This window comes from Gossypium raimondii, chromosome 2 (genome assembly GCF_025698545.1).
Source record: "Gossypium raimondii isolate GPD5lz chromosome 2, ASM2569854v1, whole genome shotgun sequence".
NCBI lineage: Eukaryota > Viridiplantae > Streptophyta > Magnoliopsida > Malvales > Malvaceae > Gossypium > Gossypium raimondii.
In genome coordinates, this window is record NC_068566.1 from 46,029,814 (window position 1) to 46,173,992 (window position 144,179).

Sequence of the window (144,179 nt, forward strand, 5' to 3'; positions counted from 1 at the left end):
TTTTATTAATTAAGTGATATTTTATATCTTAATTATTATAATATATATTAGTTTTTTTTTTGTGAAACTCGAGTTTGCATAATTGTCCTTTGCCGTCATCTCCATAAATTATTAAAATATAATATTTGACCATAAATATCTTCTTGAATAGTGAAATAATCAAAAGAAGAGATGACTACTAGAAAACGGTAATCTTACTTAAAGTCCCTGTGATTACATGCACTTAAAATTGGAAGATTCTAAAACAGTGAATGATTATAAATATGAAATATTTAAAATAAATTTTCAATTAAAATTATGTGGAGAAAAGATAAATTTACTACCACTTTCTTTTTAAACTTTTTACGCATTTAATGTGCTCTTGTAGTACTGAAAAGTTAAAAATAATTTTAGTTAATCTCATGTCGTTATGTGAAGTAATAAATTGTTAATGAAAACCATAAAATACAGCCCACTAATTTTGCGAAAACAACAATACATAGTAATTCTAATGGTAGGAGAAATGGTGATCGTGGCTATAAACATAGTCGAGGATGTAATATTTACTGTTACACCATGATGTTAACAATTATTTTAACCATTAAAAGAAGAAGAAAGGAAGGAAGAGAAATGTGGTCCAACGAAAGAATAATGTACCACAATAATATTGTTGAAACTATTTTGGGATATCATAGCAATGTCGTACAAAGATGATGACTTTAAGGACTTTTTCATTTTACCCATATGCACGGGGAAGCTTAGTAGAGATGTAGGAGCAATGATTCTTCTACTATTATAAATTTTAATTTAAGTTTTTTATAATTTATAAAATTTTAAATTGGTAAAGGTAAAGTTATACTTTAGTCTTTTAAAATGATAAAATAATTTATCTCTTTAAAAATTATAACGATATAAAATATTAAAATAATAAAATTATATTTTTACTATCGTAAAATATATAATTTAATTTCACTCAAACAAATTTCATGACTCCACCACGTCCACATGGACATGGAAGTGTTTTTTTTTAATCATGGAGGAAAATTTAATGAGGAAAATAATAACATTTGAATATCTATTTTAGGAAGTGATTATGTTTTGATATTATTAGTTTATAGTATGTTATATATGTATATATATCATATATGTTAGAAAATTTGGTTAAGAAAATAATTATTTTAGGTATAGCGAAAGTTTAAGAATTTTTTAAAATCGGTTCAATTTAGAAATCAATTTTGTTGTATAGTGAAAAAAAAAAATCAAGCAGTTGTGTTATTTTTAGAAATAAACCTTAACTAAATTTGTATCTATGCTTTGAGTAAGGTGACTTGATTTGATCTCTGGCTTTCGACCAATACGATCTTTTCTACTATTCTCAAATTTCAATTTGCTTAGAGTGTGCACTCTAATTTCACAAATCAATTGCACAAAATGAAAAATTATTAATTTTTCGGTGAGGATAATTAATTATCTATTTTAGGAACAAAACCCGATAAACTGAGCTCTCAAGAAAATAACATGTAACTTAGTATAAATTCTAACTATTTTTTGGTAGACTAGCGGTGCTCAATGTTGTGTGTTTATGACTTGAGCTATGATCCTTTATATAGTGAAGTTGCAAGAATTTTGGTTGAATAAGGGTTAAACAAATAGTATTATTTAGTAGGAAAATGAAAATATTTCCTATTAAGAATACCTAGGGGCCGCGACAAGTGACACCTAGTATCTGTGACTAGGAATTAAATGAATATACAACACATAGTAATGCTAGACGAATGACCTATGGCCATGTTATTTTTTTTATCTATCGTGTAATGCTAATAAAATGATATCATTTACCTATTATTGGATTAGGAATTCCACTGTTGTGAATGATGCTACATACTACAAAAGTCGTATACCTAACGCACCAGCTCCAAGTATACAAATGAATATACTACACTTAGGGCACCAGATCCAACATACCCTTCCCTCACTTGAAGGAGTATTTGGAGTGCTCAGAAGTTGTTGGAATCTAATATCGAATGGTAGATTAGTACAAGGGAGAGTGTTTCCATTTGGCAGAACCACTGGTTACTGGGTTCGAGTAATTGCAATATTCAAGACTCGAATGTCAGGGTTGATATCACTCAAGTCTCAAAATTGATAGATGAACATACAAGAACTTGGAATAAAGAGCTTATTCGATCTATATTTACCTTTCAAGAAGCTAATCGAATCATGTGCATTCCTTTAGCTCAAATAAGGTGCAATGACAAGGTGGTCTTGAGGGGTGAGCGTACAAGTGAATATACTATGAGGAGTGGTTGCAAGCTCCTTATAGAGGTAGGTCTACATAATAATTCTTCTACCTATAATTTACAGACCGGAGACTCTAGAGTCTTTACCAGAAGCTATGGAGTATTACATGCCCTCTCCAAATAAAAATTATGATTTGGAGGCTCTTTCATAATATTGTTCCCATGATGAGCGATTTCCATTATAAGAGGCTTGCCACGGATTTGATTTGTAATCATTGTGCAGGAGCGACTAATACTACAATACATGCAATCAGTGACCATGATTTGGCCAGAAAGGTTTGGGCAGCCTTCAATGTTTCTTGGTCACCTGCACAAAAAAATACAAGTTTCACAGTTTGGCTTGCTATAATGTTCACATAGTAGTACTGTTGATGTAAATTTAGCTAGACCGCTGGATATGGAGGAGCTCAACTATAAATAGAGAGTCTCCCCCTTAGTTGTAAATCATCCATTGTATCCATTGTTTTGTATTCTTTGAAAGTGAATACTAAATTGAGAACATTTACTTAAATACCTCTCGTGCATTGTTTTTCTGTGACTATTATGTTCTTTTAAACATTCTTTTGGCTTGAGTTACTTTCGCTATATAAATTGATGCATTGGAGGAATTCTATGAGACTCCTCACTTGGTGAGAGATAGGCTGACTTAGGTGTGTTTGAAATGAAAGAATCGCCTGAGGCCGCTTGGATTTGTCGAGTAGTGATCATAGTCTATTTGTTGGTATAAGAAACAAAGAAAAAAAAATACCTCCAACGTACAATGCAAATCATTTACGTAAATAAATAAATAAATTTGTCCTTTATCTTATTTATGTAATTTTTATAATATAAGTGTAAAATTGCAAACTCGACCCACCAAAAAAATTGCAAACTCGACGCTTGGAATCAATTAAAGGGTGCCACCGACGCATGTAAAAACAAACATAAGTCTCAAGTTCAACGTGGAAGTAAAGTCTTAAACCCAAGTGTCCATGTGAACAATAGCTTGAATCTTCAAGCAACCTCTTTCAACTTTTTTGTCCTTTAATTTCGCCGCTTAACTTAAAATAAAGTGGGTAAATTGCACCATTAGTCACTAAACCATGAATAATTTTCAATTTGGTCACTTAAACTAAAAAAGTTATAATTTGGTCATTGAACTATTTAAAAATTTTTATTTAAATCACAAGATTATTAAAATCGATATTATATAGCTTTCTTTATTCGTATTGTCTACACTGAACAAAAGCTATCTTTTCCTTCTCTTTACAATTTAATATTTTTCATAAAATAACTTTAGATGTACAAATCTATAAACTAAAATTTAAATAGTTTTTTTTCCTCTTTTCAACATTGACCGTCAAATCAATTTATATCTAAGCCATGTTTTTCTACTCGTTGATGAGTCTTGATTCACTATATCAATTGTTGAATCATTGCATGAAGCTCATTAAACTTTTTTCTTTAAAAAAAAACTTAATATTTAGTGACTTAAATAAAAACTTTTGAATAGTTTAGTAGCTTAAATGAAAACTTTTGAATAGTTCAGTGACTAAATTATAACTTTTTTTAGTTAAATGACCAAAACAAAAACTTACCTATAATTTAGTGACTAATAGTGTAGTTTACCCAATAAAGAAACTGCCATCGTGAGACGCAACTCCATATTAACATTTTCAAAGTTTTCAAGTTTAGCTCAACAAACAAGCAAAAGGCAAAGGCGAAATCTTTAAGCTAAGTTTACTCGTGAGTGAAAGCAAAAGAAAAGAAAAGAAAGAATCTCAAATTTCCTCTTCCTCCACGATTCTCTCTCTGTGTTTTTTTCTTTATTTGGGTGTTTCTCTCCATCAAAGTTGGAGCTTTGGATAATTGGATATACTGAAAATGGCAAGTTTGAATCTTGGTCCTGTTTTGCCTGCAAAGTCAAGGCTCTCTCTGTTTGAACATAATGGATCTCTTTTTGTTTCTAGAAGAAAACCCAAGAAGAAGAACCAAGCTATTGTCCCTGTAATCTTTCTTCTTTTCTCTTCTTTTGTTTTTTTGGGGGTTGAATTAGGGTTAGATTGTATTGATTTTTTATGGATTGGATCGGATCAGGTAGCGAGGTTATTTGGGCCAGCAATATTCGAAGCATCGAAGCTAAAGGTTTTGTTTCTAGGAGTTGATGAAAAGAAGCACCCAGGGAAGCTACCCAGAGCTTATACCCTTACCCACAGTGATATAACAGCTAAACTCACTTTAGCCATCTCTCAAACCATAAACAATAGTCAGGTAAAACCCATTTCATTTGGCTGTTCTTGGAATTTTGTATTATTTTATTGATTGAGAAGAAAACAGGGGAAACAGGGGATTTTCTAGTCAGCTGATGAATGATTTCATCAAAGAAAAAAACACATGGGAAGATATGCACGTAAGTTGATATGACATGGAATTAATTGCTGAATACAGTTTTTTTTTTATACCTATATACCATCAATCTAAATCTGTCCCAATTTTCAAAACAGTGTGAAGTTGTATTTTGAATTGAATCCTTAGTACTATATTGTACGTTTGAAATTTGTGTCTATTTACTACTTCACGGGTAGTTTTGTAGAGGGCCAGAAATTTTGTTAAAATTTGAGGGATCAAAATTAAAAATGTTTAAATGAAATTATTAATTTTTCAAAAAAGTTAATCTTATAATTTTTTTTTTTAATTTTAAGAGGAGTTATAAAGCAATTTTCCTATTTAATCAAGAGGTGAAAGCCTTACCTGCCCTTCGGCTCTGTTCCTGGTTTTGGCTTTAGCGTTTTCGTTTTTAGAAAACAATGAGACTTTATTTTTTTAAAACATCCATTTTGAGTTGTTTATTAAGTACCTATGTTTAAATTTTAATTAACTCCTTTTAAATTAATTTTTAATTTTATTATATATTAATTTTTAATTTTAAAATTTGAGGGGATTAAAAGGAATTTTAGGTACGGATGATAATGGAGCGGGGCATGTGGATATTGTTAAATTCACTACCATTCCATAATTAGCATGTTTTACTTCACCACTAGCTTTGTTCCACCATGGTTATCTAATTTTAAAAATTATTACCATCTCCATAGATGTTAGATATATCTATTTTTGTTCACTCCGTTCTGTTTCAATTTAATTTTTTTTATTTTTTCAATCTTTTTAAGTCAATTTAATTTTTTCTATTCGTCTTTAATTTTTTTAATCATTTTTAATTCAAGTGAATATTTAAATAAAAAATATATTATTTTATTATACTATTACATTTTTATCATTTTAATGGTTTATATATACAAGAATAATATAATAATTTTATATAGTGGAGTGGGTCAGGGCAAGGCAAACAAATACTATAACCGCTCTATACCTTTTATCTAAAATAAAATTTCATTCTACCCTGGTTTACATTTACATCTCAAAAAAATAAAGCTACTCCATTCAGAGCAAATTGGTTTAGAATTTATCGATCGGTTCGAGTTTTGTCATTCCTAATTTGGGTCAAGCCCTTACTTTCTCTTTAATTCGTTCTTCTCAAAAGACCCGATTATTATGATACTAATACTTTGATCTCTGGTAAAATATTTTGATGTATAGAGAATAATTTGGAATTTGGGTCATAATTTAAGTACATTTCATGGAATTAACCCTATATTTGGGGGGTTGGTTGCAGTTGCAGGGTTGGTCAAACAAATTATACAGAGACGAAGTGGTGGCGGAATGGAAAAAGGTGAAAGGAAAGATGTCTTTACACGTTCATTGTCACATAAGCGGTGGCCATTTCCTCTTGGACTTATGTGCTAGACTTAGATACTTCATCTTCTGCAAAGAACTCCCTGTGGTAACATAAATTAAACCATTTCGTTACCCTAATGTTTCCACTTAATTTTTGGTGTTAAAACTAACCTGAAACAATGTTATTATTAAAAAAAAAAAAGGTACTGAAGGCATTTGTACATGGAGATGGGAATTTGCTGAAAAGCTACCCAGAATTGCTGGAGTCATTGGTATGGGTTTATTTTCACTCAAACGTTCAAGAATTCAATAGGGTCGAGTGTTGGGGTCCGTTGGTGGAAGCTACAGCACCTTCTAGCGGAACCGATGATGACGGTGCCGTGTGCCAACGAGGAAAAACAAAAGAAATATTGGGAAGTAATTGGGAATTGCCACAGTCATGCCAAGATGATTGTAAATGTTGTTTTCCACCAATGAGTTTGATCCCATGGTCACCAAAGCACCCTCATGAAAATGAAAAAATTGGGACCCAAGATCAGCAATTGCCTTCACCAAATGTGAAAACTATTGAATGAATGACTGGTGTGGAGTTAATTGAACCAATTGTTTTTCATTGTTATTGATTTGTCTCTGGTGAAAGGAAAGATGTAAATAACAAAATATCATATTATTGGGTTGGCAATTATGACATTTGTGTTTGCTTCTTGTTTACGTCTAATGCATTTAACCTTAGCAATTGGTGCTTGTAATATAATAATACATGCTCCAACCATTTAAAAAGTCCTAAATTAAGTTTTTTTTCATAGTTAATGAAACCAGATTGGTAGATAGTAACAGTTAAATTGGAAATCAATCATGTTGAATCGATTAATATATTATTTGTTATCTGAGTTTAATTTTACTATTCAATTTGATACTTAGATTAAAATATTCAAAATAGGTATTTAATTAGAAAAAGTTGAGGTATTAAATTAGATATTAAATTCAAACTCAAATACTTAATCGGGATAAAAATTAAAGTATAAAATTTTAAAACTTACATACCAAAGAGAATATTAATGTCTAACTCAAGTACCAAGTTGAAAAATATATTAAAATTAAATTTAGGTACTAAATAGTATATTAACCCAAAAAATAAAAAATTTTAAAACCATATATAACTGTTGTAATTTCTTAAAATAAATAATTAGAATCCTTATTACAAATAAATCCAAAAATTGGTTAGAAAAACGTGCCACTCCCCTAGTCTATAGGCTTGGTGGCCGTCCGTAGCCAGGTTTTGATCACCGGCTATGTTCAAAAGTTTGTCGTCACCTTCCAAAGTGCCTCGGCGTTTCGATAATTTAAATACAAACCCAATGATCAAAAATATATAAAAGAACTAGAAAGAATGTCTATTATGAATCTGTAGACATGAATTTTCAGGAACATTTCAATATAGATAATGATCTGTTTAGGTTCATTTCATATATACAAATTTTTATTTATATTTTCTATTAATTTTTATTTAAATTTTATTTAAATTTTATTTATTTTCCAATTTTGAAATAATTATATTTTATAAAAGATAAAAATACATAAGGAATGAATCTAGACAAATGGGTGCCTAGATTCAGATGTCCAAGGTCATTCTTGATGTGAAAAAAATCTATTCTTTTTTATCAGTTTATATATTTTTAAAGTTTTTAAAACTTTTTTAAAATTTGTGTCCGTCATGTGGCATACTGAAAGGTTGCCATATGTCACCACCAGATTGCCTATTAGTGTTATGTCAGCACAAGCTAACAATATTAGTGCAAGGTTCCGACCTTGGTAATGGAATGCAAGTTTAAGTACCAACTAGGTCCAAAAAAATTTAGGTACCTACTAGATACTTCTAGACAAGTTGAGGGGACAAACTACATATTAACCCTTCTTTGATACATGAATAGAGTTATATTCATTTATTTTATAAAAAAAAAACTTTGAATTCATTTTATTAAACGATGGAATCCTTATGCCCACATTACATTTTCATAATATTATATTTAATTTGATTTTACGAAACATAACTAACGAAGAAATCATACATGGAAAAAGAAATACAAGTACTTTATCAAACAAAGCTTTCAGACATTTTTTTCCCGTTTATTCTCTCAATTGTCATTCATCGATGGCGACATCTATGGTGTCTTGAGCAACCACGGTTGTAGGTATTCGCTTGCATGGGAGTACTTTTAGGGTTAGGATGACACCCTGGGTGCGGTCCGCCAGGCCTTTTGCAAGGATCAAGAACTCCTGGATGGATGTACATTACACCATTGCGTGTAGTTGCATCGACTTGAACCACCACCATGCTGATTAGAGCCAAGTAAATTAACCAAATCTTAATGTTGGACAACCCCATGATTGAACTTAACTTGAAAGGATATTGAAATTTCACAAATATTTATACGGTTTGTATGATTCTCAATTTTAGTAAAATAACTTAAATTAGTGCGAAAATGTTTATTGGTTTTCCTTTTGTTGTTGTTGTTTTTGAGTTTAAAATTAGTATATTAATTGTTTTATATGACATCACTTGCACAAATATAAATATAATATAGTTATCGAATAGTTTAAAATTTTAAATATGAAAATAATTGTAAAAGTATCATAGTAGTCCTTAAATATTTTGGTCTATTTATGAATTGAATCCTTCTACTTTATGAAAATTAAGAAACTAGCCATTCTACTTTAATGTGTTAGAATTTGTTTGTCATATACAAAATTTAAGAATTTAGTCCAGTTAGGATAAATTGGTAAACATTGCCTCTAAATCATTGACTTGAAAATCAATAGTTCAATAATTTTTGTATGAAAAGAAGAAGCAAAATTAGCAGTTCAATAATTTATATGTAACAAATTAGCAAAAATTGATAGTTCAAGTTCATGCAACTTCTCAAGTTTTATGAAGTCCAATGACTAAAATTTGACAAATTAAAGTAGAGGGACTAGCTTTCCAATTTTTGTAAAGTAAAGGAATGAAATTCATAATAAACCCTAAATATTTTAAGTCAATCACGCTCCACAAAAAATGGGCCGATGTTCGTTTATTATCAAATAATAATGAATACAAGACTAAATTCTTATAAATTAAAGTAGAAGGACTAATTTTTCATTTTTTGTAAAGTAGAGAGATGAAATTCATAATTAAGCCTAAATATATTATGGCAATAACATTTTTCTTAACCGCACCCTTGATTGGACGAAAAAGTGGAAAGAAAATCAATTTTAAGTGTGTTTAGTTATTCTAATGCATAAAAATCAATCATTCTAAATTGAAATAATAGGAAGAGTGAAGATGAGATAAATGTGTATGTTAGTTCAAAATGAGATGATCATTTTTTATTTTGTTTTTTCTACCTTAACCAGTAGTCGAAAGTTCTATCATCGCTTTAAGTATGAAACAACTTTAAAATTCGTGGCCAATCTTATTAATAGACTTACAGAATGCAGAGATTTAATTATTGAGTTCGCGCCCGTATACATACTCGCAAAAAAATGGGCAATGCTTTTTCTTTTTGGAATATGGGCCGATGTTCATTTTTCTTCAAAGAATGAATAAATAAATAAATAAATAAAGCTTAATACTAAATTTTAATTAGATTTTGGAAAGCACTAAGAAAAAAAAATGAACTCAGCTTTAAATCTCAATCTTTACTGAAAATAGTTGTTAATATTCATTATGACAATTCGAATTTCAGGTTAGTAAAATTCCTTCACCAAAGTTTTTTCTTTAAAAATTTAGGCTTAAAGGGTTTTTTACAAAAATAATATAAAAAAATAAAAAATTATCAAAATGTTATAACTTTTTTTTTATTTACCAATATATATATATTATTTACCAAAATATATAAAAAAACAAAAAATAAAAAAAAATAAAAACAAAAAAAAAACCTGGACTGATTTGACAACTCCTTGGTGGAGGGAACACTGTTGGCGGCACCAAACAAGGGAACCCTGTTGGCGGCACCAAACAAGGGTTCCTGTTATGGCACTTTCACCGCTTTTAGTATTTTTATTTATTTTGGTAAATAAAAAATATATATAATATTTTGGTATTTTTAATATTTTATTATTTTGTAATGTTTTATTATGGGTTTTATAAAATATGGGTTTTATAAAAAATAAAAATTACCAAAATATTATAACTTTTTTATTTACCAAAAATATATAATTTTTTATTTATCAAAATATATCAAAAAATTAAAAAACAAAAAATAAAAAAAAAGAAAAAACACACTAAATTTATAAATTAATTTTACACTAAATACACTAAATAATACGAGTAAATGGCAGGGATAATGGTTTTTTTACACTAAATTAATTTTAAAAACACACTAAATTAATAAATTTAAAACATTATGTAAAATTATAAAATTAGAAATGAAGATACTTTTTAAAGTAATAAAATGCGGAGAAAAAAATACGAACAAATGGCCGAAGTAAGAGTTTTTTACTAACTTTTTTTTTCAACTTGCAGGCATCGCAATGGCTTCATTGATTAGCAGCAAAAGCCACATATCTGATGCGGTTAATAACGCGGTATGAGTTATTATTTATTAATCACGGGTTCTATTTATTTAAAAAGGATAGACGTACAAAGAAATAATGTTATCGTAAATTTTTTTCTATAATTTAACACTATCAGGATTCGTACCGAGTTTTAAGGGGCCGTGTGAGTGTTTTGAAGAATACTCCGCATTTTATTACTTAAAAAAATATCTTCATTTCTAATTTTATAATTTTACATAATGTTTTAAATTTATTAATTTAGTGTGTTTTTAAAATTAATTTAGTGTAAAAACCATTATCCCCGCCATTTACTCGTATTATTTAGTGTATTTAGTGTAAAATTAATTTATAAATTTAGTGTGTTTTTTTTGTTTTTACTTTTTTGATATATTTTGGTAAATAAAAAATTATATATTTTTGGTAAATAAAAAAGTTATAATATTTTGGTAATTTTTATTTTTTATAAAACCCATAATAAAACATTACAAAAATAATAAAATATTAAAAATACCAAAATATTATATATATTTTTAATTACCAAAATAAAAAATACTAAAACGGTGGTGCTTACACAACAGAACCCTTGTTTGGTGCCGCCAACAGGGTTCCCTTGTTTGGTGCCGCCAACAGTGTTCCCTCCACCAAGGAGTTGTCAAATCAGTCTAGTTTTTTTTTTGTTTTTTATTTTTTTTGTTTTTTTGTTTTTTTTGATATATTTTGGTAAATAAAAAATTTATATATATTTTGATAAATAAAAAAGTTATAACATTTTGGTATTTTTTATTTTTTATATTATTTTGTAAAAACCCGCTTAATTTTCATATATTTTAAATAATTTTTATAAAAATTTAATGATTTTTATAAATTTCCTTTACAATTTTTGGTATTTGAATTTGCACATTTTCTATCTTGGTATCTAAATTTTTAGGGGTCTATTTTCGTTTCGAACTTGATATTAAACTTTTTTTATTATTATCGAAATTGATACCTAAACATGTCAAGCGTTATAAAATTGTCCTAATATGCTAACTATATTAAGTTTTTATAAGGTAGCGAAATAATTAATGTATAACCAACATGTGGCACATAACATGGAATTTTTTGTATTTTAAATTTCCAATTACATTTATTTTAACTTCATGAAATTCTTTATATCTTGGTTTTTTAAAACTATTGTTTTCTTCTTAGTTAAGTTCAAGACATAATTTCTGAACACATGTTTCTTTTGATACTAGTGAAATTCTAGTGAAATTGAGGGCCATGCTTTTAAGGATATGGTCTTTTTGAATCATTCCTATCATTAATGGTCAAAGTAATCTCAGCAATAAAATTTGAGCATATTGTTTAGTGAAACAAAAGAAACGCTAAATAATGGTAATTATTCTTATCATTAAATTCCATGTAATCTGTCACATATTGGTCATGCATTGAAATTTTTATCCCCTCATATAACAATTTGAAAGGTTTAGGTACCAAATTGGACCAAGGAGATTAAGTGCCAATTAAGAAGAAAAATGCCAAGTTTAGATACCAAATTGAGAAAAAAAAAAGTATCAAATATTATATTAAACATTTACATTTATACCTTTGGTAATATTTTAAAATTATATATAATTATTCCTCCTACATTCATTTACTATAATTTTAGTCATAAATTATTAAAAGCTGAAAACTTTCTTCAACAAAACTTATAAAAGAAATTCAATTTAACCAAGAATTCCCACATCTTGTCTCCAGCAACAAGAGTATGGCATTCAATTATTTAACCAAATCTTTATCCTTTCTTCATTGAGCATTTGTTAATGCCTTAAATTAAAGGGTTCATTCATTTGAGACTTCTGATACCAAAGGTTTATTCGAAAAGAAGGCTCTTAAGTTGCCAACAGTCAGCTGTAGCACAGCTTCAAAGCCTTCTGGTGTTCCGCCAGCACTGTGTGGAGACAACACGACATTATCAAGTCCAAATAGCTCCTTGGGGACATTAGGCTCATTTTCATACACATCAAGACCAGCACCACCAATTTCTCCTCCCACTAAACACTGCACTAATTCCTTCTCGTTGATCAACGAGCCACGCCCGACGTTGATTATCACTCCTTCCTTCCCTAATGCTACCATGACATCCTTATTGACCAAGTGGTAAGTTTCCTTTGTCAGTGCACAACAAAGAACAAGAACATCACTGTTTGCAGCAAGGTCCCGGACATTAGCATAGAATAGAAATGGAACAGACTGCTTCTTGTTTCTTGAGGTGTAGGCAATGGTGCAGCCAAAGGCTGAGAGCCTCTTTGCAACTTCAGAACCAATGCTTCCCAATCCCACAATCCCTACACGCTTTCCCCCTAGCTGTGATTGCATATTTTGGTGTTAAATGCTAGTCATAGGTAGTTATGAAGAATAAGCCATTTCAATCAACAAATTCCTAAAATTTCATAAACTATAAGCCTAATGTGCTATAGCAATGTCACATCATGTTGCATTCTGCTCTGAGTTGTCCTTTATTTGCAGAAACCATTGTGAAAGTGAAGATCTATACCATAAACCTAAAAAAGAAAGATAGCCCATTTAAGATCAAGAAACAGACTTTTATTTAGATTTCTTTTCATGAACCTTGGAATATCTAAAGGCTTAAATTTCCACAAGACCAAAATATCCTAAACAAATACCTTAATTTTCACAACTGGATTCCTTCACTTATATGTTAAATTCAGTTACTCTAAGGTTTTTACCTTAAAACCAAGAGGGTAGGTTTCCTTAACAGGCAACATCCGACCACGAACAAATCTATCAGCAGCAGAGATTCTTCTAAGGACATCGATCAACAACCCAACAGCACAATCCGCTACATCCTCTGCGAAGGCAGAGCTAGCATTAGTAACAACGATGCCTCGGCTTCGACAAGCAGGGAGGTCTACATGATCAAGGCCAGCACTTGTAGCCACTATCAGCTCCAAAACAGGCAGACGGTCGAGAAACTCGGCGGAAACTAGGGCGGGGCCCATAGTCATGAGAGCTCTTATGGAGGGAGCATGACGGGCCAGAAAGGAGTCGTACGGCTCAGGCGACTCGTAAGGGTCCAGGACATGGAATTGAGAACGTAAATGGTCTCCAAAAGGAAGGATGAATGAGGGTGGACGATGAAGGAAGACTACAGGTAGCTCTTCGGGTTGTTGGGCTTCTTTGTCGGCCATGGTTGGGTAGGAGAGGATTAAGTGATGACTCCCAAGTTTCAAAAGAAAAAAAAAAAAGAGTATAGTTTTGTTTCGTATTATGTGGTCAACATCATCGCATTCATTTATTGAATTTTAGGTAGGGATAAAATTATATAAACTTCTGATTCCATTTTATTCCTGATAAATTATATTTTTCTTCCTAACTTTAGTATTTTTAATTAATTTTTTTAGTATTTTTAATTAAATTTAAATTTTTAGGAAAAAAACTAAAATTAAAAAGAAAATCGGATTTATCACGTTTTTATTGAAAATGGATAGGAATAGCATAAAATTACAATCTTTTCTAGTTAAGGTGAATAGTTGATGCAAAGTTAGTTTTCTTTTGGATCAAAATAATAATTTAAAAATATTTTGAATTTTTTAAACATAATTATTTGTTATTATACAATATAATTGTGTTAGACAGAATAGTAACTAATAATCAAGATGATTCAAGTGCCTTCAAAGAGGTTAGCAGCGGTTCTACTATTGACTTAGTAAGTAATACTCTCGAAGGGTTTGTGTTTTGCAAATTTATGTAGTTTTAGTTAAATCTCTTCTGCTGTTTTGCTATTGACTTAATAAGCATTACTCTCAAAGGGTGTGTATTAGAATTTTATATAATTTTATGCCGTTTTAAGTTTTAGTTAAATTTACGTATAATTTTAAAATTATTATTTTATTATTATTATTATTATGTATACTATTATAGTAGTTTTTAATTCATGCATATTTGATCAAAATTCATGTATATTTAACTAAAACAATTTCTTAATGAACCTACAAAACATGAAGGACTAATCATTGCACTCGCTCAAATAGATATATTGAAAAAAAAAAAAGTTTTAAAATTTTCTAATGCTTCGATGATTCTGCAGACAATTTAACAAAGATACCAGCATCTTAGTTTCGAGTAACAACAAAGATACCAACATCCTGATTTCCAGTAACCAAGGTATGGATTTCAGTTATTTAACCAAATCTTTATCCTTTCTTCATTGAGCATTTGTCAATGTTTTACATTAATAAAGCAAAAGAATGAATGGTTCATTCATTTGAGACTACTGATACCAAAGGTTTATTGGAAAAGAAGGCTTTTAAGTTGACAACAATCAGCTGGTCCAAAGCTTCAAAGGATTCTGGAGTCATGACAGCGCAGTGTGGAGACAACACGACATTATCAAGTCCAAATAGCTCCTTTGGGACATTAGGCTCGTTTTCATACACATCAAGACCAGAACCACCCATTTCTCCCCCCACCAAACACTGCACTAATTCCTTCTCGTTGATCAACGAGCCACGCCCGACGTTGATTATCACTCCTTCCTTCCCTAATGCTACCATGACATCCTTATTGATCATGTGGTAAGTTTCCTTTGTCAGTGCACAACAAAGAACGAGAACATCACTATTTGAAGCAAGGTCCCGGACATTAGCATAGAATGGAAATGAAACAGATCGCTTCTTGTTTCTTGAGGTGTAGGCAATGGTGCAGCCAAAGGCTAAGAGCCTCTTTGCAACTTCAGAACCAATGCTTCCCAAGCCCACAATCCCTACACGCTTACCACCTAGCTGCAATTCCAAGTTTAGAACAGTGTTTTCGTAAGGACCAAATGGGATGATCTAGTGCCTTGTAAAAGCAAAACGATGACATATTTTGATGTTTAATGCAATCTGCCATTGTTAGGCCAAGCCAACAGCTGTTTTGGAATGGTATGCAATATTTATGATAAATTTGCACTTTGACCCTTAAAATTGACAAAATTTTGATTTAATCTTTTAAAAATTATAAATATATAAACTATTAAAACAATAAAATTATTTTTTTACTATCGTAAAAACATACAATTTAATTCCGGTCAAAAAAAATTCCAAACCTCAGCCACTGACACTATTTTCCCCAAAAGTTCATTGCCAAAAAGAATGGAAAAAGAAAATTGCCCATTTAAGATCAAGCAACAACTTGGTGTTATTTAGATTTGATAAATCCAATTATGTTGTCTATGCAAATATTGTTGAATATCTGAAGTCAATCAACAACATCAAAATTTCATCAACTGGATTCCTTCACTTATATGTTAAATTCTGTTACTCAAGGAATCAAACACCAGATAAAAAAAAAGTAAGTGGAATGGTAAATTTTAATTTAAATTTATTATAATTTATAAAATTTTAAATTAATAATGATAAAATTTTGTTTTGATTCTTTAAAATGATAAAAATTTAATTTAATCCTTTAAAAATATTAAGATATAGATTATTAAAATAAAAAAAATATTTAGCCTCACCATCGATAATAAAGAAAACAGACGTTTACCTTAAAACCAAGATGGTAGTTTTCTTTATGAAAATTAAGAAACTAGTCATTCTACTTTAATGTGTTAGAATTTGTTTGTCATATACAAAATTTAAGAATTTAGTCCAGTTAGGATAAATTGTTAAACATTGCCTCTCAAAACATTAACTTGAAAATCAATAGTTCAATAATTTTTGTATGAAAAGAAGAAGCAAAAGTTAGCAGTTCAATTAGCAAAAATTGATAGTTCAAGTTTATGAATTTGCCAACAAGTGGACAAACTTCTCAAGTTTTATGAAGTCCAATGACTAAAATTTGACAAATTAAAGTAGAGGGACTAGCTTTCCAATTTTTGTAAAGTAAAGGAATGAAATTCATAATAAACCCTAAATATTTTAAGTCAATCACGCTCCACAAAAAAATGGGCCGATGTTCGTTTGTTATCAAATAATAATAAATAAAAGATTAAATTCTTATAAATTAAAGTAGAATGACTAATTTTAAATTTGTGTAAGGTAAAGAGATGAAATTCATAATTAAGCCTAAATATATTATGGCAATAACATTTTCTTAACCGCACCCTTGATTGGATTGGACGAAAAAGTGGAAAGAAAATCAATTTTAAGTGTGTTTAGTTAGAAAGAGAAGTGAGAGAAAAGAAAATAAAAAAGATATTATTTTTATTCTAATGCATAAAAATCAATTATTCCAAATTGAAATAATAGGAAAAGTGAGGGTTTTTCACAAAATAATATAAAAAATTAAAAAATTACCAAAATGTTATAACTTTTTTTTATTTACCAAAATATATATAATTTTTTTATTTACCAAAATATATCAAAAAAACTAAATAACAAAAAAAGACAAAAAAAAACCTGAACCGATTTGACAACTCCCTGGGTGGAGGGAAGCAGATTGGCAGCACCAAACAAGAGAAGCAGGTTGGCGGCACCAGTCGAGGGAACCAGGTTGGCGGCACCAGTCCTGCCAACTAGATTGGCGGCACTACTCGTGTTATAAACAGCACCTCTGTCCAGTTGAAACAAGAAAAATCAGAAGAAAAAAAAAGAAGAGGTGCTGCGGAGAAAAAGAGAAAAAGAGAGAAAGAGAAGAGAAAAATAAGGTATTTTTTTAAAAATAATTTATTATGTTATTGTTATTGTTTTGTATAATTTGTATTTTTTTTTGTTTTAGTTTAGTTATTAAGATTAAAATCAATAAAACTCAAATTGATAGTTTTAGTTAGGGTTTTTTAGCAAAATATTACAAAAAATAAAAATTATATAGTATTATTATTATTATTATTATTATTATTATTATTATTATTATTATTATTATTAGTAAAAACTAGTATTATTTTTATAGTTAGTTATTAATAATTTTAGTTAGTATTATTTTGTATATAAAATTATTAATATTATTATTGTGTTAGTTATTAGGATTAGTGGTTAAATGGCTTTCATGTACAAAATTGAATATTGAAACATTAATTTTTTATTTAAGTTATTTATTATCCGTATGAGATGTTTTACGAGATTTTGTTTATTTTTGATGATTAAATATTGAAGATGGATGCTAAGTTTTTGTATGCGTTTATTTCAACGAGTCATCTTGACAACAAGTGTTGGATGTGTATTTGAATGTCAGCAACAAATAGCAATGAGATTTAATAGAAATGTCTCGTTTGATGAAATGAAGGCAATGATTAATGCAAAAATTTTAAGAAGTTGTGGGAGAAGGATAGTAAAAACTTGCTACAAGTTTCCAGTTTCGACAAATCCAATCAAATTCGTTGAAATGGAACTTGCAGACGATGAAGACGTTGAGACAATAGTCGATCTCTACTGTGGGAATGGGAGTGACAAGAATGCACCGATTCACTTATTTGCTGAGTTAGCTGGTATAGATCAAAATGAAGATGTCAATGCATCTGATGAAGAACACGGAGCTCAAGAACCGTGGATGGTGGCTCCAATATCATACGTTGATAGTGAATCGACTATGGGTAGGATGGGTATCGACCTGAATATTACACACGATGTTGATATGGTTGGTGGTGAAGAAGAATGTGGTTACGAAGAAGAAGGTGGTGGCGATCATTGGGATGAAGAGGTCGACAGTGACGGTGATCCCGATGTGGACGATGTACCTGATGATATCGACGATGTACCTGATGATATCGACGATGAAGACATTAACGCTTCTTCGATCGGGGAGCAGATGCGGCATATTTTGATACACAATAATCCTGGGCCACACATGTCGCTCATAAACCCCGACGCAGCGTATGTAGCTGAGTTCCCAGAGTACCCTGAAATAGTTCATCGTCACGGGCTGGCCGTAACATCTGATGATGAGGAGTTATTCATATGCCAGAGATTCAGCTGTAAAGAAGAGTGCGTATATGCCATCAAACGGTACAACATGAATATATCAGTTGATTATAAAGTCCTAGTGTCTACTCCGACAATATATGTTGGGGAGTGTTGGAAGGCAGCCGAAGGCTGCAATTGGCGGGTGCGAGCTGCATTCATTAAAAGTTCTTAGATGTGGGGGATACGAAAATTTGTTAGTCCTCATACATGCACATCAACACGTATGACAGAAGATCATGGAAAACTTGATTCAAAAATAATATGTACGTGTATCATGCCAATGGTGAAGGACATGCCGACCATTAAAGTTTCGGTACTGATTGTCAAAATGCAAGCACGATTCCAGTATCGAATCTCATATCGGAAGGCATGGATTGCTAAACAAATGGCGATGGAGCAACTGTATGGGGATTACGATTCATCGTATAACGAGCTTCAAGGTTGGATAGCTGCTATGCGGGAGTATGTACCGGGGACTGTGATTGAGTTGCAGACAAGACCATATTACGGCCCGGACGGCCAGTTACAGTCAATAAAAAAGATTTTCCATCGGATGTTCTGGACGTTCGATCCATGTGTGCGGGCATTTCCCCACTGCAAGCCACTTGTGCAGGTAGATGGGACCTGGCTGTATGGAAAATATACACAGATCCTACTTATTGCGGTTGCTCAAGACGGCAACAGAAACGTGCTCCCGATAGCATTTGCTATCGTAGATAAAGAGAACATGGAGTCTTGGGAATTCTTCCTCACAAACCTGTGGAGGTATGTTATTAGCAACGATAACATTTGCATCATCTCTGATAGAGGGAATGGTTTAATTGCAGCAATCAGGCGTTCCGGTGTGCCGTGGAGATCCTTTTACTACATCCGTCACATTGCGGCTAACTTCCACAAAGATTACAAGAATGCAGACTGGAAGAGACAAGTCGTGGCAATGGGTAAATGATAACCTTATATTTTCAATATAAGTTGTAATGTTTCATGTTATCGAGTTACTAGAACTTATTTTTCTTAATACGTATGCAGCGTACGAGTTAGAGCCACATATGTTCCGGCAAAAAATGATCCGACTTGAGAGTGACATGGAGGGGCAGACAAACACATCTTTTCGACAATGGTTGGGCACAATGGATCCGTGGCAATGGGCTCAAAGTCTTGAAGAGGGCTTTCGTTATGGCCAAATGACCACAAACTTAGTCGAAGGGATCAACGCTATTTTGTTAAAAACATGTCATCTTCCGATTGCATCTGTATTTTCTGCTACTTTCTACAGGTGGCTACTTTGATGCCAAGAATGGGTCAGCAGCAAGTCGACCAGATTGAGGCGGGACACGTGTTTGTCGAATATGTCAGGGATACAATGGTCGCAAACCATCGGTTGGCGAGGTCAATGAATGTAGAAATATATTCATGACGACTGGAAACATTTCGAGTTACTGAAAGCATCAGTCGTCGACCTAGTATACCAACTAGGTCCTACGGAGTTGATCTCTGGAACCGACAGTGCGAGTGCAGAAGGTTCGAAACACTTCATTATCATTGTGCGCATGTCGTGGCAGCGTGTGCTAAAGTTAACGTCAATGTTGAACAATATGTCGATAATGTGTACACGCTGGAGCGCACCTTGCATGTCTGGGAAAATGAGTTCCTCGTCTTGCCTGACCTATCTACGTGGGAGGTGCCTCTGACGACTTTCGAGCTTCTCCCAGACAGAGGGCTGCGGAGGAATCCGAGAGGTCGTCCGCAGTCAAGCAGAATCCGTAATGAAATGGAAATCATGGAGAAGTCTGACGGAAAGCGTTGTGGAATATGCAGGTTAAGTGGTCATAGTCGGAATAAATGCCCTAACCGAAACTTTCATGTTGGACAGTCGTCCCGATCGGGTCGTAATTGACCTAATATTGTAAAATTTTTATGTGTAATGATAAAAAAAGTATACAAATGATTATGATTACATTGTATCCAAATTAAGTTATAAAATAGTATATGGCGTTTAGAATTATTAATATTATATCGAAAATGGAGGCATATAACCTTAAATTAAGCTTTAATATAATGCAACTTTAAAATAATTAAATTGGTAAAAAGAAATTGAACAATAAGCACAATAACTAAAACTAGAATAATTAAATTAGAATAATTAAATTGATACAAAAAGTACAAACGTGTTAATGTACAAACATGTGCCATACACCCTAAAATTGATGGTTCGATGGTGTAGTCCTAGGGTATACCTATTCGGAGGTCGACAATCACGTTCGGGTGCCCGATGACGACCGACATTATCATTTAGCGCAGTGGGGTGTAGTAAAATAGAGAGGAAATCATTTTGAGCAGGTCCCTCGTTCGGCGGTGACGAACTTGATGCACCTGAGGGAGTCCCATAATGCTGCGGATATGGGCCGAGCGAGTAGGATCCGAATAGTTTGAAGTCGTATGCATATTCTAGCCCTGAGAAGATCGAAAAATTGTCAGTGCCTAACAAATCCAGATGATAGCTATCTGAACCGACAAATCCAGATTGTTCCAGATCTGGCTGGGGCTCCTGCTCGGGCTCTGGTGGTTCTGGAGAATAATATGCCATGGGATTCGGATCATGCTGGGCCACTGTGGCCGATCCCCCATGTCGCTGCATGTGCGGGGCGATTACAATCGACTGGCCTCCGAATAAATATGGCTTCCCGCAACTATAGTACCATTGCATATACTCTAATGATGGTTGCGAGTCGGTAGCCATAACCATCTGAAGTCTTCGACGAAATCGATCGTTCCACAGCGCTACAAATTACCGGTGCTTAATTCCCCAATCCATCATCAATTTTCCTCTCTTATTCTTGCCGTGAACTTCTCCCACCTCACACGGCGGATCCGGGATAGGTTGGATGCAGCCAAACTGTCGTAGCACCCGATCCTTGTGATACCACTCGACCATGTTGAAATTTATAATTAGTGCGTTAGTGCACCATATGTACGAATGCACGTACGCAGACGAGGGTACCACGACTATAATTTCTGGCGTTCGGTACGGCGTTCGGTACGGCGTCCATATAAACTGCATGATTAATAACATGGTTATAATTAGCCATAACGTGCGCGTAAGATATAGAAAGTAAGATGTCATGAATATTAGAATAGCATCTTACCCCATCTCGGGCATACTGTTCAATCATGAGGCGGTATAGCGGGACATTGTACGACTTCTCGATACCCGGACGAGCACTCCACCTACAAAAAACAAATATAGGGTTTAGAGTTGGTAACATTAGTCAATATATTATGACTACAAATAATGAGAAGTTATATTTTATCACATGTTCAGCAGTGGATAAACATACGGTTGGTGTCTAACCGATGCCAAAAATGGCATCCGATACAGCGCCCAGGACTGCAGCAGTGAGAGGCATCCGCCAATGTCGCGAACTTTCGGATCTGTCGCCCGACAAAGCTCTCGATACAAGACTGCTAGCACGGCTGAGCCCCAGCTATAGGAGCTAACAGTGGACAAGTCAGCTAACAGGGGCAAGTACATCAAATGTACCTTGTCGTTGCTTGCATCAGGCATGATTTCTCCCTCTATGATATACATGATGTACGCTCGAGCAGCGCACATCAACTCGCCTTCAGTGGCTGTCGCTGATAATTGTCCATACTTGGCTTTCAGCCATGTAAATTGTACGCCCGAAAAATATGACTCACCGTCTCCTGGTGAGTCTCCTAGAAGCTGATAGCAAAGTGCATCCGGATTGGTAAATGTAGATAATCCTGTTACGGGACTCCCGTCAATTGAGAGTCCAAGCTGCAACGCTACATCCTCCAAGGTCACCGTGCACTCCCCACACGGAAAATGAAAAGTGTGGGTCTCCGGGCGCCACCGCTTCACTAGCGCAGATAATAAATCAAAGCGCAAGACGGTGTACCGGATCTGTGCTACGGACCTAAATCCGGCTAGCTCTAAGTACGGCATCAACCGTGCATCCGGAGTATTCTTCAAAACACTCACACGGCCCCTTAAAACTCGGTACGAGTCCTGATAGTTTTAAATTACAGAAAAAATTTTACGATAACATTATTTCTTTGTACGTCTATCCTTTTTAAATAAATAGAACCCGTGATTAATAAATAATAACTCATACCGCGTTATTAACCGCATCAGATATGTGGCTTTTGCTGCTAATCAATGAAGCCATTACGATGCCTGCAAGTTGAAAAAAAAGTTAGTAAAAAACTCTTACTTCGGCCATTTGTTCATATTTTTTTCTCCGCATTTTATTACTTTAAAAAATATCTTCATTTCTAATTTTATAATTTTACATAATGTTTTAAATTTATTAATTTAGTGTGTTTTAAAATTAATTTAGTGTAAAAACCATTATCCCCGCCATTTACTCGTATTATTTAGTGTATTTAGTGTAAAATTAATTTATAAATTTAGTGTGTTTTTTTCTGTTTTTTTTTTTTTGTTTTTACTTTTTTGATATATTTTGGTAAATAAAAAAATTATATATATTTTGGTAAATAAAAAAGTTATAATATTTTGGTAATTTTTATTTTTTATGTTATTTTTTATAAAACCCATAATAAAACATTACAAAATAATAAAATATTAAAAATACAAAAATATTATATATATTTTTATTGACCAAAATAAAAAATACTAAAACGGGTTTTTATTTGGTGTAAGAAAAAATCATTATCCCCGCCATTTGCTCGTATTTTTTCTCGATTTTTATTACTTTCAATAAAAATATATCTTTTTATTTTATTACTTTATATTATTTCATTACATTTTTTAAAATATTTGTATTAACTATTTCTCAATTTTTAAAAGTTAGTAATACACTTTTATTTTGGCCATTTGTTCGTATTTTCTCTCCGCATTTTATTATTTTAAAAATATCGTCATTTTAAATTTTATAATTTTATACTTTTTCAGTGCATTATGTTTAAAATTTATTAAAGATATAATTTTTTTCGCATTTTCTTACTTTCGTGAATATATAATTTTCGTTTTTTCTTTTCGTATTTTTGTTTTCTTAAATATATTTCTTTATCATTTTACTTTTAATGTTATTTTCCTAACAAAACTAATTTCAACATCCTAAGTCAATTTCATAAAAAATTCTAATCAACATATAATGTACATACCATGAATTTTTTCATGCTAAATATATCTCAAAATTATATATCCTAAATAAATTAATAAAATACGTAAAATGTACTTAACATTATTTTTAACACACAAATATTACAAAATCTTAAATTAATAATAAAATTACCTTATTTTCTTTTTTTTCCTTGCTTTTCTTCTTCTTCTTTCATTTTTTTTCTCTTCTCCTTTCCTTTTCTTTCCTAATTTTTCTTTCTTTCCTCCCCTTTCCTTTTCTTTCCTTCTTTTTCTTTCTTTCCTCTCCTTTCCTTTTCCTTCTTTTTCTTTCTTCCTTTCTTTCTTCTTCTTCCCCTCTCCTTCTTCCCCCACCAACCGACCACCCTTAAATTCAAGGGTGGTGCATATGAGGATCCTCCACCGGTGCCGCCAACAGGATCCCTTGTTTGGTGCCGCCAACCCGCTTCCCTCCACCTGTGGAGTTGTCAAATCGATTCGAGTTTTTTTTGTTTTTTATTTTTTTATTTTTTATTTTTTGATATATTTTGGTAAATAAAAAATTATATATTTTTGGTAAATAAAAAAGTTATAACATTTTGGTAATTTTTATTTTTATATTATTTTGTAAAAACCCCATGATTCTCTTAAAATTATAAATTTTAATTTAGATTTTTATAACTTATAAAATTTTAAATTAGTAAAAGTAAAATTACATTTTAGTCTTCTAAAATGATAAAATAATTTATCTCTTTAAAATTATAAAGATATAGTGTATTAAAATATACAATTTAATTCCACCCGGAAAGATTTTCGACTCCACCACGTCCACATGGACATGAAAGTGCTTTTTTTTAATCATGGAGAAAAATTAATGAGGAAAATAATAACATTTGAATAATTATTTTAGGAAGTGATTATGTTTTGATATTAATATTAGTTTATAGTATGTTATATATGTATATATATCATATATGTTAGAAAATTTGGTTAAGAAAATAATTATTTTAGGTATAGCGAAAGTTTAAGAATTTTTTAAAATCGGTTCAGTTTAGAAATCAATTTTGTTGCATAGTGAAAAATAAAAAATAAAAAATTGAGCAGTTGTGTTATTTATAGAAATAAACCTTAACCAAATTTGTATCTATGCTTTGAGTAAGGTGACTTGATTTGTTCTCTGGCTTTCGACCAACACTGTCTTCTCTACTATTCTCAAATTTCAATTTGCTTAGAGTGTGCGCTCTAATTTCACAAATCGATTGCACAAAATGAAAAATTATTAATTTTCCGGTGAGGATAATTAATTATCTATTTTAGGAACAAAACCCGATAAACTGAGCTCTCAAGAAAATAACATTTAACTTAGTATAAATTCTAACTATTTTTTGGTAGACTAGCGGTGCTCAATGTTGTGTGTTTATGACTTGAGCTATGTTCCTTTATATAGTGAAGTTGCAAGAATTTTGGTTGAATAAGAGTTAAATAAATAGTATTATTTAGTAGGAAAATGAAAATATTTCTTATTAAGAATACCTAGGGGCCGCGACAAGTGACACCTAGTATCTATGACTAGTAATTAAATGAATATACGACACATAGTAATGCTAGACGAATGACCTATGGCCATGTTTTTTTTTTATCTATCGTGTAATGCTAATAAAATGATATCATTTACCTATTATTGGATTAGGAATTCCGCTGTGAATGATGCTACATACTACAAAAGTCGTATACCTAACGCACTAGCTCCAAGTATACAAATGAATATACTATACTCTTAGGGCACCAGATCCAACATACCCTTCCCTCACTTGAAGGAGTATTTGGAGTGCTCAGAAGTTGTTGGAATCTAATATTGAATGGTAGATTAGTACGAGGGAGGGTGTTTCCATTTGGCAGAACCACTGGTTACTGGGTTCAAGTAATTGCAATATTCAAGACTCGAATGTCAAGGTTTGTAACACCCCAAACCCGACCTAGATGTTATTGCCGAATCTGGCGTGTCACATTGAAGTGTTTTTCGAAAACCATATTTTCATTAAAAACCTTTCTTGAAATTTTAAACTTCTTGTCATTTAAAACTTGTATAAAATCTTAGTTTGCGTTTGTTCATTTTCGAGCTAGGTTTATTAAAGAAAAGTTGTTACCTTCAAACCTTATTGTTGCAGAAGTTTAATTTAAACAAATGATTTACGAAAATGTGATATTTAAAAATTGAGGTGCGAAAATGTAGTGTTAGAAAACAGTTATTGTTTTGGAAAACTGTGTTCTACTTCTAGCAAATATAAATCCCAATCAGATAAAATCCCAAATTTAAACACCAGAAATTATTGAGGCCTTTTTACAACCCGAATCAAAATCAAATTTCTTGAGTAAATGAGCAAAACAGAATAAAATATGTGCAGTCGTATGGCCCTCTCTGAGTCCCTTGTAGCTCCGAACCGTCTAACACTGGAGATTACCTGAAAGATTAAGAATGGGGAGAGTTCACGAAAATCTTAAATTAATAATAAAAATTACCTTATTTTCTTTTTTTTCCTTCCTTTTTCTTCTTCTTCTTTCTTTTTTTTTTCTCTTCTCCTTTCCTTTTCTTTCCTTATTTTTCTTTCTTTCCTCCCCTCCCCTTTCCTTTTCTTTCCTTCTTTTTCTTTCTTTCCTCTCCTTTCCTTTTCCTTCTTTTTCTTTCTTCCTTTCTTTCTTCTTCTTCCCCTCTCCTTCTTCCCCCCACCAACCGACCACCCTTATATTCAAGGGTGGTGCCGCCAACAGGGTTGCCTCAACTGGTGCCGCCAACCTGCTTCCCTTGTTTGGTACCGCCAACTTGCTTCCCTCCACTCAGGGAGTTGTTAAATCGGTTCAGGTTTTTTTTTCTGTCTTTTTTTGTTTTGTTTTTTAATTTTTTTGATATATTTTGGTAAATAAAAAAATTATATATTTTTTGGTAAATAAAAAAAAGTTATAACATTTTGATAATTTTTTATTTTTTTATATTATTTTTGTAAAAAAACCCGGAAAAGTGAAGATGAGATAAATGTGTTTTTATTTTATTTTTTCTACCTTAACCAGTGGTCCAAGGTTCGATCATCGCTTTGGGTATGAAACAACTTTAAAATTCATGGCCAACACCTACCTTATTAATAGACCTATAGAATGTAAAGATTTAATTATTGAGCTCGCGCCCGTAAACATACTCGCAAAAAATGGGTCAATGCTTTTTCTTTTTGGAAAATGGGCCGATGTTCATTTTTCTTCAAAGAATGAATAAATAAATAAAAGCTTAATACTAAATTTTAATTAGATTTTGGAAAGCACTAAGAAAAAAAAAAGAACTCAGCTTTAAATCTCAATCTTTACTGAAAATAGTTGTTGATATTCATTATGACAATTCGAATTTCGAGTTAGTAAAATTCCTTAATTTTTTATATAATTGTTATAAAATTTAATGATTTTTATAAATTTCCTTTGCAATTTATTGGTATTTGAATTTGCACATTTTTATCTTGATATTTAAATTTTTAGGGGTCTATTTTCGTTTCTGAACTTGATATTAAATTTTTATTATTATCCAAATTGATACCTAAACATGCCAAGCCTTATAAAATTGTCCTCATATGCTAACTATATTAAGTTTTTATAAGGTAGCGAAATAATCAATGTATAACCAACATGTGGCATATGACATGAAATTTTTTTGTATTTTAAATTTTAATTACATTTAGTTTAATTTTTATTTTAACTTAATGAAATTCTTTATATCTTGGTTTTTAAAACTATTGTTTTCTTCTTAGTTAAGTTCAAGACATAATTTTTGAACACATGTTTCTTTTGATACTAATGAAATTCTAGTGAAATTGAGGGCCATGCTTTTAAGGATATGGTCCTTTTTGAATCATTCCTATCATTAATGGTCAAAGTAATCTCAGCAATAAAATTTGAGTATATTGTTTAGTGAAACAAAAGAAACGCTAAATAATGGTAATTATTCTTATCATTAAATTCCATGTAATCTGTCACATATTGGTCATGCATTGAAATTTCTATCCCCTCATATAACAATTTGAAAGGTTTAGGTACCAAATTGGACCAAGGAGATTAAGTGCCAATTAAGAAGAAAAATGCCAAGTTTAGATACCAAATTGAGAAAAAAAGCTTGAGCATCAAAGTAAAAAAAAAAGTATCAAATTTAAGTATCAAATATTATATTAAACATTTACATTTATACCTTTGGTAATATTTTAAAATTATATATAATTATTCCCTCCTACATTCATTTACTATAATTTTAGCCATAAATTATTAAAAGCTGAAAACTTTCTTCAACAAAACTTATAAAAGAAATTCAATTTAACCAAGAATACCCACATCTTGTCTCCAGCAATAAGAGTATGGCATTCAATTATTTAACCAAATCTTTATCCTTTCTTCATTGAGCATTTGTCAATGCCTTAAATTACAGCAAAAGAATTGAAGGGTTCATTCATTTGAGACTACTGATACCAAAGGTTTATTCGAAAAGAAGGCTTTTAAGTTGCCAACAGTCAGCTGTAGCACAGCTTCAAAGCCTTCTGGTGTTCCGCCAGCACTGTGTGGAGACAACACGACATTATCAAGTCCAAATAGCTCCTTGGGGACATTAGGCTCATTTTCATACACATCAAGACCAGCACCACCAATTTCTCCTCCCACTAAACACTGCACTAATTCCTTCTCGTTGATCAACGAGCCACGCCCGACGTTGATTATCACTCCTTCCTTCCCTAATGCTACCATGACATCCTTATTGACCAAGTGGTAAGTTTCCTTTGTCAGTGCACAACAAAGAACAAGAACATCACTGTTTGCAGCAAGGTCCCGGACATTAGCATAGAATGGAAATGGAACAGATTGCTTCTTGTTTCTTGAGGTGTAGGCAATGGTGCAGCCAAAGGCTGAGAGCCTCTTTGCAACTTCAGAACCAATGCTTCCCAATCCCACAATCCCTACACGCTTTCCCCCTAGCTGTGATTGCATATTTTGGTGTTAAATGCTAGTCATAGGTAGTTATGAAGAATAAGTCATTTCAATCAACAAATTCCTAAAATTTCATAAACTATAAGCCTAATGTGCTATAGCAATGTTACATCATGTTGCATTCTGCTCTGAGTTGTCCTTTATTTGCAGAAACCATTATGAAAGTGAAGATCTATACTATAAACCTAAAAAAGAAAGATAGCCCATTTAAGATCAAGAAACAGACTTTTATTTAGATTTCTTTTCATGAACCTTGGAATATCTAAAGGCTTAAATTTCCACAAGACCAAAATATCCTAAACAAATACCTTAATTTTCACAACTGGATTCCTTCACTTATATGTTAAATTCAGTTACTCTAAGGTTTTTACCTTAAAACCAAGAGGGTAGGTTTCCTTAACAGGCCACATCCGACCACGAACAAATCTATCAGCAGCAGAGATTCTTCTAAGGACATCGATCAACAACCCAACAGCACAATCCGCTACATCCTCTGCGAAGGCAGAGCTAGCATTAGTAACAACGATGCCTCGGCTTCGACAAGCAGGGAGGTCTATATGATCAAGGCCAGCACTTGTAGCCACTATCAGCTCCAAAGCGGGCAGACGGTCGAGAAACTCGGCGGAAACTAGGGTGGGGCCCATAGTCATGAGAGCTCTTATGGAGGGAGCATGACGGGCCAGAAAGGAGTCGTACGGCTCAGGCGACTCGTAAGGGTCCAGGACATGGAATTGAGAACGTAAATGGTCTCCAAAAGGAAGGATGAATGAAGGTGGACGATGAAGGAAGACTACAGGTAGCTCTTCGGGTTGTTGGGTTTCTTTGTCGGCCATGGTTAGGTAGGAGAGGATTAAGTGATGACTCCCAAGTTTCAAAAGAAAAAAAACAGTATAGTTTTGTTTCGTATTATGTGGTCAATATCATCGCGTTCATTTATTGAATTTTAGGTAGGGATGAAATTATATAAAATTCTGATTCCATTTTATTCCTATTGATAAATTATATTTTTCTTCTTAATTTTAGTATTTTTAATTAAAATTTTTATATTATTAATTAAATTTAAATTTTTAGGAAAAAATTAAAATTAGAAAGAAAAATCGCGTTTCTATTGAAAATGAATAGGAATGGCATAGAATTACAATCTCATGCAATCTTTTCTAATTAAGGTGAATAGTTGATGCAAAGTTAGTTTTTTTTAATCAAAATAATAATTTAAAAATATTTTAACTATTTTTTAAACATAATTATTTGTTATTATACAATATAATTGTGTTAGACAGAATAGTAACTAATAATAATAATATAAAGGCATTCGTCAAGATGATTCAAGTGCCTTCAAAGAGGTTAGCAGCGGTTCTACTATTGACTTAGTAAGTAATACTCTCGAAGGGTGTGTGTTTTTAAAATTTATGTAATTTTAGTTAAATCTCTTCTGCCGTTTTGCTATTAACTTAATAAGCATTACTCTCAAAGGGTGTGTATTAGAATTTTATATAATTTTATTCCGTTTTAGTTAAATTTACCTATAATTTTAAAATTTATCGTTTTCCTTTTTTTATTATGTATACTATTATAGTAGTTTTCTAATTCATGCTTATTTGATCAAAATTCATGGATATTTGACTAAAACAATTTCTTAATGAACCTACAAAATATGAAAGATTAATCATTGCACTCGCTCAAGTAGATATATATATTAAAAAAAAAGGTTTTGAAATTTTCTAATGCTTCGATGATTCTGCAGACAATTTAACAAAGATACCAACATCTTAGTTTCGAGTAACAACAAAGATACCAACATCCTGATTTCCAGTAACCAAGGTATGGATTTCAGTTATTTAACCAAATCTTTATCCTTTCTTCATTGAGCATTTGTCAATGCTTTACACTAAAGCAAAAGAATGAATGGTTCATTCATTTGAGACTACTGATACCAAAGGTTTATTGGAAAAGAAGGCCTTTAAGTTGACAACAATCAGCTGGTCCAAAGCTTCAAAGGATTCTGGAGTCATGACAGCGCAGTGTGGAGACAACACGACATTATCAAGTCCAAATAGCTCCTTAGGGACATTAGGCTCGTTTTCATACACATCAAGACCAGCACCACCCATTTCTCCCCCCACCAAACACTGCACTAATTCCTTCTCGTTGATCAACGAGCCACGCCCGACGTTGATTATCACTCCATCCTTCCCTAATGCTACCATGACATCCTTATTGATCATGTGGTAAGTTTCCTTTGTCAGTGCAAAACAAAGAACGAGAACATCACTATTTGCAGCAAGGTCCCGGACATTAGCATAGAATGGAAATGAAACAGATTGCTTCTTGTTTCTTGAGGTGTAGGCAATGGTGCAGCCAAAGGCTAAGAGCCTCTTTGCAACTTCAGAACCAATGCTTCCCAAGCCCACAATCCCTACTCGCTTACCACCTAGCTGCAATTCCAAGTTTAGAACAGTGTTTTCGTAAGGACCAGATGGGATGATCTAGTGCCTTGTAAAAGCAAAACGATGACATATTTGTTAAACTAAGCAGACAGATGGATAAAAGGAGGAAATGGAAGTTTGAAATAATCTGATAATATGAATTCTGATGCACTTTATTGAATGAATAATAAAACTTTTATATAGGTTGAATTACAACTGAAAAATCACTAAAAAATAAGAACAAAGCTGATACGTAAATCACTAGAAATATCAACTAATATGATACTCCTAAAGCCTAGCAACAATAAATTTTGACTGAATCAATAACTTTATTCAAACCAGCAAACTAATAACTCTAACAATATTTTGGTGTTTTCCATTGTTAGGCCAAGCCAATAGTTGTTTTGGAATGGTATGCGATATTTATGGTAAATTTGTACTTTGACCCTTAAAAATAATAAAATTTTGATTAAATCTTTTAAAAATTATAAAGATATAAACTATTAAAACAATAAAATTATTTTTTTACTATAGTAAAAATATACTATTTAATTCCGGTCAAAAAAAATTTCCAACCTCAGCCACCGACACTATTTACCCCAAAAGTTCATTGCCAAAAAGAATGGAAAAAGAAAATTGCCCATTTAAGATCAAGAAACAACTTTGTGTTATTTAGATTTGATAAATCCAATTATGTTGTCTATGCAAATATTGTTGAATATCTGAAGTCAATCAACAACATCAAAATTTCATCAACTGGATTCCTTCACTTATATGATAAATTCTGTTACTCAAGGAATCAACACCAGATAAAAATAAACGTAAGTGGAGCAGCGTCACCTAAAATGGTAAATTTTTAATTTAAATTTATTATAATTTATAAAATTTTAAATTAATAATGATAAAATTTTATTTTGATTCTTTAAAATTATAAAAATTTAATTTAATCCTTTAAAAATATTAAGATATAAATTATTAAAATAATAGAATTTGATTCCCGCATAAAAAAAAAATATTCATCCTCAGCCACTGATAATAAAGAAAACAAACGTTTACCTTAAAACCAAGAGGGTAGTTTTCTTTAACAGGCCACAGCCGACCACGAACAAATCTATCAGCAGCAGAGATTCTTCTCAGCACATCGATCAACAACCCAACAGCACAATCCGCTACATCCTCTGCGAAGGCTAAGCTAGCATTAGTAACAACGATGCCTCGGCTCCAACAAGCAGGGAGGTCTATATGATTAAGGCCAGCACTTGTTGCCACTATCAGCTCCAAAAAAGGCAGTCGCTCGAGAAACTCGGCGGAAACTGGAGAAGGGCCGGTAGCCATGAGGACTCTTATGAAGGGAGCATGACGAGCAAGAAAGGAGTCATATGGTTCAGGCGATTCGTGAGGGTCTAGCATATGGAATTGAGAACGTAACTGGTCTCTGAAAGAAGAGCCGGAAGGAATCTTGAATGAAGGTAGACGATGAACCAGCACTATAGGTAGCTCTTCGGGTTGTTGTGGTTCTTTGTCAGCCATCGTTGGGGTTGGAGAGGATTCCCTGTTAACTCCAAATAATAAGAACAACAGCTTAGTTTTGTTTCTTATTATGCGGTCGATATGATTTCTGGTTTTTTTTTTTCATTATATCATTGCATTTATTTAGTATTTTATAAGGAAAAACCAGAAAGGTTTGGATCTTAGATTAAATGTTAATAGAAAATTTGATACTAATGCGACGACTTTTTTGTCGGATCATGAATTCATTATTTAATATTATTGGACACTAATTGTGTTACACAGATCGTGAATAATATTTTTAAAATGTCATCGTATGTATGTTAAAAAATTGGGTAAATTTCTTAAAATAGTCACTTTTGTTTAGTTTAAGGTTACATTTTAGTCATTTATGTTTGAAATGTTACGTTTTAGTCACTTACGTTATCGTGTTGTAACATTTTAGTCACTGAATCGTTAATTGTCATTAACGATATAACGGTAAGCTAACGTGACATGTTAAATCATTATTTCAAACGAAAATTTTAGGTTAAATTCTACAATTGCTCCCCATATTTTTTGTCATTTTGAGCAATTTAATTTTTTTCTTTTATGGTCTTTTAGCTTTCCCTTTTTTTTAAATTTTGGCATAATTGCAAAAAAAACCCTCAACATTTGGAGGCTTTTGGCTTTGTGCCCTTGACCCCTTTTTTTTAATTGACATCCTCAACATTATGATTTTTTTCTGAATCAATCCAATTTTAACGGTAAACTTGAATTGACCGTCAGTCAAACGGTAGGTCAATGAAATAGTCTATATGGCGACATGCCACATAAGCACGATGATGTCATCAAAACAATTCTTTTTCATTTTTTCCATCTTCTTTTTTCTTCTCTCTTCTCTTCCCCTCTAATTGTTTTCTCAGATTTTCTCTCTTTCCAAACACCCATTTTCGCTTCACTCCCCTCACTTCATTCTCAGTCTCTATTGGCAACCCACACAATACCCTTGGTTGGAACCTTCTTCATCCGAAAATCTAAGAAAGAGAGAAAATCTAAGATTTCTTAAGATCAAAAGTTCATGTTGACACCATTTTTTGGATTGAAAAAAACGGGGTCGACTTGGGTTTTAAAAATGAAAACGGGAGTCGCCACCAATCCTTTTTAATGAGGTGTGATTGGATCACCTCGAAAAGTGGTTGTTTTTAATAAACGGTTTGATTTTATTAAAACAACGATTTTGGTCCACGAAATTCAGAAAACGGGTTCGGGAGTCGATTACGTACGAGGAATGATTAGCACCCTCGTAACGCCCAAAATTGGTACCTAGTTGATTATTTAATGTCTTAATGTCGAAAATTGATAACTTTGAAGAATTTTAAAAAATACGATCATTTTATTAAAACATTGAAAATTTTCAAGAAAAGGGGGATATTTCACGTTGTTCGAGAAAAAGAATCATATCCAGTAAGTTAGGACACAATGTCTCGAATTCCTGATACGCGAATAAAAAATACTTATTTAAAAGATATTTAACTATCTTGGATTGAAAAAGGGATCACGGCCAGTAAGTTAGGACACGATCCTTTTTTAATTCCCGATATCGTTTAAAATTTGAGTTTGAAAATATTCACGTAATAAAGTTTAAAAGAATATTCAATTGTTTAAATCAAATGAAGAAATCGCAACCCAATACGTTAGGGCACAATTTATCAAAATATTAAACATTAAATATTACATTTATTTACAAAAAATCCTCGTTTCGAGAAAACAACGTGTCACATCCAATGCGTTAGGACACAACATATTGAATTCTCGATAACGAGGTTTTTATCATTTTTAAAAGAGTAATCTCAATTATTTAAGTTCAACGAAGAAAGTCGAAACCCAATACGTTAGGGCTCGTTTCTCTCGAATATCCAAAATATCGAAGATTACTTATTTCTAAAATTTCTTTTTCGGAATCTAAATAAAAATAGGTGTAATGGAATAACGATGATAATGATGTAAGTAAAATAATAACACGAGCAATAGCATCAAAGATAAGAGAAATAAAAAAGGACAAATCAATAGCATACAAAATAAATATATAAGCAAATAAAGTTAAAGCATTCTTTTAAAATAATAACAAAATATAAATAAATAAAGAAAACGAAAAAAATATAAAAATCTAAAATGTAAAAGGATGTATATATATAAAGTTATAAAATAATATATATATATATATAAGTATGTATACATATATTTGTGAAGATAAAGAATATAAATATAGATATATGTATATAAGTTATAAAATAAAAATATATATAAGTATGTATGTGTGTGTATATATATATATATATATATATATAAATAATTATGAAAATATGTACGCGTATAAATATATATATTTATAGAAATGTATATATATATGTATATAACAAAATTTGAGATTAAAAGATAAAAATGAGTAAATAATAATAATCAATAATAATAATACAAGATTAATGGATATTTAAACTTAGATAAATAAATAAAATATAAATACAATAACAATAATAATACAAACTAATAACATAATATAATAATATAATACTGAGATATAAAAATATATAATAACTAAGTTAATTAACAAAATAACAAAAAAAAGGACTAATTTAAATTCAAAAACAAAGATTTGGGGCAAAATCAAAAATAAAATAAAAGGAAGGACCAATCTTAACACGCTAATAACATGGAAGGACTGAACAGGTAATTTTCCCTTTCCCCCCAAAACGCACAATTCCATTAAGGACCAAATTGCAAACGAAACAAATTATGGGGGTCAAATTAAAAACAATAAAAAAATTGATTAAAAGGCCTAAAAATCGGAAGGGCTAAAGGTGCAATTAGCCCTTCCAACGAAAACACGCGGATCCTGGCCTGGAGCGGATCGAGTCGGGTCGGATAGCCTTAAAACGAAGCCGTTTTGGCGTTTTAAAGGGCTGAGCAAAACGACGCCGTTTTGCTTCCCTATTTAAACCAATTTTTTCCAAAAACTTTCATTTTTCTTTCTTCTTCAAAAAAAAAATCCCAAGAATCCTCTCAACTCTCCCCTTTTCTCTCCGAGCACCGGCCAAGGCTTCCTTTTTTGTTTTTGTTGCGATATTTTGAAATAAACAAAAAAATAAAAAACAAATAAAAAATATAAAAAAATGATAAAACAAAATAAAACGAAAATCACCTTTAAAAATTTGTTGTTTCTTATTTCTTGATACTTTTTATTCAAAAAAAAAGAGAGACTTTTACATGTCTTTTGTTTCGGCTTTTATAGCCAATTTTTACACATGATTTTTCAGTTTTCTTGTTTCTGTTTGCTACTTGCGTGTTCTTTCTTCTTGCAGGTGATTTGATGGCACAAGTGGGCAACGTGGGACGTGCGGCGGTGGCAGAGCAAGTAGCCAACTTCGGCAGAGGCTAGGTGTGGCGACAGTCTAGGGTTAGGTGCAATAGAGGCTAGGGTTTTTCTTTTTTTTTTTTCTATTTGTTTTGGGCTGCTGGGAATGGGTTTAGGTTTTGGTTTTGGGATGTTTGTAATTGGGTCTATTATTGGGCTGGTAGTTGGGTCTGAAATTTTGGGTTGTGGGCAAAATTGGACTATACAGTTCATTTTCTCACTAAACCAATAATATATGAAAACTGTATGATAAGACATTTAAGTTTTCTTGAAGGGAAAAGAAAGTTATGATTCTAAATAAATGGAAAAATTAATTACTCAAATTTCATCATTAACTGTTAAAATTTTCGTAAACCCTTCAATCTAAATACTACCATTTTTAATCACAGTTAGTTGAGTTTCACAACATGCTTTGTTCATTAAGATAACAAAAGAATCAAGATTTCGGTAGAAAGATCATAGCCTATTATGGAAATAGAATTGACAAGTTAAATCTCAAGCAAAACCAAAAAAAAATCCATTAACTTATACGTAGGAAAACGACTCAAAAGACCATAAAAGGAAGAGCTTTAGCATAAATAAAGAAAACCCGTTTTACCAACTTCATTCAAGAATCAAAATATCATTTCTTTAAAAAAACCCCAAACATTCCAATTTTCCAAATATTTCAAAATAGGAAAAGAGGACTCACCTAACAACTTGGCGGCAACCAAGGTCTCGTATCGCTACAAGTGCCTTCCCATATGAGAAACCAAGCAAACTATCGTCAAACAAAATGGAAGAAATATTGAGAGCCAAATATATTCAGTTAAAAAGCAACCAACAAATATATCCAGTTGAAATGGGTATTTGAGAGAATGAAATGCAGGCGTGGGCATGAAAATGGTGGTGCGTGTGTGAGTGTGTTTTTACTGTAACAGCAAGGGAGAGAGAGAGAAGATGATGCCATTGTGCTTATGTGGCACGCCACATTGGCTTATTTTATTGATTGGTGCTCGACTGACGGTCAACTCACTCTTATTGTTAAAATTGGGCTAATTTTTTGAAAAAATCATAATGTTGAGAGGGTCAACAAAAAAAAGGTCAATGGCACAAAATTAAAAGTTCTTAAACGTTAAGGGCTTTTTTTGTAATTATGCCTTTTATTTTTCATTCTTTTCTGCTTCTCCCTCTGTTTTCCTCCCTTCTTCATTTCTTTTAACGTAGTTTTTCTATGTTTTCTATTTGTTAAAACTAGTCCTTATACTTTTATTTTTTTTAAAACAATTTAATTTTTTCGAGTGATTGTGAACTTGCAGACTAGTTTTAACAAATGAAAAAAATAGAAAAACTACATTAAAAGAAATGAATAAGGAGGAAAACACACAAAAGTAACATGAAACATACAAAAGTAACTATTTATACTTTGTACACTTTAAAAAACTTTATTAATAAATCATGAGTTTTTTTTTTAACAATAGGCCATGATTTCTTTACGGTGTCACTACATGAATGGAATTAAAAAAATTATGTTCAATGAAAAATATATTCACTTTTTTAAAATAATTTGCCATGATATTTAGTAACCTTAATTTACCACCCACGATGAAAAAAATGGTTAAATTTATGATGAAGACAAAATTAAGTACAAAATTATAAACTCTTCACTGCAAAATGAAAATAGGACTAGTGTTAGACTAGTAATTAGTTAATAGTTAATAAGAAGGATAAATACTAAAATTATAAGTAAATTTTGATCTAATGTGCAATATTATACATAAACTTTGATTTTGTAAATGAAGTTTTGATTTGATTCAATTTTGACAAATCATTAACACATTATCGAATTAGCACCGCTTTACGTTGATATATTGCATACACAAACAATTACATTAATTTGATATGAAAATAAATGTACGTATCCGTTTCTTTAAATGTCTACAATTGGATCAAATCAAAATTGATCATGTATAAATATGAATCATAATTCAAGTTTCATTTGTATAATTGCACCAAATCAAATTTATGTATCAAATTACACATTGGACCACAGTTCATGTATAAATTTTGATACTTATTCCAAAAAATATAGGGTAAACTACACCCAAAGTCACTAAACTATTAGTAAATTTATATTTTGATCACTCAACTTCAAAAGCTACAAAATAATCATCGAACAAAATACTCTTGATGATGATCTTCTTTTAATTTTACCCTTTAAACTCTCTCTCTCTTTAAGAATGTGGAGTGGACACTAGCTATGTTTTTAATGCAGTGTTAATTCCTTATTATGATTTTAGTTTATTCTTGTTATTGTGTTAATATTGTGTTATTTGTTGTTTTTGTCTTCTTTTTGAATTAAAAAACATTGTAATCGATTTTTTCAGTATCTTAAATTTATTTTTAACAAAAGAATAAATAAGTAAAAATTCAATTAATTCGGTTAACCATCCGATTTAATCGAAATAATTTCATTAGTAATATTCCTTCGATTAAGGACTAAATTTTTTATCACATAATTAATGGACGAAGTTGGCAACCACCACACTACATATCGTGATTGATAATATTTTTAAAATGTCATGGTAGACAAATTATATATATTTATAAACTTTATTACTAGAGTCCCCACATGAATGAAAGATACCAACATCTTAGTTTCGAGTAACAACAAAGATACCAACGTCCTGATTTCCAGTAACCAAGGTATGGATTTCAGTTATTTAACCAAATCTTTATCCTTTCTTCATTGAGCATTTGTCAATGCTTTACATTAATTAAAGCAAAAGAATGAATGGTTCATTCATTTGAGACTACTGATACCAAAGGTTTATTGGAAAAGAAGGCTTTTAAGTTGACAACAATCAGCTGGTCCAAAGCTTCAAAGGATTCTGGAGTCATGACAGCGCAGTGTGGAGACAACACGACATTATCAAGTCCAAATAGCTCCCTTGGGACATTAGGCTCATTTTCATACACATCAAGACCAGCACCACCCATTTCTCCCCACACCAAACACTGCACTAATTCCTTCTCGTTGATCAACGAGCCACGCCCGACGTTGATTATCACTCCATCCTTCCCTAATGCTACCATGACATCCTTATTGATCATGTGGTAAGTTTCCTTTGTCAGTGCACAGCAAAGAACGAGAACATCACTATTTGCAGCAAGGTCCCGGACATTAGCATAGAATGGAAATGAAACAGATTGCTTCTTGTTTCTTGAGGTGTAGGCAATGGTGCAGCCAAAGGCTAAGAGCCTCTTTGCAACTTCAGAACCAATGCTTCCCAAGCCCACAATCCCTACTCGCTTATCACCTAGCTGCAATTCCAAGTTTAGAACAGTGTTTTCGTAAGGACCAAACGGGATGATCTAGTGCCTTGTAAAAGCAAAACGATGACATATTTTGATGTTTAATGCACTCTGCCATTGTTAGGCCAAGCCAACAGCTGTTTTGGAATGGTATGCAATATTTATGGTAAATTTACACTTTGACCCCTAAAATTGATAAAATTTTAATTTAATCTTTTAAAAATTATAAATATATAAACTATTAAAACAATAAAATTATTTTTTTTACTATCATAAAAATATACAATTTAATTCCGGTCAAAAAAAATTCCAAACCTCAGCCACAGACACTATTTTCCCCAAAAGTTCATTGCCAGAAAGAATGGAAAAAGAAAATTGCCCATTTAAGATCAAGAAACAACTTGGTGTTATTTAGATTTGATAAATCCAATTATGTTGTCTATGCAAATATTGTTGAATATCTGAAGTCAATCAACAACATCAAAATTTCATCAACTGGATTCCTTCACTTATATGTTAAATTCTGCTACTCAAGGAATCAACAACCAGATAAAAAAGAAGTAAGTGGAGTAGCCGCAACTAAAATGGTAAATTTTTAATTTAGATCTATTATAATTTATAAAATTTTAAATTAATAATGATAAAATTTTATTTTTGTTTTTTAGAATAATAAAAATTTAATTTAACCCTTTAAAAATATTAAGATATATATTATTAAAATAATAAAATTTGATTCCCGCCTAAAAAAAATATTCAGCCTCAGCCACTGATAATAAAGACAACAAACGTTTACCTTAAAACCAAGAGGGTAGTTTTCTTTAACTGGCCACAGCCGACCACGAACAAATCTATCAGCAGCAGAGATTCTTCTCAGCACATCGATCAACAACCCAACAGCACAATCCGCTACATCCTCTGCGAAGGCTAAGCTAACATTAGTAACAACGATGCCTCGGCTCCAACAAGCAGGGAGGTCTATATGATTAAGGCCAGCACTTGTTGCCACTATCAGCTCCAAAACAGGCAGTCGCTCGAGAAACTCGGCGGAAATTGGAGAATAGCCGATAGTCATGAGAACTCTTATGAAGGGAGCATGACGGGCAAGAAAGGAGTCATATGGTTCAGGCGATTCGTGAGGGTCTAGCATATGGAATTGAGAACGTAACTGATCTCTGAAAGAAGGGTCTAAAGGAATTTCGTATGACGGTAGACGATGAACCAGGACTATAGGTAGCTCTTTAGGTTGTTGTGGTTCTTTGTCCGCCATCGTTGGGGTAGGAGAGGATTCAGTGTTATCTCCAAATAATAATAAAAACAGCTTAGTTTTGTCATTAAATCATGGCTTATATTTTTGTCGGCTCATGAAAAGCATATATAAAAGATGAGCTTCTTTTTTTTTTATGTAAAAGTGTTTTTTCCTGGAAAATAATAAACAACTGATATTATTTTAGAAAAATTTACTACTTAAAAAAAAATACTTTTTGGTTTTAACTTCTCCATCTGCCAAAAGTGCTTTTGGATTCTATTTATATTTTTAACCTTTGTTTTCTACCAAAATTTTAATATTTATATTTAGTATATAAATATTATCCCTTTTAAAACTTTAATTTAAATATATGTAATATTTTAATTTGTTAGGTTTATATTTTCTATGTTATGTTAATATCTAATATGAGTTATATATTCAAATACATTTTAAAATAAAATAATACAAATATGTTAAAAGCATTAATTAAAAATAAAAATAATTTTAAAATAATACAATTGTGTCAATATCTAATTAGAAATATTTAATTATTATATTTAAATATTTAAATATAGTTTATATATTCTAATTAAATTTAATAAATAATTAATATTAATTACTTAGAAATATTTAAAATTAACAATATATATTAAAATATTAACAATAAGTTATGATAAATTATTTTTTATAATTTTGCTAAAATATCATAATATTAACTAATTTGAACATTATTTAAATACATATTTGTTACTTTATAATATCATATCTAAAATGAACATTTTATTTCTCAAAAGCATCTTTTGACAGCAATACCAAACACTCAAATTTTTCAAAAGTACTTCTCAAAAGCACTTCTCAAAAGTACTTTTCCACAGCACTTTTCAAAAATACTTTTCAAAAGCAATGAAGAACTGGCCCTTAATATTATTGAACACTAATGAAGTTAACAATTGAGTTTGAAATTTTAAATATGAAAATTGAGGATGAAATTCTTAAAAATAGAAATAGGAAGACTGAATTTTAAATATAGAAAAAGTAAAACTACTTAAAACATATTTTAGCCTTTTTAATTTACCTCCATCACACTTATATGTAACCATCCACAGAAGAAAAAAGAACACTTTTTCTTTCCCTCTAAAACAAAAGAGAAAATTTTAGTCTTTGAGCTTAAAGCTATCTTTATCGCAATCCCAAAACACCCAATGGTGGAAGCTCAAAAATGGACAAGGAGGATGAGCAACCCAAGGTTGGACACAGCGGCCACCGCAGACGATCATGTTCTGGATATTCCGACAATCCCAACTGCTGAGGTTAGAAACGGCATCTACACCTTTGGATCCCATCCCACTCCCAATCTTTTAACAGCACTCATCATCGCCTCATGGTTCATGTCCAACACTGGTGTCCTTTTGCTCAACAAGTACCTCCTCAGCTTTTATGGTTACCGTTACCCAATCTTCCTCACCATGCTTCACATGCTCTCATGTGCTTCATACAGTTACATGGCCATAAACTTCCTTGAAATAGTCCCAAAGCAACACATTTTATCAAAGAAACAGTTCTTCAAGATCTTTGCATTATGTGCCATCTTTTGTTTCTCTGTTGTCTGTGGGAATACTTCTTTAAGGTATATTCCTGTCTCGTTTAACCAAGCTATTGGTGCAACCACCCCTTTATTCACCGCCATATTTGCTTTCATAATCACTTGCAAGAAGGAATCAGTTAAGGTTTACTTTGCACTTTTGCCTGTGGTTTTTGGGATTGTTTTAGCCACAAACAGTGAGCCTTTGTTTAACCTGTTTGGGTTCTTGGTTTGCATTGGTTCAACTGCTGGTCGTGCTTTGAAATCTGTGGTTCAAGGTATATTATTAACCAATGAAGCTGAGAAGCTACATTCCATGAACTTGTTGTTGTATATAGCACCTATGGCAGCATTGATTTTGTTACCATTTAGTCTTTATAACGAAGGGAATGTTGCAAGGATCACACTTGAGAAAGCTAGGACTGATTCATTCATCATTTTGTTGTTGATTGGGAATGCCACGGTAGCCTATTTGGTGAATTTGACCAATTTTTTAGTTACCAAGCATACAAGTGCCCTTACTTTGCAGGTTTTAGGCAATGCCAAAGCTGCATTAGCAGCTTTTGTGTCGGTCATGGTGTTTAGGAACCCGGTGACTATGACGGGGGTAACTGGATTTGCTGTTACAATTATGGGAATTGTGCTTTACAGTGAGGCAAAGAAGAGATCTACGATCACAACATATTGACCAATATGGTAAAGAAACAAAGGATGGGGATTCATTTTGGTTGCCACAAACACTGGTGCAACCCTCTTTTCTTCTTTTTAATCATTTACCATATATTTCTTGTTCTTTTATGATCATTCTTAAGAGAATAAAAAACAACATGCTTTTGCATGATGGAACAACTTGAGAATGAAATTCATGGTGCCATTTTCAGGTGTTTAAGCAAAGGATCTTGATAGAAATTTCTTCTTTTATATAATACCATTTCAAGGTTCATCTTTATGATCTATAATGTGTTCTTTTTCCCTTTCCAATCATAAATGCTCAATTTGTTCACATGTGTTTCTCATCATGGAATGTCATTTTATGTATTAAATATGATGTTGAAAACAAAATGGGATAACTTACAATTCAAGTTGATGGACAATGAAACAACCTTAGGGCATGTTTCTTATGTTATTATTATATGGTGAAAGTATGTGTCAAGCCCTCTATTATAGGATTGAACTAAAATTAACCCGTTATCAATTTAATCTTTATATTTTAAAAAAGTTAAATCGTAAAACATTTAAGATTATTTTCAATTCAATTCTAAATAAAAATTTCATATTTCAAAATATTAACTTTGTTAATCGAAAATGATATTTTTAGACAATGAGGTTAACGCTATTGAAATTTGGTCCCATAGAATTTTTTTAATAATATACGGATTTAATAATAGAAATATCAATAAATACAACTTTTTGGTGGCGTATGATGTTGAAATACTGTACTATGAATTATTATTCTATGATATCAATTTTGTTTGTTGTAATGAAGTAATGAAAATGGAATCAAATTTTGGAAGTTGAAATAGATGCCTGTTTATAGTTTCTGCTTGAAAACGACACATTGCTCCAAAAGGCTTTGGTGTTGGCAATTCAAACAAACAAGGCCTGCCTTCTAAGTCATATAAAAGTTCAATAATTCAAATCAGTCCATGACATCTTGCTATCAAAATTTTTAAGGTAACTACACTCAAAGGTCACTAAATTATTAGTACTTTTATGTTTTGGTCATTTAACTTCAAAAAGTTACAAAATTATTAAACTATTGATTAAATGCTAAAATTACATATTTTATGTAATTAAATTGGTTAATTTATGAGAATGCACCACTAACTTTGCCATATTTATTGAATTTTGTGCAGGAATGCAATTTGGGGGCTAAATAGAAGAAAAAGAGAACAATTGGGCCAAATTAAAGAAAGAAGCAAAGAAGGAGGGCCAAAGTAGAATTTTTCCTATTTTAATTAGCTGAAAATTTTGTTGATTTAGTGGGGGAGATTATTTTGGGATATTTTTGGTCATGGAATATTTTATTTTTCCTTGATTTTCTAGACTAGTTGGCTCCAAAATTAGTAAATCCTCTAGTATAAATAGAGCATGTATTGTTCATCATTTCATCAATCAAAAAATATTTTAGCTTTTGTCTTTTAATTCTCTCCTTTCTCACGTGGCTTTGTTATTTCTTAGCTTGCTTTCCTTCAATTTTCATTAGTTCCAGTAGCCTACCATCCATTTCACCTTTATTTTCAACTTTTCACAAATTTATTTATTGTCTTTAGTTTCTTTAACTTTTAATTCCTAAAAACTTCCAGCTTTTACTACTTTCCATTTACAACACCTTTTTCAAATTCTTTTTTTTCAACCACCCCCATACTCAATCACATTACCCACCTTTTCACCCATCTACCTTAATTAATTTTTCAAATACCAACATGTCCCAAACCTTAGCCAACTAAACCCATTTTCAGCTTTAGGCCGAAATTAACCTCGTCAAAACCCGTGAGTTACGAACCCGAGCCATTTAACTCCTAAAATTCCAGTACTTATTACTTCTCCGGATTAAGAGTATGATTTTGTCAGCTCATAAAGTCAGATCAACACTAAGTCAAAAAAACGTCGTTTGATTTGGTGTGATTAGACATATAGTTGGAATTCTGAATAGAACGTTTCTAATCAATTTTCTGTGAACACATTGGCGTGCCAAGTGGAGGCTGCTGTTTGGTTCCGTCAAGGGAAGTAGTAACTGGATTTAAATGTCCCACGCGGTTGAGGGCATTGGTTCGAGCTAGGCTCTTCTAGAACGCAAAGCTGCCGGAGTTTTAAATCACGAACGTTTCGTGGTTGTTCGATCGGTAAGAGTTAGTTATTGGACGTTCCATAACTAATTTACACAAGGAAGAGTTGGTGTCTGAGGCGTCCTTGGTAGCTATAACTAGCTTATTGGAAAAGAAGAGTTCATCCAATTTCGAGGATCGGTTCAAAGACGAGGAAAATTCGTGCCTAAAGCTGAGCTCATTCTAATTAATTTTTCTTAATATTTATTTCATAGTTTTTATTATTCTGTTTTCAACTTTTACTTTTTACGTTATTTTTCTGTTTATTTCAGGTTTTCAAATTTTTATCCCCCCGAACGTCTTGGGCACGACAGCTGCCCCGACATTAATCTGGTCAAGCAAGTGACAATTTACAGTAAACCAGTCTCTGAGGGATCGACCCTACTCCCTATACTGCATAATTTGCAAACTAAGGCGTAGGTTTATATTGGTGGATTCGACTCCCATCAGTTTTGGCGCCGTTGCCGGGGACTGGCAACACTTATAATTGTTTAAATCATCTTCATGACCAGATCTTTATCCGGAGATCTCGAATACGACCCAGAGATCGAAAAATCAGCACGAGCACGACGTAAAGAGACGGAAGTTCTTAAACGTGTAGCAGCAATTGAACGTGGAAAACAAGTCGAAGTGGTTGAACCAGAGACTAAACCTCTTCCTGAAACAAAAGGAGTAGAAGACAACCTCGGTGAACCAGAAAGGATGGCGAACCGAACCATTCGACAGCTAGCCGCTGCTCCCAACGAGCAAACACTGTTATGCATCAACTATCCAACCGGAGAAACCCCATTCAAGTTGAAGTCAGGCCTGATCCATCTTTTGCCCACTTTTCGAGGCTTGAAGAATGAGAATCCACATACCCACTTGAGAGAATTCCACATGGTCTGTTCAAGCATGAAACCACAGGGAGTAACCGAAGATGAAATTAAACTTCGGGCCTTTCCTTTTTCTTTAGTTGATACAGCAAAAGAATGGTTATTTTACTTACCCTCTGGTTCTATTACAACGTGGGATGACTTATCTCGTGTTTTTCTTGACAGATTTTTCCCAGCATCGCGAGTAGCTGAACTTAGGAGAGACATAGTGGGAATTCGACAAATGGTGAGTGAATCTCTCTACGACTATTGGGAGCGATACAAAAAACTGTGTGCAAGTTGTCCTCAACACGGTTTGACCGAACAATCAATTCTTCAGTATTTCTACGAGGGTTTGCTCCCTATGGAGATGAAAATGATTGACGCAGCTAGTGGAGGGGCGCTTGTCAATATGACTCCTCAAAGGGCAAGAGAACTGATATCCACTATGGCAGCAAATTCTCAACAGTATCGGCCAAATACAGAACCCACAAGACGGGTTAATGGGGTAAACGTTTCATCATTAGAAGAAAAATTGGATAAGCTCACTAATGTTGTTCAATCTATGCTTACAGAAAAGAAGAATCGGACCCAACTGTGTGGGATATGTACTACGTCTGAACATCCGACAGATTTGTGCCCAATCCTTAACGAAAATTCAACGGCACATGTTGACGATGTCGGAGGTTTTCCAGGACCTCCACAAAGACGTTATGATCCTTTCTCTAACAGTTACAATTCCGGGTGGAAGGATTATCCCAACTTGAATTACGGAGCTAACACCCGATATAATCTATCATACCAACCAAGACCTCCGCAACCGCCACCCAAGCCGAGCACATCTCTAGAAGCTGTTGTGGAAAGACTTGCCGTCGATGTTGCGAAGTACCAACAGAGGACAGACGCATCAATTCAGGAGTTAACTAATCAAGTTAGTAAACTCTCGATGGCGGTTAATCGTTTGGAATCTCAAGGTAAATTACCTTCCCAGACAGAGCCGAATCCTAGGCAGAATGTAAGTGCAATAACTCTTTGTAGCGCAAAGATTCTGGAAACAGTTCCAGACAAAAGTCATGGGCAAGACAAGGAACGGGAAAAGCAGATCGCTGATCCAAAAGTCAGACCGGAATTAGAAATTCAAAAACCATTCGTGATGCCACCCCCTTTTCCAGAGAGGCTCGCAAATGATAAGAAAGCGAAGGAGGAAAAAGAAATCCTCGAAACATTGAGGGAGGCAGAGGATCAAGACAAAACAACTTTCACGTGCCCTTCCGGAATGTTTGCATATAGACGAATGCCATTTGGACTCTGTAATGCTCCAGCCACTTTCCAGAGATGCATGGTGTGCATATTCTCCGATTATGGTGAGGAAATGATTAAAGTCTTCATGAATGATTTCACGGTGTACGGATTTTACAGACGATTCATAAAAGACTTCTCAAAGATCATGCAACCGCCTTGCAGTCTATTACAAACGGATAAAGAATTTGAATAACACAGGTCGTCGAGCTAAACAACGTTAAACAAAGCGCTGTTGGGAGGCAACCCAAATTTTCTTTTCCTTTATGCAAATAAAATTTTTGGTAAAATGGAAAATGAAAATGCATGTCAAGGATTAGTTCTGTCTAAGGAAAGACTTGGTACTTAAGTATGTCCATTGTGACTCACCTCTCTTTCCTGGGAACTTACTTGGTGCATTTATCACGACTGTTTTACCAAATCTCATAATACTGTTTTTTAATAATTTATTTCTCGAGTTTATAGCTTAGCTAATAAATTTGAAAAAAAAATTAATTTTCCTATTATTATTATTTATTTTTACTATTTTATTTTATTTTCATTTTTATTTTTGCAGGAAAACATTCCAAGACAAAATTAAATTCCACATGTCAACCCACAAATTCCTTTTTATTTCAGTTAAGGCCCACTCTACCTACGAGACCAACCTCCACGGCATTGAAATACATGGGGAGTTTTTTTTTTCTCTCTTTCTCCTACTTATTATCTTTACTTTTATTCTTTAAATTACATTGGGACAATGTAAAATAAGTGGGGGGGAGGGAAACCTAAATTGGTTCTAATTTGCTTATCTGTCATCGCTATTTTTGCATGTTTTTAGTAAAAGGTAAATTTTTCTTTTAATTGGGATGGTACACTTATGGTTTGACCGATTTAGCTATTTAATTCTTTACACATGAAACTCTTCAATAACCTAGACTTAGTGGGTAAGAAATTTTTGGAAATTATGAGTTTTCTTGATTGCCTACCTTTTATCATATGTTTTTATTTTAGCTTTCAAAAAAAAAGAGAGAGAAAAAAGAATAATACTCCTCTGATACGAATGTTAAGAGTGAACAATTGGGGTTGTGCATCGGGCTGAGTAACCGGAACGTGGTGCTTGGGTTGTCATCACATCTCGCGTAAAAAGGTTCGTGTGGCTACCCAATTTCTTTGCACTCACTCCGCTAACAAGTTATTATGAGTAGGGCGAAATAACCCGCTTAGAGACGTCCGAATTGAGTAACCGGAACATGGTGCTTGGGTTGTCATCATGTCTCGCGTCAAAAAATTCGATAATGTCCTAAGTACAAAAATAAATAAATAAAATAATAAAATGAAAGGTAAGTCTATCAAGCTCTCATAAATTCTGAAATATATTTACTTACTTCTTAGGCTAGGTTATTTGAGTTGTTAATATGCTAGGATTGAATTGTTGAATTGTGCAAACCATGAGTATCAAGTCCTATTTTGAAAAAAAATTTTCTTTTACAGATACATACAAAATGCTCGAGGACTAGCATAAGCTAAGTAGGGGGGATTTGATTAAATGCTAAAATTACATATTTTATGTAATTAAATTGGTTAATTTATGAGAATGCACCACTAACTTTGCCATATTTATTGAATTTTGTGCAGGAATGCAATTTGGGGGCTAAATAGAAGAAAAATGGAACAATTGGGCCAAATTAAAGAAAGAAGCAAAGAAGGAGGGCCAAAGTAGAATTTTTCCTATTTTAATTAGCTGAAAATTTTGTTGATTTAGTGGGGGAGATTATTTTGGGATATTTTTGGTCATGGAATATTTTATTTTTCCTTAATTTTCTAGACTAGTTGGCTCCAAAATTAGTAAATCCTCTAGTATAAATAGAGCATGTATTGTTCATCATTTCATCAATCAAAAAATATTTTAGCTTTTGTCTTTTAATTCTCTCCTTTCTCACGTGGCTTTGTTATTTCTTAGCTTGCTTTCCTTCAATTTTCATTAGTTCCAGTAGCCTACCATCCATTTCACCTTTATTTTCAACTTTTCACAAATTTATTTATTGTCTTTAGTTTCTTTAACTTTTAATTCCTAAAAACTTCCAGCTTTTACTACTTTCCATTTACAACACCTTTTTCAAATTCTTTTTTTTCAACCACCCCCATACTCAATCACATTACCCACCTTTTCACCCATCTACCTTAATTAATTTTTCAAATACCAACATGTCCCAAACCTTAGCCAACTAAACCCATTTTCAGCTTTAGGCCGAAATTAACCTCGTCAAAACCCGTGAGTTACGAACCCGAGCAATTTAACTCCTAAAATTCCAGTACTTATTACTTCTCCGGATTAAGAGTATGATTTTGTCACCATAAAGTCGATCAACACTAAGTCAAAAAACGTCGTTTGATTTGGTGTGATTAGACGATAGTTGGAATTCGAATAGAACGTTTCTAATCGGTTTTCAGGAACACATTGGCGTGCCAAGTGGAGGTCTTTGTTTGGTTCCGTCAAGGGAAGTAGTAACCGAATTTAAATGTCCCACGCGGTTGAGGGCATTGGTTCGAGCTAGGCTCTTCCAGAACGCAAAGCTGCCGGAGTTCTAAATCACGAACGTTTCGTGGTTGTTCGATCGGTAAGAGTTAGTTATTGGACGTTCCATAACTAATTTACACAAGGAAGAGTTGGTGTCCGAGGCGTCCTTGGTAGCTATAACTAGCTTATTGGAAAAGAAAAGTTCATCCAATTTCGAGGATCGGTTCAAAGACGAGGAAAATTCGTGCCTAAAGCTGAGCTCATTCTAATTAATTTTTCTTAATATTTATTTCACAGTTTTTATTATTCTGTTTTCAACTTTTACTTTTTACGTTATTTTTCTGTTTATTTTAGGTTTTCAAATTTTTATCTCCCCGAACGTCTTGGGCACGACAGCTGCCCCGACATTAATCTGGTCAAGCAAGTGACAATTTATAGTAAACCAGTCTCTGAGGGATCGACCCTACTCCCTATACTGCATAATTTGCAAACTAAGGCGTAGGTTTATATTGGTGGATTCGACTCCCATCAACTATTCAAAAGTTTCCATTTTAAGTCACTAGATTATTAAGTTTTCTTTCTTTTTTTTAATGTTTGACTAGTGGCATTCATAGTGACGATTCGATTATCAGTCTGGTGGATCTATACCTATCAGCGAGTAGAAGAACATACATTAAATCCAAGTTGATCTAACAGTCATTAAAGATTTGGAAAAAAAAATTACTTGGATTTTGATTCGCAGATTAATGGTATTAAAATCTGTTTCATGAACAAAAAACTGAACTATAAAAGAGAAAGGGAAGGGGAGCTTTCGATTGATGCAACCAATGTGAACAAAAAAGGCCATATAGAAATGATAGTCCGGTGACTTAAATGAAAACTTTCGAATAGTTAAGTGACTATTTTGTAAATTCTCAAAGTTGAGTAACCAAAATGTAATATTACTAATAATTTAGTGACCTTGAGTGCAGTTTACCTTAATTTTAATCGAGGTTACAATTTGAACTTTTTGAATTTGAAATTTCAATATGGCAAAATGGTAATTGCTAAATTTGCGAAGTTAAATTCTACTATTTTTCAAAATCTTATGCAGCAAAATGACATGTTAACTTGCTATTTTCACATATAACTCACAAAAAAGAAAATGAATTTAACGGTTGTTTACATCAAAACTGGAATATCGAAATTCGAAAAATATAAGGACTAAGAATGATCAAACTAAAGAGAACATAAATTAAATCTACAACTTTACATACAATGCAAGATTAATAATAAAATTTAATCAAATAAACTTAAGTGTTACTGTTTGGGTCAGCTTTGAAATTTTAAAAATTAAAATTAACCAATCTAAAAAATAGAAGAATTTGACATTTTAATCCACCATTCGTGTAAGAAAAAACAAATGCCAAATGCTTCAACTATACACCATTTGTCAGATCCGCAACAGCCCTCTTTACCCTGTTGCTACAATTTTTTGGAAAATTTCTGTTGGTTTATACTTAATTATCATATGGGAATACAAGATTCTACTATTGGTATATTTTTTAATTTCATTCCCCTACTTTATAAAGATTGACTTTAATTTGTGAGAATTTAGTCCTTCTGCTCTAATTTATGACAAATTAGTTATCGTACTTTATAAAATTCAGTTATTGATTCTCACAAATTAAAGTCAATTTTTATAAAGTAGGGAATGAAATTAAAAATATACCAATGGTAGAATCTTGTTAATTAAATAATAAATTTGTACCAAAACAATACTTTAATAACCAACATGACAATAGAAATAATAAGTTACAGTCATTTTATTATTAAAGCGGTTTCTTAATAATTGGGTGAAAATATCAAGAACTCTTAGGGACGAATTGCATTTCAACTTCTCTACTGAGAAAATAGATAAATTAATCCTTACATATTTCAAAACTTACAAATTAACTCCTCTATTATATTAAATGATGAGGTAAAACATTAATTTAAATGATTAATTACTAATTTAGTTTCTGAACTATAACTAAAATATTATTTTTATTTTTAAATTTTTCTTAGCAAAATAATTCTAAAAATATAAATTATTAAAATTATGTTAAAATTTCAACTAGGGAGAAGAAAAGACAAATCTGCGGAGGACAATAAAAATAATATAATAACAAAGTATAATTTAAAAACAAGTGTAATTTAAAAATTATAATTTAAATATTATATGTTCATCTAATATTTATATTTATTTCACCCATGCTACTTATATATATTAATTAAGTGTTACAATATTATGGTAAAAAATTAAAATATATTTAATATTATTAATATGATGTAATTATTTAAATTTTTATTTTAATTTGTGTTACTATAAAATGACCCAAGAGTTCTGAAATCGAAATTAACTTAACCCACCCAAATGACAAGTCTAATCCAAGCTCAAGCTCAAGCTCAATCGCCTAGCCTGAGCTTGAACCTTGAACATTACAACACAGGATATAAGATAAAACAATGTACAAATTTGCAAAGAGCACCGAGGGAAAGTTTCTGAAGGAAAGAACTGCAAAATTGAAGTCGAAGGATGTATGATGGCCTGTTTGGCTGAACAATGTGTAATGTTTTTACTCTACTATGTGCTTGTGACTTATGAATACGGAGCAAGATAGCTTTTTTTTTTTTTTGGTGGTGGGGGAGTGGGGGGGTTGAAAAAAATTATGCACAAATTTCATATATAGCAGAATCTTAGACGTCCATCTTACTTAAAGCTGATGCCAAAGCTCCTGCATTATCTCCATGTATAAATTTCACGATCACGAACGAAAGATGAAACGATACAAAGTTAACGACCCGAACATACCTGATGCTCGATTGATTAACAACTTCAGTCATGCAACCATCACTAGCGAACTGAATGTTTCTTCAGCCAAACACAAGTAGTTTCTCTTTTGCCAAATGCATCATCATCTGCTTAAAAGGCAGAATGGAAGCCCTATAAACAAAAAATACTAAGAACAGGATTTATTCTATCAATCTACTTTGTGTTCGATTTACAAAACTAACCTCGTGTTCTGGCTGGAAAGAAATCAATCTATTTTCTTTTAAGCCCTTGAACCAACGAATAATTACATCAATAGCACGCTTAAAAGTGCTAATTAGAAAACAAGTTCAAAGAGTTATAAATACTAGGAGAACCTTTGTAGATATAAAAGTAGGACAAGGCACCTTCATCTGAGATCCATTACTTGGCTGTAGTTCAGATGTAAGAGACAGCTGACAGACAATATAGACAGAAGAATAGAGAACATTAACAAAAATATTTCACGCAAGCAATGACCTAAAAACATGAAACACTTGAAATGCATTATTAAGATGCCATATAATGCTAGTTGGAAATATGAAGAGGAAGATGTGTGATAGCATAGCTGAAACATGTTAAAATTTACCTTACTAAAAAGTTCTATGGGTGGATTTTGCGGAACCCTCCTTTCTCCACGGATTTTATATTCCTAATAATTGGCAGACAAAGTACAATATTCATATCAAACAATTCAGCTAACAATCAATTTGTAATGAAGAGACTAAAGATCTTCCATCCTGTACCATTGGCGCTGTGGTTTCCTTTTTTATGTTTTTGGAAACACCAAGATCTCCTTTACCGGAAAATATCTGCAAACCAGGAATTAGATAGTCGTTAGATAAGAATCATTGGTACCTACTTGCTCAAGGAAGCAAACAATTCAGTGATTTAATTTGTCGTTTGTTCTACCTTCTTATTCAAAAGGTGAGCTTTGATGTTGTAATTTGTGTCACAGGAATCCAACCTAGTGGCATCCATGGCACTCGGTCAAAGCAATGCAGGAAAATAATCCAAAGTAATTATTTCTCAGGTTAATACTAATACGCACCAAGGTGCCCATATACAGAATTAGCCAATAATAAATACACACTTCAATAGATATACCTACATATTCTGCCCAAAGCACATTGTCCAGATATAAATCAGTCACAACATTCTCCAATAGTTAAAATGTAAAACATTTACCTTCTGACTTCTCTAGTTCCATTGCGATTAGTTGAATTAGTACAAGGTTTCACAAACCCCTGAAACAACATAAGTTTTACATGAATAACAAAGTGGGTTTACAATAAGATCCAGGTAAGATGATACAGAAAGATATCCATGGGTAACCTTATCATAATCATTTGTTTGAAACGAAGAGGATGATACAGATGATGGCAGTTGCACAGCCCTTTCTGATGTCTTTAGGTGAAACTCCTGAGAAGCAACACGACAAGAATCAGTGTTAAATATGGACTGCACGAAACCTTATTTTGATGAAACTTATAGCTTGTCATGATACTTTGTCAAATGCCCTTAATCCAGGAACAAACAAGAAAGTACAGTCCTTACTTGAAACTCTGGTAATTTTGGAACACTCTTCTTTGGAAGAGGCAATGAAGGAGCCTCGAGAATCTGCACATTATTTACACATTTGTGAGAAGTACAAAATAACCGACTTTAGAGGAAGTCCGCTTTGTCACAAGTACCAACTTTTCTATTCAATGGGCGTGCTTTGAATTTATGCATGGCAGATGAAACATGCTCTTGTTTTGTACCATTCTTAGGCCTGAAATGAGAACATCATTATACCAGCAGCTCATTGACAATACTTTATATCAAAATCTAACATAGAAGTAATAAAGACCAGAAACTAACAGTACTCTTTGAGCCCTGTGGGCTGTTCGAAGTGCAGGTTCCCTTGGAATGGTAAGTTTTGGCTTGATATTGATAGTGTTTCTATCTGCAGTTACATCCTGTATAAGCACAAAGAAAAGCTCAGAGAGTTTAGATGCAAGACAGAATATGATCCAAAGCATTTTAAAATATCATGAAATAATAAGGATGTACCTTTTTAGGCACCTTGTGGACAAAGGTAGTTTGCTGCTTCACCTCATTAACCTGACACGAGGAATAAAAGTTGAGCCCAAACCAGAAGCTTAGTTGATACAAAATACGACTCAACCACTAATAAATAGAAATTACTGATAAATCTAGAATACTTAAGTCTCAAATCTAATGTGCAGAAGGAAAAGTGAAGACAGAGGGTGACTGGGGGAACTGATCTATGCAAGATCTCCTTGTGATAACATGCACTCGTGTAGTTATCAGTTTCCAGTTTATGAACACTAAAAGAAAAGGTTCTTTCACCATTACTGAATTCACTTTTCTATGGCGCTCAGAAAACCCAGCATGTCCAATAAAAACAGCTGCCATCAGAAATCCTCCAGAGTATGAACAAACAAGGTGGGAGCACAGGAAACTTTTCAAGCTGATGTACCTTATGTGTGAGACCTCCCTCTAGCTTCTGCCTCTTGGCAGCTTGACTACCAACGCCAGAAGAGTGAACTAAGCTTCTGTCACTGTTTGGCACCTGTAACTTCTTAAATCTACAAAAAAGAAATATATATATATATAAGGGTCGTATCTGAAAGATTTTAACATAGGGTCTCCAAAAGATATATTATTCCTCTTATTGAAACCAGAATGCTTTTGCATCGCAAGGAATAAGAACTTAGGACCGTTGAAACCAAAAGTAAACATTTGTGAGAAATAAGATCCTCTGTGACACTTCAAAAACACTAGGAGACTAGAATAGGAAAGGAAGTTAATAGAGCATTCTCACAAATTACCTCGTTGAAGCAACTTGAGGGGGGCAATTTTGTTTGGCTAACCGACTTGCAGTAGGTTTCATAAGGGTGGAGCTCCTTGGCATAAACAGTTTTGTGACATTAGATTCAGCCTTTGGCTTATCATCGGGTATATTATTGCTGGTTGTCAAGCCTGAGGGAGAGAGAGAGAGAGAGACAGAGAGAGAGAGAGAGAGAAATGAGCACAACACGAATGTAAGCTGACTAAATTTAATCAAATAAATGGCTAGACATCTGGAAAGTAAACACACGTCAAACTATTGTGTTTAACCAAACATACTTGAGAGAAGCCAAAAATAACAACAATAAGAAAGCGATGTCACTGGAGACAGAGACACGGAAAAAATAAAGACCTAAAAAACACTTCGCATAAGCGTGCAGATTACCTGTAGTTAATTGAAACGGTCGATTCAGAACCTTTAGTAAAACTTTCTGTATACTGGTGAAGATCCCTCCATTAGATCCTTCATAGCAAAAAAAATTTAAAAAGGGAACAAAAAAGATCCTATCAGTTCATCACAGTTTTCAAACTTTCCGAAGAAAACTAACCCTCATGCTTCATAAAATTGCCAGTAGAAGCACAAGCGCGCCTCAAAGGATCTCTTAATTGCGGAAACAAGCTCCACGGCTCTTCAATATTAACTAAGTTATAGCAGTTGCTCTTAAAATTTACATAGAAGGCAAGTTGAAAGAAATAAAAGCACCATATGTAAGTAGCTAAGCATAGCTAAATTTTACCTCTCTTACTGGCATCCATAGATGAAAATTCCAATTCTGAATCATCTTCTCGTAATCTGCCAATATCATCCACTTCTTTGCATTTTACAGGTGTAGTCACATTTTCCAGGAGACTCCCCTCTCCTAAGACTAACTTCGTCACAAAAGCTACAACACGCACAAATTAGGAATTAGAAATATATTTAGCAAGATAAATCAAAGGAAGAAGAAATACCAGAAAAAAAAAGTATACTTTTTTATTAAGTAACGATTCCAAAATTTCGAAATAGAAAAGGAAAAGGCAATCCTTGATAATAACTCGAAAAAGGGTAAAATAATCTCTAAAGTTCATAATTATTCAATCAAACAAGAAGATGACAACCAAAACTGCTTTACGCAAATAGTATTAGTAAAAGGAACGTACGAGAAGGAGGATAACTCGGTGCCGATTCGAACCAACGCTCGGCGTCGCTAGCCTCCGACGGCGACTCCTCACGCGTGAAATCGAAGAACTGAGCCGCATCAAACTCGTAATCCAGATCAACCTCACTCACCTCGAACACTGGTTCTATCTCCATCTCCTCTTCCATCTCTCTCTCCTTCCAAAGCTCACTCCCGGTCTCTTCTCTACAATGCCGCTCTAACTTCACTTGAACCACCGAGAACTACACTCTGCCGCCATTTTCACCGTTAATTTGAAACCGATTTCCCCTTAGAGAGCCTATAAATATCGGAAACGGCGAGGATGATCCACAACGGCGATGACGACAGCTTCACCGTGGCATTCAAAGCAAAATAAATTTTAACTCGAGAAAGGAAGCAAAGGACAACACATCCATAGCGTAAGGTACAAGCTACTGCAGTGAAGAACTCCAGGACTGACGACCGTGAGGTATGCTCGTTTTTGTTTTTGTTTTTGTTTTTGTTTTATAGCATTCAAGGTTGCTGTAACTATCAAAAAATTTGAATTTATGGGCCATCGGCAAAAAATACTCCAAAATAAAATAAAATAAAAAACACTAAAATTTAGTTATCTAAATTCGATAAATTAATCATGTTGATAGATTTGTCCCTAAAATAATTTAAATATTCAAACCTTTAATAATTTTATTTAAAATTATACCTTTAAAATTAAAATAAATTATACACAAAATTTATATCTGAAATTAATTAGAATTTTTTAAAAAATTTAATTGATTTTATCATTGATTTAAATTTTAAGGTAAATTATATCTAATATCATTAAATTATTTGATAAATTTATATTTTTATTATTTAATTTTAAAATTTTATAAAATTTTATTTGTTTTAACTTGTCTAATTGACAACAGATTGACGAAAGTAACCTTGATAGTTTAGAGAAATTCCGATAATGGGATGTTACGGTGGCGGGTAGTCAATGGTGAGGGTAAGCGAGTAAATAGAGGTGAATTTTTTTCGAGAATTTGTTATGTCTGTAAAGTGAGGACAATGATATTGGGGTTCGAGCACGGTGTTTCGGGCGGCGAGATAATGTCATAAGGGGATTCTGAAATTTCGGCGCGAGTTGGAATTGCCACTGAGATTGGATTATAATTGCGATAATGCCCCTAACGGTTTTATTAGTTAGGGAGGAAAAAGGGAAGGGTGGGAAAAGTGGGGGCCGAAAGATGGGAAAGGGCAAAAAAGGATAGGTGGATAACACAAAATCTTATTGATCTGATTGTAAATATCTTTAAGCTTTGAGTTTTCATCATCTGTTTAAGACTTGACATTACATCGAATATTGCGATTATACTTTAGGAAAAATACAGTTAATTCATTGTTGAATCTATTATTTTTATTTTAGAAGCTTATATCTCTAAAAAGAAAAAAAATCAATTAATGTTTTTTATTAAATTTTTACTTAATTAAATTTTATCATTAATTAAAATAATTAATTAAGCCTCTTTGTTTTATAATTTTCATTATTAATCATATTGATCATTGAAATAAATTAATAAACCAATTAAATGGTGACACGAGACAATTTTTATTTAATCCAATATTTTTTCATAAAAATTATTAAAATATATATATATTAAAAATATTAAAATTGCTATAAATTTATAAATTTTAACAAAATAAAAAGTCTAATAAATTTTAAAAATTGTATAAAATTAATAAAGCTTATTTAAAATATTTAAAATTAAAAATATATTAGAATTCATAAAAGATAATAAAAATTTGAAAAAATTATAAAAAAATATTTAAAACATTAAAATTGATATAAACTTATAAATTGTATACTAGATCGGATCAGTTGGTTGGACATGTTAGGCCGAAATTGGCAAGGGTATCGATTCAGGGAAAGCCATTAGACTAGTTAACCTAGAAAACGAGCGGTTGAACCGATTTTTTATTTTTTAAATATTTTTATCAAACCACAATTTCGTTATCCAACTATTAGCATTAGGGGTGAGCAAAATCCGATTCGATTCAAAAAACTCGATAAAAAATTTAAATTTTGAATTAAATAGTTCGAGTTATTTGAGTTAATCAAGTTATTCGGATAAACTAAAATAAAAAATTAAGTTTTTTGGTTTAACTCGATTATGAATTACATAATTCGAGTTATCCGAAAATCCGAATAATAAAAGGTAAAACTACGTCGTTTTGATAAATGTTTACCTTTTCTAAAGTTAAAAATCAAAACTATTAAGTTAAAAGGTAAAATTTCATTGTTTTAATAAATATTTACTCATTAAGTTAAAAGGTAAAACAATTATATTGTTTATGTAATTAAAAAATTTTGTACTTCGTCTACTAGTCAAATAATCGGTCCATGTAAACGCAACATTGAGTATAAATAATATGATTCGTTAACTCGACTCAACTTAACTCGAAATTTTTTCACTCGATTCGAAAAAAATTTCAAATTGAGTTCAGTTGCTAAAATATGATTCGTCAACTCGACCAACTCGAATTTTTTTACTTGATTCGACTCCACTCGATCGAATACTTACCCCTAATTAGCATATGTTATAATGAAATATTCTAACCAAAGTTTTCAGAACCAAATCAGTGGCTGAACTGGTCAAGCCACCGATTTGCTAGTTCGACTGATCTGTCCAATTCTATTAAATAAAACATTTAAAAATCAAAAAATCTGGTTCAATCGACCAATTTCCAAGTCAACTGGTCTAATGGCTTTCTCCCCGGATACCCTTATTAATTTCGATCTAATTGGTCCAATAGACTGATCTGGTTCGGTTCAATATTTTATGATTTTTTATAATTTTTATTAGTTTATATCGATTTTAATACTTTTAATAGTTGTTACATTTTTTTATGATTTTTTATAGAATTTTAATATGTTTTATAACATTTTAAATATTTAAATATATTTTATTAATTTTATAAATTTTTATAATTTATTAGAATTTTTATAATATTTTATTTCTTTAATAATTTTTATAAGTTTATATCAATTTCTTTCTTTTTTATTTATTATATCATTTTTATGAAAAATATTAGAATAAACCAGAAGCTACCACGTGTAGCCATTTGTTTGGCCCGTCAATTTATTTTAACGGTCAATGTGGTCAATGTGGTCAATGACAGAAACCGTTAACAGAGAGGCTTAATTGATTAATTTAATTAACGACAGGGGTTAATTGGGTGCGAATTTAATATAAGAGATTAATTAATTTTTTTTATTTTCTTAAGGGTTTTTTTTTCCGTATGCTATCTTAAATTGATTTCTTAATTTTAAAATATTTTAATTAAATGTTTAAAATATCAATATCATATTAATATTTTTTTCATCAATTTATGTTTGATGTGAAGCACATTTAGAGCATGCGGATGAAATTAAAAACATGTGTATTTATTTATTTATTTTATATAATATTTATTTATATTCTTAACTCCTCATCAACATTTAAATTGGAGGTAAAATGCACTCGAACTCATATCCTTATTATTATAATAACAACTGTGCCAATTGAGCTGAGACCCAATCGTCATTTCTTTGTTTGTTTGTTTTTTTTTAAGTATTACTAGTATGGTGCAAACAAAGTATAAACATGGTGCCAACCAAGCTTTTTGAAATTGGATCGATGATCGAATCGACCAGGTCACCAGCTCTGTCGGTTCGTGCAATTCGATTAAATAAATTAATAAAAATATTAAAAAAAAAAAAGAGTTTCAACAGATTTTTTTAAGTTAATACGTGCCTGAGTAACCACCGCACACGATGAGACTCGAACATCCACACATACAATTACACCAGATGAATCTCAAACTTGAGTATTCAAGACTCAAAGCCTCCGCCTTTGCCAACTATATCAGAACCTCATCGATAATATTTCTTTTTTTTTAATACATTGTATCTAAGTTATTCATGCAATAGGCACCTAAATACTTAAAATTTTTTTGGTAGAAAATAACAGCAAATTGCAATTACATCAAATAACACTTAAGCCTATGAAGGGCTATTAGAATCAGCTAATAACAAACTTTGAATAGATAATAGCGGTTCATCAAATACACATAAATTTATAAAACTAAGATTTGCACACTTAACCATGTAATCTGCAAGACTAGTACGAGTATGATGAAGACGCCTTCCAACCTCATCCAAAAACATAAAACGAAGTCTACCATAAAAATTTAATTAGAAACATTGGATACTCTGTTGTTTGATACTCTGTTGTTTAATACTGCATATATAAATTTCAAAATATTGGAAGTAAAAGGGAAAGAAGTTGAGAAACAGTGAAACCCCATGCAATAAAGTCCAAGAATCACGAAATCCATGGCTTCCACACTTAGCTAAAAGACTACAACATCACTTAAATGTGTGATGAAAAGGCCATTGATTATGAAGTTGCTTTTAGTGGTTGAAATAATAAATTCAGAAGGGTTTTGTTTGTGTTCCTGTTTTAGTGTCTAAAATAAAATAAATGTTGGTCATTGATTGTCAACAAGTAGAGTAGAGTACTATCTATAATTTAAACAACATTGAATGCTGTGCTCGACTTGTCTCTCGCATTGGATTCCTTTTACTCAACATTTCCCCCCACCCCCATATGTGACAACAAGCTCATGTTTTACTTTCCTGCAACAGCAACCAACCTTTGACCATTTCTTCCCCCTCTCTCTCCCCTTTTTATCTTTTATAAATTAATTGATCAACAATCGAATAGGTATATATAATGTGTTACGTGTATCTCATATTAACGTATAAGGGTATTTTTAAACGAAAAAATGGGTGAAAATTTTAACAAAAAGATAAGTTTACTATTTAATTTAACATATACAAATTAATTTACCCATTAATAAAAGGAAAAATTGCAACCCAACTCCTAGTATAAGAGTTCCATTATTCGTCATTTAACTATACATAAGTTTCATTTTTCCATCCTATTCATTTATTTGAGATTACGTGTGTGTTAATCATCTTATGATTAAATGGTTAACGGAAGGATGACATGATTTTGTCAAAAGAATTTGTATGATAATAAATTTAATCTTCAACGTTTATATATTATGTCAATTGGATCTTAATTCTAAAAATATATAGCCTTCGATATTTATCTGTTTTGTTAGTTTGGTCGTGATTTTAAAATTCAAAATTTATAAAAATACAATTTTTAAAGAATTATATTAAATTAAATTTATATAAAATTATACAAGAAGTGATGGAAGTTAATTTTTGGTTTTAAGAAAATTTTCCTTTTATCTTTTTCTTTAAGAACTATTGATGTATGGTTATAGGAGTCAATTATTCATTCTATATTGCTTTATCTATATGTCTAAAATCCATTTCGGTACAATACTTTTATCAAATATAAAACAAAAGTTGCATAATTCAAGCATCTTCAACTCTGACAACAAAGAAATTGCATTTGTGCTTAGAGTGGAATGAGGAGGGGTTTTTATATTAATAATATTGAGTGGAATAAATTATTTATCAAAATAAATTATTTACGAGAATGGATCATTTTGAATAGCAACATAATAAAAATGTGTCGCGAACTAAGAGATGGCCATATGGCCACCTTTTTTCAATCACTTTTAATTTTTATTTTATTTTATATTTTAAACGTTTGATTTTCTAATTTTATAAAACAAGTCATTTTAGTCCTCATTTAATTTAATTATTTTAGCCCTTAAACTTGCTTTTATCAAATCACTTAAAATAGATAAAAATTAATATTTTTAACTTTAATGATGTGACATACATGTGGGTGACATGTCAATATTTAATTTTTTAAAATTTAAGAATTCAAAAGAAAAATTAAAAACATTAATTTTTCACTTATTTTAGAGTAATTTGATAAAAATATTAAAAAAGTGAAATACTAAATAAATTGTTAAAATAATTTATTTTATAAAATTGAAAAGTCAAATATATCATTGTACCTTCAAAAAATAAAATAAAATGGGACAGGTGAAAAGAGGTGCCGCCCCTTATTTGGCAACACCGCTTTTATAATTAAAATATTATTATTTCATTTATTTTTATTAAAATACAATTTTTAATAGATGATATACTTAACGTGTTAACAATATCAAAATTTATTGTTCAAAACGACCTATTTTCATAAATAATTTACTTTCACCCGGATACACGTATTTTCTTTACATCATTAACGTAAAAAACCCAATGACGAGCTACTAGGCACAATAAGAATGATCATCTTTTCAAGAAATGACTTGCTCTCCAACAAACAATGATACAGCTCATAACGTGCCCCTCGTACCAATGTGTATAAAATAACATATATATATATATATATATATATATATACTATTTAAGAAATTTTGTGTATTTTCAAAAATTCTATCTTAGGACAGAAACTACCAATGACAATATGTAGACTAAAATTTTTAAATAGAAAAATATGGTACAGGGACTAAATCTCAAAGGACTAACAACATATTTTAACCTTAAAAAAATATAATTAGACCTTTTTCTTCCAAGACAACAATCAAATCTTAATCAGAATTATTCAGTGTTAATCATTAAGTCATTAGCTGTCTGTTTTGCTCAGAAGCATCTCAATTTTTTATACGTAAACATTTCTTTATCTGGCAAAGGCTCACACCCAAGGTTAACAAATAGAAAACAAACAAAAGCTTATGCACGTTCATATGAATCAAATACAATAATTTCAAAAAAAAAAAAAACCAATGAATAGTTGAAAACCATTAACAGAAACATTTTGCATAATATAAACAGTCATAAAGTCAACAACAAAATGACATAGAATTATATACATAAATGTCAAACAGTATTTGCCTTGGTCTCTCAATTAAGCGTGTGATGTAAGAAAGAAAATGATCTTTCTCCATGATGTTAGATTTGTCTTTGGTTCCCCCCTTGTGTCACATACGGATGAAGTTGTTTAGCAAATATAAAACTTCATCCATCCCTATAAACATGTTTCTCATGGACACATTTATCTGCAAACCAATACCATACCTTACTGCTATACCAATTCTTCTTCTCTCTGCAATTTTCTTAGCTGACGTTTCGCGTAAACCGTGAAAACAATTATTGCCAACAGAGTTATGAGGAAACCACCAACGTTTAACAAAATCTGTACAGCCGATAAGCCATGTCGTTCTTGTGAAACGTCTGCCAATGTTTGTATGAGGGTGCCACTGCAAGAATCAATATGTTAATGAGTTTATGGGGTATGGTGATGATAAGACGTATACATGAAAGAATGGATAGCAGAACCACCTAACACAGCTCATGCATCTTGCATGTATCATATTTTGGGTATACCTGATTGAATCAGTTATGGTCGTATATCATTCGTTTAAAAGACATCGACTTATGTACATGCACATATATTGTGATGATCAAAGATCATATGCAAAATAAACAGCTATGTGTCATAAACACAAGGGCGGAGAGAGAAATTACGTGTATATTGAAATAAAAATTTCTGGCACCATTCCTACCAAAGATCCCAAGATATAAGGTCCATACTCAACATGTGTTGCAACTGCACAGTAATTATATAAAATATATGGGAATGGAGAGAGTCTGATTAATGCTACAGCTTTAAACTGATGAAGCCAATTTCCTCCACCAGCTGCTCTCAGAAAGGCAGCTTTCTTAGGATATTTTTCTAACCAGCCCTGCAAAACACAGTAATAGCAAACAGCTTACTACGTGCACAGTGACAGTCAGGAAGGATCAATGAATAAGGGATCGACAATAAAATCTTAGGATAAGGCACACACTTGAATCCTGTGAAGGAAAAGAGAGCCGATAAAGAATGGCAATGATACACCCACAGCAGCTGCGGAGATGATTAGTAGAAATCCAAAACCATAACCGAACGCCATCCCGGCAACCCACATAGATGGTGAAGAGGGTAGAAATATCGTGGGGAATAATGCCACAGAAGCAAAGATTAGAACTGCCAGCATTGGAGTACTAAAGGTTGCCATCTCCCACTTAATTAAAGGCATTAGCTCCTGCATTCATCATGTCATTAGTCAAGTTCAGTTAGAAAGGGCAAGGATATTTTAACAAGAGATAAATGAATAAACTACACTAGTCTCTCGAATGAAATCATGACTTTAACCAAAGCTAGCATAAAGATCAACAATTTTGGCTAGACACTGCATCAAAAAATGAATTAAACCAAAGTGGCCATTAGTGATTACACAAAAGTTAGAGCTTATTACATTATAGACTAGTTTATCAACAAGTACCACTTTTGGCATGAGAACATTTCAATTATTCTCTCAATTCTCTCAAACCATAAACTATTGCCATATAAAGAATCACTAGGGTGTGACATTTTGAAGCTAAAGAAGAAAATGAACATGAAAGCATATTCTAGAGATTCTAGAGGGAGGGAAAAAATTGTTAGAAGAGATACCAATAAACATAGAATTTATCTGAATTCATCCCTCAAAGTCAAAGAAAGAAATACATCTTCAATCACCAGTTTAATATCATACAATCATTAAAATCCAAAAAATCAAGTAAAAGAAAAACTATCTTTCATCCTATTGACAATTTTGAAGAAAAGAAAGAAAACCCAGAATAAACCTAACCATTAACAATCCACATAGATCATAAACAGAGCAATGCAACAAAGGCATGAAATTAGGGATAAAAAAAGTACTGACCTTATCCATGAAAAAAGGGCCAACCCATTTGAGAAAAACAGCAACCAGTAACCCTAGAAAGGTAAGTAAAATTCCCAACTTGATCCAGTACCAAATAGACCTTCTCGATTGAGAAGAAAAACCTGGCTCTTTTAACAAAGAATTATTCTCTTCCGCTTCACATTCTTCTAATAATCTCTGTCTCAAACTTACCCTTTTCTCATTAACATCATCATCACCCTCAACTCGTAATTTCAGCTCCGGCACCACTTCTCCTCCCTCATCATCATTGTTATCATCATTGAAAGTCATTGAATTTTCAGAACAAGAACCCAAATTTCCCCTGTTTGGTTCCGGAGAAAATTAGAGAAGGTGAAGCAATAAATGGGTAGATGAATTGAAAAGCAAAGAAGCGTATCAAATATACCGAAAGCAAGCAAACCTAAACCAATCAAAGCAACGTTTGATTTTTCAGGTTTTTTGATTAATTTAAAAGAAAACCAAAACCCTAACGTTTATTTTCATTCTAATTTGTCAATGTCAATTGTAACTGAGCAGATTTGGAAACCTTTTTTCTTTTGTGTTCTTAAAGTGTTGTAATTTGCGAAACTGCCATTGGAAGCAACGACGTCGTTCCCTAAGAGGTTCGGGTTCCAAAGGTCACAGACCAATATTGCTAACGGTAATCAAATGTGGGTCCAAATCCAACATACCCAACTATTAATTTTTAGTTCAATCGATTAATTTAATTAAATTAAATTAATATTTAAATATTAAAAATATGTAAAAATTTAATTTAATTTTTTCATAAATTAATTATTTAAATATTTTATTTTAAATCCGATTAGAATGAGACTGGTTGTGACGATGACATAGTGGTGAGCTAGAATTAGAGAACGGTGCAATTAAAATGGGACACGCGTGATTGAAAAAGCTGGCTTATAGCGGGCACTACCCATGTATACAGCTGCAAGCGAGTGGAATAATTATTTTTTGGTTCATTTAAAAGGGTATTATTATAGCTGGAATATTTTGGGAAGAATATACTTTAATAGGTTTGCCTTTCAAGCTTAAAATATGTACCAGACAATCAAGTTTATATGATTAAGCAACATAACACTTTAAGAACAAACCAACAAGTTATTCAAGATGTCTTATATTATATTAATACTAATCAAAAGATGTTCTCTTAGTAATTATTGATCTGGTGTTGGGTTAATTAATTACATACAAATTTAATATATACTAATACATGATTATACGTATATATGTGTAAAAATTACATATTCAAATATATGTATATGTCTTTGAAAATAATATTGTTATATCCCTACTATGTAATGGCACACGATAAAATGAAAAGCAGTTTGGCAAGATGGTGCCCAAGAGTGGCCCTCTGTCCCACACCTTTCATAAGTGGCTTTTTGTCTAATCTTTTATGACTAACTATCTATGGAATCAGAGGTCACCTTTTAGCCACTTGGTATGGACTCTCCATGAGGACTATTGAGGGATCACTGGTGCATAACAATCTTGTATTGTCTTAACAAGAAGAATGTTAGAGCAATACCACACGGTATTGTGCATGGCGATAACTAACATGCAACGGATCTGCCACCTAGTTGACCACCCGGGCAAGCCTATCATTTGTATTGTCAGTGGCATGGCACTATTAGACAGGGTCACAGAGACTCTCCCCCATATATCTCTTGGAACATGAGGAATAGGGGACCAATCCTTCTTCCTCTCTAAAAAAACCCTAAGTCTTAGCCTTCTCTTTCATTTTTCCTTTCTTTTCCTTTTCCCTCAGCATCATATTCCACAACTCTCTCCCTATCATAGGTGAACTTGTACTCCAATCACCACCACCACCTTCTCCTCATTGATTCCTTATATCAACAAATATATATCATGCAAACATTATCAACTTCATTTAGGTAAAAGTATTATGGAGCCCACTAGACTAGGATTCATTGCATTTTGTTTTCTCTACTAAAAAAATGGCAAATTGATCCCTATACATTAGATCAAAGAGCAAATTGGTCATTTCTTAAAAGTTCCATTTATTTTTGCTATTAAAAACTAATTCTTGTATGTCAACATGATGCACACATGGCAGGCCATGTGTTACAATCTGATTATTCTTTCAGTCGTACTAATTTTTAATAGTACAAATGAATGAATTTTTAACAGAAATGATCAATTTACTCTTTAATATAATGTACAAGGATTAATTTACCTAATTTTTTGAGTAAAATAAACAAAATGTAACATAACTCCTAATATAAGACCTCCATAATACTTTTACCACTTGACACATATGGCACCTTAAGTTTCTTGTTTCCATGAACATTAAAAAATATCTATAGCAATCAATCCTTTTCTCATGTTCGGGAATTACCTTAGCCTAATTACCAAATTGATAAATTGACAAAAACTAATACTTCCAATCTGTCAGTATTCGACTGTCTGAAATTAGACTTGAAAATTCCCATTTTGAGCACATCATTTTAGCCATACATACATAGAACACTTCAGCCAAACACAATTTAGAGACTTCAATAAAACTCATTCCAAGTTTTCCATAACATGAATAGTTACCATCAATGCTCTCTTGCTTAAAAGAGAACAATGCAACAAAACCAAAGTTTAAAATTGAGAAATAAAAAAAAATTTCTACCCTAAGAAGGTTTTGATTTTATTTTGATAAAAGAATGAAAAAAAACAGAAATAGAACAAAAAATAGTTAGGGAAATATAAAATTACTTTTTGAATTCTGGATTGAATTTTAAAAATCTAATGTCTCTATTTAGATTAATCCTCCGATTGATTCACGATTCGATTCAAATAATGAAAATAGTTTAGAGCGAGTGATATACTCGTTTAAAGAAAATTACTACACAAATTAGAGTAGCGAGAGGTTAATGAATTAGGTGAGATAGTAATTAATGTAACTTTTGTAAATTTACTAAAATAGGCAATATTTTATTTTAACTTTTATATTTTGTTATTTGATTTAATTAGTAATGTATCAAGTTGAATTCTTGTTACACTGAACTCAAGTATTAAATGTTAGTAGAGATTTTTTATGAATTAACTAAAATAAATAATATTTTAATTTTAATTTAATTAATAATTTATCAAATTGAGTTAGTGTAACTTCACTTCTCACATCAAATTCAATAAAGTATTTAATATTATTAGAAAGATTAGTATAAATACATAGTATAAATACATACACAAATTGCTAAATCTAACATATGATATAAGGCATACATACACATAATTATGGTTAATTTTGTCTTTATTTAAAATCACATTTTATTAAATTATCTTTAATCATAAATAAGGATAAAATTATTACTAAATTATTCTAAGATTAAAAGTTAAGTACGATAGCTCAATTGGCATGAGTATAGTTGTCAATATAAGAGGATATGAGTTTAAGTGCGTTGAAGCATACTATCATTCTATTCATGGGTTGAGGTCTTTTCAATTAAGAATAATAATGTCAAAATAATAATGAGGCTTTTATATAAAGTAGTATTGATTTTGAGTCGGTTTAATAATTAATTAAATTACGAACGTTTATCTATGCCTTGCATTGCAAGACAACTAATATGAAGTAAGATTCTTCCAACAACCAGTAAAAAAATCATATTCCACTTCTTCATTCTATAATATTCCAAATATATTATTCAAAACAAATTTTTATAATTTCTAATTCATCAACTTATACCAAAACAATAATAAATAATATAATTAAAAAAACCAAAATCGAAACAAAAACTATGTTGTTGGCAACATGAATCGACAAATTGGACACATGACTTGTCTTGAGCCATTGAACAATGTAATCTCCATGGAACACACGAGAGTAAAGCATTCGAGTGATTTGAGAACCAGTTCCCATCTCTCCCATACGCACTCAACATTTATTTTTCGAATCGAAATCATTAGATGTCACCTTCTCGTAGATTTGAATCTTGTTTTGTCAATTCGTTCGTAGCATGTTCGGCTGCTAAATCCAAAGCGTTTTTTTATCGAATCACCAAGTCCAGCTCGTCTAACAACATTAGCCATGTCTTCCCAATCGGATCGCTGAAAGTTCCAACCTCGAGCTTGCAATCGAATCATATCCTCAACGTTACAAAGAACCTCTTGTCCTTCTTTCGCTTTCAGCATTGCCAAATACTCATCACGCGGCACTACCACTTGTTTCTTGATCATTACAAGCAAGAACAATTTCTTACGTCCCGATTCACGAGCCGCATTGATCATGTCACTACAAACATCCAATATCGAAGACACAACACAATCCGTCGACACTAAGGGGATCGATTCTTTGTCGAAATCGTGTTTTTTCCAATGTAAATTCTTTAACGCGAACGGGATTTTAGCATCGACGAACAAAGAACATATAAAACCCCTCGTCAGTTCATCGACCGGATGCTCGAATTCGTGCCACGAATCGTGCTTCGAAATATAACTCGGAACAGATTTGTCTGGTTTATCCAATACGTAACTCATCTTAATGTTAAACTTGAAGGTGATGAAAGGAGATTCCAGGGATTGATCGTCTTTGTAAACATTGTAAGGAGTAGCAGAAACGAAAATCTGGAGTCATGGTTTGAATGGGAGAGTGCCATTAGGTTAACTGAAAGCTAAGACATAAAAAGTAAAAGATTGATTATACGTAATAAATTGTCACAAAGCCTCCTTTTTATAGTGTTTCTAATATCAGTAATCCTTTTCCGTGTAGTGATTGAAATTCCTGTTTCTAATACTAATAATATGATTTCCTTTTCCTTTCGGCAATCTAAAAGTTTTTTGGAAATTTTCATCTTTACTCCTTTTATAATTTTAAAAATTTAAATTAGTATATGGCAAAATTACACTTTGGCCTCTCAAGAATGAGAAAAATTGATTTAATCCTTTAAAACTATAAATTAAAATAGTGAAATTTCACTTTTGCTATCATAAAATATACAATTTTATTCTAGCCTCCCTCAAAATTTCCTAACACCACCCCTGTTATCAAGTTTAGGAATTAAATTAAACAAAAAAATTTAAAATCTCGTAAAAATAATTATCAAATTTAAAGACCAAGTTAGCCCAAAGAGTGATTTAACACTAAAAATCAAAGGATTAGGGACACGTCATCACAAAGTGGAGAGTCACGCAGGGATCACGTGAGAAAACGTCGACGAACGATTTTCCAGTTTTCCACGCCCACTCTCCTCGCTAGCGAGGACCATTAATTTATCGCCGTGGTTTTTCATTTCCTCGGTTCCCTCCTCTCCTTATCCGTCCAAATTGCCGATCCAAACGTTCCCAGATTCCGACCACCTCTAATTTTTTTTTTTTTTTGCTATCTCCACTCCAATTTCCCTCAGATCTCTGGGAAATTTCAGGTAACCTTATCCCTTACATTATTTCATTTTTTGTGGTTTTATTTTCAACTTATTTTCTGATAATTAAATTTCAACTTAATTTCATCTCTCAAGTGTTTAAGTTTATTCAGTTCCTTAGTTTTGTTTTTTCAGAAAGATTATTTAATAGAATGAAACGAGTGATGATTTAATTGGCAGCAAACTGTTACTTACATTGTAAGGGGAAAAAGCTGTAAATTGTGTAAATTTTAAACAAAAATGCTAAGAGCTCTTGCTGTGTAATGGGGATTACCATAAAAAGAAGAAGCTAAACTATGAACAGATAGGGTTTTAGATACCCATTTTCATAGTTCAATGGAAAATGCAAACTTGTGTCTGGTTTCATTTCATAAGAAAATGTTAGTGCATTGTTGAGTAAGTTACATTGTTGACACTGATTAGTTTGTAAATTAAGATTTTATGCAAGTAAATTGGGTAATGCTACTAAGAATATAAATATATGTGTTTAATTGTTTATATTCACGGGGTTGGAGAATTCGGGGATTAAATGGATGTTGGTGCCTTACCATGCTGTTCAATTACTGATGCTATGTTGGAATGTGAATAAGCTTGTAGTATAATACAGGTTTCTGTGAAAATAATTTAAATATTTGCCAAGCTTTGGGTCTATTTTTGTTAATGAAGTACATTTATTGTACTAATTCCTGCAGACTGTATATTGATATACATTGTTGTATGGCAAAACAGGTCTCTAGATGATGATAAGTGCTATTAGAACATGAAGGATTTCATTTAATCTTTATTGGTGTCGGTTTTTCAGATTTGCAAATGAGTTCAGTCCAAGTTTCTTCTCTTGCTGTGCTTTTATCCTTTATACTTAATTCTATTATTCATTTAGTCTTTTATGTGCTTTTCACAGTAGTTGCTTCGTTTTAAAGATAATGGTTCGTGGAAGAGATGCCTGCTGGGAGCATTGTGTACTTGTGGATGCAACGAGACAGAAAGTGAGGTGTAATTATTGTCACCGGGAATTCAGTGGAGGGGTTTATAGGATGAAGTTTCATCTAGCTCAAATAAAAAACAAAGATATAGTCCCCTGTGCTGAAGTCCCTGATGATGTTAGAGACCATATACAAAGTATATTAAATACTCCAAAGAAACAAAAAACTCCCAAGAAACCAAAGATGGATAAGACAGTTGCAAATGGTCAACAGAATAGTTCCTCTGCTAGTGGTGGTCTCCATCCTAACCATGGATCTAGTGGCCAACATGGCAGCACCTGTCCATCTTTGTTGTTTCCGCATCCATCGCCTAGTGAGCAGCCAGCAACTGACGATGCTCAAAAGCAAAAGCTGGATGATGCTGACAAAAAAATTGCTGTTTTCTTCTTCCATAATTCTATTCCTTTTAGTGCTGCTAAATCCATGTATTATCAGGAAATGGTGGATGCTATAGCAGAGTGCGGTGTTGGTTATAAAGCCCCAAGTTATGAAAAGTTGAGGTCTAGCCTTTTAGAGAAAGTAGAGGGTGATATACATGATTGCTATAAGAAATATAGAGAGGAGTGGAAAGAAACTGGTTGCACTGTCTTGTGTAATAGCTGGTCTGATGGTAGGACGAAATCGTTTGTTATATTTTCTGTCACATATCCAAAAGGGACACTCTTTTTGAAGTCGGTTGATGTCTCAGGTCATGAGGATGATGCTAGCTACTTATTTGAATTGCTTGAATCGGTTGTCTTGGAGGTTGGTTTGGAAAATGTAATTCAGGTGATAACAGATAGCACAGCCAGTTATGTTTGTGCAGGAAGACATCTCATGGCCAAGTACAGTTCGTTGTTTTGGTCTCCTTGTGCTTCTTATTGTATCGATAAGATGTTGGAAGACATTAGTAAACAAGAGTGGGTGGGCATTGTGTTGGAGGAGGCAAAGAGCATTGCACGGTATATATACAGTCATGCATGGATTTTAAATATGATGCGGAAGATCACTGGTGGAAGGGAATTAATGAGGCCAAGAATTACAAGGTTCGTGGACAATTATCTTACCTTGAGGTCCATTGTGATTCAAGAGGACAATTTAAAACACATGTTCTCTCATTCAGAGTGGTTATCATCCATTTATAGTAGACGTTCTGACGCTCAGGCTATTAAGTCGTTACTGTATTTAGAAAGATTTTGGAAGTCTGCACGTGAAGCTGTTAGTGTGTCTGAGTCACTGGTTAAGATATTACGGATTGTTGATGGTGACATGCCGGCTATGGGTTATATGTACGAAGGAATAGAGAGAGCAAAAGGTGCTATAAAGGCATATTATAAAGGTATTGAAGAAAAATACATGCCAATATGGGATATAATCGATCGGAGATGGAACATGCAACTTCACTCACCGTTACATGCTGCGGCAGCATTCTTGAATCCTTCAATATTCTATAACCCGAACTTTAAGATCGATTTAAGGATGAGGAATGGGTTTCAAGAAGCAATGCTTAAGATGGCTACAATGGATAAAGATAAAATAGAAATCACAAAGGAACATCCCGTGTACATAAATGCACAAGGCGCTCTAGGGACCGATTTTGCCATCATGGGGAGAACCCTCAATGCTCCAGGTACAAGAAAGTTGCATTTGTCTATGTTACACTGGTGAAAGGACCATAGTTTTTGTATTCTCTATATCTGAACTAGGGGATGCATTCGACTAATGAATATCTGGTAATTGTAGGTGACTGGTGGGCGAGCTACGGTTATGAGATTCCGACGCTACAAAGAGTAGCAATAAGGATACTAAGCCAACCATGTAGCTTTCATTGGTGCAGATGGAATTGGAGCACGTTTGAGACCGTACATACGAAGAAACGAAACAAGGTGGAGATGGAGAAACTAAATGATTTGGTTTTTGTGCATTGCAATCTTTGGTTACAAACAATATGTCAAGGTAGGGATGGAAAATGTAAACCCATCATCTTTGATGAAATAGATGTTAGTTCAGAATGGCCAACCGAATCCGAACCTTCGGTTCCTCTATTGGATGATTCATGGTTAGATAACTTGCCCCTTGAATGCAGAGGTAGTCCTTAACATTGTCAACAAAAATGAAAATGGATACTACATATTCTATTACTGATTGTATACATGATGCTGGAATATATACTGTATATTGTCAAATAATTTAATCCATACGCTGTCTGATCAGCAAATATGAGAAAAATATGTATATCTAACATAGTCAAATTCTTCTTATGAGGAACTAGAAATGTACATTGATATCATATGGTTCAAGTGGGGAGAAGATTTATTCTTAAAGCTGAGGTTGTTCTTGTTATAGTTTTTTCCAAGAGAAGGGAAAAAATTCATGGAATTCATCACTAGCAAGACCAAGCTGAGTGATGTTCTCCAAATCTGATTCTTTGAAAGTAGGCTTTGTTTTTTTTTTGGATATGTATATTTAATTTTATTTTCCAGGTCTAATATCATCCTCCACCTCTCACTCTAATTTTATTATCTTCTTTGATCAATTTGGAAGGTAAAATTTTATTGTTTGACAGATGGAATGTATGACTATTTATTGGGTAATTATAGCGGGTCTAAGATGATGTCAAGTATCTTTTTTAATTATTATTTTATTATATCTTAAAAATAAATGACATAAACTTAGATTTGTTTGTGGACGTTGTTTTATTCTATTGGGAGTGTATAGGATAATTATTCTTATCTAAAAGTACATTTTATTAATCTATTTTCATTTAATTTCCTTCTTTTTTCTTTTTTTTTTGTTCTTTACAACGCTTACTTTATTAGTAAACTAATATATTTTTCTAGTAAATTAATTTCATATTTTTTTCAAATAAATAAACTAAAATTGAAGAAGAGCAATAAGTAGCTAGAGCTTTTATATGATCAAAATGACGTGAAAAACGAAAGAAATAAATATATATTTTTTATTAAAACATGTTATTTGTTTTTGCGTTAAGATAAGTTTAACTAAAATTATAAAAAATTAATGGTAAACTATTATAAATGTAACATTTTAGGGAGAACGAAATAAACAAAATATTATTTTTCTTGACTTATAATAATAACGATAATAAATATATGGTTAAAATATTACTTGAAAAATTATAAAAGAATCATAAAAATAATTAATCAATTGTAATTATTTTTCCATTTAGGCTGAGTAAAATAACTTAGAATCATTAAAATAAGATAAAATTGTAAAAATTTCACCTTAGGAATATAAGACGGATGATTATCTTATACGAGTATATTGATACCATTTGTTTTAGAGTATAATAAAATAGTAATTAAATAATTAAAAAAGGCATTTTCCATCATCTTACATCCGCTTGTGGAGTTTTTTTACTTCACTAGCAATGGACAAAATAATTACCCATAAAAGATTACCTAATAAAGAAATGGTAGTGAAATTATTCCAACATATATTTTAGAATATTGTCACTATTGAGAATATAATATTACCAGGCTAATGTAATTTTGAAATTCAAATTAGGAAGGGTAAACTATACAAATGGTCACCCAACTATTTTCGTGTTCTTATTTTAGTTATTCAACTTTAAAATTTTTTAATTTAAGCACTAACGCTTGGATTTGTTCCTGTTTAGGTTACTCACCATTAAATTGATAACGAAAAGCCTTTTTTAACTAATACAATAACACATGTAGTCTTCAATACTTTGCATATTCTATCAATTTGATCCTAATTCCAAATAATTTAATAAATTTAACCCTTCACATTTTCAAATTCTATCAATTTAATTCTCAAACTTCCTAGCCAAAACTTTTAGCTTTTAAAATAGAGTCATTTCATATTTATAAAGTTGTAAAACTCAAAAAGAAAAACAAAATTCTCTTAACTAATAAGTTGTTTTCCGAGCCAATTCTTGATACCAATGAGTTTATCTTGAAACTTTATTTTTTCATTAATTTTCTTCTAAATATAATATTTTATAACATTTTGATTGATAAAAATTTGGCTAAAGAAAGTGGAAAAACCTTAATAAAACACTTTAGATTTACTATTGTTAACAATATGATATTTCATTCAAAGTACATAGAAATAGTCCTCAAAGTTGGTTCTTGAAATTGGAAACTCAATCTAGAGTTAAAAAATATGACTTTGAAAAATTTAAATATGACTTATATAAGAAAAATTATGAACATTTAAATTTTCATAAGAAAAAATGCGAAAGAATTAATTGAATTTCCTTTTGTTACATTCATAATTATTTTTTAATTTTATAAATTGATTAAGAGATTATTATGTGTTCTATTTGTTTTAACTTTTAAATCCATAATAGGCAATACGTATCACTAATAATCCGATTTAGTGTCAAATCATTTACTAAATTAATTAAAACTAAAATTATGCTAGTCGAGTAAAAAATTATTTTTACAAATATTAAATTATTTATATAATTTTAAAATTTATATTCTCTATTATTTTTAATGGTGTTTAGTTAATTTCTAACACTAACTTCTTAAAAATATAAACAAAAGGGGTTATGTGCGAATTAGATAATTTCAACCATAGAGAAAACAATTAATAGATGCGGAATGTCTTTGTTTTAAAATTTGAAAGCTTTGGTTTGGAAGTTTGAGGATGAAATTGATAGAATTTATAAATGTGAAGGGTTAAATTTATTGAATTATTTAGAATTAGGATCAATTTGATAGAATATGAAAGTATTGAGGACTAAATGTGTTATTATACCAGTTAGAAAAAGGCTTCCATTATCAATTTAACAACGGTGACCAAAATAGTAAAAAATTCAAATTTTAGTGCCTAAATTGAAAATGATTAAAGTTGGGTAACCAAAATATGAACACGAACATAATTGGGTGACTATTATTAGAATTTACCCAATTAAGAAATGTTATTCTGAATTTTTTTTGGTGAATTACAATAACAAAGTAAAGTCTGAAAAATAAATGCGACTAACGCAATTTGAACTCAGACTACACCTAGGGCGGTCAAACACCTGGAATGTACAACTACTTTTAACCTAAATGCTATTGAACAAAATTAACAACTCGTTGAATGTTTGATGTATATTTTCACCCTAAAATGCAACGATTGGATAAATTTTGAATGGAAACTCATTTGGTATTTTCAACTTTTCATTATAATATTTATTCCAAAAAGAGTTTTATATATTTAGGAATTTATATATATTGGTTTAAAATAAACTTGAAATGCTGCTAAAGATAAAAGAAGAAGTCAAGAAACAATTTGATGCGGGCTTCTTACAAGTCTCAAAATATCCAGAATGGGTAGCTAACATAGTCCCAGTACCAAAGAAAGACGGCAAGGTACGAATGTGCGTGGATTATCGCGATCTGAATCGAGCAAGCCCTAAGGATAATTTTCCTTTGCCACACATCGATACGTTGATAATTTTCCTTTGCCACACATCGATACGTTGGTGGATAAAACAACAAAACATTCTTTATTTTCTTTCATGGATGATTTCTTGGGTTATAATCAGATAAAGATGGCTACCGAAGATATGGAGAAAACCACGTTCGTGATAATGTAGGAAACGTTTTGCTATAAGGTGATGCCATTTGGATTGAAGAATGCTGGGGCAATATATCAGAGAGCCATGGTGATGCTACTCCATGACATTATACACAAAGAAATAGAAGTTTATGTCGAGGATATGATTGCCAAATCCCGAGAAGAAAAAGAGTATGTTGGGAACCTTAGGAAGCTATTCGAAAGATTAAGAAAGTTCCAGCTGAAGCTTAACCCAACCAAGTGTACGTTTGGGGCTACCTCGAGAAAATTGCTAGGTTTCATTGTCAGCGAGAGGGGTATTGAGGTCGATCCAGATAAGATAAAGGCCATACAAGAACTGACACCTCCGCTTACACAAAAAGAAGTCAAAGGATTTTTAGGAAGGTTGAATTACATTGCTCGATTCATTGCTCAACTTACCAACCAGTGTGATCCAATTTTTCGACTCCTTCGAAAGAACAATCCGGGAGAATGGAACGAGCAATGCCAAGTGGCCTTTGATAAGATAAAATAGTATTTGTCTAATCCTCCAGTGCTAGTACTGTCGACCCTTGGAAGACCATTGATATTGTATCTAACCTTGTTCGAAAACTCAATGGGTTGCGTACTAGGGCAAGATGATGAGTTCGGGAAAAGCGAAAAGGCGATTGATTTACTACCTCAGCAAAAAGTTCACAAAATATGAGGCAAAGTACCCGTCAATTGAAAATTCTAGATGTATATAAGGACTTAGCATTGGTGATTTATCAAATTCGGTGAGATTGGGAAGTGAAGGATTCGAAATTAGTCAAATATCGCAATCTCGTTATGGAACTGGTCAAAGAATTCAAAAAAGTGACTTTTAACTACCTCCTACGAGAAGAAAACCAATTGGCTGACGCCCTAGCCAACTTGGCTTCAATGTTCAAAGCAAACAGAGAAACTGAAATAATGCCTATCCAAATAAGTATATATGAGGTCTCTGCATATTATTTTAGCATTTAGATGGAGTCAGATGGACGACCATGGTTCCATGATATTTTAGAGTATATCAAGAATCAAAGGTATCCCGAGCAAGCAAACAAGAATGACAAAAGAATAATCAGGAGAATGGCGGTTAAATTTGTTCTTGATAGGGATATCCTATACAAAAGAAGAAAAGATCAAATGCTCCTGAGATGTGTAGACGATATTGAAGCTAGAAGAATACTTGAAGATGTCCATGAAGGAATTTGTGGAACGCATGCCAATAGTTTCACTATAGCTAGGCAGATTATGAGACTTGGTTATTTTTGGCTGACGATGGAAATGGATTGCATTAGTTACGCACGGAATGCCACAAGTGTCAAATTTACAGCTATAAAATTTATACAGCTCCTTCGCCCCTTCATGTCATGACTTCTCCGTGACCTTTTTCTATGTGGGGCATGGATGTTATAAGGCCAATTTCCCCGAAGGCTTCTAATGGACATCGATTCATATTTGTGGTTATAGATTACTTCATAAAATGGGTAGAAGCCTCTTCGTTTACTTCATAAAATGGGTAGAAGCCACTTCGTTTGCCCATGTGACGAAGACTGCAGTCTGCAAGTTCAGAAAAAAGGAGATCATATGTCAATATAGTTTGCCTGAGTAAATTATTTCAGATAATGCTTTGAATCTGAACAACAAAATGATGAAAGAAGTGTGTGAGCAATTTAAAATAAAGCATCATAATTCCTCACCCTATCGCCCGAAAATGAACGAAGCAGTAGAAGCAGCCAACAAAAACATTAAGAGGATTATCGGGAAGATGACTGAGACTTATAAAGATTGGCACGAAAAGCTACAATTTGCTTTGTATGCATACCGCACCTCTATACGGACATCTACGGGAGCAACTCTTTTCTCCTTGGTCTACGGGATGGAAGCCGTTCTGCCTATCGAAGTGGAGATACCATCCTTACGCGTCTTGATGGAATCAAAATTAGAAGAATCAGGGTGGGTTCGAGCTCGATATAATCAGTTAAACCTTATTGAAGGGAAACACTTGAAGGCAATTTGTCATGGACAAATGTACCAAAAGAGAATGATCACGACCCATGGTAAAAAGGTGCGACAAAGAGAATTCCACGAAGGGGAGCTTGTACTAAGAAAGATACTCTTGATACAAAAAAACTTTCGAGGAAAATGGTTACGAAATTGGGAAGGGTCATACGTTGTAAAAAAGGCATTTTCGGGATGGCTCTGATTCTCACTGAGATGGACGGGAAAGAATTACCTAATCCAGTGAACTTAGATGCTGTAAAGAAATATTTTGCCTAAAAAAACAAAAAAAATAAAAAAATAAAAAAATCAAGATGAAAACCCGAAAAGGGCGTCTTGATAAACAAAGAAGATTAGGATGAAAACCCAAAAGGGTGTCCTAATGAAGCAGGTTCAGACTTAAGGAGCAAGACGACTTGAACAAGGAGTTGAATGACGAAGTCACAATATTTGAAGCATTCTCAGAAGCTCGAAATCTTCTACACAGGAAGCCATCTTCAAAAAGATTATTGACAAAGAAACGTGGAGAAGTTCATGTGTTGGATATCTAGAGCATTTGTGGTCATTGAATTCGCTTTCCTTTCTTTATGATGCTTTCTTTATTTGAACTACTCCTTATTAATTTTCTTTGTTTGCTACTTTAAAAAAAATGAATGTGAGGTATTTCTTTCATGCCTATTTTGCCTTTTTTTTCTTGCAGCTCGTGTTTGATTCATTTAAATGATAAATAGTAAGATAACGCACTTTAAACAAAATGAATGTTGAACATTACCTGGATGAGAATTTGACAAGTACAATAACCCCAAAGCAAGAACAAAGTTCAACAAGGGGGTAGGAATGTGATATACGAAAAATGTGGGTTACTCGCAAAACTTGAGGAGAGAAGTACAAAACTAGAGAGAAAAGTCAAAGATTGAAGCAATGAATGCAGTCCCTCATAAAAAAAAGGGCACGTGACAAATAGCCCAGGTTGCATGGCATAATCATGTAGACATAAAAGCATTTAGGACAAACATGTGCATATCATAATAACATCATACATGACATATATAGGTATACCAATAGAGCAAGGAATTTTGGGAGAAAGTTGCACAGAATCAATGAAAAAGAAGGTTTTTATTTTCACCTGATGTTTGTTCCGAAACACTGATTCTTTTAAGAATTATTTGTTTCAATTTCTTTTTTTTTCAAAAATAAACTCATAATACGAGAGGTGAGTTGAGCCTCGGGCCACACGCCGAGGTATTTTCAATTTTTGTTTTTTCAAAAAATCAACTCATAATGCGAGAGGTGAGTTGAGCCTTGAGTCACACGCCGAGCGTTATTTCAATTTATGTTTTTCAAAAATCAGCTCATATTGCGAGAGGTGAGTTGAGCCTCGGACACATGCCGAGGTACTTTTTAAAATTTCTATTTTTTCAAAAATTAACTCATAATGCGAGAGGTGAGTTGAGCCCCGAGCACACGCCGATGTATTTTTCAATTTCTGTTTTTTCAAAAATAAACTCATAATGTGAGAGGTGAGTTGAGCCTCGGGTCACGTGCCGAGGTATTTTTAATTTCTATTTTTGTCAAAAATCAACTCATAATGCGAGAGGTGAGTTAAGCCTCGGGCCACACGCCGAGTTATTTTTCAATTTATGTTTTTCAAAAATCAACTCATAATGCGAGAGGTGAGTTGAGCCTCGGGCCACATGCCGAGGTATTTTTTTAATTTTTGTTTTTCAAGAAATCAACTCATAATACGAGAGGTGAGTTGAGCCTCGGGTCATATGTAGAAGTAGTTTTTAATTTATGTTTTTCAAAAAAATAACTCATAATACGAGATGTGAGTTGAGCCTCGGGTCACACGCCGAGGTATTTTTCAATTTTTGTTTTTTTTTTAAAATCAACTCATAATGCGAGAGGTGAGTTGAGCCTCGGGTCACGTGCCGAGGTATTTTCAATTTCTATTTTTCAAGAATCAACTCATAATGCGAGAGGTGAATTGAGCCTTTGGCCGCACGCCGAGGTATTTTCAATTCATGTTTCAAAAAAAAAATTAACTCATATTGCGAGAGGTGAGTTGAGCCTTGGGTCACACGCTGAGGTATTTTTTAATTTTTTTTCAGAAATCAACTCATAATGCGAGATGTGAGTTGAGCCTCGGGCCACACAACGAGGTATTTTTAATTTTTGTTTTTTCAAAAAATCAACTCATATTGCGAGAGGTGAGTTGATCGGGCACATGCCAAGGTATTTTTTTAATTTTTGTTTTTCAAAAAATCAACTCATAATGCGGAAGTGAGTTGAGCCTCGGGTTGCACGCCGAGGTATTTTCAATTTCTATTTTTTCAAAAAAAATCAACTCATATTGCGAGAGGTGAGTTGAGCCTTGGGTCACATGCCGAGGTATTTTTTAACTTCTGTTTTTCAAAAATCAACTCATAATGCGAGAGGTGAGTTAAGCCTCGGGCCGCATGCCTAGGTATTTTCAATTTCTGTCTTTTTGAAAAAATCAACTCATATTGTGAGAGGTGAGTTGAGCCTCGGGTCACACGTTGAGGAATTTTTTAATTTCTGTTTTTCAAAAATCAACTCATAATGCGAGAGGTGAGTTGAGCCTATGGCCGCATTCCGAGGTATTTTCAATTTTTGTTTTTTCAAAAAATCAACTCATATTGCAAGAGGTGAGTTAAGCCTCGGGTCACATGCCGAGTTCTTTTTCATTTCTGTTTTTTTCAAAAATCAACTCATAATGCAAGAGGTGAGTTGAGCCCCGGGTACACGCTGAGGTATTTTTCAATTTTTGTTTTTTCAAAAATCAACTCATAATGTTAGAGGTGAGTTGAGCCTCGGGTCACATACCGAAGTATTTTTCAATTTCTGTTTTTCAAAAGTCAACTCATAATGCGAGAGGTGAGTTAAGCCTCAGGCACATGCCGATGTATCTTTCAATTTATGTTTTTTCAAAAAAAAAAAAAGGACAAACGAACAAAATTCAGTGCTTTTAAGTCTTCGTTCTATCCCTGTTTCACAGCGATAAGCAAAGAGGGGCAACAGTAATCACTGAATTTTGTCCGGGTCAAATTTCGTTTTTTTTTTTCAAAATTACATTTTGAAAATAAACACATTTGAAAATAGATATAACGTAAAAAAACCTATTGAACATAGATATAACGTAAAAAAAACTATTGAAAAAAGAATACAAATAATAAATTTGAAAGCTCTTTTATAATTTTTATAGAATTCAACATCTTATATTCATAGAATTTTAAAAGAAAAATCATAAACTTTGTCATCAAGTTTGACCAAATCAAGATTCTACATGCTATTTCATCCTCATGGATGCCAATAATTCAATTAAATCAAAACAAAAATTTATACGTATAATTAAATTAAAATTAATATATCACATTACACAATAAATTAACGTTAATATATAAATATACTATTAATCCTTTTTAATAAAATGGAAAATAGAAATTGCTGTTAAAATATTGGAGTTCAAACAAGGTGGCTGGAAAGTATTATCAAAATAACTTATTTTGTAACGTGATCAATATAACAAGTATTGTTGATTGAATATTAAATCAATTGATATCAATATCGTTTATGTTAATATAAAAGTCAAAATACATTTTACCCAAAAAAATTAATAGGGTAGCCCTCCATACTGACATCACTACAGAAGAAAACAAACCAAAAATATTTATAAAGTTAAGAAGATGAGTTTTGACTGGAAGTATTGGGCAGGTTGGTACCGGCCGGCAAGGGAACGCCATTGTTCTGGTGCTGCCATTCCTATATCCTTTGGAGCCAACGTCAGAGATTGAAGAATCCCCCATAAAATAATGGGGATTCCGCTGCCTTGAATCAAATACACTACACAATGATGCACATGGCAGACCCCAAGTGTCCCCTCCCACCAATTTTTTTAATAACAAAATAACAAGTACGCCATGCTTTATTAATTCTCTTTATTATAGTTTCTTCAAAATTTCCCCCCTAACCATGGCATAAATAATAATAATTTTTACCTATTTCATTTTCTTTAAGGTGATTAATATATGTTTCATAACCAGGTTAAGTTGGGTATGTGTTAATTCGTGTTGAAATCGATTTTTAGCCCGGTTGAATGTACAACTACTTTTAACCTAAATGCTATTGAACAAAATTAACAATCGTTTGAATGTTTGATGTATATTTTCACCCTAAAAGGCAACGATTGGATAAATTTTGAATGGAAACTGATTTGGTATTTTCATCTTTATATATATTGATTTAAAATAAACCAGAAATAATTTTGATTTCAATTAAAATTATAAATTAAAATAATAATTTAAAATGATCAATTAATATATGATTAGATTTTAATCCAAAAAATTATTATTACAGTTAATTTATTGTAAAATATTAAATACATTAATATTATTTTAATTTAGTAAGGATAAATTTGTAAATTATTATTACTTTTTAAAAATTATTTAGTGAATGAAACGTAATAATAAAACATTCTAAGGATTTTTAATCAACGATTTCGATTTATACCAAACGTTGCAAAGTAACTTTCCTAGCAATCACATCCTAAAGAATCACATTTTGTTAGAATCATAACATGGGAAAACACCAAATGCTACCTAATATTAAAATAAATAAAATAAAACTGAATTAATGAAAATATTTTCCATTAAGTGGTAAGTAGCTCTTATTTACTTATCATTTTCCACATGTTTATTTTGTAAAAAATTTCTACCTGATTGCTTTTGTTTTAGATTATCAAATATGTGTAAAAAATTAAATCATTGGAAAAATTATTTTCATATTTGCGTTGTTAACAATTATTGAATAATATTTATGGGTTGTGCTGAGCATATGGATGATATTTAACCCATCAATAAAAATCATATCACTTTAGGAAACATATTTTGGAGATTGGATCGAATCAGATTACCCTATCAAATCCCTTGGATCGTGGATATTGGATTGAATTAGAACACTGATTACTTAGCTGTGAGGAGTCCATGTTTACATTGTACTTTATTATTATATTATATTATATTCAACTTATCTTATTGTTATTTTATAGGGATTAATATAGATTTCTTTATGTTAGCAAGTCTCAAAATATTCTATATTTAATTGAGACTTGTATACGTCACTGTAGTGAGAGATTTAAGCACTTAATCTATCATTGTGAGGAACTTTATTTTCTTAGGAACACATACAAGATTCGTCACTACAAACAGGATAATGGTAACTCCACGATTAATTACTTCATTTATGAATTTCATAGTAATAGAAATACATGTCTTACCGGAACAGAATTTGTAACTTGCTATCCTCTTACCTAGCGGGCAAGGATTTACCTCCATGGAAAAGATGATCATTTGGATCCGCATGAAAGCCCAACTCCATTGCATTGCCAGAATCCATTACAAATCAATAGGTTTTGTTTTCTAAATTCAATTTGAGTAGATACTAAACATAAGATAAGTAAGTGGAGAATAGAAAGGAAGGATAAATGAGGGGAACAAATAATTACAGGGAGTATTCTTCGTCTTTCTAGCCTTCGACACAAGAAAAGGAATTTTACACACCCTTTTCTTGTGTCGAAATAATAACAATTCTGGGACCCGTTCGTCAAAGATTTCTATTCTTAATTTCGATTTTTCTAGATTTTTCAGAACCCTTTATTTTTTCAATTGTTTGTGGTTTTTCTTGTTGAATTCACATGGGTGAATTTAGTGGTGAGAATATCATTCTTCAAAGTGTAAAATATAAATGTTGAAATAATGAATATTTCTCACTAAGTTAGACTCTGCAGACATAGTAAATTGAATTGCGTAAACAACTCGTGTCTTCTATTAGTTTATTGTTTTACTTGTAGTAGTGAAGAAGTGCACACCCCCTTGTCACTCGTTTTAAATACTTAGCTTATTTCTTAGCAACAGTTTTAAAATTTCAATTGGTACCAGAGTCTTGCCACTTAAAATAGTTAGTTTTAACATTAAATTTTGAAAAATAAAGACAATTTGTATTTAATAAGATATCCATTTTAAATGCTGTGAAGGTACTAAAACTTTTTCGCACCTAATTAACTTCTGATTCTGTAAATTTTTTATTTCCAAAATATTGACTAATTTTTCATTTAAAAGATGATTTTATAAATTTCTAAAACACAGCCAAAAAAAAAATTGATGATAACACTTATTATAATTAAACCCTTGTGTTTTTCAACATTGAAATTTCAAAAATGTTCAAAATTGTTAATCTATTTTTTAATTTTAATTGAAAATTGATTACGACTCAAGTAATTCAAAATTACTCAAATTTAGATTTCAAAATTGAACATGAAATCCTCGATTTGAAAATTTAATTGACAAACTCGAATGATTCAAATTTGGATTGTCCTAAATTTGAAATGATCGAAAACAAAACTAACCGAACCTAAAATATAAACTTAAAATTTAATTTCTCTATGTAAGTTCAATGTCTCAATTGAGTAAAAAATCATGATTATTTGAACCAAATTGAATTGGTTAAACAAGAATAAAAATCTGGTTAAGTCTATGGTCGGATATTTTGAAAATGAAAATTGGATTAATTGATTTTTTTTTAGAGGTTATGATTAAACCAAATTTAAGAGCCTGAAGACTATATGAGGCCAAGTTCAGCCAAGTCATTCATAGTTGCTTTTATCCTCTAATTAAATCTCCTATATAAAATCATGTCTACTTTCTTATCACTTCCACTATTTTTTTATTGTGAATCATCATCTTTTTTCTCTAGCTTCCCCTAGAATGTTGCAGACAGCTTACACCTTGTATCCATGGCTATTAGATTTGAGCAAGCCGAAAGATGGACTCTTTCGAGCTGGCTTATCCTTTGTCATGGTCATACTTGCAATTTCACTTTGGCACCTATGGTTCGTTAAGAAGTCCAAGAAGATCGTCGCTCAGTTACCGCCAGGCCCTCGAGGGTTGCCGATAGTGGGATATCTTCCATTTCTTGGAACCGATAATCTTCACCTGTCCTTCACCGAACTGGCTGCAACCTATGGTCCCATCTTCAAACTTTGGCTTGGCAACAAGCTATGTGTCGTAATTAGCTCACCGGAACTAGCAAAAGAAGTGGTTCGTGACCATGATGTAACATTCTCTGAACGAGATCCACCCATTGCTGCACAAGTTGCTAGCTTTGGTTGCAATGATATTGCATTCGATTCTTCCAGCAATCCTCGATGGAAAAACAAACGTAAAGTTCTAGCAACCGAGTTGCTTACCAATGCTAGGCTGAATGCTTGTTATGGTCTACGAAGAGAACAAGTTATGAATGGCCTTAAAGATGTGTATGAAAATGTTGGCAAGCCAATTGATATTGGGAAATGGACATATTTAGTGGCATTAAATGTGGCCATCAGCATGATTTTGGGAGGTGAACTCCCAGGTGAGAAAGGGGCGGCCATTGAAGGTAACTTGAAAGAGAATTCGTCTGAATCAATGGTGTTACTGGGAAAACCGAACGTCTCCGATATTTTTCCGGCGATTGCACGGTTTGACATACAAGGTATTGAGAGGGGAATGAGGAAAATCAACCAACAGTTCAATCGACTTCTTGAATCTGTAATTGAAATGGCCATTGATAAGGAAAAAGATGAGAAGAGTAGTGAACAAAAATTAGGCTTCTTAGAGCTGCTATTGCATTTGAAACGCAATAACAACGAAGATAATGCATCACCTCTTACAATGGATGAAGTCAAGGGTCTGCTCGTGGTAAGTGGTGAATTTGGTTTTCATTTTTTTAATTTGTTAGATATTTATTTATTTATTTTTGGAATTGAATTTTTTTTTGAATATTACACTAAAAATAACTAATAGCAGAATTTTTTTTTGAATATTAACAACTTTCATGTTAAAACAAGTTAATTTAACAATCTTTAATATATATAAGCATGAATTTTAAGAAATTGAACTAATAAAGATACCCTTTATTGTTAAATATATTATTAAATTGACATTAAAATAATAATTTATTAATATTATTATGTGATAATAATAAAATTATTATGATAGTGTATTAATGTGAAATTAATTAATTTGATCATATCTTTTAAAAGTTCTAGTTAAAAATAATATAAAATATTATTAATTAATAAAATTATAAATCTATAAAATCATTGAATATAATTGGATAAATTAAAAATAAAAACCAAGTTTTTAATTAAATAAATACAATTTATATATAAATATGGTTTTATTTTAAATATGTTAATAAATGATAATTTTAAAATCATTTTTATAAAATTAATAAAAACTAAATGTGCGAGACAACCATTATATATATATAAATAATATAAATATATTGATAATATAATCTACAATTTATTTATTTATCCTTAATTTATATGTAAAAACTCAAAAAAATAAATATATTTTATAATTAAATTAAATATTATTTTTATAAATATTAATTGCATCTAATTAAATTTATTCAATTCAATACAAATCTCAACTCAACAAATAGTTTGACTCATATCTATTTGAGAAATTAAGATGAAGAAAGTCAATTAATTAAAATTTAGTATATTGCATTATCTATGTTTCTTATTATTATTATTTTTAAAATTTTAAAATTTTTAATATAATTATAATTACTTATACCAATTAAAACTAATTTTAGCACTATAAATATATGCATTGGTAAGATATTTTCATTTAAAATAACATCTACAGAGTTAAATGAAAAATAAAATTTTAGTGTTATGTACTTAACATATGAACTAGTATACATAAAATAAATAAATTATAAAAAATATTAATATAATTATTTAAATTTTAATAAATTGATATTAATATTCAAACTATGATAAATTTTTGTATTGTTTTAACATTTAATAATATTAATATAAGTTAATTAAATATTTTTAAAAATATTTTGTAATTATATTATTATTTTTCAATTCATTAATGATTTTAAACAAAATTGAATGTTTTAAAATATTATAAAATTAATATACCCAACGGACTATGAAAATAAAAACTAATTACTATATATATAATATACCCTTTATCTTTGCATAATATACCTTTTACCTTTGCTTTCTAGTTTGGGTAATTAATGCTATTAATTTTGAACTTTTAGGATATATTGGTGGGTGGTACAGATACTACTACAACTATGGTAGAGTGGACAATGGCAGAGCTAATGCAACATCCAGAAATAATGGAGAAAGTGAAGAAAGAATTAAGTGATGTTGTTGGGGTAAACAACACCGTTGAAGAGTTTCACTTATCTAATTTAAGTTACCTAAACGCTGTGATAAAGGAAACCTTCCGACTGCATCCAGCACTACCGCTCCTTGTTCCTCGATGTCCGGCCCGATCCATCCATCTCAATGGCTATACCATACCAAAGGGCATTAGGTTGTTCATAAACATGTGGTGCATTCATAGGGATCCTCGTATTTGGGAGAATCCTTTAGAATTTCGACCAGAAAGATTCTTAAATGATTCTGATAATTCAAATCATTATGGAAATGATTTTCGGTTCATGCCGTTCGGGTCCGGAAGGAGAAAGTGCCCAGGAATACCCTTAGGGGAGAAGTTGTTGTTTTTCATATTGGCTTCATTGTTGCATTCTTTTGAGTGGAGATTGCCACACGGAACAGTGCTTGACATGTCCGGCAAATTTGGAATTGTTATGAAGAAAAAGAAACCTATACTTCTTATTCCTACACCAAGATTGACAAATCTTGATGCTAATTGTTAAAAACGCAAAAAAGGTGATGATTGAATCTCTTATCCGCACTTTAATAATTAAATTTAGAATTTATTAATGTATCTCCTTGTTTTATATTTAATGCGTTTTAAACTATAATTGCCTTTTCATGTTGTAGGTATCCAATATGGCATTGATATTGGATATTTTGGTAATAAAAAATCAAAAAATAATTTGAATCACCTCTACCACCACTGTCAGCCTCTGACACCTACATGAAAAGATTTTGTTCTTTTTTGTTGTTGAAAAATGAAAAAGAAGTTTTTTTTTTTTTTATGGTTTTGGTTATTTATATAGGGTCAAAACCGACACATTTTTGGGCTTAAGCAACAATGGCCAAAATGATGTCGTTTTATGTCTGACCCAAAAACCCGACCCGGTTAGCAGAGGATCTGCGCGTTTTCAAGGCCGAATGGGATATTTTCGCTGCGGATCCTTCCGCTTTGTTACTTGTCTTCAATTCGGTCATTTTGTCCCTTTTAGTATTTTCAATTCGACCCCATTTCTTTCGCGTTTGTTCCAAATTGGTCCTGCACAAAACGACGCGCATAAAAGATGGGGATATTACCCAGTCAGTCCCTCATCCTTCGAGCGTGTTCTATTGTGGTCCCTGGTAGTTAGACTTGTCCATGGGCCGGGCCGGGTTCGGGCCGGGTTCGCGCCGGGCCCACAAAAAAATTCAGCCCGTTTACTAGGCCCGGGCCCGGCCCGGCCCGAAATATGGGCCTGAGATTTTGCCCAGGCCCGGCCCGAAGAAAAAATATGGGGCCCGAGCCCGGCCCGGCCCGGCCTGTTTTTAATTAAAATTAAAATTAAAATTATTTTTTTAATAAAATTAAAACTAATTGTTATTAAAATTAATTGTTAGTAAAATTATCAAATTATTAATTGTTAATTGTATTAATTGTTGTAATAAAATCTAACATTTGATTAGTAAATTTATCAAATTATTAATTGTATTAATTGTATTAATTGTTGTAATAAAATCTAACATTTGATTAGTAAATTTATCAAATTATTAATTGTATTAATTGTTGTAACAAAATCTAACATTTGATTAGTAAAACAAACTTGATGTTTTATTATTATTATTTTGTAACACTAGTCAAGGAAATGAAAGTAAATAAACTTAAAATAAAAAACTATTATATTTTAAAAATAAAATATATATTTAATATTTTTTGGGCCGGGCCGGGCCCGGGCTAAAAAATCTTGCCCGAGGCCCAGCCCATTTTTTAAACGGGCCTAAAATTTTGCCCAAGCCCATATTTCGGGCCTATATTTTTACCCAAACCCTCCCATATTTCGGGCGGGCCGTCGGGCCGGGCCGCCCGGCCCATGGACAGGTCTACTGGTAGTGCACCTTTTATTATTTACAATATTTACCCCGAATTTTAATTCCATTACAACCTAGTCCTCAGTCTATTCAATTTATTTATTTATTAAAAGTGTTCTTTTATCATCATTTGTTTTAAGTTTTTATATTTATTATTTATTTGAACTATTATATATATAATTTATTTAAATTTCTTTTATATATTATTTATTGTAAATTTATGTATATATCTTTCAAATTTTATGTATATATATATTTTAAAAAACTGTTTCATATGTTATTTTTATATTATTTATTTTAAGGTGTTTTATTGTTTTTTTATTTTTAGTATTTTCTATATATTCTATTTAATTGGAACCCTCTTTTATTTATTTTGAATTGTCTTTAAATTATTTATTTTGAATTATTATTTTCTTTAAATTGTTTATATTCTATTATTTTTCGTCTTCTTTAGTTATTAATATTTGTATTTGATGTGTGGTGTAAGTATTGCCATTAGGTGTATTAGTTCGTTTACTCGTATTTCCATGCTATGGTAATTCATTCGTATATCATGTTGTTCGAAAATTATTTCACCATATTATAAATTGTCACCCCCATCGACACAACCCTTTTGTTCACGCATTATTTCAAACATTACATTTTTTTACCCAAACATGCAAAAATGACAATTTCAAATAAGGCAATACTTTGTGTATTGGAGATTCGAGAAAATTGTACCCTAACTTACGGGGTTTCGATTTTCCTCGATAAATCCAAGTACATGAATCTTTTCAAGTTTTTAAATGTTCTCGGTAATTAAAGATCGTGTTCTAACTTACGGAATACGGTCTTCTCTAAAATTGAGATAATCGAATGTCTTTCAAATAAGTGAATTTTTCGGCATGTATTCTCGTATCGGGAATTCAATACATTGTGTCCTAACGCATTGGATATGACATGTTGTTTTCTCGATATGAGGATTTTTCTAAAAATAATAAAGGCAATATTTTGCATTTGGAAATTCGAGAAAGCGTACCCTAACGTGCTGGGTTTCGATTTCTCGTTTGACCAAATAGCCAAATATCCTCTTGAAACTTCAAAATATGGGTTTTTGAAACCATAAGGTGATCTTGGTTTCGATGGTTTAAAGTATTGTATCCTAACGTGCTGGATGTGATATTCCTTCAGAATAAGAAAATCTTAAATTTCAATCCATGTTATATGAGTTTTTTTTAAGGATATTATTTTTTAAAAACTCTTCAAAGTTTTCAATCTTCGGCACTAAGACACTAATTAATCAACTAGGTACCAATTTTGGGCGCATCGAGGGTGTTAATCCTTCCTCGTGCGTAACCGACTCCCGAACCTGTTTTTCTAGATTTTTGTAGACCAAAAAATAATGTTTTAATAACTCAAACTATTTATTAAAACGATCAAATTGCGAGGTGATCCAATCACACCTCATTAAAAAAAAGATTGGTGGCGACTCCCATATTTTTTTTCATTTTTAAAATCCAAGTCGACCCCGTTTTCACAAAAAAAAATGGTGTCGACAGCTTGGTGACTCCGTTGGGGACTAAATAAGAGAGTTAAGCCATAGGTTGATTATTTCTTGTCTTTTTGTCGAAAATGGAAAATTTGGTTCAAATTTACGATCCTTTGTTGCACGTAGTCTGCATCATTTTGTTATATCTGCTTTATTTGTTTAAGTCTCGATTTAGTTTTTGCATATTGCACTTACATGATCATTCGATCTTACCCTTTTAAGTGAGAGTGAGAAACTACGCCTTCGTGAGGATTTCACCTCTGCATGAGATAGTGAATCGCTTCCGGGATACATCCGTACCTATGTATTCGTGAGATTTTCATCTCCGCATGGTCATAGGGAAATGTATTCCCCTGAACTGAACTCAGTCCGTATGAGCCTATAATGGGTGAGGATCGAGGAATCTGCTGGTTTGGGTACCCTTACTTTAGAACCGAATCGCATATAATAAGCCTTAAGAGCTTACCCTAGGTAGAACCACACCGAATCCCTATAGGTCACCCAAAAATTCGGCAAATCTACGATCATTTTGTTACGTTTCGTCTGTTTTGTTGTTATTACTTCGGTTTATAATCACTCTATTGGTTTGAATTTTTGATATGTTTCTGCATATTACATTACATAACCGCTCGATTATACCCTCTTAAGTGGGAGTGAAAAGCTATTTTCTTCGTGAAGTCTTCACCTCCGTACAGGATAGTGGGTCGCTTTTGGGATACATCTATACCTATGTCTTCGTGAGATTTTCATCTCCATGCAGCCATAGGGAAATGTATTCCCTTAAACTGAACTCGGTCTATATGAGCCTATAATGGGTGAGGATCGAGGAATCTGCTGGTTTAGGTACCTCTCTTTAAAATCGAGCCGCATATAATGAATCCTAAGAACCTACCCTAGGTAAAGCTGCGCCAAACCCTAGTGGTCACCCAGATAGGAGTTCTAGTCTGTTTTTTATTTTTTCTGTACTAACTTATTTTGTTTTGTTTTGTTAATGATTGCATTGCATTTTCATCTTAGAAAAGAGGTGTTGATTCAAATTTGATTGCCAAATAGAAAAGCTTGTCATAGGAAAACGAATTTCTTGATAAGGTGGAATATAATGTGACTACCCGAATATGGTCTGATTAAACACAATGAGAGAAGGCTGAAAGTTCATGGAGGAATATACGACTATGCTTCGCTGCCTGAGGATTCAAACCGACAAAAATTATTCGAGAGCTGTCACATCTCAAAGAAACTAAAGAATATCACAGGGTGATCAATGGGTCGTGGCCCGGATCAAGCAAAAAGGAGCTAGTAGAGGCATCTATTGGATGAAGAAAAGGATCGATGTTTTCGCTTGGAGTATGAGGGCAAAGTCGTAAATATATATCTACTTTATGTAAAAAGATCTGTTTTTTAGTAAAGTTGTTCTAATGGAATTGAATCAAGATCAACGTCTCTTTTTGCATTCACGCATCTGTATTACATTTCATTGCATGCATCTTTTCCATTTATAAACATTACATTTTGTTGCATACAATAAATTTCCTAAAATCCAAAAGTACATTGAGTTCAGAACTCTAGTACAGAGCCTGATGGATGATAAAGAATTGAAATTCTTTGAATATATCGATGGTTTGAAAGGTAAATATGTGTGTGTCTTTGAAGAAGGAACTAAAAACGAAAAAAAAACCTATCATGAATTTGTTTCTACATCCCTAGAGGCATTCTAAACAACTGGACTGTAGAGGAGATTCTTGTGTTTTTTAGGACCAGTTAAGAGTAATATTCAGAACACTCTTATTACTCTAAGCTTGGGAGCAATAGAAAATCCTTTTGTGAAAAAGGCACATGCCCACTATTTTTTATTTCAATGAAATGCATCTTTGTGTCTTGTTTTGGCAAACATTCTTTTGTTTCCATTTCATTCATAATCATAGTATACAGATAAATATTTCTTAGATTCTTTTATTCTTTGGATCTACTTTTGTCCCTATAACTGGTCTCCAGATATCAATGTTATGAGCGACATTGTTATTGACTCAAAACCTCCTTTTGAGTAGGATATGTGTCTAGAGGAACCTTAAGACTTCAAAGGCGATCGAGACGGTAGCTTATCTCCTAATTTGTTAAGGATGGTAGAGTAAGTCGAAAAATAGATCCTACTATACAAAAAATCAGTTGGAAATTGTGAGCTTAGGAGAAGAGAAAGAGGTGAAGATCAGAGCCTGTATCACCATAGAGATAAAGCGAGATGTCATTAAGTTACTCCAAGAATTTAAAGATGTTTTCGTAGGACCAAGATATGCCTGGGCTACTAAGACGTGTGGACGTTGTTGAGGTTAAAAAAATCTTGAAAGAGGTCCATAAGGGTGTCTGAGGAACACATGCTAATGATTTTGCAATGGCCAAGCAAATCATGAGATTTGGGTACTGCTGGTCTACCATGGAAGGGGATTGCATCAGTTATACCAAGAAATGCCATAAGTGCCAAATTTATGGAGACAATATTTATATGCCTTATTCATCTCTTCATGTTATGACTTTTCCATGGTCTTTCTCTATGTGGGGCATGGAGGTTATTGGAAAGATCTCGCCAAAAACTTCTGGCTGTCATCGAATCATCTTTGTGGTCATCAATTACTTCACTAGGTGGGTGGAAGCTGCTTCATATGCCAATGTCACAAAGCTGACAGTCTGTAAATTCTTGAAAAAAAGAAATCATATGTCGGTATAGAATGCCAAAAAGGATCATATCTGACAATGCATTAAATTTGAACAACAACACGATATCAGAAGTTTGCAGTCTATTCAAGATTAACACTATGTCGCCCCAAAATGAATAGTACAGTGGAGGAAAAAAACAAAAAAATAAAAAACAAAAAACAAAAAATAAAAAAACTCTACCGGGGCAACTTATTTCTCATTAGTATATAGAATAAAGGCAATTTTACCCATTGAAGTTGATATTCCTTCCTTTCGAGTCTTGTCAGAGCTGAAGTTGGATGAAGCAGAATGGATCCAGGCCTGATATGATTAGTTAAATTTGATTGAAGATAAAAGGTTGAAAGCTATCCGTCATGGTTAAATGTACCAAAAGCGAATGATGCGAGCTCACTAAAAAAGGTTCACTCTAGAGAATTCTATGAGGGGGACCTGATATCGAAGAAGATCCTTCCCATACAAAAGAACTTCAGAAGAAAGTGGATGCCAAACTGGAAATGACCTTTTGTGGAAGGCTTTATCTGAAAAAGCGTCAATATTGACCAAGATGGATGGTAAGAACCTACCTAATCTTGAGAATTCTGATTCAAGGAATAAATACTTCACTTGAAAAAAAATGAAAAGAAAAAAAAAGAAAAAAAGAACGAAAAAGAAAAAGGAGAGGCCAAGGTAAAAACCCGCAAAGGGCGCCTTGAGACTAAAGGGGTTTTGAAGTGAAAACCCAGGAATGGGTAGTTCAAATTTTGATCAAAGGTGGGGCATGCGGTAGTCTTGTCCTCTCCGAATTAATAAGAAGGATAGATGCTACATCTTGGGGAATCAACAAAGTCTTCTAGAACTTCTAAACAAATATCAAGTTCAAAAGGGTCCTCAAGAAGTTTGGGGCAGAGAAGCTCATGCTATGATATCTGGGGCACCTATTTCCATTTTATTTATTTTTTTGTATTTTGACAAAATACGCCATCTTGATTAATATATTCTCATTCTAGCAAAACTTACTATCTTGATTAATTTATTCTAAGCTTTGCTCTCAACAAAACTTCATTTTGTCCATTTTGATAATCTTTTTCAAGCATTTTTCATTGAAATAACGATTAATGGACTCACAATATTCAAGTAGAAGGAGTTCTGCATATTACTCTGAAAGCTTCTAAATAGTACGAGGACCTGAAATAGAGCTATTGTTTAGAACTAACCAACTTAAGGGTTAGAAGCATTGGAGAAAGAATAGTTTAAATTACGACTATTTCTTTGGTTTTTCTGTCAAAGATATCGGCTGAACAAGAAGGCATCAGTGATAGAGCCTTGATGAACAGCGAGTAATGACAACCTAAGTATTAAAAAGGGATCATTCTCATGACATTCTACAAATATCATATATACACATCTAGTTAGGAGCATTTGATTCATTCTAATCATGACATCATAAACACTAGGCATAAATAGGTCCATGAAATGGATTTTGCAGGTCATGCTCCCCAGAAAACAGATCAATGAAGTTACCCATACCCCTGAAGTTACGGTGGGATGGATTAAAGTCATCATATCCAGCCTGACCTCCCTGAATTTGCAATGGAGCAGACTGAAGATAACAGATCTTGTCTTCCTGTACCAACAGTTAAGCAGATCGAAGATACCAGCCTCGCTTCCATGAGTTTGTAGTGGAGCAGACTGAAGATTGTAGATCTTGTCTTCCTGTACTGGCAGTGAAGCAGGTTGAAAACACTAGTCCTATCTCTTTGGCATTACGGTGGAAAAGATTGAAGCCACAATGGCGAATCTGACTTCTCTGGCGGTACAGTGGAACAGATTGAAGCTACAACAGCGAATCTTGTTTCCCCGACATTGCAATTAAAAATATTGAAGCCACAACGGCGAATCTTACTTCCCTGGCGATGCAATGGAGCAGATTGAAGCTACAACGATGAATCTTACTTTCTCGACATTACAATTAAAAAGATTGAAGCTACAACGATGAATCTTACTTTCTCGACAGTACAATTAAAAAGATTGAAGCCACAACGACGAATCTTACTTTCCTGGCGGTGCAGTGGAACAGATTGAAGCTACAACGGTGAATCTTGCTTCCCCAACATTGCAATTAAAAAAATTGAAGTCGCAATGACGAATCTTACTTCTCCGACATTGCAATTAATTAGACTGAAGATAGCTAATCTTATTTCCCTGAAGTTGCAGTGGAACAAATTGAAGAAACCAATCCTATCTCCCTGAAGTTACAGTGGAGTAGACAGAAGAAACTAATCTTATCTCCCTGAAGTTGCAGTGGAGCAGATTGAAGAAACCAATCCTATCTTTTTGAAGTTGCAGTGGAGTGGATTAAAACCACAGATCTTATCTCTCTGAAGTTGCAGTAGAGCAGATTACATCTAGTCTTATCTCCCTGAAGTTGCAGTGGAGCAGACAAATGAACTAACCTTATCTCCCTAATGTTGCAGTGGAGCAGGTTGAAGCCACAAGTCTTATCTCCCTGAAGTTGTAGTGGAGCAGACTAAAACCACAAATCTCATCCCATGGAGCTGTAGCAGAGTAGATTGAAGTCATATCTCTCTAAAGATACCGTAAAGTGGATCAAAGCAATAAGACGCAGTGGACTAGAATGAGGCTACTTGAAGAAGAACGGCACCAAGAAGTCAAGACTCGGTGAGACCGGGTAAATTGGTCTTTCTTAGTCTTTGCTCTATTCTTGTTACACGACAATGAGCAAAGAGGGGCAGCTGTACAGCCCAAATTTTGCTACAGCCCAAACTTTAAAATTTTTTCAGCCAAAGCAAAAACCCTAATTGCCTAGCTGCTGGCCGTTGCTCCTGCCCTATGGTCAGCCACCTACGTCGCACACCTCTACTACTTCTCGTACGCCACCTCTACCACCACTGTTAGCCTCTAACACCTTCAAAATAGCAAACCACACGCAACAACAGAACATGCCAAACAACAAAACAAAAAAAATAGAAATTTAGGGTTTTCAAATTGGCTATAAAGGCCAAAATCTTAACATTGTATTCTTCTTCTCGATCTTTTACGAACATTAGAAATAAAAAAACAACATTTTCAAAGGTGATTTTTTTTCGGTTTCAAATATCTGATTATTTCTCTGTTATCGTGGTGCCTTTTTATGTTTTTTTTTTGTTTTATACATGCGGAGAATATAGAAAATAAAAAGGGGGAGAGAGGACTCGCCGGATACCTCGTCTTCGCGCCATCTGAGGGTTCTCTTTCGTCGTCGGAACCGAATCCAAAGAGTGCCGGGAACCTCCTTCTTCTGATTCTTTAAGGTTGAGAGGGCTTGACCCTCAAGGATCCTACGAAACATGGGCTTAAAAACACATTTTTTACGCGACGCTGGCGGAGCCAAGACGGCGCTACGGCAGCCCGTGGCCGGGCTCAGGTCGGATTTGGAGAGGCCAAAGTGGGGGCTGAGATTTTGTTCTTTTTTGTTGTTGAAAAATGAAAAAGAGGTTTTTTTTTTATTTTCGCTATTTATATAGGGTCAAAAACGATGCCGTTTTGGGCTTAAGCAACAATGGCCAAAACGATGCCGTTTTATGTCTGACCCGAAAACTTGACCCGGTTAGCAGAGGATCTGCGCGTTTTCAAGGCCGAATGGGCTATTTGCACTGCAGATCCTTCCGCTTTGTTACTTGTCTTCAATTCGGTCATTTTGTCCCTTTTAGCATTTTCAATTCGACCCCATTTCTTTCACGTTTGCTCCAAATTGGTCCTGCGCAAAACGACGCGCATAAGAGATGGGGATATTGCCCAGTCAGTCCCTCATCCTCTGAGCGTGTTATATTGTGGTCCCTGGCGGTGCACCTTTTATTATTTACAATATTTACCCCGAATTTTAATTCCATTACAACCTCGTCCTCAGTCTATTTAATTTGTTTATTTATTAAAAGTGTTCTTTTATCATCATTTGTCTTAAGTTTTTATATTTATTATTTATTTGAACTATTTTATATATAATTTATTTAAATTTCTTTTATATATTATTTATTGTAAATTTATGTATATATCTTTCAAATTTTATGTGTATATATATTTTAAAAAACTGTTTCATATGTTATTTTTTATATTATTTATTTTAAAGTGTTTTACTGTTTTTTATTTTTAGTTTTTTATATATTCTATTTAATTGGAACCCTCTTTTATTTATTTTGAATTATTATTTTCTTTAAATTGTTTATATTCTATTATGTTTCGTCTTCTTTAGTTATTAATATTTGTATTTGATGTGTGGTGTAAGTATTGCCATTAAATGTATTATTTCGTTTACTCGTATTTCCATGCTATGGTAATTCATTCGTATATCATGTTGTTCAAAAATTATTTCACCATATTATAAATTGTCACCCCCATCGATGCAACCCTTTTGTTCACGCATTATTTCAAACATTACATTTTTTTACCCAAACATGCAAAAATGACAATTTCAAATAAGGCAATATTTTGTGTATTGGCGATTCGAGAAAATTGTACCCTAACTTACGGGGTTTCCATTTTCCTCGATAAATCCAAGTACATGAATCTTTTCAAACAAAACTTTTTAAATGTTCTCGGTAATTAAAGATCGTGTTCTAACTTACGGAATATGGTCTTTTCTAAAATCGAGATAATCGAATGTCTTTCAAAAAAGTGAAATTTTCGGCATGTATTCTCGTATCTTGAATTCGATACATTGTGTCCTAACGTATTGGATATGACATGTTGTTTTCTCGATATGAGGATTTTTCTAAAAATAATAAAGGCAATATTTTGCATTTGGAAATTCGAGAAAGTATGCCCTAACATTCTGGGTTTCGATTTTTCGTTTGACCAAATAGCCAAATATCCTCTTGAAACTTCAAAATATGGGTTTTTGAAACCATAAGGTGATCTTGGTTTCGATGGTTTAAAGTATCGTGTCCTAACGTGCTGGATGTGATATTCCCTCAGAACAAGAAAATCTTAAATTTCAATCCATGTTATATGAGTTTTTTTTAAGGATCTTATTTTTTAAAAACTCTTTAAAGTTTTCAATCTTCGACACTAAGACACTAATTAATCAACTAGGTACCAATTTTGGGCGCATCGAGGGTGCTAATCCTTCCTCGTGCGTAACCGACTCCCGAACCCGTTTTTCTGGATTTTTGTAGACCAAAAAAATAATGTTTTAATAAATCAAACTATTTATTGAAACGATCAAATTGCGAGGTGATCCGATCACACCTCATTAAAAAAAAAGATCGGTGGCGACTCTCATATTCGTTTTCATTTTTAAAATTCAAGTCGACTCCGTTTTCACAAAAAGAATGGTGTCGACAGATCTCTTTTAAAAAAATTGTCAAACTGACAAATATTGGTTGCGGTGGTAAAGTTAATAGCACCTTAAAAACGATACGGGTTTAAATTTTGGAGATAACATTTTTAACATTAGTAGCCACGAATCCTGAACATGAACAATAAACTGGACATAAAAAATACCGAAAATAATGTCAATATTAGCCGCTCAAGTTTTCATATTGTTGCTAAGCAATGCTATGGGTTCAATATCTTCTATGTTGTCTTTTATGTTATTACTTGTTTATCATAGCATACGCTTAAAAACTATCGATTTTTCAATAGTTGTGTAGGGAGGACATCTTTTGATGCTAGCTAGAAAGATCACTCATTGGTATTGACCAAATAAGCACAGTAGGGTGATCTGGTTATGGCAAAAATTCAGTAAAAAACACAGTTGATTGGACTGCATAGAAATGGGATGAATATATTAAGAGATTTCAAAATTTTAAAAGAACGTTAAATTCAAAAATAGATAGATTATGGTCATGCTAACAGTACTTTATACACTGGATTACAATTTGTGGAGGAGATGACATCATTATTTGATGAGAAATTGTGCTATAAAAAGAAGATTTAATCATTTTACTTTCATGGAATGTTGAACGCAATGCTTCTTTTTTCAAAAGAAATGGTTGTGCCTACACAAGCAGTTGAAGTAACACATGAGCCATATCATCAATAGTTGAGAGATGTATTTAAGGTAATAAATTACTTATTATATGATTATATCTTATTTATTTATTATAATAATATTTTTTACCATAACAATAATAAATATTATTAAAAATATATGGGTAAAATATTACTTGAAAAAATATAAAGGACCATAAAAATAATTAATCAATTGTAATTATCTTTCCATTTAGGCTAAGTAAAATAACTTAGAATCATTAAAATAAGATAAAATTGTAAAATTTCACCTTAGGAATATAAGACGATGATTATCTTATACGAGTATATTGATACCATTTGTTTTAGAGTATAATAAAATAATAATTAGATAATTAATAAAAACATTTTTCATCATCTTACATCCGCTTGTGGAGTTTTTTTTTTTTACTTCATTAGCGGTAGACAAAATAATTACCCATAAAAGGTTACCTAATAAAGAAATGGTAATGAAATTACTCCAACATATATTTTAGAATATTGTCACTATTGAGAATATAATTTTGGAATTCAAATTAGGAAGGGTAAACTATACAAATGGTCACCCAACTATTTTCGCGTTCTTATTTTGGTTATCCAACTTTAAAAATTTTTAATTTAGGCACTAACGCTTGAATTTGTTCCTGTTTGGGTCACTCACCATTAAATTAATAACGAAAAGCCTTTTTTTAACTAATACAACAACACATTTAGTCTTCAATAATTTGCATATTCTATCAATTTGATCCTAATTCCAAATAATTTAATAAATTTAACCCTTCACATTTCCAAATTCTATCAATTTAATTCTCAAACTTAAACTTCCTAGCCAAAACTTTTAGCTTTTAAAACAGAGGCATTCCATATTTATAAAGTTGTAAAACCCAAAAAAGAAAAACAAAATTCTCTTAACTAATAAGTTGTTTTCCGAGCCAATTCTTGATACTAATGAGTTTATCTTGAATCTTTCTTTTCATTAATTTTCTTCTAAATATAATATTTTATAACATTTTGATTGATAAAATTTTGGGTAAAGAAAGTGGGAAAACCTTAATAAAACACTTTAGATTTACTATTGTTAACAATATGATATTTCCTTCAAAGTACATAGAAATAGTCCTCAAAGTTGGTTCTTGAAATTGGAAACTCAATCTAGAGTTAAAAATATGACTTTGAAAAATTCAAATATGACTTGTATAAGAAAAATTATGAACATTTAAATTTTCATAAGAAAAAATGCGAAAGAATTAATTGAATTTCCTTTTGTTAGATTCATAATTATTTTTTAATTTTATAAATTGATTAAGAGATTATTATGTGTTCTATTTATTTTAAATTTTAAATCCATAATAAGCAATATGTATCACTAATAATTCGATTTAGTGTCAAATCATTTACTAAATTAATTAAAAACTAAAATTATGCTAGTCGAGTAAAAAATATTTTTTACAAATATTAAATTATTTATATAATTTTAAAATTTATATTCTCTATTATTTTTAATGGTGTTTAGTTAATTTCTAACACTAACTTCTTAAAAATATAAACAAAAGGGTTATGTACGAATTAGATAATTTCAACCATAGATAAAACAATTAATAAATGTGGAATGTCTTTGTTTTAAAATCTGAAAGCTTTGGTTAGGAAGTTTGAGGATCAAATTGATAGAATTTATAAATGTGAAGGGTTAAATTTATTGAATTATTTAGAATTAGGATTAAGTTGATAGAATATGAAAGTATTGAGGACTAAATGTGTTATCATACTAATTAAAAAAGGCTTCCGTTATCAAGTTAACAACAGGTGACCAAAATAGTAAAAAATTTAAACTTTAGTGCCTAAATTAAAAATGATTAAAGTTAGGTGACCAAAACATGAACACGAACAGAATTGGGTGATTATTATTAGAATTTACCCAATTAAGAAATGCTATTCTGATTTTTTTACTGAATTACAATAATAAGGTAAAACCCGAATAATAAATACAACTAACGCGGTTTAAACCCAGACTACACCTGAGACGGTCATACACCTAAATGTACAATTACTTTTAATCTAAATGCTATTGAACAAAATTAACAGTTGGTTGAACGTTTGATGTATATTTTCACCCTAAAAGGCAACGATTGGATAAATTTTGAATGGAAACTGATTCGGTATTTTCAAGTTGTCATTATAATATTTATTCCAAAAAGAGTTTTATATATTTAGGAATTTATATATTGATTTAAAATAAATCTGAAATAAATATGATTTCAATTAAAATTATAAATTAAAATAATAATTTAAAATGATCAATTAATATATTATTAGTAGGACTCAATTTATGCCCGGGCCTAAAATTAAATGACCCATGTACAACAGGCCTAAAACGGCCCTAATTCTAAAAAAACTAGACGGCCCATTGGAGCCCAAAAATCAAGCAAGCACCAGGGAACCCTAGGGTTCCCTCCCCTCTCGCGCCGTTTCCCCCTTTTTCGGGCCACCCGAGGTGCTTCGTCCCGAGGTCTACCTCCCCTTTGCACCGAAATGGCAAGGTCACCTCCGTTGACCTTGCCTAACCCTGCAAACAAAGCAAAAAGGAGAACAACAGCAGCAACAGTAGCAATATTGGACAGAAGATAAAAATAAAATAGGGAATAGAATAGATTTTTTGGATTATCTGTTTATTTGGCTATAAAAGCCACCAAAATCTGTATTCAAAAAAGAAAAAAAAACCCCAATAAAAAAGGAAGCAGATCAAAAAAGAAAAATTGAAAAGGTTGACTCCAAATTTCTTTCTCTGTTCTTAATTTTATTTTTATATATTCTTCTATTTTCTGTTTTTTTACTACTCTTTTAAACTAAAAAAAACAAAACACTTACCGGACTCGAAAGCCCGTCGCCAGAGACCATCTTCGGTGTTGGAATCGGACCGAGAAGGAGACGAAAGGTCTCTCCTTGTTTCGGCTTGTTTGGTCTGGAGGACCGGGCCTTAAGGTGGAGGTCGAGAACGGGGTTAAAAAGCCCTCCTTTTCTCGCTCCGACCACCGCTCGTGAAGGAGCTTTGGCCTTTGGAACCGCCGCTCGCCGGCGTGGGCCATGTTTGGCTGCTGGGAACCTTGAAAGGGAGAGGATAGGTTCAGTTTTTTTTTTCTTTAAAACACTGATGAAATGAAGTTATAAATTTTTTTTTGTTTTGTTTTAAATGGGGATAAGTGAAACGGTGCCTTGGTGGGGGGAATCTGCGCATGCTTTACCTTTATGGGTAATTTATGCATTTAGTCCCTCCATCTTGCGTGGAAGCGCAATCCAACTTCTTATTTCTTTTCGATTTGGGCCGCAAACTTTATTTCTGCCCCAATCAGGTCCTTTGACCATATATAGTCCTCTGCGCTGGAACATTGCACTCTAGGACTGGGGTATATTGCCCAATTAGTCCTTATTTCTTTGTGCGAGCGCCATTTTAATCCCTGAGTGACCTGTTTATGGTTTTTGCAATTAAAACCCCCAGATTCGATTTGGTTTCAGTATCGTCCCTAGTCCATTTATTTTATTTTATTTTTTTATCATTTTAAAATAGGGTTTCCTTTATTATTATTTGTTTTAAGTTTCCTATTTATTGTTTATTATAAATTGTTTTTGCATACTATTTATTTAACTCTTTTAATATATTATATATTTTAAATCATTATATGTATAAACTCTTTTAGATTCCTATATATATATATATATACATTTTATAATCTATATGTATACACGCATATATATATATATATATCTAGTAACTTATTTAATAGATACATACATACTCATATATTTTTTATTTATATACATATCTATACATATATAACTATATACATTTTTTCTTCTTGTTTTTCTCACGAATATGTACATACATACTTATATATATATATCTATATATATATTACGTATTAAAATATGTATACCTTCATATATATATATATATATTTATATGTACTTATATATTTTCATATTTTATAATTTTTTATCTATTTTCTTTATTTTTTTATTTATTTAATTATTTATATGTCCATTCATTTAATGCTTTAGTTTTTTTTTATTTACTTGTTATTGTATATTCATGAGTGATTCGTTTTTTATTTATTATTCATTTTTGTGCTCATATTTTTTTTAGTCGCGTTATTTTATTTATTATTCCATCATGCATATAAATACCATATTTCAAAAAAGGAGAATATTTCAAATTGAGGCAATATTTAGCGTTTGGAAATTCGAGAAAACATGCCCTAAGGTGTTGGGTGTCGATTTTTCTCGTTCAACCAAATGGCTTAATATCCTTCATAAAAATTTCAAAATAAGGCAATATTTTGCGTTTGGAAATTCGAGGAACGTGCCCTAAGGTGCTGGGTTTCGATTTCTCGTTTAACCAAATTGCCAAGTTTCCTCTTGAATTTTAATCCATGCCATTCGAGTTTTTTTTAAAAGGATCGTATTTTAAATTTCTTTAAAGTTTTCAATCTTCGACACTAAGACATTAAGTAATCAACTAGGTACCAATTTTGGGCGTATCGAGGGTGCTAATCCTTCCTCGTGCGTAATCGACTCCCGAACCCGTTTTTCTAAATTTCGTGGACCAAACTTGTTGTTTTAATAAAATCAAACCTTTATTAAAAACAACCATTTTCGAGGTGATCCAATCACACCTTATAAAAAAGGATTGGTGACGACTCCCGTTTTCGTTTTCATTTTCAAAAACCCAAGTCGACCCCATTTTCCATCCAAAAAATGGTGTCAACAGCTTGGCGACTCCACTGGGGACATAAAATAAGAGAGTCAAGCCACGAGTTAATTATTTCTTGTCTTTTTGTCGAAAGTTGAAAATGTGATTTAAATATACGATCCTCTCATTGCATTTCATTTGTTTTGAGTTATAGTTTTCATCATGTTTTGTATTCTAAATTTTTATATCTTTCTGCACATTGCATTGCATGACCGTTGGTCACACCTTTTAAGTGGGAGTGAGAAGCTATTTCCTTCGTGAGGTTTTCACCTCCGTGCAGGATAGTGGATCGCTTTCGGGATACATCCGTACCTATGTCTTCGTGAGATTTTCATCTCCGTGCAGCCATAGGGAAATGTGTTCCCCTGAACCGAACTCGGTCTATATGAGCCTATAATGGGTGAAGATCGAGGAATCTGCTGGTTCGGGTACCTTATCTTTAGAACCAAACCACATATAGTGAACCTTAGGAACCCAGCCTAGATAGAACTACTTCAAATAGGTGCTTTATTATTTCTTGCTTGTATCGGATTTTAATTTTGATACTAACTTATTTTGTTTTGATTGCATGGCATTTTGTCTGCATGGCATTTCATTGTAAAAGGCGTTGATTCACATTCGATTACTAGATAGAAAAGCCAATCATGGAAAGTGAATTTCTTAGCAAGGTGGAAGATAATGCGGTTATCCGAATATGGTCAGAAAAGTCACAACTCGAGAAAGGTGATAGTCTGACAATGGGGTTTGCATCAGAGTTATGGGATTACACCAGCATCAATGTGACTCAGAACAATCTTCAGGAGTTGAAAGAAATTTGGGCTCAATGGGAGGATGAAGTCAAACAATTGTTTTACTATAATTATGGTGATTTACCCTACTTGCTTGACATCAATGTAGACGAACATTTATTTCGAGCTCTGGCCCAGTTTTGGAATTCCGCTTATAGCTGCTTCACATTTGGGGAGGTAGACATAGTGCCTACTGTGGAGGAGTATACAACTTTACTTCGTTGTCCAAGAATCCAAGTGGATAAAATTTATTCTAGAACTGCTAATGTTTCGACTTTTACAAAGAAATTAACGAGAATTACCGGAATGAGTGAGCAATGGGTCACCGCACGAATCAAACAAAAGGGAGAAAATAGATGTATCCCTTGGAGAAGTTTGCGAGATCAGATTTTGGCACACCCGGATACGAAGAAAAAAGTTGATGTTTTTACTTTGAGTATGTATGGGCTGGTTGTTTTTCCTAAAGCGTTGGGGCATATAGACGAAGCTGTTACAGATTTATTTGATCAACTTGATAGGAGGGTCACACCCGTTCCAGCAATCTTGGCCGAAACGTTTAGGTCTTTGAGTGCATGTCGAAGAACAGGGGAAGGAAGATTCGTCGGTTGTGCACAACTCCTGTTGGTTTGGTTTCACAGCCACTTCTGGAATGTGGATAAGATTTCTTATCAAGTTTTCTCAGAAAATTACTCGTCTTTGAAGGAATTAGCAGCAACACCAAGACGTAATGACATCACGGAGGAAAAGTGGATGATGATCCTTCATAATCTACGAGATGAAGATGTTGAATGGAGAGCTTCTTGGATGGTGCCTGACGAGATTTTGTACCGATGTGGGGACTTTGACTGGGTCCCTTTGCTTGGAATTTGGGGAGCTGTCGGATATGCCCCTTTGCTCGTGTTAAGACAATATAGGTCAAGGCAGTTCATACCGACAACGCAAGGGCTAGCCGAGTGTGAGTTTTCTTATAAAGGTAATAACTACAAGGGAAAGATTCGAGAGATGTCTAACGCTTGGAAACGAATTCACCGGATGAAAAGAATTACCGTAGGGGCAACGACAACTCCCGAATATCACGGGTGGCGGAGTAAGAGGATCGACGATAACATCCCAAAGCCAAGAGAAGAATGTGGTCGTCCTATAGAAGAGCATTTACGAATAGTCCCTTCAGAACTAGAGATCATCAAGCAAGACTTCGAAAAAAGAAGTTCAGAGTTTGGAAAGAGGATAGAACAACTGGAAGGGGAAAAGATGCGTTTGGGACTAGATGTTGATATCCACAAGTTGGAAGCTGAAAAGTTAAGAAAAGGGAAGAATAAGGCTGAAGAGGATTTAGATAATTTAAAAATAGATTATAAGAGGCTACGATTGTCAATGCGAACTGCGGGTTTGGGGAAAACATCGGAACAATGGAAACAGGAGATCGAGGAAGAAATGACCAAAGCTGATCAGTGGGAGAAGAAATCTCAAGGTGCCCGAGCTCGAGAAAGTGCCTTGGAGAAAAGTTTATTAGAATGCCAAAATGAAGAAGCAAGATTGAAAGATCGGGTAGCGGAGTTAGAAAGGTCGCTTCACTTGTGCCGTAGTCGCAACTCTGTGATCGAGCTAAAAGTAAGTTTGAATAAGATTGAAGAATTGAAGAGAAAAATAGGAGAACTTGAAGATGCACTGCACAGCTCTGAATCGCGAGAGGAACTTCTTGAAAGGCGTAACGAACAATGCCAAGAGCAGCTCCTCCATTCTCAAAATCAGATTAGAGATAGGGATTACGTGATGGGTGAAGCTATATCTCAAATTCGGGAAGTAGCTGATCATTTGCAAACTTTAGCAGTTCAGGCCGATGTATTGAGTTTGAAATATGAATTGGAATCAAGTCGGGGTCGAGAGTTAGCTTGGCTCCTTAGGAGGGTTAAGGCTTTGAGCATAAAGGCAAAGCTGTATATGTAATCCACTTTATGTAAAAGAAATTTGTTTTCTAATTGAGTTTTTTCTAATGAAGTTGAATTAGAATCAGTGCCTCTTTTTGCATTCTTTTCATGCATTGCATCACATCATATGCATTAATGACCATTAAAAAACCCTAATCGAATAAAATTATTTCAGTTAACCTGGAAAACCAACAAGGTTACGGCACTCGAGCTAAGTCAAAAATTATGGACCAAAGGTTGGAAAAGCTAGAACGACTTCAAAAGGAAATGCAAGACCAGTTACAGGCGCAAATGAAGGAGCAGATAGAAAAGATTCAGCATGACATAGAACAAAAGATGCGGGAGTCTCAAAACGATCTGATAACTAAGATGACACAATTATTGAAGGGAGTAGATAAGGGGAAAGGACCTGTGATTGTTAATGAGGAAGAAAACAATAGCGAACCACTTTATCCTCCAGGTTTCACGCCTCCGCACGTGCAGGTTCAGGCTGAGCTGCATCCACGAAGACCCTCTGTGTCGGTTAGGCCTCAGCAGTTCCAAGGCAATGCTTCCATACCAATGAATTTTCAACCCGGGGCGGGCTCTAATCCTGGAGATAGCCCGAATAATATTGCTATCCCAGATCTTGACGAGATGGCTGAAAAGGACAAGGCGAAGGAGGAACTTCCAAAACAACTTGAGGAGAAATGGAAATGGATAGAAGAGAAGTTTAGGGCAATAGAAAGCATTGAAAGCTATCATGGGATAGACGCAAAAGACCTGAGCTTGGTTCCGGACTTGGTGCTACCTTACAAATTTAAAATGCCGGAATTTGAGAAATATAATGGGACCAGTTGCCCAGGAGCCCATATTACTATGTTTTGCAGAAGAATGACGGGGTATATTAATAATGATCAATTATTAATACATTGCTTTCAGGAAAGTCTTACAGGAGCGGTGTCAAAGTGGTATAATCAGCTCAGCAGAACAAAAATCGCTACTTGGAAGGATTTGGCACAGGCTTTCATGAGACAATACGATCATGTCTCAGAAATGATGCCTGACAGGATAACTCTGCAGAATTTAGAAAAAATATCGAACGAAAATTTCAGACAGTACGCGCAGAGGTGGAGAGAGGTGGCGGCTCAGGTACAGCCACCTCTTTTAGAAAAAGAGATGACGACGCTTTTTATTAATACATTGAAGGCCCCATTCATTACTCACATGTTGGGAAGCGCTTCAAAGAATTTCTCGGATATAATCATGAATGGTGAAATGATTGAGCATGCCATTAAAAGTGGAAGAATAGATGGAGGGGAGAATAATAGAAGGACAGCCCCGAGGAAAAGAGAAAATGAAGTGAATAATGTGAATGACTACGGTAGGTCAATTACTGTGAATCAACCAAAGAAAGTGGTTGCTAATCAACTGGGATCGTCAAGACAAGAGTCGAGAGCTAGGCAAACTACTGAAAAGCCCCAATTCACTCCAATCCCAATGTCATACAAGGAATTGTATCAGACTTTATTCAATGCACATGTTGTTGCCCCTCGTTACTTGAGTCCTCTACAACCCCCGTATCCAAAATGGTATGACACAAATGCACAATGTGATTATCACGCGGGAATTTCAGGGCACTCAATAGAAAATTGTACAGCTTTTAAAAAGGTAGTGGAAGGACTTATCAAATTAGGGGTTGTTAAACTTGACGACTCACCTAACGCAGAAAATCCGTTACCTAATCACGCTGATAAGGGGTGAATATGGTGAGCGAAGGTACGAGAGGAGAAGTCAAGTCGACATTCTTTGAAGTAAAACTCCGTTGAAACAGGTCCGGAAAGAGATGGCAAAGAGGGGGTTAGTTATTTCAAATCTTAAGGAAAGGTACGAGCTGGGAAATTATTGTGAATTCCACCATAAAATAGGGCACGAAATCCAAGAATGTGAAGGATTCAGGGCTTTGGTTCAAAGCATGATGGATAACAAGGAGATGACGTTTTATGAAGAGGCGGAAGAAAGGAGGAGCATATGCGCGACAGAGTCAGGAACAGGAACTCCGAAAATAAATCATCTTGTGGTCGTTATCTCACGCCCTAAGGGTAATGAAACTAGGGCTCAGGTAACACCGAAAGTTGTAATTCAAAAACCATCATATTTCTTGTATAAGGATAGCAAAATGGTGCCGTGGAATTATGGGTGCAATGTGGCCATCTTGGGAAAAGAAGCGGAAGAAAGCCAGGAAATAGGTTCTTACACACGCAATTAGAAACGATATGACACTCAAGCAGAGTCGTCCAGGGAAGAGAATTGGAAGAAGGAACGGAGGAAAGGAAAAACAGCAGGAGTTGAGCCATTTGTTAATGAACCAATAAAAGAAGAGGAGGCAAAAGAGTTTTTGAAGTTTCTAAAGCACAGTGAATACAGTGTTGTGGAGCAACTGCACAAACAGCCAGCCCGCATTTCTGTATTAGCTTTACTTCTAAGCTCAGAAATACATCGGAATGCGCTTCTGAAGGTACTAAATGAAACATATGTGGCCGACGATATATCGGTAAACAAGCTAGATCGGTTGATCAACAACATAGGCGCTGACAATTTTATCTTCTTCAATGATGATGAAATACCATCCGAAGGAAGGGGTTCTACTAAAGCCCTGCACGTTACTGTCCGATGCAAAGGATACATACTCCCGGGAGCCCTGGTTGATAATGGATCTACACTGAATGTATTGCCTCTATCCACTCTTGGTCGATTACCGGTGGATAGTTCGCACATGAAAGCATGCCAGAGTATAGTAAGGGCATTTGATGGAACAGAAAAGAAGGTTATGGGGAGAATTGAGGTACCGTTAAGGATTGGCCCAATCACTTATGATGTGGACTTCTTGGTAATGGATATTAGGCCTTCCTACAACTGTTTATTGGGAAGACCATGGATACACTCATCGGGGGCAGTACCTTCATCATTACATCAGAAGGTGAAGTTGGTATCGGAGGGTCGGTTGGTAACAATAGATGCAGAGGAAGATATTATCGCAATGATGACCAGTGATGCACCTTATGTGGACATCAACGATGATGCACTGGAATGTTCTTTTCGGTCGTTAGAATTTGTGAACGTGATGTTTATTGCGGAGGGAAGCAGAATTCCAATACCGAAAATATCCAGGACCACCGAAATGGGGTTACGATTGATGGTAGGAAGAGGAGCTGCACCAGGGAAATGACTGGGAAAATATCTTCAGGGAAGGATTGAAGCTCCAATGTTGAAGGAAAAGTTCGATGGTTTTGGCTTAGGATACAAGCCAGACATGAAGCAGAAAAAGAAAGAAATAGAGAAGAGGCAAGAGAAAAGAAGGGCACGTTTGAGCGGATATGAAGCTAAGTGGGAGCCTTTAACCTTTCCCCACATATCTACATCCTTTGTGTCGGGAGGATTTATTCATTCTGAGTGCGGAGTGTCCGGTGGCAAAGGCATTGAAGGAATGTTGGAAAATGTTCATATCAACACTGTGGAAGCAGCGGAAAAAAGGGCCTTATTGGAGATCCGCCCTTATGAGCCGGGGAGCGAGCTAAACAATTGGACTGCTGAAGAAATCCCTGTAGTCTTTAGGGCTTATTCAGAGTAATGCTCAAAACATTCCTGTTGTTTTGGCCTAGGAACGATATGAAATCTTTTGTGAAATAGGCTTTGAGCCTAAATATCATCATTTTAATGAAATACATATCTACATTCATCTCGATCAGTCACTTTTTTCCTTTACATATAAATAAATATTTTCCATTTGATTAATTGTCTTATAAATAATTCTTTCATTTGTAACTCTTTTGCACAAATATTCATTCATAAATTTATGTATTCTTGGTATATTCTTTGGTATGCCTTCATAGGTCTTCAGATATCAACGACATGAGTGATGCTGCTTCAAACACGGAGCCTATTTTTGAGCAAGAAATGTGTTTGGAGAGATCTCACGACTTTGAAAATAACGAAGATTATGGTGTGTCTCCGGACTTGCTAAGAATGGTGGAAGAAGAGGATAAACAGATCCTACCTCATAAGGAATTATTAGAAATCGTGAGCCTAGAGGATGGAAAAGAGGTGAAAATTGGTACTGAAATCACTGCAAAGACAAAACAAGACCTCATTAGTTTGCTCCTAAAGTTCAAAGATGTTTTCGCGTGGTCGTACCAAGATATGCCCGGGCTAAGCACTAACATTGTGGTGCATCATCTGCCCATAAAAGAGGATTGTAAACCCGTTCAGCAGAAGCTCAGGAGAATGAGACCTGATATTGTGTTGAAAATAAAAGAAGAAGTCAAAAGGCAATTCGACGCCGGATTCTTACAAGAGGTCAAGTATTCGGATTGGGTAGCAAACATCGTCCCTGTTCCCAAAAAAGATGGAAATGTACGAATGTGTGTGGATTATAAGGATTTGAACAAGGCGAGTCCAAAAGATAATTTCCCACTGCCGCACATTGATACCTTGGTAGATAACACGGCGGGCTATTCATTGTTTTCTTTCATGGATGGCTTCTCTGGGTACAATCAAATAAAGATGTATCCTGAAGACATGAGGAAAACCACATTCATTACCTTATGGGGAACATTTTGTTACAAGGTAATGCCCTTCGGATTGAAAAATGCGGGAGCAACATATCAAAGAGCTATGGTGACTTTGTTTCACGACATGATGCACAAGGAGATCGAAGTCTATGTGGATGATATGATTGCGAAGTCTAGAACGGAAGAAGAGCATGTTCAAGTCTTGAAAAAGTTATTTTTGAGATTGAGGAAATTTCAGCTCAAGCTTAACCCGGCAAAATGCACATTTGGAGCCAGATCAGGAAAGTTATTAGGCTTCATAGTTAGCAAAAAAGGGATTGAGGTTAACCCAGACAAAGTAAAAGCAATACAAGATTTACCTCCCCCGCGCACGCAGAAGGAAGTTCGGGGTTTCCTAGGGAGATTGAATTACATTGCTCGATTCATCTCACAACTGACGGAGAAATGTGATCCGGTATTTCGTCTCTTAAAGAAGCATAATCCGGGTGAATGGGATGAAGAATGCCAGAGAGCTTTCGATAAGATAAAGCAGTACTTGGTTAATACTCCAGTCTTATCGCCACCAAGTCCAGATAGGCCATTGATATTATATCTAACAGTGTTGGAGAATTCCATAGGATGCGTATTAGGCCAACATGATGAGACAAGAAAGAAAGAAAAGGCAATATACTATCTCAGCAAGAAATTTACTGATTGCGAAATGAGATACTCATCAATTGAGAAGTTGTGTTGCGCTTTAATCTGGGCAACCCGAAGACTAAGGCAGTATATGTTTTATCATACGACTTGGCTGATTTCAAAGTTGGATCCTTTAAAGTATATGATGAAATCTACTGCTTTAAACGGGAGAATGGCTAGATGGCAGATCCTGCTCTCGGAATTTGACATAGTATATGTAAGTCAGAAGGCCATAAAGGGAAGCGCGATAGCTGGCTTCTTAGCTAGTAGAGCCTTGGAAGACTATGAGTCTTTGAACTTCGACTTTCCAAATGAGGACTTGAAGTATGTGGCGAACACTGAAGAGAATCCTCAAATGGGTAGCATATGGAGGTTAAATTTTGATGGAGCTTCGAATGCTACGGGTAATGGAATTGGGGCAATTTTGGTATCCCCAAATGGAGATCATTATCCTGTTGCTAGCAAGTTGGACTTCGATTGTACTAATAATATGGCAGAATATGAAGCATGTATTATGGGCATTCGTGCAGCCATCGAACGAAACATCAAAGTGCTAAGAGTATATGGGGATTCTGCATTGGTGATATACCAACTAAAAGGGGAATGAGAAACTAGGGGCCCTAAGCTAATTGATTATAGAAAACTAGTTCTCGAATTGGCTGGTGAGTTTGATGATATCACCTTCTGTTATCTCCCACGAGAGGAAAACCAGATGGCTGACGCATTAGCTACTCTAGCTTCGATGATTCAGGTGAATAGACTCGAGGCAATGAGGCCTATTCAGATAAGTATCTCGAAACCCCACTCATTGTTTGCAATATTGAAGAGGAAGGAAAGATGATTGTCCTTGGTATCAGAATATCCTACAGTACGTGAAGGATCGGGAGTACCCCAATCAAGCGACAGAGAATGACAAAAGAACTCTGAGAAGAATAGCCATCGAATATGTCCTAGATGGGGAAGTGTTATACAAAAGAAGGAAGGATCAAGTATTATTAAGATGTGTGGATGCCGTGGAAGCCAAGAAAATATTGGAGGAAGTACATGAGGGTATTTGTGGGACGCACGCCAATGGTTTTACGATGGCCAGACAAATCATGAGATTTGGGTACTATTGGCCCACCCTGGAAGGAGATTGCATAGATTACGCCAAGAAATGCCACAAATGCCAAATTTACGGAGACAAAATACATGCGCCTCCTTCACCTCTTCACGTCATGACCTCTCCTTGGCCGTTTTCCATGTGGGGTATGGATGTTATTGGGCCAATATCACCAAAGGCTTCTAATGGGCATCGCTTCATCTTTGTGGTCATTGATTACTTTACCAAATGGGTAGAGGCTGCTTCATACGCAAATGTCACGAAGTCAGCAGTTAGCAAATTCTTGAAGAAGGAGATTATTTGTCGATATGGAATGCCTGAGAAAATTATATCTGACAATGCGTTAAATTTGAATAATAGCACAATAGCTGAGGTTTGCAGCCAATTTAAAATCAAACATCATAACTCATCGCCGTATCGTCCAAAAATGAATGGTGCAGTGGAGGCCGCTAATAAGAACATCAAAAGGATCGTGGGGAAAATGATTGAAACTTACAAGGATTGGCATGAGAAGTTATCATTTGCTCTCCTTGCCTATCGAACATCTATTAGAACTTCTACCGGAGCAACACCTTTTTCTCTGGTATATGGAATGGAGGCGGTATTACCCATTGAAGTTGAAATCCCTCTCTCGGGTACTATCTGAACTACAATTTGGGCGAAGCGATTGGGTCCAATCTCGGTACGATCAATTGAACCTAATAGAAGAAAAGAGGCTTAGAGCTATTCGTCATGGGCAAATGTACCAGAAACGAATGATGCGAGCCTATAATAAAAAGGTCCGCCCCAGAGAGTTTCGTGAAGGAGACTTGGTGCTAAAAAAGATTCTCCCCATGCAAAAGGATTCGAGAGGAAAATGGATGCCAAATTGGGAAGGTCCCTATGTTGTAAAGAAGGCATTTTCCGGTGGGGCTTTAATCCTATGTGAGATGGATGGCAAAAGTTTGCCAAACCCTGTAAACGCAGACTCCGTCAAGAAATATTTCACTTGAAAGGAAAGAGAACCAAAGTGAAAACCCGCAAAGGGCGCTTTACTTCCCAAAAAAAAAAAACCTTGGAGAGGCCAGGGTGAAAACCCGCAAAGGGCACCTTGAGGCCAAAGGGGGCTTAAGTCGAAAACCCGGAAAGGGTGGCTCAAGTATTGATCGAGTTGGGGCATAAGGTGATTTGAGCAGATCAAATTCTGATCAGGGGCATGTGAAGATCTTGCTTTACCCGAACCAACAAGAAATGATATGCGACGTCTTGGAGTATTGACAGAGTATTGCAGATCTCCTAAACACATGTCAAACTCTGAATGGTCTTCAGAAAGTTTGTACAGAGAAATTCAAGCTGCGATAACTGGGGCACCTAGTTCTTATTCTATTTATATGTATATTCTTGAAAATACGTTTTTCTTTTTGCTAAGATACACATTCTCAATCCACTTCTTTGTTATCTTTCTTTCACTATCTTCGATATTTTATTTCTTTTTGATTTATGATCAGAACCAGCTTTATTCTTATCCATTGTTATGACCTTTTACAAATATGGACTAATAAAACTTTCACAAAGGAAGTTTTGCATATTACTCTGAAAAGTTTCTAATTAATAAAGGAGCCTGAAGCAGGACTATTGTTTAGAACGCACCAAATTTAAAGGTTGGAAATTTGGGAAGGAATAGTCTAAATTTAGACTTTCTCTTTGGATTTTTGTTGTCAAATACGTTGAATGACAAAACGCCATGTTGGTGACAAAGCTTACACAAACAAGCAAGCAATGACCATCAGGCAATAGGAAGAGGTTACCTTAGAAAAGAGAGCCTTCATTAGCACATGAATACGACACCTTGAGAATGGTGCAAGAAACTAGAATGATTTAGATCCTGTATCCTTGATTTCTGATAAGATAGGATTGAGATGAAAGCCGCATATTTTTACCATTGGATTGCAGTGGGATAATGATGGCACAAATTGTGCTCCCAAATGGATTAAACTTCGAGGTTTACAGTGGGGACAACTTGGCTAAATGTTTTATCAGAAAAGCCAATCAAGCAAAAAGGGTGCTGTAACACGTCAGTCACAAAACTTTAATAAACTTCGAGTAATGACAACCTAAGCGAGATCATTCTCGGAAATATAAAATTTTGCATTCATGCAAACACCATTCACACATGTCTAATTAGGAGCATTTGATTCATTTTTGATCGTGCCATCCTAATCATTAGGTATAATTAGGTTCATTATACAGGCCATGTTCCCTAGAGAACAGACCGGTGAATATTAGAGATCTTATCTCCCTGAGATTACAGTGGAGTAGATCGCATCAAGTCTTATCTCCCTGAGATTACAGAGGAGCAGATCGGAGCCACAAACCTTATCTCCCTGAAGTTACAGTGGGGCAGGTTGAATATACAAGTCTTATCTCCCTGAGGTTACAGTGGAGTAGACCGAAGAATTTCAGATCTTATCTCCCTGAGGTTACAGTGGAGCAGATTGAAGCCAGAAATCTTATCTTCCTGAGTTTATAGCGGAGCAGATCGAAGACACTATCCTATCTCCCTGAAGTTACAGTGGAGCGGATTAAAATAAAAGATCTTATCTCTCTAAATTTATAGTAGAGTAGATCGCATCAGGTCTTATCTCCCTGATATTACAATGGAGCAGACCGAAGGATTTCAGATCTTATCTCCTGAGGTTACAGTAGAGCAGATTGAAGCCAGAGATCTTATTGAGATTACAGTGGAGCAGATCGCATCAAGTCTTATCTCCCTAAGTAGTAGTGGAACAGACAGAAGAAATCAAGTCTTATCTCCCTAAGCAGTAGTGGAACAGACAGAAGAAATCAAGTCCTATCTTCCTAAGCAGTAGTGGAGTAGGTTGAACCTTGCAGATCTTATCTCCCTAAGTAGTAGTGGAGCAGACAGAACCAATCCTATCTCCTTGAAGTTGCAAAAGAGTGGATTAAAATCACAAACTTCATCTCCTGAAGTCCTTGCGAAGAAGATCGAAGCAACAAGGCACAGTGGACTGGAATAAAGTTATTCGAAGAAGAGAAGCACCAGAAAAAGTTAAGACTCGACGTGACCGGGCAAAATTGGTCATTTTGAAGTCTTTGCTCTGTTCTCGTTACACGACAACGAACAAAGAGGGGCAGCTGTAGGACTCAATTTATGCCCGGGCCTAAAATTAAATGACCCATGTACAACAGGCCTAAAACGACCCTAATTCTAAAAAAACTAGACGGCCCATTGGAGCCCAAAAATCAAGCAAGCACCAGGGAACCCTAGGGTTCCCTCCCCTCTCACGCCGTTTCCCCTTTTTTCGGGCCACCCGAGGTGCTTCGTCCAGAGTCGCCTCCCTTTGCCAAAATGGCAAGGTCACCTCAGTTGACCTTGCCTAACCCCGCAAACAAAGCAAAAAGGAGAACAACAAAGAAGAATAATAGCAATATTGGATGAAGATAAAAATAAAATAGGAATAGAATAGATTTTTGGATTATCTGCTTATTTGGCTATAAAAGCCACCAAAATCAGTATTCAAAAAGAAAAAAAACCGAATAAAAAGGAAGCAGATCAAAAAGAAAAATTGAAAAGGTTGACTCCAAATTTCTTTCTCTGTTCTTAATTTTTTATATATTCTTCTATTTTCATTTTTTACTACTCTTTTAAACTAAAAAACAAAACACTTACCGGACTCAAAGCCTGTCACGGAGACCATCTTGGTGTTGAATCGGACCGAGAAGGAGACGAAAGGTCTCACCTTATTTCGGCTTGTTTGGTGCGGAGGACCAGCCTTAAGATGGAGGTCGAGAACGGGGTTAAAAGCCCTCCTTTTCTCGCTCCGACCACCGCCGTGAATGAGCTTTGGCCTTTGGAACCGCCGCTGCACGGCGTGGGCCATGTTTGGTCATGGAACCTTGAAAGGGAGAGGATAGGTTCGTTTTTTTTCTTTAAAACACCGATGAAATGAAGTTATAAAATTTTTTTGTTTTGTTTTAAATGGGGATAAGTGAAACGGTGCCTTGGTGGGGAATCTGCATGCTTTACCTTTATGGGTAATTTATGCATTTAGTCCCTCCATCTTGCGTGGAAGCGCAATCCAACTTCTTATTTCTTTTCGATTTGGGCATAAACTTTATTTCGCCCCAATCGTGTCCTTTGACCATATATAGTCCTCTGCTGGGAACATTGCACTCTAGGACTGGGGTATATTGCCCAATTAGTCCTTCTTTCTTTGTGCAAGCGCCATTTTAATCCCTGAGTGACCTGTTTATGGTTTTTGCAATTAAAACCCCCAGATTCGATTTGGTTTCAGATCGTCCCTAGTCCATTTATTTTATTTTATTTTTTTATCATTTTAAAATAGGGTTTCCTTTATTATTATTTGTTTTAAGTTTCCTATTTATTGTTTATTATAAATTGTTTTTGCATACTATTTATTTAACTCTTTTAATATATTATATATTTTAAATCATTATATGTATAAACTCTTTTAGATTCCTATATATATATATATATATATATATATATATATATATACATTTTATAATCTATATGTATTCACGCATATATATATATATATATCTAGTAACTTATTTAATAGATACATACATACTCATATATTTTTATTTATATACATATCTATACATATATAACTATATACATTTTTTCTTCTTGTTTTTCTCACGAATATGTACATACATACTTATATAAATATATATATATCTATATATATATTACGTATTAAAATATGTATACCTTCATATATATATATATATATATATTTTATATGTACTTATATATTTTCATATTTTATATTTTTTATCTATTTTCTTTATTTTTTATTTATTTAATTATTTATATGTCCATTCATTTAATGCTTTAGTTTTTTTTATTTACTTGTTATTGTATATTCATGAGTGATTTGTTTTTTTATTTATTATTCATTTTTGTGCTCATATTGTTTTTAGTCGCGTTATTTTATTTATTATTCCATCATGCATATAAATACCATATTTCAAAAAAAGGAGAATATTTCAAATTGAGGCAATATTTAGCGTTTGAAAATTCGAGAAAACATGCCCTAAGGTGCTGGGTGTCGATTTTTCTCGTTCAACCAAATGGCTTAATATCCTTCATAAAAATTTCAAAATAAGGCAATATTTTGCGTTTGGAAATTCGAGGAACGTGCCCTAAGGTGCTGGGTTTCGATTTCTCGTTTAACCAAATTGCCAAGTTTCCTCTTGAATTTTAATCCATGCCATTCGAGTTTTTTTTAAAAGGATCGTATTTTAAATTTCTTTAAAGTTTTCAATCTTCGACACTAAGACATTAAGTAATCAACTAGGTACCAATTTTGGGCGTATCGAGGGTGCTAATCCTTCCTCGTGCGTAATCGACTCCCGAACCCATTTTTCTGAATTTCGTGGACCAAACTTGTTGTTTTAATAAAATCAAACCTTTATTAAAAACAACCATTTTCGAGGTGATCCAATCACACCTTATAAAAAAGGATTGGTGGCGACTCCCGTTTTCGTTTTCATTTTCAAAAACCCAAGTCGACCCCGTTTTCCATCCAAAAAATGGTGTCAACAAATATATTATTAGATTTTTAATCCAAAAAATTATTATTACAGTTAATTTATTGTAAAATATTAAATACATTAATATTATTTTAATTTAGTAAGGGTAAATTTGTAAATTATTATATTTTTAGAAAATTATCTAGTGAATCAAATGTAATAATAAAACATTCTAAGAATTTTAATCAACGATTTCGATTTATACCAAACGTTGCAAAGTAACTTTCTTAGCAATCACATTCTAAGGAATTATATTTTGTTAGAATCATAGCATGAGAAAACACCAAATACTACCTAATATTAAAATAAATAAAATAAAATTGAATTAATGAAAATATTTTCCATTAAGTGGTAAGTAACTCTTATTTACTTATCATTTTCCACACGTTTATTTTGTAAAAAAATTTCTATCTGATTGTTTTTGTTTTAGATTATCAAATATGTGTAAAAAATTAAATCATTGGAAAAAATTATTTTCATATTTGAGTTGTTAACAATTATTGAATAATATTTATGGGTTGTGCTAAGCATATGGATGGTATCTAACCCATCAATAAAAATCAGATCACTCTGGGAAACATATTTTGGAGATTGGATCGAATCGAATTACCCTATTTAATCCATTGGATCGTGGATATTGGATTGAATTGGAACACTGATTACTTAGCTGTCAAGAGTCCATGTTTACATTGTACTTTATTATTATATTATATTATATTATATTCAGCTTATCTTATTGTTATTTTATAGGGATTAATATAGATTTCCTTATGTTAGCAAGTCTCAAAATATTCTATATAATTGAGACTTGTATACGTCACTGTAGTGAGAGATTTAAGCACTTAGTCTATCATTGTGAGGAATTTTATTTTATGAGTGTAAATTGATAGCAAAACATTGCATTTTGTGGTTTTACTCGCTGAATTCACATGGGTGAATTTAGTGGTGAGAATATCATTCTTCAAAGTGTAAAGTGTAAGTGTTGAAATAATGAATATTTCTCACCGAGTTGGACTCTGCAGACATAGCAAATTGAACTGCGTAAACAACCCGTGTCTTCTATTAGTTTATTGTTTTACTTGTAATAGTGAAGAAGTGCACACTCTCTTGTCGCTCGTTTTAAATACTTAGCTTATTTCTCAACAACACTTTTAAAATTTCAATTGGTATGAGAGTCTTACCACTTAAAATATTTAGTTTTAACCTTAAATTTTAAAAATTAAAGACAACTTGTATTTAATAAGATATCTATTTTAGATGCTCCGAAGGCACTAAAACTTTTTCGCACCTAATTAACTTCTGATTCTATAATTTTTTTTATTTCCAAAATATTGACTAATTTTTTCATTTAAAAGATGATTTTATAGATTTCTAAAACACATAGCCAAAAAAAAATGATGATAACACTTATTATAATTAAATCCTTGTGTTTTCAACATTGAAATTTCCAAAATGTTCTAAAATTGTTAATCTAATTTTTAATTTTAATTGAAAATTGGTTACGACTCAAGTAATTTAAAATTACTTAAATTTAGATGTCAAATTTAAACCTGAAATACTTAATTTGAAAAATCGATTGACAAACTCGAATGATCCAAATTCGAATTGTCCTAAATTTGAAATGATCCGAAAACAAAACTAACCAAACCTAAAATATAAATTTAAAATATTAAAATTTTCAAAAAAATCTAAATTCACTCGATTGAAACTAAGTAATTCCTTCTCTTAGGAAATATGGGAATCATTCAAACTAAAATCTAATTAATGTTATAAGTCACGAGTTTGAGGTTTAAGGTTCGAGGTTATAGATTTAGGGTTCGAGTTTAGGATTTAGAGTTTAAGGTTTGAGATTTTAGATTCAGGATTTGGAGTTGAAAGTAAAAAAATAATCAAAATTATGTAAATAAAAAAAACAATTTATTGAAATATTATTAAATAATTAAAGGTCAAAATCATGATTATTTGAACAAACTAGAATAAAAATCTGGTTAAGTCTATGGTCGGATATTTTGAAAAAGAAAATTGGATTAATTGATTTTTTTTTTTTCAGAATAGTTTCAGAGGTTATGATTAAACGAAATATCAGAGCCTGAAGCCTATATGAGGCCAAGTTCCAGCCAAGTCATTCATAGTTGCTTTTATCCTCTAATTAAATCTCCTTATAAAATCATGTCTACTTTCTTATTGTGAATCATCATTTTTTTTTCTCTAGCTCCCTCTAGAATGTTGCAGACAGCTTACACCTTGTATCCATGGCTATTAGATTTGAGCAAGCCGAAAGATGGACTCTTTCGAGCTATCTTATCCTTTGTCATGGTCATACTTGCAATTTCTCTTTGGCACCTATGGTTCGTTAAGAAGTCCAAGAAGATCGTCGCTCAGTTGCCGCCGGGCCCTCGAGGGTTGCCGATAGTGGGATATCTTCCATTTCTTGGAACCGATAATCTTCACCTGTCCTTCACCGAACTGGCTGCAACCTATGGTCCCAGCTTCAAACTTTGGCTTGGCAACAAGCTATGTGTCGTAATTAGCTCACCGGAACTAGCAAAAGAAGTGGTTCGTGACCATGATGTAACATTCTCTGAACGAGATCCACCCATTGCTGCACAAGTTGCTAGCTTTGGTTGCAATGATATTTCATTCGATTCTTACAGCAATCCTCGATGGAAAAACAAACGTAAAGTTCTTGCAACCGAGTTGCTTACAAATGCTAGGCTGAATGCTTGTTATGGTCTACGAAGAGAACAAGTAATGAATGGCCTTAAAGATGTGTATGAAAATGTTGGCAAGCCAATTGATATTGGGAAATGGACATATTTAGTGGCATTAAATGCGGCCATCAGCATGATTTTGGGAGGTGAACTCCCAGGTGAGAAAGGGGCCGCCATTGAAGGTAACTTGAAAGAGAATTCGTCGGAATCAATGGTGTTAATGGGAAAACCGAACGTCTCCGATATTTTTCCGGCGATTGCACGGTTTGACATACAAGGTATTGAGAGGAGAATGAGGAAAATCAGCCAACAGTTCAATCGACTTCTTGAATCTGTAATTGAAATGGCCATTGATAAGGAAAAAGATAAGAAGAGTAGTGAACAAAAATTAGGCTTCTTAGAGCTGCTATTGCATTTGGAACGCAATAACAACGAAGATAATGCATCACCTCTTACAATGGATGAAGTCAAGGGTCTGCTCGTGGTAAGTTGTGAATTTGGTTTTCATTTTTTTTAATTTGTTAGTTTTTAATTTATTTATTTTTGGAATTTTGAATTTCTTTTGAATATTACACTAAAAATAACTAATAGTAGAAATTTACCTTTGTATAAAATCGAATATTAACAACTTTCATGTTAAAACAAGTTAATTTAACAATCTTTAATATATATAAGCATGAGTTTTAAGAAATTGAACTAACAAAGATACCTCTATTGTTAAATATATTATTAAATTGACATTAAAATAATAATTTATTAATATTATTATGTGATAATAATAAAATTAATATGATAGTGTATTAATGTGAAATTAATTAATTTGATCATATCTTTTAAAAGTTCTAGTTAAAAAATAATAAAATATATTATTAATTAATAAAATTATAAATCTATAAAATCATTGAATATAATTGGATAAATTAAAAATAAAAACTAAGTTTTTTAATGAAATAAATACAATTTATATATAAATATGATTTTATTTTAAATATGTTAATAATTAATAATTTTAAAATCATTTTTATAATTAATAAAAACTAAATGTGCGAGACTAACATTATATATATAAAAATAATATCAATATACTGATAATATAATCTACAATGTATGAATTTATTTTTTATCCTTAATTTATATGTAAAAACTCAAAAGAAAATAAATATATTTTATAATTAAATTAAATATTATTTTTATAAATATTAATTGCATCTAACTAAATTTATTCAATTCAACACAAATCTCTAACTCAACAAATAGTTTGACTCATATATATCTATTTGAGAAATTAAGATGAAGAAAGTCAATTAATTAAAATTTAGTATTTTGCATTATCTATGTTTCTTCTTCTTATTATTTTTAAAATTTATAAAATTTATAAAATAATTATAATTACTTATACCAATTAAAACTAATTTTTAGGTATATGCATTGGTAAGATCTTTTCATTTAAAATAAAATCTACAGAGTTAAATAAAAAAATAAAATTTTAGTGTTATGTACTTAACATATGAACTAGTATATATAAAATAAATAAATTTAATTACTATATATATAATATACCCTTTATCTTTGCATAATATACCCTTTTATCTTTGCTTTCTAGTTTGGGTAATTAATGCTATTAATTTTGAACTTTTAGGATATATTGGTGGGTGGTACAGATACTACTACAACTATGGTAGAGTGGACAATGGCAGAGCTAATGCAACGTCCAGAAATAATGGAGGAAGTGAAGAAAGAATTAAGTGATGTTGTTGGGGTAAACAACACCGTTGAAGAGTTTCACTTGTCTAATTTAAGTTACCTAAACGCTGTGATAAAGGAAACCTTCCGACTGCATCCAGCACTACCGCTCCTTGTTCCTCGATGTCCGGCCCGATCCATCCATCTCAATGGCTATACCATACCAAAGGGCAGTAGGTTGTTCATAAACATGTGGTGCATTCATAGGGATCCTGGTATTTGGGAAAATCCTTTAGAATTTTGACCAGAAAGATTTTTAAATGATCCTGATAATTCAAATCATTATGGAAATGATTTTCGGTTCATGCCATTCGGGTCCGGAAGGAGAAAGTGCCCAGGAATACCCTTAGGGGAGAAGCTATTGTTTTTCATATTGGCTTCATTGTTGCATTCTTTTGAGTGGAGATTGCCACACGGAATAGTGCTTGACATGTCTGGTAAATTTGGAATTGTTATGAAAAAAAAGGAACCTACACTTCTTATTCCTACACCAAGATTGACAAATCTTGATGCTAATTGTTAAAAACGCAAAAAAGACGATGATTGAATCTCTTATCTGTACTTTAATATTTAAATTTAGAATTTATTAATGTATCTCCTTATTTTATATTTAATGCGTTTTAAACTATAATGGTCTCTTTTATGTTGTAGGTATCCAATATGGCATTAATATTGGATATTTTGGTAATAAAGCGCATATATTACATTGAATTTAATTCCAAAAAAATCAAAAACAATTTGAATCAAGACGATTTGGAGATTTTTAAAATAGAAATTATAATTGTAATTATCTAAATCAAATAAAAAATCAAATCAAATTTTAATTTTATTAATTTATAATGAAAAATAAATTAATTAAAATTAATATTTTCAATGATTTAATTTTATTGGAACCTGCTGTAAACATTTAAGTACTTCAACTTGATTTGAATTCAATTTTAAATAGTTTTCAATTTAATTTTGGCGTCAAATGGAGTAGATATTTGGATATCTACTTGTGTTTTTTGGAAAAATAATAATAAAATCAAAGTTTTATTTTAAATAAAATATAATTATGTTTTTAGAAAATAAAAAATCAGTTTAAAAAAAATCATGTCGGGTTTGGGTGAAAGATCATTTAAATTCAAAGGCCAAAATGTTTTGTTTTCCATGGGTCTTTACCAAAATATTACAAAAAATAAAAAAAATACCAAAATAATATTACTTTTTTTTATTTACCAAAATATTATACAAAAAAAAACAAAACAGTAGAAACCCGGATGCCACAGGCAGCACCAAAGGTGCCTGTGGCAGAGGTGGCACCAAATGTGCCACTGCCACAGGCGGCACCACTTGTATTATAGGTATCCATCCAGCTGAAGGAGAAGAAGAAGAAGAAGAAGAAGAAGAAGAAGAAGAAGAAGGAAGGAGGAGGAGGTGGTGCCGGAAAAATAGAGAAAGAGAAGAAAAAAGAAGAAGGTATTTTTTAAAAAAAATAATGGATTATCTTGTTATTATGTTTTTTTTTTGTATAATTTTATTATTTTTGTTGTTAGTTTAGTTATTATTGTTAGTTATTAAGATTAATAAAACTCAAATTGATGGTTTTAGTTAGTATTATTATTGTTAGTAAAAACTAATATTATTATTATGGTTAGTTATTAGGATTAGTAAAACCCTAATTATTATTTTAGTTAGTATGATTGTTAGTTTTACATTATATTATTGTTAGTTATTATTTTAGTAAAACCCTAATTATTATTGTTAGTTAGTATTATTTTGAGTATAAAACTATTATTATTGTTATTGTGTTAGTTATTATGATTAGTGGTTAAAAGTTGTTAATGTACAAAATGATAACTGAAAAAGTATGAGCTTAAGGATGAAAAATTGCATATTGAAGCATTAAATTTTTATTTATGTAATTTATTTACCATTCGAGATTTTTTTTTGAGATTTTGTTTAATTTTTTGACAGATTGAATATTAAAGATGGATGATAAGTTTTTTGTATGCGTTTATTTCAATGGAGTCATCTTGACAACAAGCGTTGGATGTATATTTGAATGTTGGCAACAAATAGCAATGAGATTTAATAGAAATGTCTCGTTAGATGATATGAAGGGAAGGATTAATGCAAAAATTGTTAGATGTTGTGGGAGAAGGATATCAAAAATTTTCTATAAGTTTCCAGTTTCAACAAATCCGATCAAATTTACGAAAATGGAACTTGTAGACGACGAAGACGTGGAGACAATGGTCGCTCTTTACTGTGGGAATGAGAGAGACAAGAATGCACCGATTCACTTATTTGCTGAGTTGCCAGTATGGAGCAAAATGAAGATGTCAATGCATATGGTGAAGAACACGAAGCTCAAGAGCCGTGGATGGTGGCTCCAATATCGTATGTTGATAGTGGATCGACTATAGGTGAGATCGGTATCGATCTGAATATTACAACCGATATTGATGTGGTTGGTGGTGAAGAAGAAAGTGGTAGCGATCATTGTGATGAAGAGGTCGATAATGATGGTGATCTCGATGTGGACGATATACCTGATGATATTGACGATGAAGATGTGAATAACGATGGAAACATTAACGCTTCTTCGGTTGGGAATCAGATGTGACGTATTTTGATACACAATGCTCATAGACCCGGAAGCATCGTATGTAGCTGAGTTCTCGGAGTACCCTAAAATAGTTCATCCTCATCGGCTAGCCGTAAATTCTGATCAGAGGAGTTATTCATGGGCCAGAGATTCGAAAGTAAAGATGAGTGCGTACTTGCTATTAAACGGTATAGCATGAACATATCAGTGGATTATAAAGTCGCAGTGTCTACTTCGACAATATATATTGGAGAGTGTTGGAAGGCAGCGAAAGGCTGCAATTGGCGGGTACGAGCTGCATTCATTAAAAGTTTGCATATGTGGGAGATACGAAAATTTGTTGGTCCTCATACATGCACATCAACACGTATGACAGAAGATCATTGATGCGGTCGTTGAAAGCACCAAAAATATCCTATCCCTAATAAATAATGAAAAGAATAGTAAAAGGGAAGTAGGGTCAAATCCTCAGGGACTGGACTTGCAAAATATCTTGTTTCGTGATATCCTAGGCAGAGCCTTGCCCAAGACAACCTGCGTTCCTAAAAAAAATAAAAAACAATAGAAGAATTAAATTGTTGGATCTAGAAACGAAAAATAAAATAAAAAGAATTAAGAATATTGAATTGAAAATTAGAAAAAATAAAAATAGAGTTGAGAGAAAGAAAATTCTTATGGGAGATTCCGACCTCCGGTTGTCTCGTTCGCCTTGGGTTAAATCCTCGGCTTTTAGATGATCCTTCCCAAACCGAATAAGCCGCTTATAGTGGAAGAGGACGCCTCGACCACCACTCAATGATTTAGACTTACAATTTGGTGGAACTCGACTCTAGCCAACAATCGCTTCGTGGGATCGTCTTATGCTAGATCAACGCTTCTCAATGGCGAATCCCACGCCATTTTGTCTCTTGGGCTCGCCAACCTCTGACGCAGTAAGCTAACGAACCGACTGTGCAACCTTCCCAAAACATACAAAGCGGCCGCCTTTGCATACGTTGAAAAGCTTACTTCTTAAGGGACATGGACGGAGCGTCACCAGTAGTCTGAGAAACGATGAATACTGTTGAGAAGGCTAAGTACGGATTCTAAGCCTCAATAACCCTTTTGGGGATTTTTGACAACCTTCGGCTAGATGGGTTTAGTGGCTCATGGTTGTGGTAGAAAAGAAAATAAATAAAATAAAAATAAAGATTTTATTGAAAAGAAATATGAAAAGAACAAATGCCTAAACTTTTGGGGAGAGAGTGTTTACAGAAAAAGAAAAGATGGGCTCCCCTTTTGAGTCACTTCACCCCCTATTTATAGTGCTGGGGGAGATATTCTAATTCTACTTAAATTCCTAAAAGATAAATACATTTAATTGAAGATAAATAAAGATAAAATAAAATCCTAAAAATAATCCTTAATAATTATCTCAATATTAATTATCCTAATATAATTAAAATAGAGTTTAATAAAATAAAATCTCTTCTTTTTGCATTTCAACCCTTGTGTCCTCCATGCTTGCACTTTTGGCACCAACTTTTCCTTGTGTCGCACATTGGCCCATTTTATCTCTAAATTCACGCTTTTGGCCCTTAATTTTGCTTTTGCTTCAAATTTAGTCCCTATGAGATAAAAGATCATAAATAGCTCAAATTAGTAGGATCATACTCAGAATAAATACATAATTAATACATAAAAATACGTTATTCTAGAGTGTTATCAAATCCCCCCTACTTAGCCCATGCTTGCCCTCAAGTATGGTTCCTATCTACTGTGAAAGTTAGATTCTGCCATAAAAGAAATACAACTCCAAAGTTTTATAAAAATCAGTCAAAAATGCATATGAAAAATAAAGAGAACCCTAGGCTTGCTTTAAGTAAAATAGAAAAAGTTTTCTAATTAATACACACAAAAATTAGAATCAACTTGAATTATTTAATGAAAATTAGATAAATTGCCAAACCTACCAAGACACTCTATTTGTTTCCTCCTTTAGTCCCAAAATTTTTTCTTTTTCTTTTTCTTTTTCTTTTTGTTTTTTTCTCTCTTTTTTTTATGCTTTAGGAATATACTGAACCTTTTGACGCGAAGAGAGATGACAACCAAGCACCCCACCCCCCAACTCATTAACAAACTCCTAATTTATTATAATTTTTCTTAAGAACACATCAAACCTTTTGACGCGAAGAGAGATGACAGCCAAGCACCCCACCCCGGTTACTCAGCCCAACATGTTCTTAAAAATTAATTCCGGTTAGCGGAGTTTTATCTAACACGTCACACAACCTTTTGACGCGAAATAGGATGACAACCCAAGCACCCTACCCCGGTTACTCAGTCAGTCACGTTTTTAAGCTGCACTCATAACCACGGAACATTAAATGATATTAATAATAACTTTTTTTATGAGGACTTTAGAGAAAAATAATAATAATCAAGTGTCAAAATAAGTTTCAGAATTACCTTAATATTCATCAACATATTTTAGCATGCAATCATATTAAGTGTCCACTTTGTATTTAAACTTGATCAATTTTACGAAAAGCAAGATAGAGTTAACTTTATGAGTCACAATTATTTTTACTCTAATAAAAATAAAACAGTGGAGATGGCATCAATTATGAAAAATTCGTAATTTTCTCAGAAAACAAGAATCATGCTTGTAGGACAAACAGTAGGCAATTCTTGGTAAAAATCTTGGGCATGAAAATAATAACGAAGAGTACCTCCCCCCTACTGAAAGCACATTGTCCTCAATGTGGGAAAAGAAATAAATAGGTAGAAAAAGTTTAGAAAAACTCCCCGTGTGATCACAAATGATGGCAATGAGCTTGGTCAGTTGCTAGCCAAAGGTTTCAAGTCAGGCCTCAATGCGCTTTAAGTGTTGCTTAACGGTTTGCTTCATTTTTTTTCTAAGCAAAAGAAGAAAAATTGATTAATATCCAAATAAGTAATAAATAATAAAATAAAGTAATAAATAAAGTAAAGAAAAATAATAAATAAAAATAAAATTTGGGTTGCCTCCCAACAAGCGCTTGTTTAACGTCGTTAGCTCGACGCCGTTATTGGTTCTATGGTGGTTCCAAATGGATTTCCTCAACCGTGTGGGCTTGAAAATTCTCATAAAATGGCTTCAACCACGGCCATTGACTAGAACTGCTTTCCAGATTCTTCACTCTCTATTTCAACCGCTCCATGTGTGAACACTTTAGTAACAACGAAAGGTCCTTGCCATCGTGATCGAAGCTTACCTGGGAATAACTTTAACACGGAGTTATAAAGTAAAACTTTTTGTCCTACCAAAAAACGCTTCTGAGCTATTCTCTTATCGTGAAATAACTCTGTTTTGTCTTTATAAATGTAAGCATTCTCGTAGGCATCATTGCGAATTTCTTCTAACTCTTGGATGTCTAATTTCCTTGCCTTTCCCGCAGTTCTAACTCCAACTCGGTGCTCAGTATAATGAAGGTAACAATTTAATATTTGGAGATAATAACTCATTAACAAATTCAATTTCATTAAGTTCATAATTATCTCCATAAATTGGCTCAAAATTCTCTTCCACCAAAGAGTCAATTATGTCGATACGATTTACGCTCAATATTTCGCTTGGATGGCTAATGGCGTTGTAGACATTAAACTTTACGATCTCCCTATCAAACTCCATCGTGAGAGTTCCACTTCGAACATCAATTTTAGTATTTGCTGTACTAAGGAACGGTCGACCCAGCAGGAGATCTGAAGATCCAGGAGTGCTATCCTCCTCCATTTTGATCACATAAAAATCTGCAGGGAAAATAAGCTCGTTAACTTTTACCAGAACATCCTCAAGGACTCCTTCTAGATGCACAACAGACCTGTCCGCCAATTGAATGATAACACCTATTTTTGTCAAAAAACCTGCGTTAAGTGATTCATAAACAGAATATGGCATTACATTTGTAGAAGCCCCTAGATCACACATAGCCTTTTTAATTCCCAGATGGCCTATTTTGCATGGTATTGCAAACATGCCCCTATCCTTACATTTTGCTTGGCATTTTCCATTTGTAATCTGCGGATACATTCTCACCAACATTCACCCTTTCATTACCTGTCAATTTTCGCTTGTTAGTGCAAAGCTCTTTAAGAAATTTAGCATACCGTGGTATTTGCTTGATGGCATCCAACAGCGGAATGTTGATCTCGACATTTCTAAATGTTTCAAGAATTTCCTTGTCCTCTTTACCTCTTCGACATTGGATGAATCGTTCTGGAAATGGAGGTTGAATTTTAGGCAATGGAGGCTTTGGTCAGACCTGTTCGTCTTTTTCGGGTTTTTCTTAGGCAATTTTTTGGGTAAGATTCCTGTCAGGAATCGATTCCAGTACCTTTCCGCTTCGTAACGTCACTGCATTTGCATTTTGTCTAGGGTTTGGCTCATTTGTGACAATGACTTCCTTGAGAGGTTAATTTCTCGATCGATGTGGTCAACTCTCTGATGGATGCCTCGGTTTTTTGTTGGAAATCCTTCATCTCTTTTTGGAAATTAAGATTTTGCTGTTGAAAATCAAGAACATTAGCTGCTAACTTATTGACCATGGTTTCTAGAAAATTACCTGAACCTTGTGGTCATATGGAAATCGATTTTGGTATGGCTGGTTATTTCGTGGATTGGTCCCATAGCTTAAGTTAGGATGGTCCCTCCACCTTGGGTTGTAGGTATTAGCGTAGGGGTCGTACTGCCTTTGTGGTGGCCCAGGGAAATTTCCCACAGCACCTAGATGGGCCGTGGTATCATCATACAAACTGGGACATGCATCAGTTGCATGATCTGGTGTAGCACATATTCCACATAATCGAGCTGTCTTTGTTTTTTCTGCAATAAGAGAGTTCATCATATTAGTAAGTCTATCAACTTTATCCTCTAAGGTTGAATTACTTAGCTGATGAACCCTTCTAGGGGTTCGATGTTGGCTCGGGCTCGCGAGAATTTGCAGCCATCGTGGAGATCAAGTCTCTCGCTTGTTGGGGAGTCATGTTGACCAATGCTCCTCCACTAGCAGCGTCTACCATATTCATCTCCATGGGCTTCAAACCTTCGTAAAAGTATTGGAGGAGAGATTGCTCATTATACCATGTTGTGGACACTTGCACACAACTTTTAAATCGCTCCCAATAATCGTAAAGGGACTCGACTTCTTTTGTCTTATTCCAACGATCTCTTCTTAGCTCACCGCTCGAAATCTTGGAAAAACACATTTAGAAACAAACGAGATAGATCACCCAAGTTGTAATAGATCCGAGGGTAAATAAAATAACCATTCCTTAGCGGAATCGCTAGGGAGAAAGGGAAAGCACGCAATTTAATCGATCCTCGCCATTACCCCGAGGTTTCATGCTAAGACAAACCATATGAAATTCTTTCAGATGCTTGTGGGGATTTTCATTTTGTAACCCACGAAAAGTTGGCAATAACTAGATTAAACCTGACTTCAATTCAAAATCGGTATCCATAGTAGGATACGCGATGCATAATGGCGGTTGTTACATTTGGAGCTTGACCAGTTGTTAGAATCGTTTGAGCCATTGGATCGTGTGCTAAATTTGGGTTTTCGTTAACCCTAGCGTTAAGCACTTCTTCTGGTGAGTCGACTTCTACTTTTTCACTTTCAATTGTTCGAGTAGGGTTTTCGTTAACCCTAGACTCAACTTCGTCGTCGACTTCTATTTGTGGCGGTGGGTTACTTTGAGTTCCAACTACCGCTGACTGCTTTTTTCGTAACTTTGTCTCCTTACAATTGGCTCTAGCAGTCTTCTCAATTTCTGAATCGAACGCAAGAGTACCTGGAGCAGATCTGGTCATAAGAAACAAAAAAAACAAGATTAGTACGTTGCCAGTCCCCGGCAACGGCGCCAAAATTTGATGCGGTCGTTGAAAGCACCAAAAATATCCTATCCCTAACAAATAATGAAAAGAATAGTAAAAGGGAAGTAGGGTCAAATCCTCAGGGACTGGACTTGCAAAATATCTTGTTTCGTGATATCCTGGTGCGAGTCTTGCCCAAGACAACTGCGTTCCTAAAAAAATAAAAACAATAGAAGAATTAAATTGTTGGATCTAGAAACGAAAAATAAAATAAAAAGCAAATTAAGAATATTGAATTGAAAATTAGAAAAAAATAAAAATAGAGTTGAGAGAAAGAAAATTCTTATAGGAGATTCCACCTCCGGTTGTCTCGTTCGCCTTGGGTTAAATCCTCGGCTTTTAGATGATCCTTCCCAAACCGAATAAGCCGGTTATAGTGGAAGAGGACGCCTACGACCACCAGCTCCAATGATTTAGACTTACAATTTGGTGGAACCTGACTCTAGCCAACAATCGCTTCTGTGGGATCGTCTTATGCTAGATCAACGCTTCTCAATAGCGAATCCCACGCCATTTTGTCTCTTGGGCTCGCCAACCTCTGACGCAGTAAGCTAACGAATCGACTGTGCAACCTTCCCAAAACATACAAAGCGGCCGCCTTTGCATACGTTGAAAAGCTTACTTCTTAAGGGACATGGACGGAGCGTCACCAGTAGTCTTGAGAAACGATGAATACTCGTTGAGAAGGCTAAGTCACGGATTCTAAGCCTCAATAACCCTTTTGGGGATTTTTGACAACCTTCGCTAGATGGGTTTAGTGGCTCATGGTTGTGGTAGAAAAGAAAATAAATAAAATAAAAATAAAGATTTTATTGAAAAGAAATATGAAAAGAACAAAAGCCTAGACTTTTGGGGAGAGAGTGTTTATAGAAAAAGAAAAGATGGGCTCCCCTTTTGAGTCACTTCACCCCCTATTTATAGTGCTGGGGGAGATATTCTAATTCTACTTAAATTCCTAAAAGATAAATACATTTAATTGAAGATAAATAAAGATAAAATAAAATCCTAAAAATAATCCTTAATAATTATCTCAATATTAATTATCCTAATATAATTAAAATAGAGTTTAATAAAATAAAATCTCTTCTTTTTGCATTTCAACCCTTGTGTCCTCCATGCTTGCACTTTTGGCACCAACTTTTCCTTGTGTCGTACATTGGCCCATTTTATCTCTAAATTCACGCTTTTGGCCCTTAATTTTGCTTTTGCTTCAAATTTAGTCCCTATGAGATAAAAGATCATAAATAGCTTAAATTAGCAAGATCATACTCAGAATAAATACATAATTAATACATAAAAATACGTTATTCTAGAGTGTTATCAATCATGGAAAATTTGATTCGAAAACTATCTGTACGTGTATCATGCCAATGGCGAAGGACATGCCGACCATTAAAGTTTCGGTACTAATTACTAAAATGCAAGCACGATTCCAGTATCGAGTATCATATCGAAAGGCGTGGATAGCTAAACAGATGGCAATGGAGTAATTGTTTGGGGATTATGATTCGTCGTATAACGAGCTACAAGGATGGATAGCTGCTATGTAGGAGTACGTACCGGGGACTGTGATTGAGTTACAGACAATACCTTATTACGGCCCGGACGACCAGTTACAGCCGGGAAAAAGGATTTTCCATCGGATGTTCTGGACGTTTAATCTATGTGTGTGTGAGCATTTCCCTACTGCAAGCTATTTGTGCAGGTGGATGGGACCTGGCTATATAGAAAATATACACAGATCCTACTTCTTGCGGTTGCTCAAGATGGCAATAGAAACGTGCTCCCGGTAGCATTTGCCATCGTAGATAAGGAGAACTTGGAATCTTGGAAATTATTCCTCACTAACCTGCGAAGGTATATTATCAGCAATGATAATATTTGCATCATCTCCGATAAAGGGAAAGGTTTATTTACAGCAATTAGGCGTTCCGGTGTGTCATAGAGATCCGTTTACTGCATCCGTCACATTGCGTCTAACTTCCATAAAGATTATAAGAATGCAAACTGGAAGAGACAAGTCGTGGCAATGGGTAATTGATAACCTTATCTTCTCAATATAAGTTGTAATGTTTTATGTGTTCGAGTTACTGGAACTTATATTTTCTTAATACGTATACAGTGTACTAGTTAGAGCCACATATTTTCTACAAAAGAATGATTCGACTTGAGAGTGACATAGAGGGTCAAACAAAGACATCTTTCCGGTAATGGTTGGGCACAATGGAGCTGTGGCAATGGGCTCAAATTTTTGACAAGGGCTTTCGTTATGGTCAAATGACCACAAACTTAGTGGAGGGGGTCAACGCTGTGTTGTTGAAAACACGTCATCTTTCGATTGCATCTGTCTTCTTTACAACATTCTATAGGTTGGCTACCTTCATGCTAAGAATGGGTCAGCAACAAGTCGACCAGATAGAGGCGGGACACGTGTTTGTCGAAGATGTCAGGGATGCAATGGTTGCAAACCGTCGGATAGCGAGGTCAATAAATGGAGAAATATATTCACGACGTTTGGAAATGTTTCGAGTTAGTGAGACCATCGGTCGTCGACTTGGTATACCACCTAGGTCTTATGGAGTTGATTTCCAGAACAGACGGTGTGAATGCAGGAGGTTCGAAACACTTCATTATCCATGTGCGCATGTCGTGGCAGCGTGTGCTAAAGTGAACCTTAATGTTGAACAATATGTTAATGATATGTACACACTCGAGTGCACATTGCATGTTTGGTAAAATGAGTTCCCCGTCCTGCCTGACCTATCTAGGTGGGAGGTGCCTCTGATGACTTTCGAGCTTCTCCCAGACAGAGGGCTACACGGGAATCCAAAAGGTCGTCCGCAATCAACTAGAATTCGTAATGAAATGGAAGCGTTGTGGATTATGCAGGTTAAGTGGTCATAGTCGGAATAAATGCCCTCAACGAAACTATCATGTTGGACAGTCGTCAGGATCGGGTCGGAATTAACCTAATGCTGTCAAATTGTTATGTGTAATGTTGGGATGTTGCAATGTTGTTTTAAGACCCATTAACTTAAATTCAGCTTTTGCTTATGCTTAAATTGTATCCAAATTAAGTTATAACAAGTAAAATTCATTTGGAATAATTAAAATTATATCGAAAATAGATATACAAAAAGTACAATTAAATTTATACAAAAAGTACAAACTTTGTAATGTACAAAAAAGTGCAATAAACCCCTAAAATTGATGGTTCGATGGTGTGGTCCTAGGGGTATACCTATGCAGAGGTCGACGATCATGTTTTGGGTGTTCGCGACGACCAACATCCTCATTTGGCGTAGGTGAGGGTATGGTAAACATAGAGGAAAAATCACGTGGCTCGATCGGCATCGACGAACTTGAATCGGAAGGAGTCCCATGATGCTGTGGATACGGACTGGGAGTGCCGTACTGCAGTGGGTAGCATCCAAAGAGATCAAACTTATATGTGTATTCGCCCCCTGAGAAGCTCGGAATATAGTCATTTCCTACCAAATTCGGATGGTATCAATGTGAATCCCCATGTGAATGTGACTGCTAGAGATCTGGCTCGGGCTCCGGTTCGGGCTCTGGTTCGAGATCATGATCTACCGCAGGCTTTGCCTCCATCGGTGTCGCTGGGTACGATCCCCCAGGTCGCTGCATGTGCGGGGGGACTACAGTCGACTGCCCTCCAAGTATATATGGCTTTCCGCAACTATAGTACCATTGTATGTACTCTAATGATGGTTGCAAATCGGAAGCCATAACCATCTGAGGTCTTCGACCCATCCGATCGTTCCACAATGTTACAAATTTTCGGTGCTTAATCCCTCAATCCAACTGCGGTTTTCCTCTTTTGTTGATGCCGTGAACTGCCCTCACCTCGTATGGCGGATCCGGGATATATTAGATGCAATCAAACTGTCGTAGCACCCGATCCCCATGATACCACTCGACTACATTAAAATTTATAATTGAAGCATTAGTGCACCACATTTCAGAATGAACGTATACAGACGAGGGTATCACAGCTGTAATTACCGGGCTACAATATGGCATCCATATAAATTGCATGATTAATAACATGGTTATAATTGGCCATAACGTGTGAGTAAGATATAGAAAGTAAGATGTCACGAATATTAGAATAGCTTACCCCTTCCTCGGCATGTTGTTCGATCATGAGTCGGTATATCGGGAGAGTATGCGACCTTCCGATACCTGGATAAATACTCCACCTACAAAAAAAAATATAGGGTTTAGGGTTAGTAACATCAGTCAATATACTATGACTACAAATAATGACAAGTTATATTTTATCACCTGTTCACTAGTGGATAAACATACGGTTGGTGAGTAATCGATGCCAAAAATGGCATCCGATAGAGCGCCCAAGACTACAGCAATGTAAGGCATCCGCCCATGTCAATAATAGAAGGGTTTGTCGTCCGACAAAGCTCCCGATATAACACTGCTAGAACGGCGGAGCCCCAGCTATACAAGCGAACATTGGACAAATCGGCTAATAGGGGCAAGTACATCATATGCACCTTGTTGTTGTTTGCATCAGGCATCAGTATTCCCCCTAGGATATGCATGATGTACGCTCGAGCAGTACACATCAACTCAGTTTCAGTGGCATTCGCTGATAACTGTCCAAATTTGACTTTCAGATATGTAAATTTTAAGCTTGTAAAATTTGACTCATCGTTGTTTGGCGAGTCTCCTAGTAGCTGATAACACAGTGCAGCCGGATCAGTAAATGAAGTTACTCCCGTAACGGGACTCCCATTGATTGGGAGCCCAACTTGTAACGCAACATCCTCTAAGGTCACCGTGCACTCCCCACACGGAAAATGAAAAGTGTGGGTCTCCGGGCACCACCCCTCCACTAGCGCAGATAATAAATCATACCGCAAGTCGAACGTCCGGATCAATACTGCTGACCCAAATCCGGCTTGATCCAAGTACAGCATCAATCTTGAATCCGGGGGATATTTTAAACCATTCACCTGGCCCCTTATTACTCGGTACGAGTCCTGATAGTGTTAAATTATAGAAAAAAATATTAGGATAACATGATTTATTTCTATATATTACGTATATCCTTTTTTAATAGAACTCGTGATTAACAAATAATAATATATTACCATGTTATTAGCCGCATCAAAGATGTGTGTATCCCTTATTTCGGCCATTTGTTCGTATTTTTTCTCGAGTTTTATTACTTTAAAAAATATACTATTTTCTAATTTTATTATTTTACATTATTTTAGTACATTATGTTTGAAATTTAAATAAATTTAGTGTGTTTTTAAATAAATTTAAAAAACCCTTATTTCTACCCTTTGCTCATTTTTTTCTCGAATTTTGTTACTTTCAATAAAAATATATTATTTTCGTATTTTATTGTTTTACTTTATTTTAGTACATTATGTTTGAAATATATTAATTAATTCTTTTTTAAATTTAGTAAAACCCTTATTTCGACCATTTGTTCGTATTTTTCCCAATTTTATTACTTTAAAAATACTATTTTCCAATTTTATTATTTTATATTATTTTAGTACATTATGTTTAAAATTTATTAATTTAGTGTGTTTTAAATAAATTTAAAAAACCCTTATTTCGTCCCTTTGCTAGTATTTTTTCCCAAATTTTATTACTTTCAATAAAATATATTATTTTGTATTTTTTACATTATTTTAGTACATTATGTTTGAAATGTATTAATTATTTCTGTTTTTTTAATTTAGTAAAAACCCTAACTTGACCATTTGTTCGTATTTTTTCTCTGCATTTTATTACTTTAAAAATATCATATTTTCTAATTTTATTATTTTACATTATTTTAGTACATTATGTTTGAAATTTATCAATTTAGCGTGTTTTTAAATATACAATTTTTTCGGATTTTATTACTTTCGTGAATATACAATTTCCATTTTTTTCTTTTCGTATTTTATGTTTTATTAAACATATTTTTTATCATTTTATTTTTAATACTATTTTCGTAAAAAACTAATTACAACTTGCTAAATAAATTTCTAATCAACATAAAATGTACATAACATTGATTTTTTCATGCTAAATAAATTTCATAAAATATATATGCTAAATAAAATAATAAAACACACACAATGTACATAACATAAATTTCTTAAACAAATATTACAAAAAAATTACCTTCTTTTTTTTCTTTCTTTTTCCTTGCTTCCCTCTTCTTCTTCTCCTTTCCTTTTCTTTCTTTCTTCTCCTTTCCCTCTCCTTCTCCACCCACCAGCCGAATGGTCCCCCCATTATAAGGGGGGTGGTGCCGCCTGTGGCAGCCCCTCCACCAAGGTGCTGTCACATCCTCAACAACTTTTTTTTTAACTTTTTTTGTAATATTTTGGTAAATAAAAAAGTAATATTATTTTACTATATTTTATTTTTTTTGTAATATTTTGGTAAAGACCCTTTTTCCAAGAACAATTTTTAATGTTAAACCAAATTGGTTTTAGTCTAGCCAGAGGCCGAATTAGGAACAATATCAATATCAATACCTTTTATTTCCCATTTGCTTCAGATTTTGAAATCTTGAGTGGTAAATTTGCCAATTAGGCCTCTTTGCCTTTTACATTTTTTTGTTTTTCAAAATTAAGCTTCTTTTTAGTAAAAGATCACACTACATTTTTTTTATTTTTCGAAATTAGATTTTTTTAAAGTTTTTAATTTTAATTTCAATTAGTTTTTTCTTTCCTTTCTTTATTTTATGATTTGAATTTTAAAATTTCAATTTTACTCCTTCTAATGAGAATAATTTTTTCAATTAAATAAATTTAGTCTTTTCTTTATTATGCTTGTTAAACTTTATTTCCGTATTATTTAAATAAATAAAGTTATATTTATCAAAGAATTTAATTATATTCCGTATTTAATTTTTGAAAATATTTCAAGTAAATTTTATAATTTAAATTCAATATTTATTTTTAACACTTGACTTAAAAATTCTAAATAAATGTTATTGATTATTTTTATGTATTTGAAAAATAAATTTTTAAAAATATTTATAAAAAATTATAAAAATCATCAAACAAAATTCACAACAGATGTAAACATCTTTATTGTATTTTATCCACACACCAGACGTGACTCACCCCATCCCTCTATTAACTCCACATAAAACAGCACATTTAAAAAAAATTATGTGATTAATTTTGAATCGATTTAAATTAAATTAAATTGATATTAATTTTAAAATTTTGAATCAATTGTGTTAAAAGACCTTTCTCAAAGTTTACCTCATTTGTATTGTTTCGACACACCACACATAACTTATCCCTCTATTAACTCCAAATAAATTAAATATTAAAAAGATTACATAATTAAGCTATTTAAATTGTGAAATTGATCTCTTTTAAAAATTGTCAAACTGATAAATATTGGTTGCAATGGTAAAGCTAATAGCACCTTAAAAAAATACGAGTTTAAATTTTGAAGATAACATTTTTAACATGAATAATCACGAATCCTAAACATGAATAATAAACTGGACACAAAAAATTCCCCCAAAAAATATCAATATTAGCCGCTCAACTTTTCATATTGTTGCTAAGCAATGCTATGGGTTCAATATCTTCTATGATGTCTTTTATGTTATTACTTGTTTATAATTTCTTTTAATGATAAATAATTTTTCTTTAAAAAAATGTCAAGACTCAATTATTTAATTCATGATATCCCATATCTCTTCCACTACTTGTATGGGTGGCCATATTCCCATTTCAAAGAAAAAAAAAATCCCATTTCTGGTTTGTTTTGACTTTACGCATTTCTTGTTGGATCGTTGTAGAGAAAACTACAAGAGGAAACGTCCAAGTGAACCTTCACCATAGCGACTTCTCATAGAAGAATCCAAAATTAATAAGATATCACTTCAGCCGACTGCATTGACTAAGTTTTTTGTTTTTGTTTCTGGATTTGAGTAAGCTGTTTGAAACGTTATCGACTTTTGACTATAGGTTTAATGTATTATTTAGTACTCAAATTTAATATATTTTTTAATGTGGTATATGTATTATTTTTTGTTCAATCTAGTATTTATATTTGACAAAAGTTATATATTTCGATACCCAAAGGCAATGGTGTTAACTTTTAATATTTAATTCGAGTTTTAGAGTTTGATGAAAATTCTTTAAAGCTATATATTAACAATTTACTTTCATCAAATTAACCATAAAACCCGAACTAAACACTAAAATATTAGCACTGTTACCTTTAGGTATTAAAATGTATATCCACAAGTATCACATTGGACAGAAAACATATATACCACATTAAAAAAATATCAAACTTAAGTACCAAATTATGTAATAAGCCTAATATTTATATGTCGAGATTATGTATGGTTTGTATAATGTGTAATCGTATTTACATGTATGATATGAATGCATTATATTCATAAAATAAAATTTCAAAATTCAACTTAATCGAATTGAGTTATTCGAGATATTCAATTTTTAGTCACTTCGAATAAGTATTTCAATTTTTCGCGTTGAATCAAGTTTTGAGTTGAATTTTACAACTCGAATATATAACACCAATAATTCAAAAACTAGAATAATAAATTGTTGTAAATACTCATTTATCCCTGTCAATTTGGAAAATAAGTAAAATTACAAAATAATTAAAATAATTTTCAAAATTTAAAATATTTATAGAAAATCCAAAATTTCATAATTTTTAAATTTAAAAATTAAAAATCTTTAAAAGATTCTAAAGGATATATAAAAAGTTTAAAATTTTAAAATTTTCAAAATAATAATTTTGAGGAGCTAAACAAGTAAATTATTAATTCAAATTTATCATACTGAAATATCTTTTTTCCTCTTATTTTACTTTAAAATTTTTTCCAAATTTATGTACACTCTAATTAACAAAATTTAATTTAACAAGTTTTTAATTTAATTTAAATAAATTTATTAAATTAAATTCAATGCTCAACCTATTAATATTCCCATCAAAATTTCCCATTCTCTTGACCACATACTGTTGGGGTGAGTGTTAACATAATTTTTCAACATCAAACATACAAGCTCCACAACAAACAAAGTTATCTATAGTGCAAATAAGGGTATAATTTCCCAACAAATGAAAAAAAAAGTACTTTAATATATCAAACTAAAATATATATAATTTTTCACACATATCAAATTAAAATAAGAGAATTAACTATACTGATAAATGCACAATACAAAAATGGGGACCATGTGTCTATTTCACAGACAGTGCTTAGTGAAGATTCACAAGAAAGCTTTGAAGAATGGGATCATGTGTCTCTTTACAACAATACAAACACAATTCACATATGAAGACAAATCCATGCTTACCTTTCTGCTTTTATAGCCACAACAACTTTCAAAGTTTCAGTAACAGTTTTTGTGGGTTTTAGGGATTTTAAGGGTTTAGTGATTTCTAGATTTAATATTTTTTTAAAAGTATGGTGTTTTTATTTGTGATTATTGTAAAAATAATAGTGATAGTGAGATTAGATACTGTAGCGTGAAACAAAACAAAAACTAAACGCACCGCACTGAAAATAAACGTCTACTCATAAGGGAACTTAATATTTCACAGTCGAAGTTTCATTACAATAAATGTGAAGATGGGTTCATGGAACAAATTTTTGTTTAGGTTTTGATTTCGAACGAACAGTTTGATTTTTCTTATTTTTGTTATAAACTTTTTTTTTTCTTTTTAGTGATTTGAGGGTTTAATTGGGTGCAAAACAATTTGATCAGTGTCGAACTAATTAAACCATCGGTTTGTCGGTCTAGATGGTTCGAGTAAATAAATAATTAAAAAATTCATAAAAATGAAAGAAGATAAAAACTAGTTTAACTAATTTTTTTAACCTGGTTCGTACCAGTTCCTGTTTAATTGGTCTAAAGCCTTTCTTTAAACAATATTATGCCGATCAATTCTCGGTCTAACCGATTTGACTGACTAATTTAGTTCAAATAAATATGATATTTTGAATTTTTTTGAAGTGGAGAAGAGAATGAGATACTAAATTAAATTTATTTTTAATTAATAGAAATTAAAGGAGAATTGAAAAAAATAATTTAAATTATTTTTCAATACATGTGGTGTAATATGATTGGTAGTTGAATAGATGTGGTATAATTTGATTTGTTGAGATGAAAAACTTAACGAGTGTTAGTTAGATACCTAAAAGAAGTACCAATTTGACTGACAGTTTGTAAGTTTAGGTATCCGTTAGGTCCAAAAAAAGCTAAATGCCAAGTAGGTACATATTGCCAAGTTTAATAATACTATATTGTTGCTGAACTAGTGTGTGTGCCCTTAACTTAGCTGGTATCAAGATCAACCGAAAAGTACTAAAATGCCGTTCATATAGAATATAAGTTACATTGCAGTGTCGGCATAAAAAAATATTTTTTATCCCCGGCCCAATCAACAAGCAATGATTACACAGTGATGCATTTTGGTGCTGACCATTGGAGTGTCGGCATTGCCCAACATTATAGATTACAGGTCATTTTCGTTATAGGTTTTGAATCTAAGTCATTTTCGTAAATAATAAATTTTTCGGGTCATTTTTTAAAAAAAAATCTTACTTAGATCTTTTAATTTCCTTCAAATCAGTATATTATGAGTGCAAAACAGAGGGTTGTAGCTCAAATTATGAGAAAAATACTAAAGTTGCAGTATGTGAAAGTCTAAGCTGTAAAACTTGCCAAAAGTAAACTTTAAACTTTTTTTCTCAAATTATTCCCTAAATTAATAATAGATAAAATATAAGTATAAATAATATAATTATTAACATAACTAGCATAAGGTGAAAAATATGATTGATAAAAGAGAAATTGGACAATTATCAATAGTTTACGAATTTTTTTTGTAAAGCTCAAGATTAGTTAATCTTGGTGTGGGAATCGGATGTAAAGGGTTCTTTTTACCCATAATGATTCCAAATTTACCGAAAGGTCAACCTTTTCGTCTGGGGCAATTTCCACTCAAAAGAATGCAAAGAATGAGGCCAATATGAAAGATAACATCTTCTCCCCAAGTTAATGCTCGGACACTTTCTCCTTCCGGACCCGAACGACAAATATCGAAAATCATTTCCACGGAAATTTAATTTTCTAGGCTCATTTAAAAACCTCTCAGGTTGAAATTCCATAGGATTGTCCCAAAAATTAGGGTCCCTGTGAATGGACCACGTATTTAGGAACACCCTACTACCCTTTGGTATGGTATAGCCACCCACAGTGAGCGATCGGGCTGAACATCAGGGAACAAGGAGCGGCAACACTGGATGTAATCGGAAGGTTTCCTTTATCACTGCATTTAGGTATCTTGAATTAGGCAAGTGAAACTCTTCAATATTAGAGAATAGAAGTAGTTAGTCAGTTAGTGAGGTTGTTACTCAATTCAGAAAGCCTTTATATACTGTACATTAAGAATTAAGAGGTAGGCAAATTTGAATAAACAACAAGAAGTTTATTCTATTATTTCACTCTCTGCTTCTTTCTGTTTGGATAGTTGTTTTCTTACTTTACCTAGTTCTTTCATGGTATCATACGCCAAGTGATTCTGGTCATTGCTTCTCATGGCTTCCGCTGATTCGGTGTCCGTGAACCTAGCTCGGTGTATTTCTTGTCGATCGAGTCACAACAGCTTCTTCCTCG

General features: G+C 33.0%; 13 protein-coding genes across 24 annotated transcripts in view; 6 read left to right on the plus strand and 7 right to left on the minus strand.

The window, feature by feature from the left end:
• Positions 1-3,945: 3,945 nt before the first annotated feature.
• On the plus strand, positions 3,946-6,701 carry LOC105789173 (protein STAY-GREEN homolog, chloroplastic). The gene is made up of 4 exons (XM_012616435.2): positions 3,946-4,265; positions 4,356-4,529; positions 5,929-6,096; positions 6,194-6,701. The coding sequence occupies exons 1-4, from the start codon at positions 4,143-4,145 to the stop codon at positions 6,563-6,565; spliced, it is 837 nt and encodes a 278-aa protein (XP_012471889.1). The 5' UTR covers positions 3,946-4,142; the 3' UTR covers positions 6,566-6,701.
• A 5,530-nt stretch (positions 6,702-12,231) lies between these two features.
• On the minus strand, positions 12,232-13,775 carry LOC105789175 (glyoxylate/hydroxypyruvate reductase HPR3). Its single transcript, XM_012616439.2, has 2 exons — positions 13,256-13,775; positions 12,232-12,872 (listed from the first exon to the last, which is right to left on the minus strand). The coding sequence occupies exons 1-2, from the start codon at positions 13,715-13,717 to the stop codon at positions 12,348-12,350; spliced, it is 987 nt and encodes a 328-aa protein (XP_012471893.1). The 5' UTR covers positions 13,718-13,775; the 3' UTR covers positions 12,232-12,347.
• Positions 13,776-14,785: 1,010 nt separating this feature from the next.
• Positions 14,786-18,263, minus strand: LOC105789735 (glyoxylate/hydroxypyruvate reductase HPR3). The gene is made up of 3 exons (XM_052623201.1): positions 18,205-18,263; positions 16,910-17,063; positions 14,786-15,361 (listed from the first exon to the last, which is right to left on the minus strand). Exons 1-3 carry the CDS (start codon positions 18,261-18,263, stop codon positions 14,786-14,788), a joined length of 789 nt encoding a protein of 262 aa, XP_052479161.1.
• A 9,561-nt stretch (positions 18,264-27,824) lies between these two features.
• Positions 27,825-29,430, minus strand: LOC105789174 (glyoxylate/hydroxypyruvate reductase HPR3). Its single transcript, XM_012616438.2, has 2 exons — positions 28,895-29,430; positions 27,825-28,511 (listed from the first exon to the last, which is right to left on the minus strand). Exons 1-2 carry the CDS (start codon positions 29,354-29,356, stop codon positions 27,987-27,989), a joined length of 987 nt encoding a protein of 328 aa, XP_012471892.1. The 5' UTR covers positions 29,357-29,430; the 3' UTR covers positions 27,825-27,986.
• Positions 29,431-30,219: 789 nt separating this feature from the next.
• Positions 30,220-32,581, minus strand: LOC128031884 (glyoxylate/hydroxypyruvate reductase HPR3-like). Its single transcript, XM_012616436.2, has 2 exons — positions 32,006-32,581; positions 30,220-30,958 (listed from the first exon to the last, which is right to left on the minus strand). The coding sequence occupies exons 1-2, from the start codon at positions 32,477-32,479 to the stop codon at positions 30,434-30,436; spliced, it is 999 nt and encodes a 332-aa protein (XP_012471890.1). The 5' UTR covers positions 32,480-32,581; the 3' UTR covers positions 30,220-30,433.
• A 5,941-nt stretch (positions 32,582-38,522) lies between these two features.
• LOC105789177 (glyoxylate/hydroxypyruvate reductase HPR3-like) lies at positions 38,523-40,476 on the minus strand. Its single transcript, XM_012616441.2, has 2 exons — positions 39,940-40,476; positions 38,523-39,155 (listed from the first exon to the last, which is right to left on the minus strand). The coding sequence occupies exons 1-2, from the start codon at positions 40,411-40,413 to the stop codon at positions 38,631-38,633; spliced, it is 999 nt and encodes a 332-aa protein (XP_012471895.1). The 5' UTR covers positions 40,414-40,476; the 3' UTR covers positions 38,523-38,630.
• A 1,056-nt stretch (positions 40,477-41,532) lies between these two features.
• Positions 41,533-42,863, plus strand: LOC105789176 (probable sugar phosphate/phosphate translocator At1g12500). The gene has a single exon (XM_012616440.2). It carries the CDS (start codon positions 41,595-41,597, stop codon positions 42,660-42,662), a length of 1,068 nt encoding a protein of 355 aa, XP_012471894.1. The 5' UTR covers positions 41,533-41,594; the 3' UTR covers positions 42,663-42,863.
• Positions 42,864-51,761: 8,898 nt separating this feature from the next.
• Positions 51,762-56,783, minus strand: LOC105789179 (uncharacterized). Of its 9 annotated transcripts, none has more exons than XR_008193780.1 (19): positions 56,282-56,783; positions 55,879-56,025; positions 55,690-55,782; positions 55,527-55,604; positions 55,123-55,273; positions 54,771-54,879; positions 54,341-54,391; positions 54,149-54,246; positions 53,984-54,059; positions 53,843-53,905; positions 53,621-53,707; positions 53,474-53,532; positions 53,198-53,252; positions 53,032-53,097; positions 52,875-52,937; positions 52,654-52,701; positions 52,492-52,536; positions 52,289-52,395; positions 51,762-52,211 (listed from the first exon to the last, which is right to left on the minus strand). XR_008193780.1 is itself a non-coding variant. In XM_052627668.1 (18 exons), the coding sequence occupies exons 1-18, from the start codon at positions 56,445-56,447 to the stop codon at positions 52,400-52,402; spliced, it is 1,476 nt and encodes a 491-aa protein (XP_052483628.1). In that variant the 5' UTR covers positions 56,448-56,783; the 3' UTR covers positions 51,762-52,399. The 9 variants fall into 9 exon arrangements, 4 of the variants coding, with proteins under 4 accessions (XP_052483628.1, XP_052483629.1, XP_052483626.1 ...); XR_008193781.1 differs by having other exon boundaries at positions 52,492-52,503; positions 52,624-52,701; XR_008193778.1 differs by having other exon boundaries at positions 52,624-52,701.
• Positions 56,784-63,020: 6,237 nt separating this feature from the next.
• Positions 63,021-65,512, minus strand: LOC105789180 (uncharacterized). Of its 2 annotated transcripts, XM_052627670.1 has the most exons (5): positions 65,387-65,508; positions 64,981-65,302; positions 64,081-64,317; positions 63,758-63,975; positions 63,021-63,489 (listed from the first exon to the last, which is right to left on the minus strand). In XM_052627670.1, the coding sequence occupies exons 2-5, from the start codon at positions 65,269-65,271 to the stop codon at positions 63,315-63,317; spliced, it is 921 nt and encodes a 306-aa protein (XP_052483630.1). In that variant the 5' UTR covers positions 65,272-65,302; positions 65,387-65,508; the 3' UTR covers positions 63,021-63,314. The 2 variants fall into 2 exon arrangements, with proteins under 2 accessions (XP_052483630.1, XP_012471910.1); XM_012616456.2 differs by having other exon boundaries at positions 64,981-65,512.
• A 4,630-nt stretch (positions 65,513-70,142) lies between these two features.
• On the plus strand, positions 70,143-74,021 carry LOC105789182 (uncharacterized). Of its 3 annotated transcripts, XM_052627671.1 has the most exons (4): positions 70,143-70,373; positions 71,100-71,184; positions 71,272-72,962; positions 73,076-74,021. In XM_052627671.1, exons 3-4 carry the CDS (start codon positions 71,294-71,296, stop codon positions 73,429-73,431), a joined length of 2,025 nt encoding a protein of 674 aa, XP_052483631.1. In that variant the 5' UTR covers positions 70,143-70,373; positions 71,100-71,184; positions 71,272-71,293; the 3' UTR covers positions 73,432-74,021. The 3 variants fall into 3 exon arrangements, with proteins under 3 accessions (XP_052483631.1, XP_012471912.1, XP_012471911.1); XM_012616458.2 differs by lacking the exon at positions 71,100-71,184 and having other exon boundaries at positions 71,291-72,962; XM_012616457.2 differs by lacking the exon at positions 71,100-71,184 and having other exon boundaries at positions 70,144-70,373.
• Positions 74,022-85,566: 11,545 nt separating this feature from the next.
• On the plus strand, positions 85,567-88,713 carry LOC105789185 (carnosic acid synthase). Its single transcript, XM_012616463.2, has 2 exons — positions 85,567-86,646; positions 88,016-88,713. Exons 1-2 carry the CDS (start codon positions 85,675-85,677, stop codon positions 88,640-88,642), a joined length of 1,599 nt encoding a protein of 532 aa, XP_012471917.1. The 5' UTR covers positions 85,567-85,674; the 3' UTR covers positions 88,643-88,713.
• Positions 88,714-107,894: 19,181 nt separating this feature from the next.
• On the plus strand, positions 107,895-114,991 carry LOC105789739 (uncharacterized). The gene is given in 7 exon segments (XM_052623209.1): positions 107,895-109,319; positions 109,483-109,770; positions 109,918-110,847; positions 110,971-111,275; positions 111,542-113,685; positions 113,735-114,626; positions 114,628-114,991. Coding segments are annotated over 7 exon segments (6,348 nt in total).
• Positions 114,992-121,702: 6,711 nt separating this feature from the next.
• LOC105789187 (carnosic acid synthase) overlaps positions 121,703-144,179 on the plus strand; it is a 36,433-nt gene continuing 13,956 nt past the window's right edge. The window contains exon 1 of the mRNA XM_052627672.1: positions 121,703-122,756. Coding sequence (XP_052483632.1) covers positions 121,785-122,756 — 972 coding nt within the window. The 5' untranslated portion in view covers positions 121,703-121,784. The remainder of the gene's footprint in view (positions 122,757-144,179) is intronic.

Excerpts from the sequence above, each read along its gene's own strand:
- LOC105789175 (XM_012616439.2), bottom strand. The coding sequence starts at position 13,717 with ATGGCCGACAAAGAAGCCCAACAACCCGAAGAGCTACCTGTAGTCTTC. Across the intron at positions 12,873-13,255 it reads CCTACCCTCTTGGTTTTAAG|CTAGGGGGAAAGCGTGTAGG; the intron begins GTAAAAACCTTA and ends ATGCAATCACAG.
- LOC105789179 (XM_052627666.1), bottom strand. The coding sequence starts at position 56,447 with ATGGAAGAGGAGATGGAGATAGAACCAGTGTTCGAGGTGAGTGAGGTT. Across the intron at positions 54,247-54,340 it reads TCCACAAGGTGCCTAAAAAG|GATGTAACTGCAGATAGAAA; the intron begins GTACATCCTTAT and ends GTGCTTATACAG. Across the intron at positions 53,253-53,473 it reads GGAACTAGAGAAGTCAGAAG|GTTGGATTCCTGTGACACAA; the intron begins GTAAATGTTTTA and ends GGATGCCACTAG.
- LOC105789174 (XM_012616438.2), bottom strand. The coding sequence starts at position 29,356 with ATGGCCGACAAAGAAACCCAACAACCCGAAGAGCTACCTGTAGTCTTC. Across the intron at positions 28,512-28,894 it reads CCTACCCTCTTGGTTTTAAG|CTAGGGGGAAAGCGTGTAGG; the intron begins GTAAAAACCTTA and ends ATGCAATCACAG.
- LOC105789176 (XM_012616440.2), top strand. The coding sequence starts at position 41,595 with ATGGTGGAAGCTCAAAAATGGACAAGGAGGATGAGCAACCCAAGGTTG.
- LOC105789177 (XM_012616441.2), bottom strand. The coding sequence starts at position 40,413 with ATGGCGGACAAAGAACCACAACAACCTAAAGAGCTACCTATAGTCCTG. Across the intron at positions 39,156-39,939 it reads ACTACCCTCTTGGTTTTAAG|CTAGGTGATAAGCGAGTAGG; the intron begins GTAAACGTTTGT and ends TTGGAATTGCAG.
- LOC105789180 (XM_012616456.2), bottom strand. The coding sequence starts at position 65,271 with ATGACTTTCAATGATGATAACAATGATGATGAGGGAGGAGAAGTGGTG. Across the intron at positions 64,318-64,980 it reads GCCCTTTTTTCATGGATAAG|GAGCTAATGCCTTTAATTAA; the intron begins GTCAGTACTTTT and ends TGATGAATGCAG. Across the intron at positions 63,490-63,757 it reads ATTTTTATTTCAATATACAC|TGGCACCCTCATACAAACAT; the intron begins GTAATTTCTCTC and ends TGATTCTTGCAG.
- LOC128031884 (XM_012616436.2), bottom strand. The coding sequence starts at position 32,479 with ATGGCTGACAAAGAACCACAACAACCCGAAGAGCTACCTATAGTGCTG. Across the intron at positions 30,959-32,005 it reads ACTACCCTCTTGGTTTTAAG|CTAGGTGGTAAGCGAGTAGG; the intron begins GTAAACGTTTGT and ends TTGGAATTGCAG.
- LOC105789735 (XM_052623201.1), bottom strand. The coding sequence starts at position 18,263 with ATGCCGCATCTGCTCCCCGATCGAAGAAGCGTTAATGTCTTCATCGTC. Across the intron at positions 17,064-18,204 it reads TTCATCGTCGATATCATCAG|AGGTGCTGTTTATAACACGA; the intron begins GTACATCGTCGA and ends TCAACTGGACAG. Across the intron at positions 15,362-16,909 it reads GAGTTGTCAAATCGGTTCAG|ATCATCCCATTTGGTCCTTA; the intron begins GTTTTTTTTTGT and ends ACAAGGCACTAG.
- LOC105789182 (XM_052627671.1), top strand. The coding sequence starts at position 71,294 with ATGGTTCGTGGAAGAGATGCCTGCTGGGAGCATTGTGTACTTGTGGAT. Across the intron at positions 72,963-73,075 it reads GAGAACCCTCAATGCTCCAG|GTGACTGGTGGGCGAGCTAC; the intron begins GTACAAGAAAGT and ends TGGTAATTGTAG.
- LOC105789173 (XM_012616435.2), top strand. The coding sequence starts at position 4,143 with ATGGCAAGTTTGAATCTTGGTCCTGTTTTGCCTGCAAAGTCAAGGCTC. Across the intron at positions 4,266-4,355 it reads AGAACCAAGCTATTGTCCCT|GTAGCGAGGTTATTTGGGCC; the intron begins GTAATCTTTCTT and ends GGATCGGATCAG. Across the intron at positions 4,530-5,928 it reads AAACCATAAACAATAGTCAG|TTGCAGGGTTGGTCAAACAA; the intron begins GTAAAACCCATT and ends GGTTGGTTGCAG.
- LOC105789185 (XM_012616463.2), top strand. The coding sequence starts at position 85,675 with ATGTTGCAGACAGCTTACACCTTGTATCCATGGCTATTAGATTTGAGC. Across the intron at positions 86,647-88,015 it reads AAGTCAAGGGTCTGCTCGTG|GATATATTGGTGGGTGGTAC; the intron begins GTAAGTGGTGAA and ends TTGAACTTTTAG.